Raw genomic sequence first — 144179 nt, 5'->3', positions numbered from 1 at the left:
AAAGCTCTAGCACATGTTAATCCCTGCTTCCCTCTGCGAAGGGTCAATCTTTTACTTTTATGTTGTGTCTCCATTCTTTCTTTGAGCACTATCTTGAGAGCACAACTGTCATTCTTAGTATAATATGCTTGTCTCAAAATATGATTGATTGTGGTATAACTTTGATGCTTTTATCTTTGACAATCACTACTTCTAGTCTTTCTATGAACTTCAGAGGTGCCTGAGCATTTATGTTTTGCTGATCAAATATGGGCAAGCGAGATACCACTCTATCATACTCTTTTATGAACATTGCAATCCTTCTTATAGACATGATTCATGATGCTTATTATTAATTGTTGGTACCTCTCCATGATTGACATAGCTATTTGATGATCTTATTTGCATGCATCTCATTATGAACTGCCTAAGTGTTAGCCATATTATGAGAATATATACATCATATGAACAAATGTGTTCGTGAAAGTTCTTTTATCGCTCAGTTGTTAACTGAATTGCTTGAGGACAAGCAATAAGCTAAGCTTGGGGGGAGTTGATACGTCCAAAACGTATCTACTTTCCCGAACACTTTTGCTATTGTTTTGCCTCTAATTTGTGTATTTTGGATGCAACTAACACGGACTAACGCTGTTTTCAGCAGAACTGCTCTGGTGTCTCGTTTTTGTGCAGAAATCCAACTTTCAGGAAAATCCTCGGAATTTATGCAGAAGGTCCTATTTTCCCAGAATATTGGCGGAGCCAGAAGGACAAGCCAGGTGGGGGCCCGAGGGCCCCACACACTAGGCCGGCGCGGCCCAGGAGGGGCCCACGCGGCCCTAGTGTGTGGCGGCCTCGGTCAGCCCCCGACGCCCTCCTTCGGACTACTTATTGCCTTCGACCTAAAAACGCACACCAGGAAGTCGAAGTCGCCAGAAACCCTCCAGAACGCCGCCACATCGCGAAACTCCGTCTCGGGAGCCAGAAGTCTCCGTTCTGGCACTCCGCCGGGACGGGGAATTGGAGGAGATCATCGCCATCATCACCACCGACGCCTCTTCATCAACCAGCCATGTTTCCCCCATCCATGTGTGAGTAATTCCCCCGCTATAGGCCGAAGGGGATGGTAGGGATTGGATGAGATTGGTCATGTAATAGCATAAGATTGTTAGGGCATAGTGCCTAGTATCCGTAATTGGTACTTTGATGATATTGTTGCAACTTGTTATGCTTAATGCTTGTCACTAGGGCCCGAGTGCCATGATCTCAGATCTGAACATGTTATTGTTTCATCATGATATTCATTGTTTTATGATCTTACCTGCAAGTTGTATACACATGTCGCTGTCCGGAACCAATGGCCCCGAAGTGACAGAAATCGGGACAACCGGAGGGGATGGTAGTGATGTGAGGATCACATGTGTTCACGGAGTGTTAATGCTTTGCTCCGGTACTCTATTAAAAGGAGTACCTTAATATCCAGTAGATTCCCTTGAGGCCCGGCTGCCATCGGTTGGTAGGACAAAAGATGTTGTGCAAGTTTCTCATTGCGAGCACGTACGACTATAATTGGAACACATGCCTATTGATTGCTTTGTACTTGGACACCGTTTTATTATTATCTGCAAATGCCCTGCTATGATTGTTACATGAGTTTCTCTCATCCATGCAACGCCCGTTATCCGTTCCCGTGCCTACAGTATTTTAATCCTGCTGTTTACTATAATTACTACTGCTGTCCGTGTTACTCTGCTGCTGTTATTTCACTACTGCTACTGCTATAAAACTGTTACTACTGATAAACTCTTGCGAGCAAGTCTGTTTCCAGGTGCAGCTGAATTGACAACTCCGCTGTTAAGGCTTTCAAGTATTCTTTGTCTCCCCTTGTGTCGAATCAATAAATTGGGATTTACTTCCCGCGAAGACTGCTGCGATCCCCTATACTTGTGGGTTATCAGTGCCCTACAAATTTGGCGATCGCGAGCTCCACTAAATTGCAAGGTGTTCCTTTGGCTTGTAGCAAAAAAACAGATGTTGGCTAACCGACGGATTGAGTCGGCGTGGACTACTGATACGTCCAATTTGCATCACTATTTTATATCATAATTTGCTGTTATTCATTGATATATTTCATATTGGGACACAAAACTTATGTTATTTCATCTATTTTGCATGTTTCATCATTATTGGAGGATCGAACACCGGAGCCAGGATTCTGCTGGAAAAAGCACCGTCAGAACGCAATATTTCGGAAGATCAACTCTGGAAGGAAATTATACCAAAAATCCTATTTTTCAAGATGACGAAGGAAGCCAGAAGGGGGAGCCAGGAGCAGCCAGGGTGGGCCCACACCCTAGGGCGGCGCGGCCCAAGCCCTGGCCGCGCCGGCCTGTGGTCTGGGGGGCCCACGACCCTTTTCGCCTCCTTTTCTTCGCCAAACCCTTCGTCCCGAAGACCGAAGCCACAGAGGGTACCTCGCGAAGAGTTACAGCCGCCTCTGCGGGGCGGAGAACACCGGAGAGAAAAGAGCTCTCCGGCGGGCAGGAATCCGCTGGGGAAATTCCCTCCGGGAGGGGGAAATCGACGCCATCGTCACCGTCATCGAGCTGGACATCATCGCCATCACCATCATCATCATCTCCACCATCATCACCGCCGTCATCACCGCTGGACACCGTCACCGCCGTAGCAATTTGGGTTTGATCTTGATTGTTTGATAGGGGAAACTCTCCCGGTATCGATTCCTACTTGTTGTTGATGCTATTGAGTGAAACCATTGAACCAAGTTTATGTTCAGATTGTTATTCATCATCATATCACCTCTGATCATGTTCCATATGATGTCTCGTGAGTAGTTCGTTTAGTTCTTGAGGACATGGGTGAAGTCTAAATGTTAGTAGTGAACTATGGTTGAGTAATATTCAATGGTGTGATATTTAAGTTGTGGTGTTATTCTTCTAGTGGTGTCATGTGAACGTCGACTACATGACACTTCACCATTTATGGGCCTAGGGGAATGCATCTTGTATTCGTTTGCTAATTGCGGGGTTGCCGGAGTGACAGAAACCTAAACCCCCGTTGGTATATCGATGCAGGAGGGATCGCAGGATCTCAGAGTTTAAGGCTGTGGTTAGATTTATTCTTAATTACTTTCTTGTAGTTGCGGATGCTTGCAAGGGGTATAATCACAAGTATGTATTAGTCCTAGGAAGGGCGGTACATTAGCATAGGTTCACCCACACAACACTTATCACAACAATGAAGATTATTTAGCCGTATGTAGCGAAAGCACTAGACTAAAATCCCGTGTGTCCTCGAGAACGCTTGGTCATTATAAGTAAACAAACCGGCTTGTCCTTTGTGCTAAAAAGGATTGGGCCACTCGCTGCAATTATTACTCTCGCACTTTACATACTCGTACTTTATTCAACTGTTACATCAAAACCCCCTGAATACTTGTCTCTGTGAGCATTTACGGTGAATCCTTCATCGAAACTGCTTGTCAACACCTTCTCGCTCCTCGTTGGGATCGACATTCTTACTTATCGAAGATACTACGATACACCCCCTATACTTGTGGGTCATCAAGACTATTTTCTGGCGCCGTTGCCGGGGAGTGAAGCGCTATTGGTAAGTGGAATTGGTAAGGAAAACCTTTACTGTTGTGCTGATTTTATTTCTGCCTGCTGCTATAAGTCATTATGGAGAGATCTTCTCTTCATTTTCTATTTGGGAAATCTACTACTACTGCAACGGTAGTGGATGAAGCGCCAGGTGAGGAAGTGATACCATATAAAATACCTATGAAAATTGTTGAACGTGTTATGGATAACCGCTATGAAGGGGATGGAACTGTCCATCCTGGTGATCATTTACTGTTTTTGCATGAATTATGCGGGTTATTCAAATGTGCAGGTATTGCTATGGATGAAGTGAGGAAGAAACTATTCTCTTTATCGCTGTCCGGTAAGGCGGCGCATTGTTATAAATTACTGGATAATGGGGATTCTCTTGAATGGAATGATATTGTGCCCCGGTTTTATTCTAAGTTCTATCCTCCAAGTGAAATTCATAAGGATCGGAATCGCATATATAATTTTTGGCCTCATGATGGAGAGAGTATTGCCCAAGCTTGGGGGAGATTGAAGTCTTTAATGCTCAAATGCCCCATTCATGAGCTTCCTGGTAATGTTATTATTGATAATTTCTACGCAAGACTTTCTTTTCAAGACAAGACCTTGCTGGATACTTCTTGTTTTGGATCATTTACACGCAACAAGGAAGAGTTTAAAAGGGACCTTCTTGATCGAATCCAAGAAAATACTGAAGGTTGGGAGAACGACAAGGATAGAGAATCAGGTATAATTTATGATTATAAATGCATTGAAGCTTTTATGGATACTGATAAATTTCGTAATATGAGTGCTACATATGGTCTTGATTCTCAAGTTGCTGTAAATCTTTATAAAGCTTTTGCCTCTCATTATGAATTGCCAAAGAAGAATTTTGATAAGTATCATGAACCGTATAAAGATAAAATTGATTCATCTATTAATAAATGTGTAGTGGTTGAAACTGCTGATAATGTTATTCCTGAAGCTTATATTGCAAAAACTCCTTTCCCTGCTAAAATGAAAGAGTATTCTGTTATAAATAGTGCGGTTCATAAAAGTGAAAAGAAACCTGTAGAACCTGAAGAACAAATAAAAATTGAACCTGTTTGTTGCAATAGTTAAAGATCTTGTGACCGAAAATGTGGAGGATGGTCATATTATTTTCTGTGAAGATGCTTCTAATATTGTTTCACATCCTAATAAACCCAAACAAGCTAGTGTTCCTATGATGTCTGTTAGAATTGGTGATCATTGCTATTATGGATTATGTGATATTGGTGCAAGTGTTAGTGCTATTCCGTATGAGCTTTACACGGAGATTATGCACGAAATTGATTCTTGTGAACTTGAAGATATTGATGTGGTTATTCAGCTGGCTAATAGAGAAACTATTTCTCCAATTGGTATTGTTCGAGATGTGGAAGTTTTATGCGGTAAGATTAAATATCCTGCTGACTTTTTGGTACTTGGTTCTGCTGCTAGTGATTATTGTCCTATTATTTTTGGTAGACCTTTTCTAAATACTTGTGGAGCTATTATAGATTGCAAGAAAGAGAAAATTTTGACTAAATTTGCTGGTGAATCTTATGAGTTTAACTTCTCTAAATTTACTAAAACTCCTTATAAAGCTGATTTGCCTAGTAATGATATTAAAATGGAGCAATGTGCATCTATTGTTCTTGTTCCTAATAATCCTTTGCAGCAACATTTAGAGGATAGCGAGAGCGAAATTTTTAGGAAAGAAAGAGATGAGCTTGAGGAAATTTTTCTTCGCCAACCTATTCTCAAGCATGATTTACCGGTGGAAGATTTGGGTACAACACCGCCACCAAAGGAAGATCCCGTTTTTGATTTAAAGCCTTTACCTGATAATCTTAAATATGCTCATATTGATGATAAGAAAATATATCCTGTTATTATTAGTTCTAAGCTTTCAGAGATTGAGGAAGAAAGGTTATTGGAAATATTGAAGAAGCATCGAGGCGCTATTGGTTACACTCTTGATGATTTGAAGGGGATTTCTCCTTCTATTTGCCAACATGCTATTAATATGGAAGATGATGCAAAGCCTGTTGTTGAACCTCAGCGTCGTCTAATTCCAAAGATGAAGGAAGTGGTAAGGAATGAGGTATTACGGCTCCTTGAAGCTGGTATTATATATCCTATTGCTGATAGTAGATGGGTTAGTCCCGTGCATGCGTTCCCAAGAAAGGAGGTATGACTGTTGTGCCTAATGATAATGATGAGCTCATTCCTCAAAGAGTAGTTGTAGGGTATAGAATGTGCATTGATTTTCGAAAAGTTAATAAGGTTACTAAGAAAGATCATTACCCTTTACCATTTATTGATCAAATGCTAGAAAGATTGTCTAAAAATACTCATTTTTGCTTTCTTGATGGTTATTCTGGGTTTTCACAAATTGCTGTTAAAGCTAAAGATCAAGAGAAAACCACCTTTACTTGTCCTTATGGAACTTATGCTTATAGACGCATGCCTTTTGGTTTATGTAATGCTCCTGCTACTTTTCAAAGATGCATGTCTGCTATTTTTCATGGTTTTTGTGAAAGTATTGTAGAGGTATTCATGGATGATTTTTCCGTCTATGGAAATTCTTTTGATAGCTGCTTGCGAAATCTTGATAAAGTTTTGCAGAGATGTGAAGAAACTAACCTTGTTCTTAATTGGGAGAAATGCCACTTTATGGTTAATGAAGGAATTGTATTGGGACATAAAATTTCTGAGAGAGGTATTGAAGTTGATAGAGCTAAAGTTGAAGCAATTGAGAAGATGCCCTATCCGAGGGACGTTAAAGGTATTCGTAGTGTTCTTGGTCATCTTGGGTTTTATAGGAGATTTATTAAAGATTTCTCCAAGATTTCAAAACCTCTTACTAATCTTCTTCAAAAAGATGTACCATTTGTTTTTGATGATGATTGTAAGGAAGCTTTTGAAACTCTTAAGAAAGCCTTAACAACTGCTCCTATAGTTGAACCTCCTGATTGGAACTTACCCTTTGAAATTATGTGTGATGCTAGTGATTTTGCTGTAGGCGCTGTTCTTGGACAGCGGGTAGATAAAAAACTGAATGTTATTCATTATGCTAGTAAAACTCTTGATGCTGCTCAAAGAAATTATGCTACAACTGAAAAAGAATTATTAGCTGTAGTCTTTGCTTGTGATAAATTTAGATCTTATATTGTTGATTCAAAAGTTACTATTCATACTGATCATGCTGCAATTAGATACCTAATGACGAAGAAAGATGCTAAGCCTAGGCTTATTAGATGGGTGCTTCTTTTGCAAGAATTTGATCTACATATTGTAGACAGGGAAAGGTGCTGATAATCCCGTTGTCGATAATTTGTCTAGATTGGAAAATATTGCTTATGATCCTGTTCCTCGTTAATGATAGTTTTCCAAATGAACAATTGGCTGTAATAAAGGTGAGCTCGCGAGACAGTCCTTGGTATGCTGATTATGCTAACTTTATTGTTTCCAAGTACTTGCCTCCAACCTTTTCAGCTCAAAGAAAGGAGGAAATTCTTTTATGATTTGAGGCATTATTTCTGGGATGACCCACACTTATATAAAGAAGGAGTGGATGGTATTATGCGAAGATGTGTTCCCGAATATGAACAACAGGAGATATTGAGTAAATGTCATGGTAGTGCTTATGGAGGACATCACGCCGGAGAAAGAACCGCGCAAAAGGTTCTACAATCAGGTTTTTATTGGCCAACTCTCTTCAAGGATGCGAGAAAGTTTATTTTATCTTGTGATGAATGCCAAAGGGTTGGTAATATCTCCAGACGCAATGAAATGCCTATGAATTATACTCTTGTTATTGAACCGTTTGATTGTTGGGGATTTGACTTCATGGGACCTTTTCCGTCTTCGAAGGTAACACTCATATACTCGTTGTCGTTGATTATGTTACTAAATGGGTGGAAGCTATACCTACAAAAAGTGCTGATGGTGAGACCTCTTTAAGAATGCTCTTAGAAATTATTTTTCCTAGATTTGGAGTACCTAGATATATTATGACCGATGGAGGTTCTCACTTTATTCATGGAGGTTTTAGAAAAACTCTTGCTAGGTATGGTATTAATCATAGAATTGCTTCTGCTTATCATCCTCAAACTAGTGGTCAAGTAGAATTATCAAATAGAGAGATTAAATCTATCTTGCAAAAGACCGTTAATAAAACCAGAAAGAATTGGGCTAGTAAATTGAAGGATGCACTTTGGGCTTATAGAACTGCTTATAAAAATCCCATGGGAATGTCACCTTATAAAATGGTTTATGGGAAAGCTTGTCATTTACCTTTAGAACTAGAGCACAAAGCTTATTGGGCTGTTAGAGAATTAAATAAAGATCCTAAACTTGCCGGTGATAAGAGATTGTTGCAATTGAGTTCTCTAGATGAATGGAGAAGTGAAGCTTATGAAAATGCTAAACTCTTTAAAGAGAAAGTTAAAAAATGGCATGATAGGAGGATTATCAAAAGAGAATTTAATATTGGGGATAAAGTCCTATTGTATCGGTCTCGTCTCGCATTCTTTGCGAAATTACTCTCGAAATGGGAAGGACCATATGTTGTCGAGGAGGTGTATCGTTCAGGAGCAATCAAAATTAGCTCTCTCCAAGGCAATGCTACGCAAGTGGTGAATGGACAAAGACTCAAGCATTATATCTCGGGTGATTCTTATAATGTTGATGTTGATATTATTCAAGTGGAAACACCGGAGGATTTCATCAAAGGGCAAATTGACAATCCGCGTAACTCGACTTTGAATAGGTAACAAGATCGGTAATGAAAAGTACGCAATTTACTTTCCGAACTATAGTTTTGCTGTTTTTGGAAAATATGAGAAATTACGAGTTCGAAACGGAGTGGAAAGGACGCACGAGGGCGCGGCACCATAGGCCGGCGCGGCCAAGCCTGGGCCCGCGCCGCCCTATGGTTTGGCCGCCCCGTCGCCTCTTTCCGACTCTGGTTCGATCTAGTACTTTCCTTATGTCGTGAAATTTTTTGCTATATAATCCCCCGACCCTGGAGGTCCGTATATCGTGTTTTCGACGTGTTTTGTTTCGAGCTGTTTCTGCCAGGATTTGCTTCGGATCTAGAGCCATCATGTCTTCATCGGAAACTCCGAAGGACAGCTCCAGCAAGGATGTTGGCAACTTGTACATGGAGGAGCTGAGGATGCACCCCAAGGAGTTGCCGCTCGTTGAAGGAGAACTGCAGGTCAAGGATGTTCAAGGTCCTAAAGGAGAAGGAAGCCTGGAAGACAGGATGGAGAAGCTAGAACAAGAGGTTTTCAAGTACAAGAAGATGGCTGAGCGTGAGGTGGATATCTTCCACGAGGATTGTGTCTCGAACTCATTGCTGAACACGAGAAGGAAAGCGCAAAGCTTTGGAGCGACATCCTCTCACTTCACGACACCACCAACAAGCTCCAAGCACAACTCTATGATTTTCGTAATCAGAATCGTGAGTATGAAAACAGGTTTAAATACATAAGTCGTGCCGCTAGTTTCAGGATCCCCGAGACCAAGATGTCGTTTCTTGATGGAGAGCCTCTTCCTTGGAAGTTTGATGACGGGAATTCATCACCACCATCTCCGCAGAGTAATTCATCATCGGTATTGGCATCCCCTTGGTTTGTTCCAAGCTTGGGGAGTGCCGCGGTATCACATTATCACTACCTTTTACTTTTATTGTCAAGTAGTGTCATATCATGAGTAGGGAAGTTATCGTATAAGATGGGTTGCGGTTGGAAGTGTCTCTCCTTTAGTTGGTTATCTATGTATCCCTTGGTGTGAGTTATCGTTATGAAATATTAATGAGAAGTCCTATCATTTACATATTGCACATCTTATTTTAGTTTGCAATCTCTATGATTCATCTTGTTGTTAGTATTGGTATCACTTTGGGAGCATTGAATAAATCTATTTGGTTTTGGCAAACTTAGCATTGGTCAATAGCAACAACACTTTGAGGTTTAAATAGAAAAGAGAAATACGTGTAGATGTTTCATTGTCTTTCTTGTTAGCTCATAGCTCATTATTCTGAAGTTAAAATTGTTTGTGCTTATAAGGAAGATGCATGATTGTTTCTACCATATGTATATTTGTTTGTTTCCCTCGGCTCTTATGCTTGCTAATTAACCTTGCTAGCCAAAGACCTGTACTGAGAGGGAATACTTCTCGTGCATCCAAACCTTAACCCAAACCTATGCCATTTGTGTCCACCATACCTACCTACTACATGGTATTTTCTGCCATTCCAAGTAAATACTTCATGTGCTACCTTTAAACAATTCAAAACTTAGTATCTCTTATTTGTGTTAATGTTTCATAGCTCATGAGGAAGTATGTGGTGTTTTATCTTTCAATCTTGTTGGGCAACTTCCACCAATGGACTAGTGGCCTCATCCGCTTATCCAATAATTTTGCAAAAAGAGCCGGCAATGGGATTCCCAGTCCCAAATTAATCAAACTAAATAGACACTCCTCCATGGTATGTGATTGATGGACGGCACCCGAAGGATTCGGTTAGCCATGGCTTGTGTAAGCAAAGGTTGGGGGGAGTGTCATCATCATAATAAAACAAAGTAAAAAGGCACTCCTTCATGGTATGAGATTGTTGGCAGGCACCCGAGGATTCGGTTAGCCATGGTTTGTGAAAGAAAGGTTGGAAGGAGTGCCACACAAAATGAAAATAATATGGGAGCCGCTCTTAGGAGGTTGTCCGGCAAGGGGTTAGAGTACCCGCTACCGATCGTTGACAACGACAAACACCTCTCAAAATGTTACTTTTATTATCTCTATATGATTTCAAAACTGAAAAAGCTCTAGCACATGATTTAATCCCTGCTTCCCTCTGCGAAGGGCCTGTCTTTTACTTTATGTTGAGTCAAGAAACCTATTTCTCTCCATCTCAAGCAAGCATTTGAGTAGTTGTGATCAAAACATTATATTGTGATTTGCTACATCATGTCTTTTATTCTTCCTTGTTTAGTACGAGTTTTATCTGAATGAATATAGCTTTGCAAGTTATCAATGATCATGAGAAGACCATTATGATTGAGTATGCAAGTTGTGCCTTATAAACTTTAACATGAGAGCGCTGCTCAATGAGATAAATATAATCATTAATTGTTCTCTGACCAAGAACGAAGATTGCCATCACTAATCATGATTTCTCATGCACCTTTACTTGTGATTACCTTATACTTGTTTCAATATGAGTTATAAGAGGTTGTCTACTATAATGTCCTGTGTGAATGAATATGATGCTTCTTGTCCGTATTTTATTTATCGACTCTTCACTCCATAAACATGTGGTCATGTCTATCGAGCTCGGTTTCGCTTGGGGACAAGCGAAGTCTAAGCTTGGGGGAGTTGATACGTCCAATTTGCATCACTATTTTATATCATAATTTGCTGTTATTCATTGATATATTTCATATTGGGACACAAAACTTATGTTATTTCATCTATTTTGCATGTTTCATCATTATTGGAGGATCGAACACCGGAGCCGAGGATTCCTGCTGGAAAAAGCACCGTCGAACGCAATATTTCGGAAGATCAACTCTGAAGGAAATTATACCAAAAATCCTATTTTTCAAGATGACGAAGGAAGCCGAAGGGGGAGCCAGAGCAGCCAGGGTGGGCCCACACCCTAGGCGGCGCGGCCCAAGCCCCGGCCGCGCCGGCCCGTGGTCCTGGGGGCCCACGACCCTTTTCGCCTCCTTTTCTTCGCCAAACCCTTCGTCCCGAAGACCGAAGCCACGCAGGGTACCTCGCGAAGAGTTACAGCCGCCTCTGCGGGGCGGAGAACACCGAGAGAAAAGAGCTCTCCGGCGGGCAGGAATCCGATGGGGAAATTCCCTCCGGGAGGGGGAAATCGACGCCATCGTCACCGTCATCGAGCTGGACATCATCGCCATCACCATCATCATCATCTCCACCATCATCACCGCCGTCATCACCGCTGGACACCGTCACCGCCGTAGCAATTTGGGTTTGATCTTGATTGTTTGATAGGGAAACTCTCCCGTATCGATTCCTACTTGTTGTTGATGCTATTGAGTGAAACCATTGAACCAAGTTTATGTTCAGATTGTTATTCATCATCATATCACCTCTGATCATGTTCCATATGATGTCTCGTGAGTAGTTCGTTTAGTTCTTGAGGACATGGGTGAAGTCTAAATGTTAGTAGTGAACTATGGTTGAGTAATATTCAATGGTGTGATATTTAAGTTGTGGTGTTATTCTTCTAGTGGTGTCATGTGAACGTCGACTACATGACACTTCACCATTTATGGGCCTAGGGGAATGCATCTTGTATTCGTTTGCTAATTGCGGGGTTGCCGGAGTGACAGAAACCTAAACCCCCGTTGGTATATCGATGCAGGAGGGATCGCAGGATCTCAGAGTTTAAGGCTGTGGTTAGATTTATTCTTAATTACTTTCTTGTAGTTGCGGATGCTTGCAAGGGGTATAATCACAAGTATGTATTAGTCCTAGGAAGGGCGGTACATTAGCATAGGTTCACCCACACAACACTTATCACAACAATGAAGATTATTTAGCCGTATGTAGCGAAAGCACTAGACTAAAATCCCGTGTGTCCTCGAGAACGCTTGGTCATTATAAGTAAACAAACCGGCTTGTCCTTTGTGCTAAAAAGGATTGGGCCACTCGCTGCAATTATTACTCTCGCACTTTACATACTCGTACTTTATTCAACTGTTACATCAAAACCCCCTGAATACTTGTCTGTGAGCATTTACAGTGAATCCTTCATCGAAACTGCTTGTCAACACCTTCTGCTCCTCGTTGGGATCGACATTCTTACTTATCGAAGATACTACGATACACCCCCTATACTTGTGGGTCATCAACTACCACACCCGACGTCTTGCCCTTTCCGTGACCAAGTGGACGAGACCTTAGATCACCTTATGATGGGTTACATACTAGCACTCGAAGTATGGGAAATCATGCGCTGGTGGGGCAAGCTACACTAGATGTCGTAGACAAACACCAGTCTTGTCAGTTGGTTCCAAGAGAGGGGGGGAGCGGACTGCGACTTGTGGACATGAGTGGCGCTCATTTGTTGGTGTGTATGGCATCATCAGAATGATGTGGTTTTCGAAGGTGCAATTCCCTCCAAATTTGTGGTGGTTACGAACAATCCCGACGATGTTGAACTTTGGCGAGCTGCTGGGTTGCTCAGAGGCATTCTCCCGCCGGTGGATGAGTGGAGGTGTCGCGAGTAGTCAGGTAGTATGTGTGTGCTGCCTTTTTCTCATGGTAGCGTGGAGCTGTGTTTCTCTAACGCCTGTGCCATAAGCGCATTGCAATCTTTTAACCTATTGGCCTCTTCTTATATAAAACCGACGCGTCTATGCAAGACGTATCCTTGAAAAGACAACCTTGCATCTGAGTTGGTATTACAGTTTTTGTGAGGATAATGGGATAATCCCCACCCAAATTTAAATCCCAACTCATTTCTAAAACGAGTTTGGTACTACACTTTTTCAAATTACAGTGTATTTTCCTCAATCCCCAATACTCTACCCCTACCTAGTGGATTGGGGATGGGGTTTTGTGGGGATTGGATGATGGTAACGGTTCACCCAATACTCTAGAGTAATTATCCCTACTAGTCCCCACAAAAATTCTAGTACCAAACAAGGCCTTCATGGGCCCCATCTTCTCCGGGTATAATCCGCTCCCTTCATTTTTTTCCGAAAGTTCATCAATCTATCAATAAACATCAACAGTACTGTCATGGGTATACCCTTTCGGGTAACCATTATTGCTATACCCGGTGCGGTTAATTATGGATGTGGAGCATCACAAGGATTTAACAAGCTGAACCCGCATGTAATATCGACTTGGACTACAAGAAAGAGGATTCCAATTCGTAGTCGACTAAAACTCTTGTAAACCCTAGCTTTGTTGCATATATAAAACCAGGCATGGCACCCCTTGGGGATATGTAAGATGAGATAGACGCAATACTAGACTAGACACAACTCCGCCTACGGCGGCACCCTATACGCAATTATGATTATACTGAATTGCTAGTAGGATATAGCGATCCTCCACCGTGGGGACGTGAAACTGGATACGTCGTGTGCCATCTCGCTCCCGGAGTCTTCAGGTGTTGATAAGGAGGATCCCACGTGATCCTCTCGGGTGTTGCCCGATCTTTCACTATGAGAACCCGGGTAGATAGATACTCCCAATAACGCGATGAACGCCACCTGGAGAAGAGGGACAAATCCGGCAAGCAACAGATCAATTAATGATACGCCTCAAACCTGAACTAGACAATCCTTGATGAACACAAGAACCTTCGCAGCGGATCTTTATTATGAACTAGATAAACGGCATCGCCGTACCCCAGAGGGATACAACACGTGAACACACACAATAGTTTTAACCCAAACTTGTCTGCCTCTAACTATAGCCGCACCAGCCCTTATATGAGGGGGTGGTGGCCGGCCAGCCCTTGTGGGCCTCCCTAATTTGGTTTGGACATGCCCAAACCAAAACTGACTCAACTTAATAAAATCCCTAATTGGCCCACATATGACCATAGATATAAAATACATTAAATAAGATAACTAGCTAGGTGGTGTCCTGAAATTGGGATTCACCTCGGCCTTCATGCCCGTATCAGGTGTCACCTTTCCCCAAAACACAAGTCCATAACCTTGGACATTGCCAGGGTTCAACCTCGTCAAGTAAAAAGAGTTCAAAAAGTAATGAAAATTACAAATAGATTTTTGAAACACCTAGCGAAGACTACAATCACTAGAGAGAGCCGAAGGCACGCCGCCGTCCTCGCCCCTCCCTCACCAAAGACGAATAAAGATTGTCGTAGTAAAGCTTGTTGTAGCAAAACATACAAGGAATCGTCCTGTTAAGGCTCCAAAGGTAGACCAGGAACCATAGATCGAAATGGCCAGATTTGCAACCACACCAACGAGCACGAATACCAGCTAGATCCCAGGAGATCCGATGGGAAGACAACACCACACGCCCTCCGAGGCAAGGATGACCTTATTCTAACTTCGGGATACAACTGTCATCTCACCATCTCAAAAAAGGCTCCGCAAATACTTACAAAAGAACAGAAACCTCGCACTGACAAGAGGTCGTGGTCCATCACATCTCCAAGGTCCCAAGGTTGCCGAAGGTGGGGACCTACGGTGTCACCAACGGGAGAGACGAAACCCTAGATTTGTTTTTCATTGAGGCGCCTCCTCTCTCTTCCCGTGTTAGTCCCTCCACCCTCATTGATCCCTGCAAGAATAGCATAGCACAGATTAACACGAGTAATAGAACTAATCCGGCGCCATGTAATATCTATGAATGATATGTACCTTCGGGAGGGCCTTTCCCACATAATTAGCCCCAAGCAAGAATTTTTTTCTACATAATTAATCATGTTATTTATTAGTTAATTTTATGTTTTGGTATCTGAAATGGAAAAGGAGATAATGGACTTGTATACAAGAATAGAGGGAGTAGCATTGGTATATTGCGCTGCTTCTTTGAGCTTTAGAGCATCTTCAATAACGATTTTGTCGTCTATCTAGTACGACAAGTTCTACAATGACCAGGGGCGAGGATGGCGGCATGCTTTTGGCTCCCTCGAGTGTTTATAGTCATCGCTAGGTGATTCAATGATCTATTCATAATTATTATAACTTTTTATTAATAGTACTAAAATTGTGAACTTTTTAAAGAAAAAAAAAACTATTCTCTGAGGGAAGGCACTCCCATGACAACATGGCCTCACCTGCACAAGTACCCCTTTCTCCTCTACTCCTACCGGCATCAGCTGCTCCCCCTGTTGACCTGTTATCCAGTGTCCACGTTCAACCGCCGTCAGCTCCTCTTCCTTTCCTTGGCCACCAAAACTTACCTTCTCATAGTGTCAAAAAAAAAAAAAACTTACCTTCTCATAATGCCCACTGACATGTGGGTCCAACATTTCCCTGACTAGTCGCCGAGAATACTTCTTCATTATCTGGACCCCACTTCCAGCCACTCAACGCCAGCTCCCTCGACCGCCTCCCTGTTTCTTCTCTAGCATAGCATCCCAGCATTCATTTTTTTTCCATTTCTTCCCCAACTCGGCAACTGCTCTCTCCCCCCAACTCCACCCTCCTCCAGATCTCGATGCGCCGCAAGCTCCCCGGCGACGCCGACGGCGGCTCTGTCCCGTCCGAAGCAGACCTAACTCAGCTCTCCACCGCCATCTCCGCGGGGGAGGACCTGGGCCCCTTCGTGCGCCGCGCCTTCGCCTGCGGTCGCCCGGAGCCGCTGCTGTCCTCTCTCCGCGCCGTCGCGCGGGACCGCGAGTCCGAGATCGAGGAGCTCTGCCGCGCGCACTTCCACGACTTCATCCGCGCCGTCGACGACCTCCGCTCCCTCCTCGCCGACGCCGACGTCCTCAAGGGCTCCCTCTCCACCTCCCACTCCGCTCTCCTCTCCTCCGCCGCGCCGCTGCTAGCCTCGCTCGAGTCCTTCCTCGCCGCGCGCGCGCTAGCCGGGAACCTCTCCTCCGCTCTCGCATCCTCCCGCCGCTGCGTCCGCCTGCTCGCGCTCGCCGCTCGGGCGAACGACCACCTCCAGGCAGGCAACCACAGCCTCTACCTCGCCCTCTGCGCCGTCGATGCCATCGACCTCGACCTTGCCTCTGGCCCCGAGCCGCTGCCTCTTCCCGCCCTCCGCCGAATGCTGCTCAGCCTCGTTCCCGCGGTGCGCGTCCACGCTGAGCGTGAGATCTCCAGGGAGTTCGCCGACTGGATGGTCAGCATCAGGGCTGCTTCGCGCCACCTTGGACAGGTGGCCATCAGCCGCTCAGCTGCCACCCGGCAGCGCCAGGAGGAGCTCCGCTCCAAGCACCGCCCGCTGGAGGAGTCAATCACCCTGGACGACGACGGGGCTGGTGATCTCGACGACTTCGCTGCAGCCACGGCCATGTCGGATGTGGCGGATGGTGCCGCCGCGGCCTCCTTCGACCTCACACAGCTATACCGAGCCATGCACATACACCAGACGCTGGCGCTTGGGGAGCGCTTCAAGAAGTACTACCTGGAGAACAGGAAGCTGCAGCTAACATCTGACTTTGATGTCATTGCAGCAACGCCATTCCTCGAGTCCCACCAGGTCTTCTTCGCTCAGATCGCTGGGTTTTTCATCGTCGAGGACCGTGTGTTTAGGACTGGGGGTGGCCTCACGTCCCGGGCGGATGTAGATGCACTCTGGGAGGCTGCAGTGGGGAAGATGGTCTCTGTGTTGCAAGATAACTTCTCTCGGATGCAGACAGCAAACCACTTGCTTCTCATAACTGATTATGCCGCCTTGCTTGCCGCCACTATGAGGCGATACAGCTATCCAGTAGGGATGCTACTAGATGTGCTGGCTAAGCACCGAGACAAGTACCATGACTTGCTGCTTGCTGATTGCCGTAGACAGGTAGCAGAGGCGCTGGCTGCAGACAAGTTTGATCAGATGCTCATGAGGAAGGAGTACGAGTATTCGATGAACGTGCTTGCTTTCGGGATTCAGAGCTCTGATATCACCCCGGCGTTCCCATACGTCGCACCCTTTTCATGCACTGTGCCCGACATTTGCCGTATCGTGCGCTCATTCATTGAGGACTCTGTGAGCTTCATGGCACATGGGGGTGGTGGTGACACATATGCAGCGGTCAAGAAGTACCTTGGTCGGATTCTCTCAGAGGTGGTGGATGCTTCCATACAAAAGCTTGTGGATTCAGGTGGCGGTCTAAGCGTCTCCCAGGCCATGCAAGTTGCTGCCAACATGTCTGTCATGGAGCGTGCATGCGAGTTCTTTACACGCCATGCTGCCCAATTGTGTGGCGTGCCGCTACGTGCAGTGGAGCGTGGGCGCCGTGACTTCCCACTTCGCAAGTCTAGAGATGCCGCCGAGGCGCTTCTGCTGCGGCTATTGTGTTCCAAGGTCGATGAGTTCATGCAGCTATCTGATGGTGTCAACTGGATCGCTGATGACCCACCTGCTGGGGGCAATGAGTATGCCAATGAGGTCACTATCTATCTTGAGACGCTCACTTCAACTGCGCAGCAGATCCTTCCTCTTCCTGTGCTCCGCCGTGTTCTTGTTGCAGTGCTTGTGCATATCTCCGACAGTATTATTGCTCTCTTTTTGAGTGACTCAGTCAAGCGGTTCAGTGCTAACGCAGTTGTCGGTATAGATACTGATCTCAAAATGTTCGAGACATTTGTAGAGAGCATGTCCAGCCTGTTTCTGGACTCTGATCAGGATTCCGCAGCAAGTGAAATGAAGGCTGCATTGGTGGAAGCGAGGCAGCTGGTGAATCTTCTTATGAGCAACAGCCCAGAGAACTTCCTTAACCCAGTGATTCGTGAGAAGAGCTACAATAAGCTTGATTACAAGAAGGTGGCAGCCATCTCAGAGAAGTTTAGAGATGCCTCAGAGAGCTATTTCTCGCAATTTGGAACTAGGGGTAATAGGCAGAATCCAAAGAAGAAATCTCTGGATACCCTGATCAAGAGGCTTAGAGAAGCCAGCTAGTGCTAGTCTCTACCTTGCAGTAAGATAATGCATGCAACCTACTCATGTTTTGTATGCAATTTTAGTCTGTATGTGGTGTGCATTATGTGTGTTACAATCATTATTCTTCTATATACTATTTTTTTTAAAGATATAGAGCTTGTTCCATATGTGTGGATATCTTAATGTTGATTCTTTTCTTCCAGTCACCAATTGTATGTATGATCGAGAATTCAAGATATAGTACATCATTCATTCCCTTCCATTATTCACGGTAACCATTTTGCACCAGCTGATTAAAGTTCTTGATATGCAGTATGCATAATATAGTTCCTTGTCACTTAGGATTGTAGGACTGCATTTCTTTGCTCCCCTCAAATCCCTTAGTTGTGTTAATATTGCCTGTGCTTGGATCTTATGTTAGCTTATGTAAACTGCAGTTATAACTGGATGGACTAACCGTTCGATGTTTAAGAAATGACGTTCACCCGTAGCATTAAATTTCTGTTTCTTGTGTTTCTAAGTGTCCGAAAATGATAACTCTCATAGCGTGTTTGTAACTGCAATCTGTCCATACTGGGTGATGTGCCTTATAAAGGTAATCCAGACAATTAGTTACAAACAAACTGGAAGGATTCATGAAGAAACATACTGTACGATCTGTTGGCTCGATGATTACTATTGGATACAACATATCTCCATCTTTCCTTTTGTTCCTTAGTTCACAGTTGAGAAACTACATAAGTTGAACTGTGGTACAAAGTTCTTTATGTAGCCTTCCTTCTTTAGTCTAGGGGCTTCTGTACTGATCATTGAAGCCTCATAGTCAAGGTAGCTGTAGAAGTTCTGAACTTGGTATCAGGATTCAGATGCGGAGTCATGCGTTATTATTGGAAAGATGTTTGCCAGTGTGATGGTTTAAAAAGAGAGGTACACATGTAACAGACTAAAAGTCCATAGGAGCTCTTTGAATCTGACCAGCATAGTTTGTACCCCCTCTGATCCATAATAAGCGTTGGGGTTTTAGTTCATTTTTAGTTCAAATTTGAAATAAAACTCTGACACTTATTTATTATAGATCGGATGGAGTACTTGTTTTTTACTTTTTAGAGTAATAGTTTCCGACTGATGGTAAGTAAATCTTCGTTGTTTGCGCCATGAAATTGGCAACTGGCGGGCTGCAGAGTTAAGGTCATTTATGTAAAGCCAATCCATAACAATTTAAACTCATAATTTTGCTAAGGCTTAGTATAATGGGTGAATTGGTTCTATGTCACTCGTCACAAGTTGTGTTTATGCTATTACAAAAACTGAAGGTGTGTTTATGCCACTCTCAATTCTCAATACCCTTCTATGTCATTTTCAGCAATAGAACATGAAAACAGTTCAGTAAATAGTTGTATTTCAGCTTATACCTTCGTATTGACCAAAATAACCCTGTGTTCAGATTTCGGTCGCCGTTTTGGGTGTTTCGGCCCCCAAAAAATCCAGTTTTTTTTTCAAATTTTGGCAAAAATTTGAAATTCTCAGAAAAATCTGAAAACATTACAGAAAATTAAAAACACTAAAGCGAGTATATTGTTCTAATTTGAGCTATTTATGTGTAGATTTATATAAAAAAACTGACATTTTCAGTCCAGAAATTGGTTAAATTTTGGCCGAAAATTCAAACTTAGAAAAATCCGAAAATTTTACAGAATGTCAAGAACACTAATATGAGTCTACTGTTCTAATATGAGCAATTTCTGGACACATATGGTCCATTAAACAGAGGTGCAAAGTATGGTCCAGATTATTGAACACCACGTGCATAAAAAAATCAGCAGCATTTTCTCACAATTTGGCACATATTTCCAATCAGAATTTGAACATTTTCATAGATAGTATAACAAGCACAATTTAAGAAGCTCACAAACATAATATTTCTTGGAAGTAATACCAAAAGCATCAAGATAACATTAGAATTTGAACAGTAACAAGCACTTGAATGAGCCGCCGAGCCAATAGAGAGCTTCTTTTCGCACCAGTTGCAGGCTGCACATTTGGAGGTGAAGGTGGCGGAGGTATAACAGGAGTATTCTTCTTGGCCCTCTCATGTGTCTTTTTCTTGGCCTTCATATGAGTCTTTTCCTTGTCCTTCTCTTGTGTTGCAGCGCTGGTTTTTTTTGGAGTTGTTCTAGCTTTTTTCGGGCATCAACAACATATGGTTTAGATTGAGTACTAACAGAGAATTGCAACAATTTACCTTATGAGGTTGATAAGGATTTCATCATCTGATGCATCACCACCATCTGATGTAGCAGGCAGCTGCTTCATCATCTTTCTTCCTACAGTACAAAACGGTGATACTCTTATCCGTGCTAACGATCAACTCTAAACTTAACCCATCCATGAGCACATCCATTGTGAAATCATTACAGTTCACATTCCAACTATTTTTTTTACCCTTCACATATGATTTCCTACCACTGGATTCCTTAAGCACAAATCCTTAAACAACAATGTCTAAACTAAATGTATTTGTCAATCCGAGCCTACAAATCATGGGAAAAGGAATAAAACAATAAGTGAAATTAAAATTCGAGCCAAAACAGTGTACTTCCAAGAACAAAGAAATTGGACAGAGAATTTGGGCCATTTGGGCCTCACTCGGCCGTGCCTTCCATGCTGCTCGTCGGGTTGGAGAGCGGATCGATGGCGAGGCGGCGCCCATCACGGTATTGCTACTTCTCAGCTAACTGAGAATTAACTTAGGGCTCAAACAGGTCTTCCATCGTTGGATCGGTGCGTTGCAAATCATTTGAGTTGGGCCCCACCTTATACAAGCGCTCTTCCCCTAATTTATTTGCTAGATCTAGGAAATCGACAGTGGGAGAGGGAGAGAGAGAGGAGGTAGAGGAGACAACCGTTCATCGAGCCGGAATCGGTGATGCATCGGAGATGATGACGGAGATCCGTGATGTTGCCGGAAGCGGCACTCGACTCACAAGCGGCGACAGAGGGAGAGGAAGGAACCGAAGCTTGGGGAAGGGAGAGGTAGCAAGATGGTGCGGTAGCGATGCCGGCTGCAGGTGATTAGGGTCAGCGGGTTGACTACCGCTGGCGGTGAAGAATTAATATGGAGGTGGTGGCGGTGACTCACCTCTTCATTCTCTACTCTTCAGTAGCGGTTCTACTCTTCGGCAGCGGTGACGTTAGTCTAATGTGCGCTTGTGCGGCACACAGATCCTATAAATAATTATGCACAGTTAAAATTCTTGGTTGACTGTGATTAGATGAACCCTATAAATCATCATGCTTGAACTGAACATTGCTTGAAGATAAATCTAGTACTCTTCGGCCGCTTCATCACTGCTGACCTTGTACTACTCCGTTCTTAAATACATGGTCACTTTATTTTTAAGGTAAACTTTGATTAAATGTTGGATGGACCAAATATGAGTTGCATGCCTTTTAAAACTATATCATTGGATGCACATTTCAATGAATTTTTCAGTGGTGCATTTTTTAATGACATATAATTAATATTTAATCAGCTAAATCATTAGTCAAAGTTTGACACGATGTGGTCATGTATTCACGAATGAAGGGAGTGTATAGTTAAAAGTAGAATACTTGGCTGGTCTTTTTTTTTTCGAATTACTTGGCTGGTCAATATGCTACTCGAAAATATTTACACTTGTATTTGAGTAATTTGATTGATGTTTTGTGCATTTTTTTAAAGAAAAACATCATTTCAGGAGAGAAGACAAATTGCAGTACGTAGAAACGTATACCTGCACCCGGCACGCGGCAAGACCCGATCAGACGGGCCGCTTTCCTTGAACACACGAACTTTCCTGTCCAAAGTGGCACATGGAGCGGCACGCCCCAGGCGTCCACCCAGGATCCAACGGCCGGTCCTGCTTCACGCGCTTTCGATCACACACAACCATAATAACCAGGGCCGCCATAATCGCCTCGCCTCGCCGTTATCCAATCCCCACCACCTTCGCCTCCTCCTCCTCCATTTCTATTCCTCCTTCCCTCGTCGTCGTCGTCCCAGGATCGTCCAGCCGGTGGCGGCGGCGAGATGATGATGACGCGGGCCTCGATCGGGGCGATGGATGGGGCCGCGTTGGACGAGGTGGTGCGGCGCCTCGTCGAAGGAGGCCGCGGCGGCCGCCAGGTGCAGCTGTCGGAGGCGGAGATCCGCCAGCTCTGCGTCGAGGCCAAGAGGGTCTTCCTCTCGCAGCCAAACCTCATGCGCATCCACGCCCCCGCCAAGATCTGCGGTGAGCACCGGCCTCAAGGCCCTACCCTGCCCCCCTCATTTCGGCACGTCATTGCCTTCCATACTCTTCGTGCCGCGTTCACGCATTTCTGGCGTACATGCCCCAAGATTGAATTCGATTTGGCTCTTTGGTGTCTGTGCCGCGTAAGGGTGATTCGATTCGTCGGGGCATAATATTGAATTATTATTGAGAACCCGCCCGGTAAAATTTCTTTCAACAACATGGAGCCAGCCAATTGTCTCATATTCAACAAGTTGAAATGTCCAATCTATGAATCTTTCTTGGTACCGTGGTCAATGCCCGAGTGTTCTCTTTCTGTACATTATTTTCTGGAGGATTCAGAGCACTTTTATGGCTAGGTGCTCCATACAATTCTGGATGTTGATTAACGCAAGATATGGAACTGTAACATCACCATGTCTGTAGTTTTGGCCTTTCGGGGGAAGTGCAGTGTACGTTGACGTGGTGCTTTCTTTGTTCGTACTTGAAGCTAGTATTCCTGTTATTCTTTGCGGCCTAAACGAAAACACAATACCATGTTGTTTTCTTTGAGTGCAAATTAAGTATGTCTGCATTGTGTGAATGATGATCTGCAAGGTTGATTAGGACAAATCTGCAAAGCCTGTTGCTGTATCCTGTGATTTTTGTTAATGATGCCTCGCTCAAGTGGTTATTTGGTATCAAAATGGTTTATGCTTACCTACTAGCGACATTACTACTAAAATAGTAAGGTGTTCATATCACAAGCAAATGCTATATTTTCTTCTTTTCATTTTGAAAAGGCAGTTTGCCCCAACAGGACACATTTATGAAAAATCAGGTGCATTCTCAGAATAAGGGCTCTCCCTTAAAGGTGAAAAAAAAAATGCGAAGGAGTCTTCGGTGTAGTGCATACTGGAGACATTGTTTATCATTGCCAGTGAGCAGAGTGATGGTGTGCTTGTAGGGCTTCCCTTGCACTTTGCTTGGGATGGAGGTTTAGGTGCAGAGTCGATGCAGCCATCACTCACCATTATGATGCTCCTGTTTTGTGTCCATGATGAAAAAAGAAGTCACATTGTAAGAAATGGTTTATGCCTCTTAAACAACCACTAGCATCTGTGTGAACCACATTGTTGCACAGAGCCCGTTTCCCCTCATTAGTAAGTAGAGTGAATGTCCTGAGATGTTTAGTTCTGAATTTTCAGATACATTCAGCAGCACCTGTTCTGAAATCTATTTGAACAAGATTATATCGGCGTGGTGATCAGGGATTCTACATGCACATATATGGTTGAATTCGTCCTTGAATTTTTTGTTGCCCATGGCCATCTCTGATTTTTTTTTTTTTTTTGAGGTTTACATCTCTGATTATTTGAACCTACACATGGGATCATATTCATCCTTTTGTTATGTTTCAGAAACTGTTCTTATAGAGATTTTTTTATTCCTATCTGCCATGTGGACATTATGTCTTCCTATCTGCGCTTATAGACATTTTTCTTCCTATCTGCCATGTAGGTGATATCCATGGTCAGTTTGTTGATCTTCTAAGACTATTCGAATTGGGTGGCTATCCTCCAACTTCGACTTATCTTTTCCTTGGAGACTACGTGGACAGAGGCAAACAAAGCTTGGAAACTATATGTCTGCTTCTGGCGTATAAAGTGAAGTACCCTGATAAGGTTTTCCTGTTAAGGGGAAACCACGAAGATGCAAAAATAAACAGAGTTTATGGTTTCTATGATGAATGCAAGAGGAGATTCAATGTCCGGCTGTGGAAGATATTCTGTGATTGCTTCAACTGCTTGCCTATGGCAGCGCTTATTGATGACAAGATATTCTGCATGCATGGTGGCCTCTCACCGGAATTGAATAGCTTGGACCAAATAAATGATATCGAGAGGCCTATGGAAATTCCTGACTACGGTCTTCTGTGTGATTTGCTCTGGTCCGATCCTAGTTCGGACATACCAGGATGGGGGGAGAGTGATAGAGGTGTTTCTTGTACTTTCGGTGCAGATAAGGTTGTAGAGTTTTTGGAGAAGAATGATCTTGACCTGATTTGTCGGGCTCATCAGGTAGGTGGAAATCGCTCTACCTTTATTTATCTTACTTCTCATGACATCTATCTAGCAACTGAAACATGAATGTCCTCAGGTGGTGGAGGATGGCTATGAGTTCTTTGCAGAAAGGAGATTAGTCACGATCTTTTCAGCTCCAAACTACTGCGGGGAGTTTGATAACGCAGGTGCTCTGTTGAGCATAGATGAAAGCTTAATGTGTTCTTTCCAGATCCTGAAGCCAAAAGAAACAGGTGCACCACATTCAAGAAAACCAATTGCAAAGGTAAATTGTGAAGCTTCAGTGGATTTTATCTCTCTTTCATTACCAAACATATTGGGCAAGTGAAAAATAGATCATCAGTGAGTTATTATTTTTTAACTACAATTCAAGAAAATACATTTAACTAATCTAAAGATCTTGAAAATCAGTCTCCATTGGGACAAAGTCTGTATATGCTTGCCAGTCCAGCAGGAAAATATTTGGAAACCTGGGAGTGGCTTATCCTATGGTCTCCATAGATACTCGACCTAAGAGATTTGAAATTATTCAGTACTTGTTCGCATGCAGTTGTGTCTGCTGTATTTAGATGACTTGAAATTGATGGTGCATATATCAATTATGGCAACAATTGTGGAGAGGTTGTGTTGTGTCCTAATGCTCTCACCATCAACTATTTTCTGATTCTGATTGAAATATTAAATCTATACATGAACAAAATGCCTACTAAAGGTTTATTAAGGTGAAATCATAATCCAATAATTCTTCTGCTTGGTGCGTTTCACCAGTGCACAATGCCGCGGCTGCCCTACTTAAAATTGCATAGTAGCAGTACTAATTTATTTAAAAATATCATGCTTGTTTTTCTGTGTGCACTTCAAACCTAATTGTGTCCCTTTGCATGCTCTCATGTTATCCTGAAAGCTAAAATATGACGATGTTTACTAGTTCTTACGCCAGTTTCCCTTTTTCAATAGGCACCGAGAGCGGAGGATTCTTAACTCGTATCCAGCCATATAGTCATAATTGTTGTCAGCTCGAAGGGGGTGATCGCCTTATATCTCAGATCCACCAGGGCATGGCATTAGAAGCATTCTGCAGCCCAGTTCTCTTACACTTTCCGCTACTTGCTGACGGTACTGCGTTCTTATGTACAGCATTGGTCTGACTTGTGGATGCAGCAGTTCTTCTTTTGTTAGTTTTGTAGAGTTGTTTCTTTATCTGATTGCTGTGAGCTGTGTTTGCCTATGTATATGCGTCTGATGATGTATGTTTGGTGGAATTGTGCGCAGCTGAGCATACAGTTATTCTGTGTTTTCTATGCGTCGCATGTAAATTTACGATGAGAAATTGAGGTTCATAAGCACATGTTATCGCTTCAGGTAGGTCCATTCGTTTATCTATTTATTTTTGTAGCAGCTTACCACGTATGCTGCTCCTAAACTGCACCCTCTGGTTTGATTTGAAGGAGATTCGGAGGATTCTGTTCAAAAATGTTCACTGTAGAATTTGTTTGGTTTGTGCGCATGGAAAACCATAGAATTTTCCATGCAAATCCAACCAAAAATATAAAATAAATTTGACATCACATAAGTTTCCATTATTTTAGGGGGGCGACTATTTCTCTGTGAGTTAAGTTATGTGATGTCATCAAATGTTGTTGCGACTAACATGAATCTCAGAGCTGTCCAACGATTTGGGGTATCTTTTTTCAGTTGAAACTAATGACTAGCATGAGTAACAAAGCATCTTTTTTGTTAGCTGCAATCCAATGTGTAACTCAAAAATTCTAATTGCAACACATAGCTAATGTAAATCATGACGGAGTTTAATGTAAGAGCATCTCCAGTCGCGTGCCTCAAAGCTCTTTTCGGTCCGGTGCGACCCAATAGCGACCCAATATGTTGTCTGGCGTTCCGAGGCCATCCCGCCACACAGACGCAACTAAAAGCGATGCAGAGAATCCTCTACACACGGTTGTCGCGCACCCATCGCCTAGCCAAGAAAAATAAATTTCCGGCGCCCCGAGGCCATCACTGCCACACAGACGCAACTAAAAGCGACGCGGAGAATGGTGGGCCTGCTGTGTCCTCTACACACGGTTGTCGCGCACCCATCGCCTCTAGCCAAGAAAAATAAATTTCCGTGCAGCGACGTTACAGTTTCCTCAAACGTGCATGGAGATGTCTCGCCGCGTCTTCCCTGCGTGCTGGCGTTAATGTGCGCGGCCGCCTCTCGCCTGCCTCCGACGTATAAAATGGGGTGCTCGGTCATCGCCCTTCACACACAACCCTAGCACCGCCCCTCGCCTGCTTTCGACGTATAAAATGGGGTGCTCTTTCATCGCCCTTCACACTAGCACCGCCACGGCGCCACCCAACTTTCTCCAGGCGTGCTTCATGGCAGGTTCAATTGGTCGCGGACGCGGCAACCGCGGCCGTGGCAGGACAGGGGTGGTCATGCTACATGTTCGTCGTCGCATGCACGGTCGCCGTTGCACGAGTAAGAGGAGATGGAGTGCCTCAGTGACAAGTACTTCGAGTTCGTCTTCCTCATCAACGACGACCCTTTGGGCAAGAAGAAGCTTCCGGACAAGTTCGCGGAATTTCTCGCCGTCCGGGAGCTGGCTGGGGTAAACCTGCGGGAAGCAAGCTCTGACTTTTGCTGGTAGCCCGGAGGTCTTGTTCGACGGGCAAGGGAAGATGTACCTCCATACCAGCTGGGAGAAGTTCGCCCGCGCCCACAACATGGAGGTTTGTTGTTCGGTAAACTTCCTCCACAAAGGCGATGGTGAGATGAGTGTCAAGGTGTTCGACGACGAGTCTTGCCATATGCACTAGTCTAGGTTTCTATGCCCTCCCTTGGTGTTTTCCAAGGTTTCTGGATGTTGTTCATCAACCGTTTAAATGGTGTTTCCATGTAAAAGCAACGAAACATCTCCAAAATCATGAAATAAGTATTTATTTTAAATAAAACAAAGTTTGGGTATCGCGTTTGGAGGACGCAGCTGGGAAGGGACACCCTCTAAATGCGGCACCATGGTATGGCGTCCCCCAGATGACCGATCCAACGCTTTTGCTGGACACAATTTGAATTGAAATGGTCTAACAAGCCAACCCAACTCCTAGGTAGCGCGAGTGGTGAGAAACGGTGCGGTGGCATCGCCGAACGAGAGTAGGTTCTCTTACCACCAATGGTTGGTACACACCCCTATTCACACCGGAACTTCACTTTTTTGTTTCTTCTAGACATAAGAAAATACAAACTTGGAACTTTGCAGGTCAACCATATATTTAGATAACAATGTTTGAAAAATAAGTTCAGACTTTTAAAAATAAAATTTTAAATAATTAAATTTATCCACAATTAAATCCTTATTTTAGATATTTACGGTGCAGGAAAAGATCTGAAGCTATTTTCATCCATTATATTTTCAATATATTGTTGATCGCCAAAGGTTCAAGTTTGTAATTTCATTTGCTGAGAAAAACAAAAAGAAAAATTTTGTGCACAGATCTTAACAAAAAATGGAGGGTGTGGTACATATCATGATGATCAATCACAACTTTCCAAGTACAGAACCGTGTTTTTTTTCCTGTATCAATGGGAGTATTACAACCAGAGAAGTAATATAGTAGCTGATATGCTAGCCATAATTAAACGCGCAAAAGCTGATGCGAAAATTAAAGAGGGTAATTCCTCACATTGTGGATGGTGTACTATCTATTATTCAATAGGAAGTGATCTTGAGAAAGCAAGACATTTGAAATTAAATTTAAAGATTTTGAGCAATTATGAAATCTTAAAATTAATTTTCATAAAAGTGAGGTGTTTTTGCTTCGGCGAAGCTCAAGACGAGGCTGACCTCTATACCGAGCTTTTTAGCTACAGGTTGGGTCAGTTCTCAATAAGGTATTTGGACATTCAGATCCATTATAGGAGGCTCACAAATGCTGAATAGGAGCATGTCGAGGAAGTGCGGAAAAAGCATCTCAGTAGCTTGGAAAGGAAAGTTCTATCTCTGAACGGAAAATTGGTTCTCAGTAATTCAGTACTAATAACATGGTATTGTATATGATTTCCTTATTTAAGTTACCTGAAGGAGTCTTGCAACTAAATGTTGTTCGCATCTGAAAGATCAAGGATGGCTTAGGATTCATGACCCTTATTTCAGAACTGAGCTCTTTTAGCAAAATGGTTGTTCAAGTTAGTTACTGAAGATGGGCATGGAAAACTATTCAACGAAAAAAAAAAATATGTTGGCTCAAGCGTGTTGTCTCTGGTTTATTGCAAACTTAGGATTCACACTCCTGGGCTAGCCTTATAACGATGAAGAAGCACTTCTTTCCATATGATACTTTCTCGATTAAGGATAGCTCTAAGATAAGGTTCTCGAGTTCATAAGTGGTTATATAATACCACTCCCCAGAAATAATATCTATATATGCGTCATAAAAACGATATATTAGCTAAGATGCTGGAATTTCCCCCACCAAATGTGACGTTCAGGTACCATAAAACACTTATGCTTCTAGTGTAAGTTTGCTGGATTAACATGGTCAATTACTAAATAGGTTTTTTTGCTAGATTTATATGGTCAATTACTAAATAGGTTTTACCTTGTACTCGCCACGTAGCATTGCTAATGATTTTTACAATTGGCTAAATGAGTTAGATCATAGGTTTAAAGTATTTATTAGGGTGGGAGCCCTTGACGTTATTTGGTCGCTTCGGCGATGTAGTAATGATAAAAAAAATAATGATTTTTTTCTTTTATGTAGGTTATCTATCGGGGCACTGCTTTGCTCCATTCATGATCGTTTCTATAACATGTGGAAAACCACGATCTATTTACAGAGGTGTCTACTTAATTGGAAAACACGGGGAAGAATATTACTACCCAAAATGGATAGTAGGGTAATCTCAGGAATGGGCCTCAATCCCCTTAGGTACGTGTTTCTACAGTTTTCCACTTTTCCAGATGATTATTTGTATTGAGCTTTTCATCTTCTGGTTGTACATTGAATTTTAAGTAAAGAATGTCTTTTAATGAAAAAAGAAGTGTATGTTTGCAATAGAAAGATAACGGGTGCCACATACATTGGAGGCATCGATGGTTCGTTCGATTGCACACGATGGAAACCTTATTCTATTGCTCTAGCGGTTGATGGTCTAATTATTATTAGTATCAGATTAATATCAACTGATTTCACTAGTACTGCGTGATGCAATAGATATAGTACTCCATCCATTTCATTAAATAATGCATTTTTTAAATCAAGCCAAGCAAACTTTGATCAAACATTAAGGCTGCTCATAGTGGGGAGTAACTTAGAGTAGTAACATATGCCATGTTACTAGTCTAGATTACTATCTTCATAGTGGGTAGTAATTTATATGTGGTGTCATGCATTGTGTCATTTATTATGTTGTAGACTCATTTTGCCTTGGGGTGTGTGATGTTATGGTAACATAGCTAGTTACCACCACACTTTCTTTCTTCATTTATTCGCATACCATGTCACCAAAATGCCTTGAGATGTGTGATGTTACTAGCTATGTTACTCCCACTATGAGCAGTCTAAGAAACAATTATCAGCAAATATAATATTCTATAGACATCATATGAAAACATATTTTATGATGTAGTATCAAATAATTTTGATTTTATATTTTACGTGCTGACAATTGTTTTGTAAAACTTGATTAAACATTGCATGGTTTGACTTTTTTTTAAAGAATACTCCTCCGTTCCAAAATATAAGGTGCCTAAAATTAGTCAAGAGTCAAACCTACCAACTTTGATAAAGAAAATTAGGAAAAAACATCCATGTCTACAATATAGAACGGATATTTTAAGAAAATATACTTTATATCTGTTGATATTTAGTATTGTAGACGTTTATATTTTTTGTATAAACATAATCAAAGTTAAAAGACCGTTCGTAACTAATCTTAGTTACCTTATATTTTGGAAGGAGAGAGTATAAATCTTATTCATTAGAACAGATGTACTATTAATTATGGGCTTCTTTAATCAGGGTTACACACTTACACTACACATATTTATTATGAAGTTTAACAATCAGATCGGGCTCACTAGTACAAAAAGAGGCTTCCGTCTAGGCCTTTAGTACCGGTTTTCTTACAAACCGGTACTAAAGGGTGCATTAGTACCGGTTGCACTGCTCAGATCTTTAGTACCGGTTCGTAAGGACTTTTAGTACCGGTTCGTGACGAGTACCGGTTCGTGACACGAACCGGTACTAAAGGTTTTTCTGCTCCCCACGCCTTTTTTTGCTTTGTAATATACAAATGAAAATGAAAGAAAATTCAAAAAATAAAATGTTTTCAGATTCTTGTATGTTATGTAACCTACTATTCGGTGAAATCAAGAAATTCGAATTTTGATTTTTTTGCAAAAAAAGTTTGAAAAATGGTAAAATCGCATTAACTTTTGCATACGACGTCGGAAAAATGCGTAAAATATATCAAAATCATCGTGAGAAAAAGTTACATCCGAATTCACCCGGGTTTACCCGGTTAGCCAATTTTTAGATTCTCAAAATTCCAAATTAAAATATGAAAGCAGGAAGATTTAAGTTTTTTTCCAGAAATTTAGAAATTTATATATTTTTTATTTTTTAAAATTAAAATTAATAATTATAAGATTTTTTGAGTCCTAAAATATTACTATTACTTTTAGCAAATTATAAGATTTTCAAATTTTCAGGTTTTAGGTTTGGCAAAAAATATTAAATTTTTAAAAAATATTTAAAAATAATACAAATTATAAAGTTTAATTTAATTTATTTATTTAACATTATTATTACATCATTACTTTTGTTTATTAAAAGAATTATTTGGATTTAAAACAATAAATAAGTGTGACATCGACCAACATGTTAATAGCATTGATATGATAGTACTATCACATACATGCGCGCGAAGCACTTGGAAGTGGAATGGGATGGAACTCGGAAGTTAAACGTGCTAGTGCGGGAGTAGTGTGAGGATGGGTGACCGACCGGGAAGTTTGACCACAGATAAGTAATTTGACTAGAGATAAAGTGTAGTTAGAGACTAACGAAAATACTAGAAATTCTGAAAAAATAAAAAAAAAAGGAGTGAAAAAAATAAAATAAAAGAGGGAGTGAAAAATAATTAGAAAAAATAGATAAAAAAGATTAAACGAAATAGCCTTTAGTACCGGTTCGTGTTACAAACCGGTACCAAAGGTCTCTAGCCCCGCGGGCTCCTCAGTGCCCACGTGGAGGCACCTTTAGTACCGGTTCGTAAGAAATCGGTACTAAAGGTGGGAGGCCTTTAGTACCGAATGTTTGGTACCGGTTCCAAAAACGGTACTAAAGGCCCTTTGGAACCGGTACTAAAGGGGGGTTTCTCTACTAGTGGCTATATACCATAGACCCTCCTATACGTACGACGATTCGTACAAGGTCGGCCGATAAACAAGCGTCAGACATACAGTAGTTCATCGTATGTGTAGGGTTTCATGTCAGAATTGCTCTGCGTCTGATGGATTGCACCATCATACGAAAGCCGAGTGTAAACTGTAAGCAGCAGATCAATTCCAATAGGCTAGTTTTTTTTAAAAAAAGGAGCACATATTAATATCCCGGAGATATCAAATACACCTAACCTCTGCAACAAGCACTGTCCAAACAGCATTACGGATGCACACAACAACTAAAAAGAACTACAAAAAAAGTCCTGCTACAATGATCTAATCCTTTAAACAACAGTACTAATACCACCAAGATAACACTAGAATTTCAAAATTTTCAAAAGCGACATCTCCAAGAAGGTAACAGTGCAAGTGTTGTCGTTACCCGATCATAGATCTTAGGTTATCACCCTGAAGAAAGTCCGCACTCTCAAAACAATACCTTCAAACCTTCAACAAGGACATCGCCATGGATAAACAATTAAGTCCAGACCTTGGATTTTCACCCTTCAACATAAGACTTTGAACTTCTTCTGTGCAGCCGCCCCCACTCGCTTGTTGTTGCTCCAAGTCACTGATCACCAAGCCAATATTCCTCACCACAAGACCTCATATCTCGGCTTCCATGTCATTCTTCGCCAGTACCACGGAACGAGAACATGCTTCATGATATTAACCGCCATCAGAGCTTCGAAGCTCTCCCTCTGGAACCAAACGGCCAAAGGAAAACAAGGGTGCTGATGATGTTGGGACTCCAAGTGCAGAGAGTATTTTCCCCACAAGGGTGACTCATGATTTATGTCGAACTCTCACGAAGTGGAGCAAAGAGTTGTCTCCCTCTATCTTCTTCTAGCAATCCTGCAAAATAAAATAAAGCCATGTGTCTCCAGCTCCACCGTGTGGTTGTCAGACACAAGGTTTCATGTAAGTAAAAGTAAATAAAGTAGTAACTAAAGTAAACTAAACTAAACAACTGAAATAAACTAAATAAAAAAGGTAAAAGTTGTTTGTATTGGGGTTTTGAGTGTAAATAAGAAAGAAAATTATTTTGTATTTTCAGATAAAAATAGTGTTGCACATAAAAAGTAAGATAAAAACGATGGAAAGGTGTTTCTTATGATTAAAATTGGACCAGGATTCACGGGTTCATTTGACTATTCTCTCTTTTAAGGTTAGTGAACAATAACAATTCATCAATGAGATATAAAGAAAATAACTTCAACATGTATAAGATAAGCATCCATATGGGCATCACATCCTAACATAGAGATGATGCAACACATCTCTCTTATACTCCACAAGAGAGGAATAACGTCAAGCAATCTCGTATTAAGATTTAACAGAGTATAGCTATAAGTACTTTGACATGATGTTTGAATATCAAATATTCTACCTTGAACAAACAAGATCATTACTTTTATCATGTAATGAACATAGCACATGCATTCACTTTATTCCTAGTGAGATAGCAAAAGAAAAAGGCAAAGCCATAAAGATCATGAATTTATTGTCACTATTCAATCACTAAAACCATGCTATTCCATCTAACACACACACACATCACCCCACACACGTTCTTGCATACAAGTTGGATCAAAACCGATACTTAAGAATGGGGTATATAATATGCATTTATCAATACATCTTACACAAAGTACATCAAAATCTCATAGTATCATATCATAGAATAAAGATCCACCATATAGGTATTACAAATATGACCATAATCATGTTTGAGCAGCTCATATGGTACTAAGAACTATGAAGAATATGAGATAAATAGATCAAGCTACTGACACAAACCCATACCCAGAGGTTGACTACTCCACCTTGATCATGGTGATGACGAGGAAGACGTTGGAGAAGGTGGAGATCCCTCCGGCGGAGGTTCCCCCTCCAATCTTCTCTGTTCCAGCCTCTGTTTTCGTGTTTCCGTGTTTCTGCGGCGCTCTCCTCCCGAGAACACTTGGGGGTCATATATACATAGTGGTTTTTAGGTCAAAATACGTCGGTGGGCGAAAGAATCAAGCGATTTTCACGATCGACAGCCAAAAGAGCCTGGGTGGCACGACCTACTTGTCTGGGTGCGCCACCTAACCTCTTTTGGGCCTCAGGCTCTCCAGGTGTGCTTCCAGGGCCTAGCTTGCTTCTCTCGATGGAAAAATGATGCTCCAGAAATCCTAGCTCAATTTGACTCCGTATAGGTCTTTGAGAGTGAAAATACACAAAACATGAAATTCATGTTCTGCAGAGTTATAAACCAAATAAAGTGGATCATTGGTAAATCCCCATAAATCAATGTAAAACATGATATTATCATCATATATGTTGCAAATATGTGGGAATTCATTGTTTCAGAGACACCTAAGATTCATGTGTTTGACCTCTTATAAGCAAGTACCGCCTCATGCCCCAGCACTTAGACCACACCTCGTATTACTCAGCTTTAGATTATCACAAACCACATATTTGTCTTAACCAAGAATAACACAAAGTGGTACCTCCATGCAGCCTGTACAAAAGGGAAAATCAACTAGAAAAGTATTATTTTGAGCCATCCATACGGGGACAACAAGGACAACAGTCTTGTGAGCATCCTCTCTAACTTTTTCTCCACGGATATATCTTTTCTTTTACTTCTTTTTTAAAATGTAAAATATTCTTTTTTCATTTCTTCCTATTTTGAGGATGCTCATGCTGAAACTTTCACCATGTAAGCATGGCTTCTAGTTAGTACCCCAATGCATTTCTCTAACAAATATGCATACTATAGTCGTTATTATGATAATACACCTTTATTTCATCCGAGATAGCCACCAGTAACTTAGTACATGATGATCAACTTAAATGTAAGTGCAATGTTGAAATGTGTTTCCCACGCATGCCAACACGGTTCCAACCTAGCTCATTACTCATAATCAATCAAACCCATGACATGCATAGTGTTCTTTTTCCCTTCCACACCTTACTTTCCTATGAGCTTTAAAATTATACAAAAAGGAATATTTTGAAATGGTTGGAGGCATGATACGTCCAAAACGTATCTACTTTCCCGAACACTTTTGCTATTGTTTTGCCTCTAATTTGTGTATTTTGGATACAACTAACACGGACTAACGCTGTTTTCAGCAGAATTGCTCTGGTGTCCTATTTTTGTGCAGAAACTCAACTTTTAGGAAATTCCCCGGGAATAATTGCAATGGGTCTATTTTCATAGAAGATTGACGGAGCCAGAAGATGAGACGGAGGGGGGACACGAGGCTCCCCCACCACAAGGCGGCGCGGTGGGCCCCTGGGCCATGCCGGCCTATGGTGGCGGCGCCTCGGCCACCCCCCGACGCTCCCCTTTCGAATACTTAAGCCCTCTGACCTAAAAACGCGAGGGGGTTCGACGAAATTGCGAGAAGACATCCATAACTCAGCCGCCATCGCGAAACTCCGTCTCGGGACCAGAAACTCCGTTCTGGCACTCCGCCGGGACGGGGAATTGGAGGAGATCATCGCCATCATCACCACCGACGCCTCTCCATCAACCAGCCATGCTTCCCCCAACCATGTGTGAGTAATTCCCCCGCTGTAGGCTAAAGGGGATGATAGGGATTGGATGAGATTGGTCATGTAATAGCATAAGATTGTTAGGGCATAGTGCCTAGTATCCGTAGTTGGTACTTTTATGATATTGTTGCAACTTGTTATGCTTAATGCTTGTCTCTAGGGCCCGAGTGCCATGATCTCAGATCTGAACATGTTATCAATTCATGATGATATTCGTTGCTTTATGATCTTACATGCAAGTTGTATACACATATTGCTGTCCGGAACCTGAGGCCCCAAAGTGACAGAAATTGGGACAACCGGAGGGGAAGGCTGTGATATGAGAATCACATGTGTTCACGGAGTGTTAATGCTTTGCTCCGGTGCTCTATTAAAAGGAGTACCTTAATTACCAGTAGATTCCCTAGAGGCCCGGCTGCCACCGGCTGGTAGGACAAAAGATGTTGTGCAAGTTTCTCATTGCGAGCACGTACGACAATATACGGAACACATGCCTATGGTTGTTTAATACTTGGATTCTATTTTATTACTATCTGCAAATGCCCTACCTTGATTGTTACATGAGTTCTCTCATCCATGCAGCGCCCGTTCATCCATCCCTGTGCCTACAGTATTTTAATCCTGTTGTTTACTATAATCACTACTGCTGTCTTTATTCCACTGCTGCTTATACTTCACTACTGCCACTGCTATAAAACTGTTGCTACTGATAAACTCTTGCGAGCAAGTCTGTTTCCAGGTGCAGCTGAATTGACAACTCCGCTGTTAAGGCTTACAAATATTCTTTGGCTCCCCTTGTGTCGAATCAATAAATTGGGTTTTACTTCCCTCGAAGACTGTTGCGATCCCCTATACTTGTGGGTCATCAAGACTATTTTCTGGCACCGTTGCCGGGGAGCAAGTTCACCTGGATTGATATTGTTCTTTGCAAATCCTCCATCATGGGTAAACCTCGCGATACTAAAGTCGCCATATTACCATCCACTACAAGAAAAGGTACAACTCTGAGTACCTCTGCTGCTCTTGATTCACCATCTGTGATAAGTCAACTTGTTTCACCACCACAAGCTTCACATGCTGGTATTTCTGTTGAATCTAAAAATTCCTATTATAATTTTAATGATGCTTCTACTGTGCTTGATGATGATGGTTCGTTAGGTCCTTTTCTAGATGCTACAATTGCTAGGTCTAGACAAATTGAAAATACCGAAAATCCTAATGAAAATACTGTTACACCTGTTAATTCACCTGAGTTTGTTGAATACTCTAGTGATGATCTTGATGAAGATTATGTGGAACTTGATGATGATTTTATTTATAAATGTAATGCTACTACTGGTACAAGTAATATTAAAAAGCTTCTTGCACAACATACTGTTAGATATAAACTGTCTCCTGATCCTAAATGTGCCACATCTCCTATAAACATTAAGGATAAGGATTATGATTTCTCTCTTGATTTATCTCACATATCTATTGTTGAGAAAACACCTTTTTGTGGTACTGAAAAAGAAAGTGTTGTAGAACACATGAATGAGCTTTCTACTTTGACTAGCTTGTTTTCTGATGATATCAAGAAGCGTACTTATTTTGTTGCTAAATTTTTCCTTTCTCATTAAAGGATGATGCTAAAACTTGGTATAATAGTTTGCCTCCTGATTCTATTGATATTCCAAGTGGTTTGCTTGATGTTTTCTTTCGAAAATACATTCCTGCTAGTGCTCAACATATTGCTTTGCAGAGAATTTATAGTTTTGACTAGGAAGATGGAGAGAAATTGTCTGAAGCTTGGGCAAGGTTTTGCTCTCTTATCAGAGCTCGGCCTGGACATGATTTGGAAAAGCATGACTTACTTGATATATTTTATAGTGGACTAATCATTGAGTCTAGGGCATACCTGGATAGTTGTGCTGGTTGTGTTTTCAGGAAAAGAACTCCAGATGAAGCTGAAGAATTATTGGCTAGAATAGGCCGAAATCATGATGATTGGACTACACCTGAACCGACCCCAACGCCAATATTGAAGAAGAGGGGTATGATTAAATTAAATGATGAAGATATGAGGGAAGCCAAGAAATCTCTTAAGGAGGAAGGTATTAAATCTGAAGATGTGAAGAATTTACCTCCCATAGAAGATTTATGTAAGATAACTCCCCCTTCATCCATGATTGAGGTACATTCTCTTCAACGCTTTAGTAAGGAAGATATTCCCTACTCAAAACCTCCTGATCAATGTTTAGATGAGTTTGATAATTATATTGTTAAGCAAGATAATTTTAATATGAGAGTAGAGAGTCATTTAATGGAAAATTCTCACGCTATTAGTAAATTGCATGATATTGTAGAGAGAACCTCCAATGATATTAAGATGCTTGTTAAACATTTTCATATGGTTCAAACTCAAATTGATCAACTCACTAAAGTGCAAAATGACTTATTAAAAAATAGTTCCAAAGAAAAACATGCTTATGAAGTAACAACTAGAGGCGGTGTTTCTACTCAGGATCCTCTATATCCTGTGGGGCATCCCAAAAGAGTTGAACAAGATTCTCAACAAACTAAAGAAACTAGTGCTCCTTCTAAGAAAAAGAAGAAGAAACATAAAACTGTTGTAGAATCCTCTGAGCCTGTTAATGATCCTAATAGTATTTCTATTTCTGATGTTGAAACTAAAAGTGGTAATGAACATGATAAAGATAATGATAAGAATGATGCTTCTGATAAAGAAGAGGTTGAAGATGAACCTGAAAAGCATGCTAAAAATAAAAAATACACTAAAGAAGATTTTATTGCTAAGAAACATGGTAATGAAAGGGAACCTTGGGTTCAAAAGCAAATGCCTTTTCCTGCTAAGAAACGAAAATCAAAGGAAGAAGAACACTATAATAAATTTTGTGATTGGATGAAACCTTTGTTCCTGCAAATCCCTTTGACTGATCCTATTAAATTGCCTCCTTATTCAAAGTATATGAAAGATATTGTCTCTAACAATGGGAAAATTCCTAATGAGGAGATTTCCACTATGCTTGGTAATTACTCTTTCAATGGCAAAGTTCCAAAGAAGCTGGGAGACCCAGGTATACCGACTATCCCTTGTTCCATCAAGAATAATTATGTTAGAACTGCTCTATGTGATTTGGGAGCAGGAGTTAGTGTTATGCCCTTTTCTCTTTACAAGAGACTTTATTTAGATAAGTTGATACCAACTGATATATCTTTGCAAATGGCTGATAAATCTACTACTCCTTCTGTTTCATTCTATAGTGCCTATAGTTTCTTGGCACGGAAATTAGCGCAAGTGTATTTTGTACACAAGACCCCTAGCCGAACGATTTGAGATCAACATAAAATTTGGGAAATCCATATCTTACGAACTTACCATAACAAACTTGGGACCTGAACGATTTGGGAGCTGAACGGGGAGGGGGTAATTAAAAAAAAGCTAAGCTACAACCTTATATTCTGAAACAAATGACAAAAATCTATAGGCACTATAGAAAGGAACGGAGGGAGTACTATTGATGTTGGTATATGTGAGGATGTTCCTGTTCAAGTTACTAATAATTGCTTAATATTAACTGATTTTGTTGTGTTGGAAATGCTTGAAGATGATAATATGTCTATTATTCTTGGAAGACCTTTTCTTAACACTGCAGGGGCTGTTATTGATTGCAATAAAGGAAAAGTTACTTTCAATGTTGATGACAAGGAGCATACTGTTTATTTTCCCAAGAGGATTGATAAAGTATGTGGAGTTAATAAAATTTCTAATGTGAGAACTATCAAAGTGGGAGTTATTGATTGTCCTATATATGAGCCTAAAGAAGGATATCAAAATATTATGATTGGATCCATATCAATACAATATAAGGTAACATGATTGATTTGAGGTTTATTTCTTCTTATGTCATGTAAAATTTATTTGGTGGCAAGACTTGATCAACCTTGTTAACAAGTACATTTTATATGCATGGAAGAGCTAAACAGCATTTCTTTTTTCCTCCACTTGCTTTACTTGCTATAGTACCACTTGTTTTGCCAGATGCTTTAGTTGTTTAGAGGTTTGAAAATCTTTTTCTGCCCTGCAATAATAATTTTAACACCCAGAAATGTGCATTTTTAAAAGTTTTCAGAAATTTACAAAAATTATACCGTTGGTCTTATTTTTCGAAAATCAACCTGGGAGTGCCTGGGGCTGCCCCCCATGTGCCGGCGCGGCCAAGGAGGGGGGCGCGCCACCCTGTGGTGTGGGCCCCTCCTTGCCCCACTTAGTCATTCCTTCCTCCCATTCTACTCTCTCTCCCGAAAAAACTCGTACCAACTTTCTCTCACTCGCGTTTTTGCTCAAGAGCTCAGGATTTTTGATCTCTTTGCTCAGCCCAGATTTCTGTCTCAAATTTGGCACATTTGCTCTCCGGTATGTGACTCCTCCGATTATCCAAATAGAATTTTGTTTGGTTGAGTATATCTTGAGTATTTTGCTGCTGTAGGTAACATGTTAAGTGGGCTTGCATGCTTGTTCTAAGTTGTAAAAATTAGTTTTGATGCATGTTTAGTACTCTATCAAGTTCCTATAGTAGTTTCCCTCATTTATATGTCTCAAAATCAACTTTTATAATGTTTGTTGAAAAATTTCAGAAAAGGAAGATGCATAACCGCACCTTTGGAGAAGTGTTTGAGAGGGATACGACAAGCATGGGGAGGACCTCAAGGGCAGCCACTCGAGTTAGGTGATCCTATGATGAGGACGTCATCGCACAGAGCTTCGAAGTTGAAGAGGATAATGGAGTTCCTAATGCTTCATCCTTTCCATGCTATGACCTTTTGCGTAATGCAGGGCTACTTGATGACTTCTTGTTCCTCATCAATAATGTGGGCTTATCTACCTATATGGAAGATGAGAGGAGTCAATACTACATGCTAACTAAAATCTTTGTTGAAAGCTTTAAATTCAACAACGCGCAGTTCTCACCATCAATTAAATTTAGGATTTATGATAGGCCTGTTACTATGAAGTTGAAGGATTTCTGTGCTGCATTGGATATTACTCATGTAGGTACAGCGAAGAAGATCGAGAACAGTCCCAAAGCTTTGACGGAGCTCTATCGAGAAGTTACCAATGATGATAGCCGCACCATTCAGCGCGGCAAGATAAGGAACATTCAACTCCCCGCCATTAGATATTTCACTTACTATCTTGCTACTAGCATTCTTGGTAGGGAGAACACTAGCAACATTTTTAGTTATCATCTTGCTTTTCTAGTTGCTGCACTTACTGGAAGTACACCTTATCATCTTGGTGCTCTCATTGCTCGTCGTTTATCCAATAAGGGGCCTATTTTTGGAGGAATTGTTGCCTCGCGTATTATTGCATATCTAGGTCTTCCTCTTGATTCTAGTGATGAGAAACTAACTCCTACTAGACTTGATATTGCTGCTATGAAGAGTCACCAATTTGTCACAACTGACTCTAGTTTAGAAAATATTGTGTATAAAATGTTGTTTATTGACGGGGATGAGAGGGAAATCCCTATGCCGCATGCCGATTTGTTCAGTGTTCGCAGGAGACCGTGGTCGCGCTCCAAGGAGGAGGTGGATGAGCAGCTGAGGATATGTGGTTTCCACCAGAAGCATGACTCCGAGGACGCCGAGCCCTCCGACAGGTACACTGTCACGTATCCTGGTGCATCTTCCAGCACATACCAAGAACATGATCCTTCTTTGTCATACTACGGAGGTGCCACCTCATGGGCACCATGGGATTGATCTCCACTTAGGCCAAAAGCCTAAGCTTGGGGGGAGATATGCCGGCATCACTCATTCATTGCATATTACAATTGCCGGATACTTGTACATACTTGTTTCGCTTCTTAAGGTGGCCTCTAATAAGAGGGAGATGATATTTGGGGAAGTGCTGTCTAAAAACAGATTCTGGACTGACACTAAAAGAATTCCTAAAAATAGCCAGAACGTTATTTTGCGAAGCCAATTTTTTTGCATGTTCCCCAGGTTGTTATCTAACTTTCATTAGTTGAGCACTTTTCGAGTTGAGCAGCGTAAGATTTTCGTAAAAATTTGTTACTGTACTGCTGTCAAGTTTGACGGATTTCTGCTACTTTGTGTTTATGTGACTCTTTTAGTTTTCATTTTCTTGTTTTTGCTTTGTTTCTTTCCTAAAACACAAAAAGACCAAAAATATTTCTGTTGTTTCTCTTTACCATTTGTATATTTTGGTTTCTTGCTCCTATTTTGCTTTATTTACTATCGTTGGCTTGCTATGAGAAAATCCAAAAAGATTTTGCTTTGTTTGCCTGTTTCCTTTTGTTCTTGTTTCCAATTCGAAAACACCAAAAATATTTGTTATTCTTCTTTAGTTTTGTAAAGTTTATTGTAGAGTTCAGCGGCCTTCGGTGGTTGGAGCTTGGTTTTCATTTCATATTATTCAAGCTACACAAGTGAAAGGCAATAATGACGATCTACGACAACTTGACTGTGGTGAGAGGCTGGTATGAACCCTATTTGTTTTCATTTTTGTACATATACTCATCCATGTGAGCATGCTTAGTTGGTTCATGTGAGGTATATGTCATTTAATGAAAGTCTATTAGTTCATGATCTCTCATGTTTAGCTCCAATTTATTAATATGAGTAGCATGTCATAAATATTTGCTTGCATTGTTTTATTCATAGATAGGTATGACATTGTGATATCCTCCTCTGAATAATCATTTGAATCGACTTGGCACATGCTCACGCATGCATATGACTGAACAAAAGTCAATTAAGCCTTGATGATTTACTTTGCCTCAGAGTCCTTGTATCACTTTTATGCCTCCGTTAATTTATTTTGTCGCAAGCATGATTATGACAGTTACTGCTCTCTTGATTGTCGCTTCCCAGTCTATTGCTAGCCTTCACTTGTACTGAACGGGAATGCTGCTCGTGCCTCCAAACCCCTGAAAACCAAGTTATTCCAAAGTGTCCACCATAAATACCTATGCATGGCATTTCAAACCATTCCAAGTAAATTTTCATGTGCTACCTTTAAAACCTTCAAAATACTTCTCAATTTGTGTCGATGTTTTATAGCTCATGAGGAAGTATGTGGTGTTTTATCTTTCAACCTTGTCATTTACTCCTGACAGACTTTCACCAATGGACTAGTGGCACATCCGCTTATCCAATAATTTTGCAAAAAAGAGCTGGCAACGGGATGCCCAGCACCAATTAATTAACTTTCATTAATAATTCCCTTCACATGTTTTGCCCTGATTTATCAGTAAGCAACTTAATTTGCAAATAGACACTCCTCCATGGTATGTGAATGTTGGAAGGCACCCGAGGATTCGGTTAGCCATGACTTGTGAAAGCAAAGGTTGGGGGGAGTGTCATCCATAATGAAACTAAAATACATGTGTAAACAAAAGAGAAGAGGGATGATCTACCTTGCTGGTAGAGACAACTTCCTTCATGGGAGCCGCTCTTGAAAGTCTGGTTGACAAGGTAGTTAGAGTGCCCACTACCATTCGTTGACAACAACAAACACCTCTCAAAATAATTTTACTTCTGTTTTAAAAATGAAAATCTCTAGCGCATGTTAATCCCTGCTTCCCTCCGCGAAGGGCCAATCTTTTACTTTTACATTGAGTCACCATCCTTTCTTTGAGCACCTTCTTGAGAGCACAACTGTCATTCTTAGTATAATATGCTTGTCCCAAAGTGTGATTAACTGTGATATAACTTTGATGCTTTTATCTTTGATAATCTCTACTTCCAGTCTTTCCATGAACTTCAAAGGTGCCCGGGCATTTATGTTTTGTTGTACAAATACGGGCAAGCGAGATACCACTTTATCATATCCTTTTATGAACATTGCAATCCTGCTGATAGACATGATCCATGATGCTTATTATTAGTTTGTTGGTACCTTTTTCATGATTGACATAACAATTAGATGACTTTATTTGCATGTATCTTATTATGAATTGCCTAAGTACTTGTCCATATCATGAGAATATTTACATCATATGAACAAATGTGTTCGTGAAAGTTCTTTTATCGCACTCAGTTGTTAACTGAATTGCTTGAGGACAAGCAATAAGCTAAGCTTGGGGGCAGTTGATACGTCCAAAACGTATCTACTTTCCCGAACACTTTTGCTATTATTTTGCCTCTAATTTGTGTATTTTGGATACAACTAACACGGACTAACGCTGTTTTCAGCAAAATTGCTCTGGTGTCCTATTTTTGTGCAGAAACTCAACTTTCAGGAAATTCCCCGGGAATAATTGCAATGGGCCTATTTTCGTAGAAGATTGACGGAGCCAGAAGATGAGACGGAGGGGGGGGCACGAGGCTCCCCCACCACAAGGCGGCGCGGTGGGCCCCTGGGCCGCGCCGGCCTATGGTGGCGGCGCCTCGGCCACCCCCCGACGCTCCCCTTTCGACTACTTAAGCCCTCTGACCTAAAAACGCGAGGGGGTTCGACGAAATTGCGAGAAGACATCCAGAACTCCACCGCCATTGCGAAACTCCGTCTCGGGACCAGAAACTCCATTCTGGCACTCCGCTGGGACGGGGAATTGGAGGAGATCATTGCCATCATCACCACCGACGCCTCTCCATCAACCAGCCATGCTTCCCCCAACCATGTGTGAGAAATTCCCCCGCTGTAGGCTGAAGGGGATGGTAGGGATTGGATGAGATTGGTCATGTAATAGCATAAGATTGTTAGGGCATAGTGCCTAGTATCCGTAGTTGGTACTTTTATGATATTGTTGCAACTTGTTATGCTTAATGCTTGTCACTAGGGCCCGAGTGCCATGATCTCAGATCTGAACATGTTATCAATTCATGATGATATTCATTGCTTTATGATCTTACCTGCAAGTTGTATACACATATGGCTGTCCGGAACCCTGATACGTCTCCAACGTATCGATAATTTCTTATGTTCCATGCCACTTTATTGATGATATCTACATGTTTTATGCATACTTTATGTCATATTTATGCATTTTCCGGCACTAACCTATTAACAAGATGCTGAAGAGCCAATTGCTGTTTTCTGCTGTTTTTGGTTTCAGAAATCCTAGTAAGGAAATATTCTCGGAATTGGACGAAATCAACGCCCAGGATCTTATTTTTCCACGAAGCTTCCAGAACACCGGGGGAGAAACGAAGTGGGGCGACGAGGCGGCCAGACGCTAGGGCGGCGCGGCCCAGGCCCTGGCAGCGCCGGCCTAGTGTGTGGGCCCCTCGCGTCGCCCCTAAACCTACCTCTCCGACTATAAGAAGCCTTCGTCGATAATAGTTCTAGTACGGAGAGCCACGATACGGAAAACCTTCCAGAGACGCCGCCGCCGCCAATCCCATCTCGGGGGATTCAGGAGATCGCCTCCGGCACCCTGCCGGAGAGGAGAATCATCTCTCGGAGGACTCTACACCGCCATGGTCGCCTCCGGAGTGATGTGTGAGTAGTTCACCCCTGGACTATGGGTCCATAGCAGTAGCTAGATGGTCGTCTTCTCCTAATTGTGCTTCATTATTGGATCTTGTGAGCTGCCTAACATGATCAAGATCATCTATCTGTAATACTACATGTTGTGTTTGTTGGGATCCGATGGATAGAGAATAGTATGCTATGTTGATTATCAATCTATTATCTATGTGTTGTTTATGATCTTGCATGCTCTCCGTTACTAGTAGAGGCTCTGGCCAAGTTTTTGCTTGTAACTCCAAGAGGGAGTATTTATGCTCGATAGTGGGTTCATGTCACCATTAAATCTGGGGGAGTGACAGAAACCTCTAAGGTTGTGGATGTGCTGTTGCCACTAGGGATAAAACATCGATGCTATGTCTAAAGGATGTAGTTGTTGATTACATTATGCACCATACTTAATGCAATTGTCTGTTGTTTGCAATTTAATACTGGAGGGGGTTCGGATGATAACCTGAAGGTGGACTTTTTAGGCATAGATGCATGCTGGATAGCGGTCTATGTACTTTGTCGTAATGCCCAATTAAATCTCACAATACTCATCATAACATGTATGTGCATGGTCATGCTCTCTTTATTTCTCAATTGCCCAACTGTAATTTGTTCACCCAACATGCTATTTATCTTATGGGAGAGACACCTCTAGTGAACTGTGGACCCCGGTCCATTCTTTTAATCGAATACAATCAACTGCAATACGTGTTCTACTGTTTTCTGCAAACAATCATCATCCACACTATACATCTAATCCTTTGTTACAGCAAGCCGGTGAGATTGACAACCTCACTGTCACGTTGGGGCAAAGTAATTTGGTTGTGTTGTGCAGGTTCCACGTTGGCGCTGGAATCCCTGGTGTTGCGCCGCACTACACTCCGCCACCATCAACCTTCAACATGCTTCTTGGCTCCTACTGGTTCGATAAACCTTGGTTTCTTACTGAGGGAAAACTTGCCGCTGTATGCATCACACCTTCCTCTTGGGGTTCCCAACGGACGCGTGCTGTACGCGTATCAAGCTCTTTTTCTGGCGTCGTTGCCGGGGAGATCAAGACACGCTGCAAGGGGAGTCTCCACTTCCAATCTCTTTACTTTGTTTTTGTCTTGCTTTACTTTATTTACTACTTTGTTTGCTGCATTATATCAAAACACAAAAAAATTAGTTGCTAGTTTTACTTTATTTACTATCTTGTTCTCCATATTAAAAACAGAAAAAAAATTAGTTACTTGCATTTACTTTATCTAGTTTGCTTTATTTACTATTGCTAAAATGGGTACTCCTGAAAATACTAAGTTGTGTGACTTCACAACCACAAATAATAATGATTTCTTATGCACACCTATTGCTCCACCTGCTACTACAGCAGAATTCTTTGAAATTAAACCTGCTTTACTAAATCTTGTTATGAGAGAGCAATTTTCTGGTGTTAGTTCTGATGATGCTGCTGCCTATCTTAATAATTTTGTTGAACTATGTGAAATGCAAAAGTATAAGGATGTAGATGGTGACATTATAAAATTAAAATTGTTTCCTTTCTCATTAAGAGGAAGAGCTAAAGATTGGTTGCTATCTCTGCCGAAGAATAGTATTGATTCATGGACTAAATGCAAGGATGATTTTATTGGTAGATATTATCCCCCTGCTAAAATTATATCTTTGAGAAGTAGCATAATGAATTTTAAATAATTAGATAATGAGCATGTTGCACAAGCATGGGAAAGAATGAAATCTTTGGCTAAAAATTTCCCAACCGATGGACTGACTACTTGGATGATCATTCAAACCTTTTATGCATGACTGAATTTTTCTTCGCGGAACCTATTGGATTCAGCTGCTGGAGGTACCTTTATGTCCATCACTCTAGGTGACGCAACAAAGCTTCTTGATAATATGATGATTAATTACTCTGAATGGCACACGGAAAGAGCTCCACAAGGTAAGAAGGTAAATTCTGTCGAAGAAACCTCCTCCTTGAGTGATAAGATTGATGCTATTATGTCTATGCATGTGAATGGTAGGACTAATGTTGATCCTAATAATGTTCCGTTAGCTTCATTGGTTGCTCAAGAAGAACATGTTGATGTAAACTTCATTAAAAATAATAATTTCAACAACGATGCTTACCGGAACAATTCTAGTAACAACTATAGGCCATATCCTTATAATAATGGCAACGACTATGTTAATTCTTATGGGAATTCTTACAACAATAATAGGAATACACTCCCTGGACTTGAAGCCATGCTTAAAGAATTGATTAGTACACAAACTGCTTTTAACAAATATGTTGAAGAAAAGCTTGGGAAAATTGATATACTTGCTTCTAAAGTCGATAGTCTTGCTGGTGATGTTGATCTTTTGAAATCGAAAGTTATGCCTAATGAAAATAATAATAATAAAATTGTTACTACATCAAATGCCATCCAAGTTAGAATTAATGAGAATATAAGATTGATGGCCGAATTGCGTGCTAGGTGGGAAAAGGAAGAAAATGCTAAAGAAGATAATATAGCTAAAGTTTGGACTATTACCACCACTAGTAATGCTAATGCTCCACATGTTGCTGCACCTCCTACTATTAATGGTAGAATAATTGGTGTTGGCAATGTTTCCACTTCTAATGCAAAGCGTGAAAAACTGCCTGAAACTGCTAAAACTGCTGAAACTGCTTGTGATAAAACTGCTGAAATTTTTTCCAACATTGGGAACAATGATCCCATTGCTTTAGATTATAATGGTTTGGATTTTGATGATTGTCACATCTCTGAAGTTATAAAGTTCTTACAAAAACTTGCTAAGAGTCCTAATGCTAGTGCTATAAATTTGGCTTTCACAAAACATATTACAAATGCTCTCATAAAAGCTAGAGAAGAGAAATTAAATCGCGAAACTTCTATTCCTAGGAAGTTAGAGGATGGTTGGGATCCCATCATTAAGATGAAGGTCAATGACTTTGATTGTAATGCTTTATGTGATCTTGGTGCAAGTATTTCCGTTATGCCTAGAAAGATCTATAATATGCTTGACTTGCCACCATTGCAAAATTGTTATTTGGATGTTAATCTTGCTGATAATTCTACAAAGAAACCTTTGGGGAGAGTTGATAATGTTCGCATTACCGTTAACAATAACCTTGTCCCCATTGATTTTGTTGTCTTGGATATTGAATGCAATGCATCTTGTCCCAATATATTGGGAAGACCTTTTCTTCGAACTGTTGGTGCTATCATTGATATGAAGGAAGGTAATATTAAATATCAATTTCCACTCAAGAAAGGTATGGAACACTTCCCTAAAAAGAGAATGAAGTTACCTTTTGATTCTATCATTAGAACAAATTATGATGTTGATGCTTCATCTCTTGATAATACTTGATACACACTTTCTGCGCCTAGCTGAAAGGCGTTAAAGAAAAGCGCTTATGGGAGACAACCCATGATTTTACTACTGCACTTTTGTTTTATATTTGAGTCTTGGAAGTTGTTACTACTGTAGAAACCTCTCCTTATCTTAGTTTTGTTGCATTGTTGTGCCAAGTAAAGTCTTTGATAGTAAGGTTCATACTAGATTTGGATTACTGCACGGAAACAGATTTCTTGCTGTCACGAATCTGGGCCTAATTCTCTGTAGGTAACTCAGAAAATTATGCCAATTTACGTGAGTGATCCTCAGATATATACGCAACTTTCATTCAATTTGATCATTTTCATTTGAGCAAGTCTGGTGCCTCAATAAAATTCGTCTTTACGGACTGTTCTGTTTTGACAGATTCTGCCTTTTATTTCGCATTGCCTGTTTTGCTATGCTTGATGGATTTTTCGATTCCATTAACTTTAAGTAGCTTTGTGCAATTTCCAGAAGTGTTAAGAATGATTATGTCACCTCTGAACATGTAAATTTTGATTGTGCACTAACCCTCTAATGAGTTGTTTTGAGTTTGGTGTGGAGGAAGTTTTCAAGGATCAAGAGAGGGAGATGATACAATATGATCAAGGAGAGTGAAAGCTCTAAGCTTGGGGATGCCCCGGTGGTTCACCCCTGCATATTTCAAGAAGACTCAAGTGTCTAAGCTTGGGGATGCCCAAGGCATCCCCTTCTTCATCGACAACATTATCAGGTTCCTCTAGTGAAACTATATTTTTATTCCATCACATCTTATGTACTTTGCTTGGAGCGTCCGTTTGTTTTTGTTTTTGTTTTGAATAAAATGGATCCTAGCATTCATTGTGTGGGAGAGAGACACGCTCCGCTATTGCATATGGACAAATATTTCCTTAGGATTTACTCATAATGTTCATGGCGAAGGTTGAATCTTCTTCGTTAAATTGTTATATGGTTGGAAACGGGAAATGCTATATGTAGTAATTGGTAGAATGTCTTGAATAATTTGATACTTGGCAATTGTTGTGCTCATGTTTAAGCTCTTGCATCATATACTTTGCACCTATTAATGAAGAAATACATAGAGCTTGCTAAAATTTGGTTTGCATAATTGGTCTCTCTAAGGTCTAGATAATTTCTAGTAAGGGTCGAACAACAAGGAAGACGGTATAGAGTCTTATAATGCTTAAAATATGTTTTTTATGTGAGTTTTGTTGTACCGCTTCATACTTGTGTTTGTTTCAAATAGCCTTGCTAGCCTAAACCTTGTATTGAGAGGGAATACTTCTCATGCATCCAAAATCCTTGAGCCAACCACTATGCCATTTGTGTCCACCATACCTACCTACTACATGGTATTTCTCCGCCATTCCAAAGTAAATTGCTTGAGTGCTACCTTTAAACAATTCAAAATTTATTACCTCTGATTTGTGTCAATGTTTTATAGCTCATGAGGAAGTATGTGGTGTTTATCTTTCAATCTTGTTGGGCAACTTTCACCAATGGACTAGTGGCTTCATCCGCTTATCCAATAATTTTGCAAAAAGAGCTGGCAATGGGATTCCCAGTCCCAAGTTAATTAACCATCATAATGTTACAAAAATAGACACTCCTCCATGGTATGTGATTGTTGGACGGCACCCGAAGGATTCGGTTAGCCATGGCTTGAGAAATCAAAGGTGGGGAGGAGTGTCATCATAATAAAACTAAAATAAAAAGGCACTCTTTCATGGTATGAGATTGTTGGCAGGCACCCGAGGATTCGGTTAGCCATGGTTTGTGAAAGCAAGGTTGGAAGGAGTGCCACCCAAAAAAAAATGGGAGCCGCTCTTTGAAGGTTTGTCTGGCAAGGGGGTTAGAGTGCCCACTACCATTCGTTGACAACAACAAACACCTCTCAAAATTTTACTTTTATGCTCTCTATATGTTTTCAAAATCAAAGCTCTAGCACAAATATAGCGATCGATGCTTCCCTCTGAGAAGGGCCTTTCTTCTACTTTTATGTTGAGTCAGTTCACCTATTTCTCTCCATCTCAAGAAGCAAACACTTGTGTGAACTGTGCATTGATTCCTACATACTTGCATATTGCACTTATTATATTACTTTATGTTGACAATATCCATGAGATATACATGTTACAAGTTGAAAGCAACCGCTGAAACTTAATCTTCCTTTGTGTTGCTTCAATGCCTTTACTTTGAAATTATTGCTTTATGAGTTAACTCTTATGCAAGACTTATTGATGCTTGTCTTGAAAGTACTATTCATGAAAAGTCTTTGCTATATGATTCATTTGTTTACTCATGTCATTTACATTGCTTGGATCGCTGCATTCATTACATGTGCTTACAATAGTATAATTAAGATTATGATGGCATGTCACTCCAGAAATTATCTTTGTTATCGTTTACCTACTCGGGACGAGCAGGAACTAAGCTTGGGGATGCTGATACGTCTCCAACATATCGATAATTTCTTATGTTCCATGCCACTTTATTGATGATATCTACATGTTTTATGCATACTTTATGTTATATTTATGCATTTTCCGGCACTAACCTATTAACAAGATGCCGAAGAGCCAGTTGCTATTTTCTGCTGTTTTTGGTTTCAGATATCCTAGTAAGGAAATATTCTCAGAATTGGACGAAATCAACGCCCAGGATCTTATTTTTCCACGAAGCTTCTAGAACACCGGGGGAGAAACGAAGTGGGGCGACGAGGCGGCCAGACGCTAGGGCGGCGCGGCCCAGGCCCTGGCCGCGCCGGCCTAGTTTGTGGGCCCCTCGCGTCGCCCCTAAACCTACCTCTCCGACTATAAGAAGCCTTCGTCGATAATAGTTCCAGTACGGAGAGCCACAATACGGAAAACCTTCCAGAGACGCCACCGCCGCCAATCCCATCTCGGGGGATTCAGGAGATCGCCTCCGGCACCCTGCCGGAGAGGGGAATCATCTCCCGAAGGACTCTACACCGCCATGGTCGCCTCCGGAGTGATGTGTGAGTAGTTCACCCCTGGACTATGGGTCCATAGCAGTAGCTAGATGGTCGTCTTCTCCTAATTGTGCTTCATTGTTGGATCTTGTGAGCTGCCTAACATGGTCAAGATCATCTATCTGTAATACTACATGTTGTGTTTGTTGGGATCCGATGGATAGAGAATACTATGCTATGTTGATTATCAATCTATTATCTATGTGTTGTTTATGATCTTGCATGCTCTCCGTTACTAGTAGAGGCTCTGGCCAAGTTTTTTACTTGTAACTCCAAGAGGGAGTATTTATGCTCGATAGTGGGTTCATGTCTCCATTAAATCTGGGAGAGTGACAAAAACCTCTAAGGTTGTGGATGTGCTGTTGCCACTAGGGATAAAACATCGATACTACGTCTAAGGATGTAGTTGTTGATTACATTACGCACCATACTTAATGCAATTGTCTGTTGTTTGCAACTTGATACTGGAGGGGGTTCGGATGATAACCTGAAGGTGGAACTTTTAGGCATAGATGCATGCTGGATAGCGGTCTATGTACTTTGTCGTAATGCCCAATTAAATCTCACAATACTCACCATAACATGTATGTGCTTGGTCATGCCCTCTTTATTTGTCAATTGCCCAACTGTAATTTGTTCACCCAACATGCTATTTATCTTATGGGAGAGACACCTCTAGTGAACTGTGGACCCCGGTCCATTCTTTTAATCGAATACAATCAACTGCAATACTTGTTCTACTGTTTTCTGCAAACAATCATCATCCACACTATACATCTAATCCTTTGTTACAGCAAGCCGGTGAGATTGACAACCTCACTGTCACGTTGGGTCAAAGTAATTTGGTTGTGTTGTGCAGGTTCCACGTTGGCGCCGGAATCCCTGGTATTGCGCTGCACTACACTCCGCCGCCATCAACCTTCAACGTGCTTCTTGGCTCCTACTGGTTCGATAAACCTTGGTTTCTTACTGAGGGAAAACTTGCCGCTGTACGCATCACACCTTCCTCTTGGGGTTCCCAACGGACGCGTGCTGTACGCGTATCAAACCCGAGGCCCCAAAGTGAAAAAAATTGGGACAACCGGAGGGGAAGGCTGTGATATGAGGATCACATGTGTTCACGGAGTGTTAATGCTTTGCTCCGGTGCTCTATTAAAAGGAGTGCCTTAATTACCAGTAGATTTCCTAGAGGCCCGGCTGCCACCGGCTGGTAGGACAAAAGATGTTGTGCAAGTTTCTCATTGCGAGCACGTACGACTATATACGGAACACATGCCTATGGTTGTTTAGTACTTGGATACTGTTTTATTACTATCTGCAAATGCCGTACCTTGATTGTTACATGAGTTCTCTCATCCATGCAGCGCCCGTTCATCCATCCCTGTGCCTACGGTATTTTAATCCTGCTGTTTACTATAATCACTACTGCTGTCTTTATTCCACTGATGCTTATACTTTACTACTGCTACTGCTATAAAACTGTTGCTACTGATAAACTCTTGCGAGCAAGTCTGTTTTCAGGTGCAGCTGAATTGACAACTCCGCTGTTAAGGCTTACAAATATTCTTTGGCTCCCCTTGTGTCTAATCAATAAATTGGGTTTTACTTCCCTCGAAGACTGTTGCGATCCCCTATACTTGTGGGTCATCAAGGCATAACACACATACTTACTTGGAATAGCAAGTGTATATAGGTAGATATGATAGACTTTTGGGTTTGAGTGGAATTGGAAACAAGTCTATACTTGTGTGAGAATTCATTTCTTTTGGCTAGCAAGAGATCTAGAAGTATGCAATAGTATCCATGGAGCTATTCATTCATCATTAAACAATGATACTTAAAATTAAACATCTATGCATACTAGTGAGAAGTAGCACTGAATAAGGCACATATCACATCATCACTGAATAAAGCATTTGAAACTAGCAATACTACACACAATATAAATTTCAGCTTTGAATTTTGTATCCCTCTTCAAATTTTAATAGTATATATGCGAGTCCGTACGTCATCAAAAATGTTTGATGTCAAAGATTGGAGACATCTGAGCTGTCCGATCAAAGATCTACGGTCAAAATATTCTCCGTCCGATGGGCATGAGTTAAGGAAAATATAGTATATATACCAACAATTGAGGGATTGTCACAATCATGGGAGTTTAAGAAAATGGCACATATAAGGAAAGTATAATATATACCAACAATTAAGGGATTGGCACAATCATATGGGAGTTTCCTTTGCAAAATGGATAGCACGTAATCGTGCGGAAATAATCCTATGAGACCTGGTCTATTTTTCCTCTCGAAATAGACCCACCTCGGGATAAGGCACGTGGTAATACAGATCACAACGCTTCCCTCATTCCTTCCCTAATTTTATGGAGTATGGAGTCGCGGTGGCCCTCACAGAACAACGGCTGGTTGGCGGCGCAACGCCTGTGGGAAAGTTCTGATGCATCTCCAACCCCGAGAAATCCATCTCGCGGCGGCTGATACGTCTCCGACGTATCGATAATTTCTTATGTTCCATGCCACATTATTGATGTTATCTACATGTTTTATGCACACTTTATGTCATATTCGTGCATTTTCTGGAACTAACCTATTAACAAGATGCCGAAGTGCCGATTCTTTGTTTCTGCTGTTTTTGGTTTCAGAAATCCTAGTAAGGAAATATTCTCGGAATTGGACGAAATCAAAGCCCAGGGGCCTATTTTCTCACGAAGCTTCCAGAAGTCCGAAGGAGAGAAGAAGAGGGGCCACGGAGGGGCCACACTATAGGGCGGCGCGGCCCCCCCCCCTTGGCCGCGCGGCCCTGTGGTGTGGGGCCCCCGTGCCGCCTCTTGACCTGCCCTTCCGCCTATAAAAAGTCTCCGTGACGAAACCCCCAGTACCGAGAGCCACGATACGGAAAACCTTCCAGAGACGCCGCCACCGCCGATCCCATCTCGGGATCCAGAGATCGCCTCCGGCACCCTGCCGGAGGGGAATCATCTCCGGAGGACTCTACGCCGCCATGGTCGCCTCCGGAGTGATGTGTGAGTAGTCTACCCCTGGACTATGGGTCCATAGCAGTAGCTAGATGGTTGTCTTCTCCCCATTGTGCTTCATTGTCGGATCTTGTGAGCTGCCTAACATGATCAAGATCATCTATCTGTAATTCTATATGTTGCGTTTGTTGGGATCCGATGAATAGAGAATACTTGTTATGTTGATTATCAAAGTTATGCTATGTGTTGTTTATGATCTTGCATGCTCTCCGTTACTAGTGGATGCTCTGGCCAAGTAGATGCTTGTAACTCCAAGAGGGAGTACTTATGCTCGATAGTGGGTTCATGCCTGCATTGACACCTGGGACAGTGACAGAAAGTTCTAAGGTTGTGTTGTCTTTGTTGCCACTAGGGATAAAACATTGATGCTATGTCTAAGGATGTAGTTGTTGATTACATTACGCACCATACTTAATGCAATTGTCTGTTGCTTTGCAACTTAATACTGGAGGGGGTTCGGATGATAACCTGAAGGTGGACTTTTTAGGCATAGATGCAGTTGGATGACGGTCTATGTACTTTGTCGTAATGCCCAATTAAATCTCACTATACTCATCATGATATGTATGTGCATGGTCATGCCCTCTTTATTTGTCAATTGCCCAACTGTAATTTGTTCACCCAACATGCTGTTCGTCTTATGGGAGAGACACCTCTAGTGAACTGTGGACCCCGGTCCAATTCTCTTTCTTGAAATACAATCTCTTGCCAATCTTTGTTCTACTGTTTTCTGCAAACAATCATCTTCCACACAATACGGTTAATCCTTTGTTACAGCAAGCCGGTGAGATTGACAACCTCACTGTTTCGTTGGGGCAAAGTACTTTGGTTGTGTTGTGCAGGTTCCACGTTGGCGCCGGAATCCCTGGTGTTGCGCCGCACTACATCCCGCCGCCATCAACCTTCAACGTGCTTCTTGGCTCCTCCTGGTTCGATAAACCTTGGTTTCTTTCTGAGGGAAAACTTGCTGCTGTGCGCATCATACCTTCCTCTTGGGGTTGCCCGACGAACGTGTGAAATACACGCCATCAAGCACATTTTCTGGCGCCGTTGCCGGGGAGATCAAGACACGCTGCAAGGGGAGTCTCCACTTCTCAATCTCTTTACTTTGTTTTTGTCTTGCTTAGTTTTATTTACTACTTTGTTTGCTGCACTAAATCAAAATACAAAAAAATTAGTTGCTAGTTTTACTTTATTTGCTATCTTGTTTGCTATATCAAAAACACAAAAAAAATTAGTTACTTGTTTTACTTTACTTAATATCTTGCATGTTTTTATTTCACTAGTTAAGCATAATGGAAAACAACAAAAATATGAGAGATCTTTATGAACTTTATCTTGAATTAGGACATGATGTGTTTGAAGAGAGAATTAAAAAACCCATGGAACTTTATAAGCATGCTAATGGGAATGTTATTACTATGGATGCTTTGAACACCATTGTTGCTAATGCTATGGAAAATTCTAAGCTTGGGGAAGCTGGCTCTGATGAGCATGATCTTTTTAGTCCCCCAAGCATTGAGGAGAAAATTTTCTTTTATGATTACAATATGCCTCTCTATATGCTAAAATTTTTGAAACTACACTTGTTTTATCTTCCTATGCTTGTTACTTTGCTTTTCTTGAACTTGTTTATTTACAAGATTCCTTTTCATAGGAAGCATGTTAGACTTAAATTTGTTTTGAATTTGCCTCTTGATGCTCTCTTTTGCTTCAAATACTATTTCTTGCGAGTGCATCATTAAAATTGCTGAGCCCATCTTAATGGCTATAAAGAAAGAACTTCTTGGGAGATAACCCATGTGTTATTTTACCTACAGTACTTTGTTTTTATTTTGTGTCTTGGAAGTTGTTTACTACTGTAGCAACCTCTCCTTATCTTAGTTTTGAGTTTTGTTGTGCCAAGTTAAGCCGTTGATAGAAAAGTAAGTACTAGATTTGGATTACTGCACAGTTCCAGATTTCTTTGCTGTCACGAATCTGGGTCCACCTCCCTGTAGGTAGCTCAGAAAATTATGCCAATTTACGTGAGCAATCCTCAGATATGTACACAAATTTCATTCAATTTGAGCATTTTCATTTGAGCAAGTCTGGTGCCATTTTAAAATTCGTCAATACGAACTGTTCTGTTTTGACAGATTCTGCCTTTTATTTCGCATTGCCTCTTTCGCTATGTTGGATGAATTTCTTTGATCCACTAATATCCAGTAGCATTATGCAATGTCCAGAAGTGTTAAGAATGATTGTGTCACCTCTGAATATGTCAATTTATATTGTGCACTAACCCTCTAATGAGTTGTTTCGAGTTTGGTGTGGAGGAAGTTTTCAAGGGTCAAGAGAGGAGTATGATGCAACATGATCAAGGAGAGTGAAAGCTCTAAGCTTGGGGATGCACCCGGTGGTTCACCCCTGCATATATCAAGAAGACTCAAGCGTCTAAGCTTGGGGATGCCCAAGGCATCCCCTTCTTCATCGACAACATTATCAGGTTCCTCCCCTGAAACTATATTTTTATTCCATCACATCTTATGTGCTTTTTCTTGGAGCGTCGGTTTGTTTTTGTTTTTGTTTTGTTTGAATAAAATGGATCCTAGCATTCACTTTATGGGAGGGAGACACGCTCCGCTGTAGCATATGGACAAGTATGTCCTTGGTTTCTACTCATAGTATTCATGGCGAAGTTTCTCCTTCGTTAAATTGTTATATGGTTGGAATTGGAAAATGATACATGTAGTAATTGCTATAAATGTTTTGGATAATGTGATACTTGGCAATTGTTGTGCTCATGTTTAAGCTCTTGCATCATATGCTTTGCACCCATTAATGAAGAAATACATAGAGCATGCTAAAATTTGGTTTGCATATTTGGTTTCTCTAAGGTCTAGATAATTTCTAGTATTGAGTTTGAACAACAAGGAAGACGGTGTAGAGTCTTATAAAGTTTTCAATATGTCTTTTATGTGAGTTTTGCTGCACCGGTTCATCCTTGTGTTTGTTTCAAATAAGCCTTGCTAGCCTAAACCTTGTATCGAGAGGGAATACTTCTCATGCATCCAAAATACTTGAGCCAACCACTATGCCATTTGTGTCCACCATACCTACCTATACTACATGGTATTTTCCGCCATTCCAAAGTAAATTGCTTGAGTGCTACCTTTAAAATTCCATCATTCACCTTTGCAATATATAGCTCATGGGACAAATAGCTTAAAAACTATTGTGGTATTGAATATGTAATTATGCACTTTATCTCTTATTAAGTTGCTTGTTGTGCGATAACCATGTTCACTGGGGACGCCATCAACTTTTCATTGTTGAATTTCATGTGAGTTGCTATGCATGTTCGTCTTGTCTGAAGCAAGAGAGATCTACCACCATATGGTTAAGCATGCATATGTTAGAGAAGAACATTGGGCCGCTAACTAAAGCCATGTTCCATGGTGGAAGTTTCAGTTTTGGACAACAATCCTCAAATCTCAAATGAGAAAATTATTAATTGTTGTTATATGCTTATGCATAAAAGAGGAGTCCATTATCTGTTGTCTATGTTGTCCCGGTATGGATGTCTAAGTTGAAGAATAATCAATAGCGAGAAATCCAATGCGAGCTTTCTCCTTAGACCTTTGTACAGGCGGCATAGAGGTACCCCTTTGTGACACTTGGTAAAAACAATGCATTGTGATGATCCGGTAGTCCAAGCTAATTAGGACAAGGTGCGGGCACTATTAGTACACTATGCATGAGGCTTGCAACTTATAAGATATAATTTACATGATGCATATGCTTTATTACTACCGTTGACAAAATTGTTTCATGTTTTCAAAATCAAAGCTCTAGCACAAATATAGCAATCGATGCTTTTCCTCTATGGAGGACCATTCTTTTACTTTCAATGTTGAGTCAGTTCACCTATTTCTCTCCACCTCAAGAAGCAAACACTTGTGTGAACTGTGCATTGATTCCTACATACTTGCTTATTGCACTTATTATATTACTCTATGTTGACAATATCCATGAGATATACATGTTACAAGTTGAAAGCAACCGCTGAAACTTAATCTTCTTTTGTGTTGCTTCAATGCCTTTACTTTGAATTATTGCTTTATGAGTTAACTCTTATGCAAGACTTATTGATGCTTGTCTTGAAGTGCTATTCATGAAAAGTCTTTGCTTTATGATACACTTGTTTACTCATGTCATATACATTGTTTTGATCGCTGCATTCACTACATATGCTTTACAAATAGTATGATCAAGGTTATGATGGCATGTCACTCCAGAAATTATCTTTGTTATCGTTTTACCTGCTCGGGACGAGCAGAACTAAGCTTGGGGATGCTGATACGTCTCAGACGTATCGATAATTTCTTATGTTCCATGCCACATTATTGATGTTATCTACATGTTTTATGCACACTTTATGTCATATTCGTGCATTTTCTGGAACTAACCTATTAACAAGATGCCGAAGTGCCGATTCTTTGTTTTTCTGCTGTTTTTGGTTTCAGAAATCCTAGTAAGGAAATATTCTCGGAATTGGACGAAATCAAAGCCCAGGGGCCTATTTTCTCACGAAGCTTCCGTGAAGTCCGAAGGAGAGAAGAAGAGGGGCCACGGAGGGGCCACACTATAGGCGGCGCGGCCCCCCTTGGCCGCGCGGCCCGTGGTGTGGGGCCCCGTGCCGCCTCTTGACCTGCCCTTCCGCCTATAAAAAGTCTCCGTGACGAAACCCCCAGCATCGAGAGCCACGATACGGAAAACCTTCCGCAGACGCCGCCGCCGCCGATCCCATCTCGGGGGATCCAGAGATCGCCTCCGGCACACTGCCGGAGAGGGGAATCATCTCCCGGAGGACTCTACGCCGCCATGGTCGCCTCCGGAGTGATGTGTGAGTAGTCTACCCCTGGACTATGGGTCCATAGCAGTAGCTAGATGGTTGTCTTCTCCCCATTGTGCTTCATTGTCGGATCTTGTGAGCTGCCTAACATGATCAAGATCATCTATCTGTAATTCTATATGTTGCGTTTGTTGGGATCCGATGAATAGAGAATACTTGTTATGTTGATTATCAAAGTTATGCTATGTGTTGTTTATGATCTTGCATGCTCTCCGTTACTAGTGGATGCTCTGGCCAAGTAGATGCTTGTAACTCCAAGAGGGAGTACTTATGCTCGATAGTGGGTTCATGCTCGCATTGACACCAGGACAGTGAGAAAGTTCTAAGGTTGTGTTGTCTTTGTTGCCACTAGGGATAAAACATTGATGCTATGTCTAAGGATGTAGTTGTTGATTACATTACGCACCATACTTAATGCAATTGTCTGTTGCTTTGCAACTTAATCGGAGGGGTTCGGATGATAACCTGAAGGTGGACTTTTTAGGCATAGATGCAGTTGGATGACGGTCTATGTACTTTGTCGTAATGCCCAATTAAATCTCACTATACTCATCATGATATGTATGTGCATGGTCATGCCCTCTTTATTTGTCAATTGCCCAACTGTAATTTGTTCACCCAACATGCTGTTCGTCTTATGGGAGAGACACCTCTAGTGAACTGTGGACCCCGGTCCAATTCTCTTTACTGAAATACAATCTCTTGCCAATCTTTGTTCTCTTGTTTTACGCAAACAATCATCTTCCACACAATACGGTTAATCCTTTGTTACAGCAAGCCGGTGAGATTGACAACCTCACTGTTTCGTTGGGGCAAAGTACTTTGGTTGTGTTGTGCAGGTTCCACGTTGGCGCCGGAATCCCTGGTGTTGCGCCGCACTACATCCCGCCGTCATCAACCTTCAACGTGCTTCTTGGCTCCTCCTGGTTCGATAAACCTTGGTTTCTTTCTGAGGGAAAACTTGCTGCTGTGCGCATCATACCTTCCTCTTGGGGTTGCCCAACGAACATGTGAAATACACGCCATCAGCGGCCCTCACAACTACAACGTCTGGCGCTGCGACAAAAAGCAGTCCATCTCATCGCCCTGTCCACAACGATGCTCGAGAGGTGATTTACACAAAATAATTCTTTTCGGTAAGAATTGCACAAAATGATCCTTCAGCCAAACTATTTCACGTTTCTAACCCTTTTGTGTGGCTCCCTTCGCAAGGGCGTCACACACACACCACACATTCTATCATACGTGGCGGCTTGAGCTTGCCTACCGATAATGTGTGGCGCCGCTCCCATGGGCGCCGCATAGACAGGTGTGGCATCTGTTGCAAGGACGTCACACAAAAGGGTTAGAGACGTGAAATAATTTGGTTGAAGGGTCATTTTGTGCATTTTTCCCATAAAAGGTAATTTTTGTGTAATTTTTGTGCTCGCGACTGCAATATGTTGGAGGCGTCGGTGATACCACATGTCCACACCCGCCGCTCCGTGCGCCACGAACTGGAAGCCTGCACCTCCTCGGCTCCCCCGTTGTTTCATGTGCGGCAACAGGGAAAAATCTGGCATGGCTGATTGACTGGAACGGGCTACATGCAAATTGTGATTGGACATGCACATGCGGCTATTAGCATAGATCGAAGTGTTTCCTCTTCTTTGCAGATTCACGACACAAAGGAAGCCTGCTAAATTCGAAGTTTTGTTTGCGTTAATCTTGGATTGTCTGCCAGCGCTTTGTTTTACCAATCTGGAAATTAGTGTGACTGCTTTGAGATTTGTATTTCCACGTGGCTTGTTCCAAGATGGGTCTATTTGGAGGGAGAAATAGAACTGGTCTCATAGGATTATTTTCCCGTAACATCCCTTATCATTGTTTTTTTCCCAATCACCATGCCTGCTTACGCCACCGTGCCTACGCGAGGACGCTGCAACCCTGGTTCCTCGCGCGAGCTGGCCCGCTACGTCCTCACCCTGCACCTCGCCGCGCTAGACGTGAGGGAGCCGCCTCTCACCATCCCGACGGAGTCCTGCCACATCACAAAGGACTGCGAGGACCTCCACAAGGCCCTTTAAAGGTCTAGTTTTAATAGTATGCAACTTATTTTAAGTGAAGAATTCATGTAAAGAGAGTTGGGTCCAGTAGATCATTCACATGCATGAAAAAGTATTAATATGATGGTCTTATTAAACAAAAACAAAACTAGACATAAAACAAAACAAAACAAAACAAAGACGTTCCAAGTTTTAGCAAGAATTCTGTGTTGCTAAAAAAACTTTAGAAGTGTGCACACTGATAGATTTAATATGGGTCCAGTGGAGTGCCCTGGACATCTCCAAGCTTATGGTCTTTACCATTCTTGGATTGCTCTTGCTGTGGTGTTCTTCTATTCCCTGTGAAAAAACTTCAACACAAAACTTTCTTCCCATTCTTTTCTACGGGGTGACATTAGTGGTACAAAGATATCATGCTTGTTGATATTTTGGTCATAAATAAAATTAAATCTTCATGAACCAGAGAGAACATAATTTTCTACTCATTCTGTTAATCAAATTTTCAAAAAAAAAACAGTTTGATACTCAAAAGAACGGATCTAACATTAAGAAACAGAATCGGTCCAGAATTTTTTCTGCAGCAAAACTGAATTGTGTCGACAACTTAGACATGTTAGAAATTTTAGCCAATTTTTTTTGAATATATAGGATGAAGAGCTACAGCTACTGTGAATTTATGAAGATTTTAAGAGTTACCAAAAGAATCATAAAATCGTGCACTAAAAAGTGCATTTAGGAATCAGCAACTCCATATTTTGTTGGGATTTGTATTTTCGTGCCCTCGGTTCCTTAGTTGTGCTCAGTTTTCCCCAGTTCCTTAGTTTTTCCTCAGTTTTCCCCAAAACCTTGTCTGAAACCATCACAGATGCTGTAACGGCTGGTTGCCCGACGGTTGACCGTTATCTTCTGACTAGTGGGGCCACGTAGAGCCTGCAAAGACACGTCAGACCATCCATCTTTGTTTGACCGTAAGCATCGATGTATCCCTGACCAAAACACGCACGAGTGGGGCTTCGGTATATCGAATGACAAGTGGGCCATGGCGCTGATACAAGGGGCAATACACGGGTAGGAATAGATTTTTAAACGGAGCTCTACAGCGATGGCACGGAGGAGGTGGTCTGTGGGGTGCCGAGATGAGATCGACGTCCACAAAGAACTGCATGAGGCGAGACCAGACGCATTAGATAGATATGAACTATACGTGTTTAACCATGCAAAGAAGAGAAGAAATGGTCGACAACATCGACGACTACCTCAAAACTTTGACTGACCGTGTCCGACACGAACGCGAGCAATGTAGAGAAAACTAGTGTCTCTCCTTTCTGGCGTGTATAGATGGGTGCTAGAAGAGTGTGGTGGCGAAGGGAAAGACCTCGCGGTGGTCTGTGGCGTCCAGCATAGCGGGGCGGTGTGGCCGTGCCCACATCGGCGCCGTGGATGCATGTTCGGCATTGGCATCAGCATGTACGTTCGGCATTGGCATTGGCGGTATCTCTGGTGTGTCAGTGATCGAATGAGGGGACGGGATTGAGGGTGCATCCCGACGGTGACCTAGCAGTGGCGTCGAGCATAGCCGTTCTGACCATGCCGATATCGGCATCGGCAAAGTTTGGAGGCTGTGGTGCTCGAATCAAGGAGGGATTTGTTTCTTGTACGCCAAAAGTGATTTGAAACAAGTTTCGTGTTGAAGGTTAGGTAACGAAAGTTTGTAACTAAGCCCAAAATTATACTAGTGCCATGGTGAGGTTCTTTTTGATAGAGCTATACGGTTGGGCAAAATTTTTTGACACATTTTAGATAGGGTTCCTTGTTGTTACGCGTATGGTATCATGTATGGCAAATTTGGGATCATTTGGAGATGTTCGAAAAAATCACTTTGCTTAAACGCATGCCGTTTCGTCTCACTGAAACCAGCTTTTCTAACAAGGTGATTTATTCTACCTTCTCTAAATGACCTCAAATTTCATACAGCTGATCTTCTATACATAGATAGATAGATTGTTTCGTTTTTATATTTTTCAAACTTTTTATTTCCCTTTATAATATCCAATTGATTTTCAGGTCAAAACCTCGAAAAACAGCATCATGTATGGCATCATTTTCGCCATAAATTTCAAATTTTGTGAAACTTTCCCTTTTAGATATTCCTTGTTGTTATAGATATGGCATAATGTATGCCAAATTTGGTTAGGTCTCACTGAAACCAGCTTTTGTAACAAGTTAGGTTTTTTCGACCTTCTCAAAAGGGATTTTTTTCTACCTTTTCTAAATGACCTCAAAAATCATACAGACGATCTTCTATACAAAGATAGGTAGATTGTTTCGTTTTTACATTTTTTGAACTTTTATTTCCCTTTATAATACCCATTTGTTTTCAGGTCAAAACCTCGAAAGTTAACATAACTAGATGGTGAACCCTTCCAAACTTCAAATACAAAGATAGATAGATTGGTTCGTTTATCATTTTTACGTGAATAGTAATGGCTACAAGAAATCGGTGATGGTTTATCATTTTTTGCGTGAAAAGTAATGGATACAACAAATCGGTGATGGTTTATCATTTTTTGCGTGAAAATTAATGGCTACAACAAATCAGTGATGGTTTATCATTTGGGATTTTCGTGAAAATTAATGGCTACAACAAATCGGTGACGGTTTATCATTTTTTGCGTGAAAATTTATGGCTACAACAAATCGGTGATGGTTTATCATTTATTGCGTGAAAAGTAATGCCTAAAAGAGTTTATAATTTTTAGCGCGTGAAAATAAATACAGAAAACCGCCCTTTAGCATACTTAGAGAGTGGAAGGTAACCGCCGACAGAGAGAGAGAGAGGGGTTATCCTGCCCGTTAGATCATACGATCAACGGTCGGCGGGCACGATCCGCGTGACATGGGCTAGACCAATCAGGGCAATGTTGCACGTGTGAGAGAATTTGTGGAGGGAGAGGGCAAAACTGAGTAGTATCAAGAAACCAAGGGCACCTATGTAATAAACAGACTAAGGGATTCAAATATGAGATTTAAAAAATGGAAAATGCGTGTTTTGTACAATAAAACCTATCTTGGCCTATCTCAAACTATTTGCAATACAAATATACATGAGTGTGAGAATTGTGGCCTCATTTAGACAAAGTATGTTTTGGGGAAAGCTGTTTTGGGAAGGGCTTATTGTGGAAAACCATGCACCTTCATAGCTACTAGGTGATTTGAGAAGGCCTTTGAGAAGTGGCAATTTGTGGTAAAACTTGATTTATCTATGACTTATCTATGTTTTGAGAACTGGCAATTTGTGGTAAAGACTCCATGAGTATGTGCCACTATTTTTCAGAATTTTTTGCACATTAAATGACTCATTTAACTAGTTAATCCCATTTGTTGACTGTCTGTTGACCAGCTACTTGAGGGTAATACTGAGCATATTGCACTAGCCAGTATTAGCACTCAAGGGGAAAACTGAGCACACAAAAAATACTAGTATAATACTCGAGGTTATACCTGAGTATATCTAAATTTCCAGGGTTAGACTCAAGGACGCGTGTTGCGGTGCAGAAATGAAAGACGTGCAATTGTTGACGCGTAGACGCCGGTCGCGGTGCAGAAGTCGAAGACATGCAATCGTGGACGCATGGCGCATTGCAGAAGTCCAAGACGTGCAGACGTGCAGCGGTGGACGCGTAGGACGCGGGTCACATTAACCACCCCTTGCCTTTATAGACGCCTCCTCCCACTATCTCTGTCACTCTCACTCGCCTATGCAACGCCGCCTCTCTCACGTCCCATCAACTTCTCCAAAGCAAAAAACCCTCTCCCTCTCCCTCTCCTCTGCCGGCGAGATGGACAAGGAGAATGCCAATCCCATCGTCCACGGCGCCGTCGGCTCCAAGCGCGACGCCTCCCTCTTCGACGCCGTCCCCTCAACGGACGTCGCCGCCGTCCCCTCAACGGACGTCGCCGCCGCCTCCGCCGGTGCATCGGAGGCTGCTGCCGCCGGTCGCGGTCAGATCCCGCCGGGATATGACCCCTACGAGCCGGTGCCGTACGTCCCGCCCCCGAACCCCTACGACACCTGAAGGAGATATGCCCTAGAGGCAATAATAAAGTGGTTATTATATATCTTTATGTTTATGATAAATGTTTATATACCATGCTATAATTGTATTAACCGAAACATTGATACATGTGTGATATGTAAACAACAAAGAGTCCCTAGTATGCCTCTTAACTAGCTTGTTGATTAATGGATGATTAGTTTCATAATCATGAACATTGGATGTTATTAATAACAAGGTTATATGATTGTATGAATGATGTAATGGACAGACCCAATTAAGCGTAGCATAAGATCACGTCATTAAGTTATTTGCTATAAGCTTTCAATACATAGTTACCTAGTCCTTATGACCATGAGATCATGTAAATCACTTATACCGGAAAGGTACTTTGATTACATCAAACGCCACTGCGTAAATGGGTGGTTATAAAGGTGGGATTAAGTATCCGGAAAGTATGAGTTGAGGCATATGGATCAACAGTGGGATTTGTCCATCCCGATGACGGATAGATATACTCTGGGCCCTCTCGGTGGAATGTCGTCTAATGTCTTGCAAGCATATGAATAAGTTCATAAGAGACCACATACCATGGTACGAGTAAAGAGTACTTGTCAGGATACGAGGTTGAACAAGGTATAGAGTGATACCGATGATCAAACCTCAGACAAGTAAAATATCGCGTGACAAAGGGAATTGGTATCGTATGTGAATGGTTCATTCGATCACTAAAGTCATCGTTGAATATGTGGGAGCCATTATGGATCTCCAGATCCCGCTATTGGTTATTGGTCGGAGAGTGTACTCAACCATGTCCGCATAGTTCACGAACCGTAGGGTGACACACTTAAGGTTTGATGTTGAAATGGTAGAACTTGAAATATGGAATGGAGTTCGAATATTTGTTCGAAGTCCCGGATGAGATCCTGGACATCACGAGGAGTTCCGGAATGGTCCGGAGAATAAGATTCATATATAGGAAGTCATTTTATAAGATTTAAAATGATCCGGAAAGTTCTACGGAAGGTTCTAGAAGGTTCTAGAAAAGTCCGGAAGAAACCACTTTGGAAGGCGGAGTCCCAAAGGGACTCCACCACCATGGCCGGCCAACCCTAAGGGGAAGGAGTCCCAAGTGGACTCCCCTAAGGGGGCCGGCCACCCCCTCCCAAGGAAGGGTGGGAATCCCACCTCTAGTGGGAGTCCTAGCTTGGGTAGGTTTCATGTGATATGGAAGGTTTTGGTTTGGGGTCTTATTCGAAGACTTGTAGACCAACTCTTGGGTGTTCCACCTATATAATGAGGGCCAAGGGGAGGGGGCCGGCCACCCCAAGACCACAAGGTGGCCGCACCCCCTAGTGGTCGGCGCCCCCCTCTCCCAAACCCTAGCGGCCCTCTCTCCTCCACCACTTCCCGCACGCTTAGCGAAGCTCCACCGGGTTTTCTCCACCGCCACCGACACCATGCCGTCGTGCTGTCGGATTCAAGAGGAGCTACTACTTCCGCTGCCCGCTGGAATGGGGAGGTGGACGTCGTCTTCATCAACAACCGAACGTGTGACCGAGTACGGAGGTGCTGCCCGTTCGTGGCGCCGTGATCAAGATCTTCTACGCGCTTTTGCAAGCGGCAAGTGAACGTCTACCGCAGCAACAAGAGCCTCATCTTGTAGGCTTTGGAATCTCTTCAAGGGTGAGTCTCGATCATCCCCTCGTTGCTACCGTCTTCTAGATTGCATCTTGGCTTGGATTGCGTGTTCGCGGTAGGAAATTTTTTGTTTTCTATGCAACGAATCCCTACAGTGGTATCAGAGCCGTGTCTATGCATAGATGGTTGCACGAGTAGAACACAATGGTTTTGTGGGCGTTGATGCTCTTGTTGTCTTTAGTTTGAGTACTTTGCATCTTTGTGGCATAGTGGGATGAAGCGGCTCGGACTAACTTTACATGACCGCGTTCATGAGACTTGTTCCTCATTCGACATGCAACTTGTATTGCATAAGAGGCTTTGCGGGTGTCTGTCTCTCCTACTATAGTGAAGATTCAATTTACTCTTCTGTTGATAACATTAGTATCACCGTTGTGGTTCATGTTCGTAGGTAGATTAGATCTCTCCCGAAAACCCTAAACCACGTAAAATATGCAAACCAAATTAGAGACGTCTAACTTGTTTTTGCAGGGTTTGGTGATGTGATATGGCCACAATGTGATGATGAATATGTATGAGATGATCATTATTGTATTGTGGCAACCGGCAAGAGCCTTATGGTTGTCTTTAAATTTCATGTTGAGTAGTATTTCAAAGTAGTTGTAATAGTTGCTACATGACGTGAACAACCTTGAAGACGGCGCAATGAACCTTGACGCTACGGCGACGATGATGGAGATCATGCCCATTGATGATGGAGATCATGTCCATGCTTTGGAGATGAAGATCGAAGGCGCAAAGACAAAAGGGCCATATCATATCACATATGAATTGCATGTGATGTTAATCCTTTATGCATCTTATTTTGCTTAGAACGCGGATGTAGCATTATAAGATGATCCCTCACATTAATATCAAGATAATAAAGTGTTCTCCCCTCGTATGCACTGTTGCCAAAGTTCGTCGTTTCAAAGCATCTCGTGATGATCGGATGTGATAGATTCGACGTTCATATACAACGGGTGTAAGCCATGTTGCACACGCGGAATACTTGGGTTTGCTTGACGAGCCTAGCATGTACAGACATGGCCTCGGGACAACGGAAACCGAAAGGTTGAACACGAGTCATATGGATGATATGATCAACATGTTGATTTTCACCATTGAAGCTACATCATCTCACGTGATGATCGGTTTTGGTGTAGTGGATTTGGATCGTGTACCACTTAACAACTATGAGGGATGTTGTATTAAGTGGGAGTTCATTAGTAATTAGATTAAAACATGAACTAATTATCATAAACATAGTCTGAGTAGTATTTTGAATTAATTTTGTAGTATTGGCATCCGTTTTTCTACCATGCGCTAGTCTTGTTATTGAGATAGAAATACTGTTAAAATCTGACAAGAAACTTTACAGAATGGTACCGTATTGTTAAAGAATCAAGAATTGATTAAGTCCTATTGCAAACTTTATTAAACCTCACATTGTTGATTCAAAAAGCTATGTTTTCAATTAGTACCTAAAGTTATCTTGTCTCCGTTCAAAATTGTTTTGAAAGGTAAGGAGCTAAAAAATTAGTTTTCAGAAATATTCAAGGTATGAGATATATGTGATATCTAAGACCTTATTACAAGATGATAGAATATAATTTGGTGAGACTACATAAACTCATAAGTTTTATGGGAATGTACGAAGGTTGAAGACGCAAGGCGTCCCAATCCTCCAACTATTGGGGCACTAACAATATTCGCATATCCATGAAGTTATCATCCTTAGTATGCACCGTTGCTAAGACTCGTCGTATCGAAGCATCACGTGATGATCGGGTGTTATAGATTCTACGTGTGCATACAACGGGTACAAGCCAGATTTGCACATGTGAATACCAAGGTTAAAACTTTATGAGCCTAGCATGTACAGACATGGTCTCAGAAAGTCATCATGATACAATGGATAAAATTATGAGTGAAATTGTTCATCATATTACAAGGTTACTAATAGTGAAATCCGGAACACTTGTCATATGATGATCAACTTCAAAGAAAGAACCTCAAGGTTATTGGTATTTGACCAACAAACCGAGAAGTTATTGAAGTTGATGTTTTTTTCTGAATAATGAGGAAAGCTAAAAGAGAAACTACAAAAGATTATTGGCAGAAAGAAAGAAAAGACTAGAATGTCTAGCTCAGGTGTATATAAATGTTATGGTTGTATTCCTAGTTAAGTCACACTATGAAATTCTTGGGTATTAGTACTATATTGGTTGGTATGAAGTGTCATACAAAACAACGCAATACAAGAATACAATGGCCTAAGTGACTGGCAAGGAATACGATAGGAATACACGTCTGGAACAAAATAAAGTGTTATTATGTTCGTCATTGGCATTCTATCTAGCCCTTAGAATTTATAATAAAGAACTTAATAATTGTTATTTTGCTCTGGTCAAATGAAAACAATGAGTTGTTCAAATTATGACATTACTCCATGTATGATGGATAAGTTATTATAAATCTTAATGGTGAAACACACATACATAACACTGACGCTAAAATGCCATAAGGCAAATGATTTGAATTCCACTTATTTGTGGAACCGCCATTTAGGTCATGTTAGAAAGGAACGCATGAAGGAACTCCATGCAAATGGATTTTTGGAGTCATTTGATTTTTGAAGCGTTTGGCGCTTGCAAATTTTTTGTAAAGAGATTGACTAAAATACCGTTCATAGGCCAAGAGTTGAATGGGCAACTAACTTAGTGAAAACATACATAATGATGTATGTGGCTCACTGGGCATAGTTGTATGCGGGAGATTCTTCTACTTCATGAAAACTTCCAACAATGAATTGAGTATATATATGTGGATATATTCGATAAGGAAGAAGTTTGAAACATTTGAATAGATTCAAATAAATTTCAGCATGAAATGGAAATCATCGTAATAGAAAAGTCAAATATCTATGATTGGATCATGGTGGAAATATTTGAATTACGAGTTTTAGCGAACATCTAAGAGAGTCATGAAATTGTTCTACAACTCACTTTTCTTGGAGTATCATAATGATGATATAGTATCCGAGAGATGTATCCAAACCTTGTTGGATTAATGATGAGATAAAATATTATGACGCCATTATATTTTTGTGGATTATGCTTTAGTGACTACCGCTTTTACACTGAATAGAGCATCATCATGATCCGTTGAAATGACACCATACGAGTTATGGCATGGGTATGAACCCTGATAATCTTTTCTTAAATTTTGGTATGCATAGCATAAGTAAATAAGTTTACAACCAAAATCGGATAAATGTCTTTGTTGGTTATCCCAGAAATTTGATTGGGAATTCTTCCCACGAGACAAAGACAAAAGTGTTTGTCAATGTTTCTTATTTCCAAGAAATTGTTTTCTAGCGAAGTATTTGAGTGGGAGGACAATAGAACTTGATAAGGTTTATGAACCTGAGCATAATGATCAGAGTAGAGCAGCATCGGAATTGGTTCCGGAAGCGGCCACGACGATCATGGCTCCCATGACTACAAAGTGTTTTAGCCATGGAGATCGAAGTATTTATTGAACCTTGTAGGTATGGTTTACTTTGTGATCAAATAAATGATTTGTGGACAAAGGATTGATTTTGAACAATGATAAACCAACTACAAACAAAGAAGTTATGATGGGCCCTGACTCCATTAAAATGGCAGTATGCCATGAAATCCAAGATAGATGAATACTTTCTTGAAAGTAAATGGATCTATGGAATTGGATGAAATATCCTTGAAGAAGCTCAACTTGTCGAAAAGTTGTTTACGACAAAATTCAAAGAGTTGACTACGATAAGATTAGATCTTCCGTAGCAATGCTTATAGTCTATGTGGATTATTCTAGTAATCACTATATATTTCTTTTATGAAATATGCTAGTAGGATGGCAAAAATACACTACTTAACAGAAGTGTGTATTAAAGGTGTATACAAGATATAACAAATTGTTTTGCTAGTCCGTGGAATACTAGATAGGTATACGAACTTCAATTGGATGAAGTGAGTATTACGGAGTTGGAATCTTCACCGGATGAAATAGTCAAAGAGTTTTTGATTTCATTAGAGACGATGAAGAGGCTTGCATTTGCAAGAAATTAAGTGGGAGCGCTGAGACATATTTATAATACTTATGTAGATGACATATAGTTGGTTATAAATGATGTAATTATATACTTGATTAAAATGTTTCATTGAAAATTAACTTCAATGAAAGGATATGGACTGAAACATATTTAGTGTCAAGATCTATGAAGATAGATTGAAACACATAATAAGTTTAAGTCAAAGTACATAGAATGGATATTGAAGTAGTTCAATATAGAAATATTAAGAAAATGTTCTTGTCATGTGAAGGTTTAACAAGACTTGAGTGTATCTGACACTCGATGAGTAAAAACACATGAGTGATTTTAGATCATGAATAATATGTACAAAATCAGATATCTTGTGCTCTTAAAAATGTTATGAGCATGTACCAGAATGATTCATGTGATGATCATTGAAAAACAGTAAGAATATTCTTGAGTACTTAAGAAGAACCAAGGATATATATATAGTTTTGTATGGAGAAATGACAAACAAATCGCTGTAAAGTGTTGCACCGATATTTGTTTTGTCACATATGAAAATAAAATTTCAATCTCAAATTAGACTAAGTGTTGTTTAAAAGGTAGCACAATGAGCTAGAAGTTGTCTATGCTAGATTTAGAAGATTTCTAAATATTGTGACGGATTCTGCAAAATAAGGTAGAGTATGTCATTGTTTTGACAATGACAAAGGATGTTAAAGTCAAGAGGTTCTTTGAGAACTTGGTGTAGTTCCGACAGAGTCAGAACTTTGAAGCTATATTGTGTGTGACAATATTAGTGACATATTTCGGACCGCAGAATTAAGGTTCCACCAAAAGACCAAACATATTTAATGCCGACTCATTTGGAAATGAGTGATGCATTGAGACACAAATGAATTACAAAATACATACATTTCTGAGCGTGTCAGATCCGTTGACTAAAACCTCTCCCGTGAGCAATACATGATAAAGCACCGGAAGGCCAAGGTGTTATATCTTTACAACTGTAAACTAGATTATTGACTCTAGTGCAAGTGGGAGACTGAAGGAGATATGCCCTAGAGGCAATAATAAAGTGGTTATTATATATCTTTATGTTTATGATAAATGTTTATATACCATGCTATAATTGTATTAACCGAAACATTGATACATGTGTGATATGTAAACAACAAAGAGTCCCTAGTATGCCTCTTAACTAGCTTGTTGATTAATGGATGATTAGTTTCATAATCATGAACATTGGATGTTATTAATAACAAGGTTATATCATTGTATGAATGATGTAATGGACACACCCAATTAAGCGTAGCATAAGATCACGTCATTAAGTTATTTGCCATAAGCTTTCAATACATAGTTACCTAGTCCTTATGACCATGAGATCATGTAAATCACTTATACCGGAAAGGTACTTTGATTACATCAAACGCCACTGCGTAAATGGGTGGTTATAAAGGTGGGATTAAGTATCCGGAAAGTATGAGTTGAGGCATATGGATCAACAGTGGGATTTGTCCATCCCGATGACGGATAGATATACTTGTAGGGATTCGTTGCATAGAAAACAAAAAATTTCCTACCGCGAGAACGCAATCCAAGCCAAGATGCAATCTAGAAGATGGGAGCAACGAGGGGATGAACGAGACTAACCCTTGAAGATTTCCAAAGCCTATAAGAGTAGGCTCTTATTGCTGCGGTAGACGATCACTTGCCGCTTGCAAAAGCGCGTAGAAGATCTTGATCACGGTGCCACAATCGGGCAGCACCTCCGTACTCGGTCACACGTTCGGTGTTGATGAAGACGACGTCCTTCTCCCCGTTCCAGCGGGCAGCGGAAGTAGTAGCTCCTACTTGAATCCGGCAGCACGACGGCGTGGTGGCGGTGGCGGTGGAGATCTCCGGTGGAGCTTCGCTAAGCATGCGGGAGAAGAGGAGGAGAGAGGGGGCAGCTAGGGTTTGGGAGAGGGGGTGGCCGGCCTCAAGGGGTGCGGCCAAGCTATGGCTCTGTGGTGGCCGGCCCCCTCCCCTATGCCCCTCATTATATAGGTGGAAGCCCCAAGAGTTGTAGTCCAAGTCTTCGAATAAGACCCCAACACCAAAACTTCCCAAAGGTGGGAAACCTACTCAAGGGGGGAGTCCTACCCAAGGTGGGACTCCCACCTTTTCCTTAGGTGGGGTGGCCGGCCACCATGGGTGGAATCCACCTGGGATTCCTTCCCCTTAGGGCTGGCCGGCCATGCTAGTGGAGTCCCTCCGGGACTCCACCTTCCATAGTGCCATTCTTCCGGATTTTTCTAGAACCTTCTAGAACCTGCCATAAATGCACCGGATCATTTCCAAACTTGGAATATGACTTCCTATATATGAATCTTATTCTCCGGACCATTCCGGAACTCCTCGTGATGTCTGGGATCCCATCCGGGACTTCGAACAAAACTTCGAACTCCATTCCATATTCAAGTTCTACCATTTCAACATCAAACCTTAAGTGTGTCACCCTACGTTTCGCGAACTATGTGGACATGGTTGAGTACTCTGTCCACCCAATAACCAATAGCGGGATCTAGAGATCCATAATGGCTCCCACATATTCAACGATGACTTCAGTGATCGAATGAACCATTCACATATGATACCAATTCCCTTTGTCACGCGATATTTTACTTGTCCGAGGTTTGATCATCGGTATCACTCTATACCTTGTTCAACCTCGTCTCCTGACAAGTACTCTTTACTCGTACCGTGGTATGTGGTCTCTTATGAACCATTCATATGCTTGCAAGCTATTAGACGACATTCCACCGAGAGGGCCCAGAGTATATCTATCCGTCATCGGGATGGACAAATCCCACTGTTGATCCATATGCCTCAACTCATACTTTCCGGATACTTAATCCCACCTTTATAACCACCCATTTACGCAGTGGCGTTTGATGTAATCAAAGTACCTTTCCGATATAAGTGATTTACATGATCTCATGGTCATAAGGACTAGGTAACTATGTATCGAAAGCTTATAGCAAATAACTTGATGACGTGATCTTATGCTACGCTTAATTGGGTGTGTCCATTACATCATTCATATAATGACATAACCTTGTTATTAATAACATCCAATGTTCATGATCATGAAACGATGATCATCTATTAGTCAACAAGCTAGTTATACAAGAGGCTTACTAGGGACTCCTTGTTGTTCACATAACACACATGTATCAATGTTTCGGTTAATACAATTATAGCATGGTATGTAAACATTATCATAAACTCAAAGATATTATAATAACCATTTTATTATTGCCTCTTGGGCATATCTCCAATAGTCTCCCACTTGCACTAGAGTCAATAATCTAGTTTACATTTGTAAAGATATAACACCTTGGTCTTCTGGTGCTTTATCATGTTTGCTCACGGGAGAGGTTTTAGTCAACGGATCTGACACGCTCAGAAACGTATGTATTTTGCAATTCATTTGCATCTCAACGCATCACTCATTTCCAAATGAGTCGGCATTAAATATGTTTTAGTCTTCTGGTGGAACCTTAATTCCGCAGTCTGAAATATGTCACTAATATTGTCACACACAATATAGCTTCAAAGTTCTGACACTATCGGAACTACACCAAGTTCTCAAAGAACTTCTTGACTTAACATCCTCAGTCATTGTCAAAACAATGACATACTCTGCCTTCTTTTGAAGAATCCGTTACAATATTTAGAACTCTTCTAAATCTAGCATAGACAACTTCTAGCTCATTGTGCTACCTTTTAAACAATACTTAGTCTAATTTGAGATTGAAATTTTATTTTCATATGTGACAAAACAAATATCGGTGCAACACCTTACAGCGATTTGTTTGTCATTTCTCCATACAAAACTATATATATATATATCCTTGGTTCTTCTTAAGTACTCAAGAATATTCTTACTATTTTTCAATGATCATCACATGAATCATTCTGGTACATGCTCATAACACTTTTAAGAGCATAGGACATCTGATTGTGTACATATTATTCGTGATCTATAATCACTCATGTGTTTTTACTCATTGAGTGTCAGATACACTCAAGTCTTGTTAAAACTTCACATGACAAGAACATTTTCTTAATATTTCTATATTGAACTATTTCAATATCAATTCTATGTACTTTGACTTAAACTTATTTTGTGTTTTAATCTATCTTCATAGATCTTGACACTAGATATGTTTCAGTCCATATCCTTTCATTGAAATTAATTTCTCAATGAAACCTTTTAATCAAGTATATAATTACATCATTTATAACCAACTATATGTCACCTACATAAAGTATTATAAATATGTCTTAGCGCTCCCACTTAATTTCTTGCAAATGCAAGCCTCTTCATCGTTTCTGATAAAATCAAAAACTCTTTGACTATTTCATCTGGTGAAGATTCCAACTCCGTGATACTCACTTTATCCAGTTGAAGTTCGTATACCTATCTAGTATTCTACGGACTAGAAAAACAATTGGTTGTATCTTGTATACACCTTTAATACACACTTCTGTTAAGTAGTGTATTTTGCCATCCTACTAGCATATCTCATAAAAGAAATATGTAGTGATTACTAGAATAATCCACATAGACTATAAGCATTGCTACGGAAGATCTAATCTTATCGTAGTCAACTCTTTGAACTTTGTCGTAAACATTTTTGACAAGTCGAGCTTCTTCAAGGATATTTCATCCAAGTCCATCAATTTTATAGATCTATTTACTTTCAAAAAGTATTTATCTATCTTGGATTTCATGGCATATAGCCATTTTAACGGAGTCAGGGCCCATCATAACTTCTTTGTTTGTAGTTGGTTTATCATTATTCAAAAACAATCCTTTGTCCACAAATCATTTATTTGATCACAAAGTAAACCATACATACAAGGTTCAATATGTACTTCGATCTCCATGGCTAAAACACTTTGTAGTCATGGGAGTCATGATCGTTGTGGCCGCTTCCGGAACCAATTCCAATGCTACGCTACTCTGATCATTATGCTCAAGTTCATAAATCTTATCAAGTTCTATTGTCCTCCCACTCAAATACTTCGCTAGAAACAATTTCTTGGAAATAAGAAACATTGACAAACACTTTTGTCTTTGTCTCCATAGTGGGAAGAATTCCCAATTTCTCTGGGATAACCAACAAAGACATTCATCCGATTTTGGTTGTAAACTTATTTACTTATGCTATGCATACCAAAATTTAAGAAAAAACTATTAGGATTCCTACCCATGCCATAACTCGTATGGTGTCATTTCAACGGATCATGATGATGCTCTATTAAGTGTAAAAGCGGTAGTCACTAAAGCATAATCCACAAAAAAAAATATAATGGCATCAATATTTTATCTCATCATTGATCCAACAAGTTTTGGATACATCTCTCGGATACTATATCATCATTATGATATTCCAAGAAATGTGAGTTGTAGAACAATTTCATGACTCTCTTAGATGTTCGCTAAAACTCGGAATTCAAATATTTTCCCAATGATCCAATCATAGATATTTGATTTTTCTATTACGATGATTTCCACTTCATGCTGAAATTTATTTGAATCCATTCAAATGTTTCAAACTTCTTCCTTATTGAATATATCCACATATATATACTCAATTCATTGTTGAAAGTTTTCATGAAGTAGAAGAATCTCCCGCACACAACTATGCCCAGTGAACCATATACATCATCATGTATGTTTCCACTAAGTTAGTTGCCCGTTCAAAACTTGGCCTATGAATGGTATTTTAGTCATTCCTTTTAGAAGAGATTTGCAAGCGCCAAATGATTCATAAATCAAATGACTCCAATAATCAGTTTTCATGGATTTTCTTCATGCGTTCCTTTCCAACATGACCTAAATGGCGGTTCCACAAATAAGTGGAATTCAAATCATTTGCCTTACGGCATTTTAGCGTCAGTGTTATGTATGTGTGTTTCACCATTAAAATTTATAATAACTTATCCATCGTACATGGAGTAATGTCATAATTTGAACAACTCATTGTTTTCATTTGACCAGAGCAAAATAACAATTATTAAGTTCTTTATTATAAATCCTAAGGGCTAGATAGAATGCCAACGACGAACATAATAACACTTTATTTGGTTCCAGACGTGTATTCCTATCATATTCCTTGTCAGTCACTTAGGCCATTGTATTCTTGTATTGCGTTGTTTTGTATGACACTTCATACCAACCAATATGGTACAAATACCCAAGAATTTCATTGTGTGACTTAACTAGGAATATAACCATAACATGTATATCATTTATATACACCTGAGCTAGACATTCTAGTCTTTTCTTTCTTTCTGCCAATAATCTTTTGTAGTTTCTCTTTTAGCTTTCCTCATTATTCAGAAAAACACATCAACTTCAATAACTTCTCGGTTTGTTGGTCAAATACCAATAACCTTGAGGTTCTTACTTTGAAGTTGATCATCATATGACAAGTGTTCCGGATTTCACTATTAGTAACCTTGTAATATGATGAACAATTTCACTCATAATTTTATCCATTGTATCATGATGACTTTCTGAGACCATGTCTGTACATGCTAGGCTCATAAAGTTTTAACCTTGGTATTCGCATGTGCAAATCTGGCTTGCACCCGTTGTATGCACACGTAGAATCTATAACACCCGATCATCACGTGATGCTTCGATACGACGAGTCTTAGCAACGGTGCATACTAAGGATGATAACTTCATGGATATGCGAATATTGTTACTGCCCCAATAGTTGGAGGATTGGGACGCCTTGCATCTTCAACCTTCGTACATTCCCATAAAACTTATGAGTTTATGTAGTCTCACCAAATTATATTCTATCATCTTGCAATAAGGTCTTAGATATCACATATATCTCATACCTTGATTATTTATGAAAACTAAATTTTCAGCTCCTTACTTTTCAAACAGATTTGAACTTTGAGTTTCACGGAGACAAGATAACTTTATGTACTAATTGAAACCATAGCTCTTTGAATCAACAATGTGAGGTTTACTAAAAGTTTGCTATAGGACTTAATCACTTCTTGTTTTTTTTAACAATACGGTACCAGTCCGTAAAGTTTCTTGTCAGATTTTAACATTATTTCTATCTCAATAACAAGACTAGCGCATGGTAGAAAAACGGATGCCAATACTACAAAATTAATTCAAAATACTACTCAGACTATGTTTATGATAATTAGTTCATGTTTTAATCTAATTACTAGTAAACTCCCACTTAATACAACATCCCTCATAGTTGTTAAGTGGTACACGATCCAAATCCACTACACCAAAACCGATCATCACGTGAGATGATGTAGCTTCAATGGTGAACATCAACATGTTGATCATATCATCCATATGACTCGTGTTCAACCTTTCAGTTTCTATTGTCCCGAGGCCATGTCTGTACATGCTAGGCTCGTCAAGCAAACCCAAGTATTCCGCGTGTGCAACATGGCTTACACCCGTTGTATATGAACGTTGAATCTATCACATCCGATCATCACGAGATGCTTTGAAACGATGAACTTTGGCAATGGTGCATACGAGGGGAGAACACTTTATTATCTTGATATTAATGTGAGGGATCATATTATAATGCTACCGTCGCGTTCTAAGCAAAATAAGATGCATAAAGGATTAACATCACATGCAATTCATATGTGATATGATATGGCCCTTTTGTCTTTGCGCCTTTGATCTTCATCTCCAAAGCACGGACATGATCTCCATCATCAACGGGCATGATCTCCATCATCGTCAGCGTAGCGTCAAGGTCCATGGCGCCGTCTTCATGGTTGTTCACCTCATGTAGCAACTATTACAACTACTTTGAAATACTACTCAACATGAAAATGAAAGACAACCATAAGGCTCCTGCCGGTTGCCACAATACAATAATGATCATCTCATACATATTCATCATCACATTATGGCCATATCACATCACCAAACCCTGCAAAAACAAGTTAGATGTCTCTAATTTGGTTTGCATATTTTACGTGGTTTAGGGTTTTCGAGAAAGATCTAATCTACCTACGAATATGAACCACAACGGTGATACTAGTGTTGTCAATAGAAGAGTAAATTGAATCTTCACTATAGTAGGAAAGACAGACACCCGCAAAGCCTCTTATGCAATACAAGTTGCATGTCGAATGAGGAACAAGTCTCATGAACGCGGTCATGTAAAGTTAGTCCGAGCCGCTTCATCCCACTATGCCACAAAGATGCAAAGTACTCAAACTAAAGACAACAAGAGCATCAACGCCCACAAAACTATTGTGTTCTACTCGTGCAACCATCTATTCATAGACACGGCTCTGATACCACTGTAGGGATTCGTTGCATAGAAAACAAAAAATTTCCTACCGCGAGAACGCAATCCAAGCCAAGATGCAATCTAGAAGATGGGAGCAACGAGGGGATGAATGAGACTAACCCTTGAAGATTTCCAAAGCCTATAAGAGTAGGCTCTTATTGCTGCGGTAGACGATCACTTGCCGCTTGCAAAAGCGCGTAGAAGATCTTGATCACGGTGCCACAATCGGGCAGCACCTCCGTACTCGGTCACACGTTCGGTGTTGATGAAGACGACGTCCTTCTCCCCGTTCCAGCGGGCAGCAGAAGTAGTAGCTCCTACTTGAATCCGGCAGCACGACGGCGTGGTGGCGGTGGCGGTGGAGATCTCCGGCGGAGCTTCGCTAAGCGTGCGGGAGAAGAGGAGAGAGGGGGCAGCTAGGGTTTGGGAGAGGGGGTGGCCGGCCTCAAGGGGTGCGGCCAAGCTATGGCTCTGTGGTGGCCGCCCCCCTCCCCTATGCCCCTCAATATATAGGTGGAAGCCCCAAGAGTTGTAGTCCAAGTCTTCGAATAAGACCCCAACACCAAAACTTCCCAAAGGTGGGAAACCTACTCAAGGGGGGAGTCCTACCCAAGGTGGGACTCCCACCTTTTCCTTAGGTGGGGTGGCCGGCCACCATGGGTGGAATCCACCTGGGATTCCTTCCGCTTAGGGCTGGCCGGCCATGCTAGTGGAGTCCCCATTCTTCCGGATTTTTCTAGAACCTTCTAGAACCTGCCATAAATGCACTGGATCATTTCCAAACTTGGAATATGACTTCCTATATATGAATCTTATTCTCCGGACCATTCCGGAACTCCTCGTGATGTCCGGGATCCCATCCGGGACTTCGAACAAAACTTCGAACTCCATTCCATATTCAAGTTCTACCATTTCAACATCAAACCTTAAGTGTGTCACCCTACGGTTCGCGAACTATGTGGACATGGTTGAGTACTCTCTCCACCCAATAACCAATAGCGGGATCTGGAGATCCATAATGGCTCCGACATATTCAATGATGACTTCAGTGATCGAATGAACCATTCACATATGATACCAATTCCCTTTGTCACGCGATATTTTACTTGTCCGAGGTTTGATCATCGGTATCACTCTATACCTTGTTCAACCTCGTCTCCTGACAAGTACTCTTTACTCGTACCGTGGTATGTGGTCTCTTATGAACCATTCATATGCTTGCAAGCTATTAGACGACATTCCACCGAGAGGGCCCAGAGTATATCTATCCGTCATCGGGATGGACAAATCCCACTGTTGATCCATATGCCTCAACTCATACTTTCCGGATACTTAATCCCACCTTTATAACCACCCATTTACGCACTGGTGTTTGATGTAATCAAAGTACCTTTCCGATAAAAGTGATTTACATGATCTCATGGTCATAAGGACTAGGTAACTATGTATCGAAAGCTTATAGCAAATAACTTAATGACGTGATCTTATGCTACGCTTAATTGGGTGTGTCCATTACATCATTCATATAATGACATAACCTTGTTATTAATAACATCCAATGTTCATGATCATGAAACGATGATCATCTATTAATCAACAAGCTAGTTATACAAGAGGCTTACTAGGGACTCCTTGTTGTTCACATAACACACATGTATCAATATTTCGGTTAATACAATTATAGCATGGTATGTAAACATTATCATAAACTCAAAGATATTATAATAACCATTTTATTATTGCCTCTTGGGCATATCTCCAACAATACTCTGGGCCCTCTCGGTGGAATGTCATCTAATGTCTTGCAAGCATATGAATAAGTTCATAAGAGACCACATACCACGATACGAGTAAAGAGTACTTGTCAGGAGACGGGGTTGAACAAGGTATAGAGTGATACCGATGATCAAACCTCGGACAAGTAAAATATCGTGTGACAAAGGGAATTGGTATCGTATGTGAATGGTTCATTCGATCACTAAAGTCATCGTTGAATATGTGGGAGCCATTATGGATCTCCAGATCCCGCTATTGGTTATTGGTCGGAGAGTGTACTCAACCATGTCCGCATAGTTCACGAACCGTAGGGTGACACACTTAAGGTTTGATGTTGAAATGGTAGAACTTGAAATATGGAATGGAGTTCGAATATTTGTTCGAAGTCCCAGATGAGATCCCGGACATCACGAGGAGTTCCGGAATGGTCCGGAGAATAAGATTCATATATAGGAAGTCATTTTATAAGATTTAAAATGATCCGGAAAGTTCTACGAAAGGTTCTAGAAGGTTCTAGAAAAGTCCGGAAGAAACCACTTTGGAAGGCGGAGTCCCAAAGGGACTCCACCACCATGGCCGGCCAACCCTAAGGGGAAGGAGTCCCAAGTGGACTCCCCTAAGGGGGCCGGCCACCCCCTCCCAAGGAAGGGTGGGAATCCCACCTCTAGTGGGAGTCCTAGCTTGGGTAGGTTTCATGTGATATGGAAGGTTTTGGTTTGGGGTCTTATTCGAAGACTTGTAGACCAACTCTTGGGTGTTCCACCTATATAATGAGGGACAAGGGGAGGGGGCCGGCCACCCCAAGACCACAAGGTGGCCGCACCCCCTAGTGGCCGGCGCCCCCCTCTCCCAAACCCTAGCGGCCCTCTCTCCTCCACCACTTCCCGCACGCTTAGCGAAGCTCCGCCGGGTTTTCTCCACCACCACCGACACCACGCCGTCGTGCTGCCGGATTCAAGAGGAGCTACTACTTCCGCTGCCCGCTGGAATGGGGAGGTGGACGTCGTCTTCATCAACAACCGAACGTGTGACCGAGTACGGAGGTGCTGCCCGTTCGTGGCGCCGTGATCAAGATCTTCTACGCGCTTTTGCAAGCGGCAAGTGAACGTCTACCGCAGCAACAAGAGCCTCATCTTGTAGGCTTTGGAATCTCTTCAAGGGTGAGTCTCGATCATCCCCTCGTTGCTACCGTCTTCTAGATTGTATCTTGGCTTGGATTGCGTGTTCGCGGTAGGAAATTTTTTGTTTTCTATGCAACGAATCCCTACAACACCTCCATGGAGGACCCATGGAACGAGGTAACTACGGTTTGCTTCCTTTTTGAACCCTATTGTGTTGGTGTAGATGGATCTGTGGATGGATGAGTATTGGGCTAATATTTGCGCCGATTTTATTCCATTTTGCTTTGATCCCTCCTTGATTTCGTTTAAGATTTGGGGTTCGGCCGTTCGGTTAATTTATGCAAGTAATAATGGGATCTCAATCAGTTAATTTATGCAAGTAATCATAGGATCTCAATTAGTTATTTTAATGCACGAATCAAAAGATATCAACCGTTTAATTTTGCAAATAATCTGGAATGTGTTCAAGTTCAGATCTGGAATCTGTATCTTTGCCTATGATGAATCGGTGGGCACAGATTTTTACACGGAGGGTTCAGCGAACCATTTCTGTGTACAAATCTGTTGTGCATGAGCTTTGGTTCGCTTACACCGTCCCTGTAGACATATAATCGTGTCCACTCTAACTGAGGCTGCCTCTGTTTTTCCTAACTTTGTTATCATCCACGTTAGTCATCGTTGCAACTCATTCACTAATAAATTCCCGTTTGATATGGATCAGCTGTCTGGCAGCGACGTCGGCAGCGACGACGAGCACCATGACGTCAAGACTCGCCAGGTGCTGCGGAGGCTGCAGGTCGGCCAGTACGTCTCCTACCTCGCCATCGCCAAGGGTGTCTACAGGTGCCCCTTCCGCACTAGGAGGCTCGGCGGCACTGACTTCAACTGCCTCCTCACGCATGCCGAGAACATCGGCCACACCAACCCCAAGGTCGGCGCGTCGGTGAACCCCAACTCCTTCCGCGCCAAGCACTTGGCGCTCGGCATGCACTTCCGCAGCATCCAGCGGGTGGAGATCTCCGGCGGGCGCATGCCTCCGCTCAAGCCCAAGGCTCCCAAGGGGAGCAACAAGTGGAGGCAGAGGCAGATGGGGCAGGCGGAGTCCTGGACGTGTGCTGTTGTTGCCTCCTCCATTTTGTTGTTGGGATCCCTTTGTTGTTAGCTAGGGATCCCTCGTTGTTATGTTGTTAGTATGATGGTGCTGTACTGCTGTGAAGAACCTCGAACCCTACTATGTTTGGCTGCTGAATGCAGCTTATTATCTATATTATCTATCCCTATTCTACTATATGACCTTGTGAATTTATCGTACATTCCCTGTAGATTTGCTTCTAGATTTAACTACATACATATGGACCAGATGGAGTACTAGATTGGGCTCCCTACTAGATTTGCTGCCATATTGGGAAAACAACGAGGGCCAAAAGGCACAAATAATAATTGAAGAAAGACAGAAACACAAGCTTCTCTAGATTTAATACTAATTAGGTGAAAAAAGGCAGAGAGAAGGAGGCAAAAAAGGTACTCTTAAAAGGGAAATGCCAATGGCCGAGAGAGACAAAACCCAGCTCCTGCTCACGTGCAACCAAACGCTATCTCGTCATGTCCCACGCGGTCCCTTTCTACCAGCCCCACGCGACGTGGGCCCACACGACGCGGCCTCACACGTCAGCACGGAGCGGTCAACTTAACGGGAATCCTGCCGTCTGAGCTGCTTCTGCGGGTTTCAAACAAGCACTTGGGGAAAACAGAGGAAAAACTAAGGAGCTGGGGAAAACTGAGCACAACTAAGGAACTGAGGGCACGAAAATAGAAATCCCTATTTTGTTTGCAACTTTTATCACCCAAATAGGTAAAAACTTGGTACTTTATTTAGAAACTAGAGATTAAACTAAAATAAAACTAGCATGCTACAACAATAACTCAAAATAAAACCCAAATATAAAAACATCTTGGGTTGGCTCCCGTAAAGCGTTTCCTTTATAGCCATATAGCTAGGATTACTTACTTATTTTAACAGGAACAATTATGTTGCAGGAGTGATGTTTCTTGATAATCTCCTTCTCATCATTAGAAATAATATATGACACCAATATGCCAGGGTCCCATGGTGTGATAATACCAATAAATATTTTTAACACTTTAAATCACATTAGCACACAACATGAAATATGCAACAGGTAGTAACAAAGTCTTACTTTTTTCCCTATGCATTGGGATTTTATATATGAATGAATCATATCCAATAGGAGTATACCAAAGCATATCTATGGTAGATAAATTCAACTTATAATTATCATTAGCATAGAGAGGGTGCTTATATCCCCCTCTTTCATAATAATTGCAATTACTAGAAGAAAAGTTAATAGTGTGACTATTTGAATCATGCATCTTAGAGAATTGTGGCATATAAAGAGGATAATTAAAATTATTAAGATATTAATAATCATGCTTTACTCTTTCAAAATAATTATTAGTGCAACTTTTAATCATGAGATCATTGCTGCAAGAATATTTTCCATAGGCATAAGATAGCCTCAAACGATACTAGTATTTCTCAACATAAGCATATTTCTCCTCTATTGTGTGAATATGAGATTTTAATAATAGCATGGGATTCTCATGGATGAGAACATTATCACAAACAACAAGTTTATCATTTTCATCTTCACATAACATAGTATTTTCTAAGAATGGAGGATTCTCAAGCATAAATAGGCCATCATCTAGAGCATAATCAGTTTTAGAGTTATCATCACATGTTGGTGGTGAAGAAGGTGAAAGATCCCACTCTTCCCCAAGCTTAGATGGAACTATCACTTCATCATTTTCTTCTTTATGTAATAGGCCAGTGTTTTCTTGAGTTGCACGGTATCTCTCATTACAGTCAAGAACATAGATATTATCAGAAAAGTCGCCTATGCAATGATTTAAGATAATAGAGACCTCAAAATCACAATCATGAGTCACACCACTAATTTCATAGACCTCATTAAGGAAAGTTTTAAATTCAAAGGCTGTCATAAAGCTCACAAATTGTTCTACTTCTTCCATCCTATGAACATAACTGTAAGTATGATAGGTGGCAATTGTATGTTATTCATGGGATCTACATTGAAAATCAAAGTGTTCACCACAACAGTACAAAAGCTACAAGACCTTTCATAATGTGCAAGCAACTCAGTAGCAGCTTTATTTAGATGCCTTAAGAAACTTTTAAATCGTTTTCCTTCACATGATTCTCTACATTTCATAAATATCATAGCATTTTTATATTTCTCTTTCAATGTGACACTTTCTTGACTAGTAGCCATACCACGAGTATTTTTTATATTTTCCATTTCCATTTTTATGGGTTTTTGTGTTTTAAGGAAAGAACAAGAAAGTAAAGACTAAAAACAAGACAAATAAAGTACTTTGCAAAATCTAAAAGAGATAAGAGAGCTCACAGTGGTGCAACCTCCCCAAGCTTAGGTATTTGCACTAAGTTGAAGATGAAGGCAAAGGTGCTAGAAAATGTCTAGTAATTGCTGTGGGAATTGCTTCTCACGCAACAACCACTGTGATGTAACTCTTTCCACTCCCCGGCAATGGCGCCAGAAAATATCTTGATGGCGTTGGGACTCCAAGTGCAGAGTGTTGTGTTAGTAGAGTATTTTCCTCAGAAGGGTGACTCGAGAGTTTATATCGCACTCTCGGAGAATGGAAAAAAGAGTTGTCTCCCCCTCTCTTCTTCTAGCAATCCTGCAAAATAGAATAAAGCCTTGTGTCCCCAACTTCACCGTGTGTTTGTCAAGCACAAGGTTTCGTGTAAGTAAAAGTAAATGTAGTAACTGAAGTAAAGTAAACTAAACAACTGAAATAAACTAAATAAAAGCGGTAAAGGTTTGTTTATTTTGGGGTTTTGAGTGCAAAGAAAGAAAATTATTTTTGTATTTTTGGATAAAATAGTGATGGAAATAAAAAAAAGTAAGACAAAAGTGATGGAAAGGTGTTTCTTATGATTAAAATTAGACCGAGGTTCACGGGTTCACTTGACTATTAATTCTTTTAAGTTGTAGTGAACAGTAACAATTCATCAATGAGATATAAAGAAAATAACTTCAACATGTATAACATAAGCATCCATATGGGCATCACATCCTAACATAGAGATGATGCAACACATCTCTCTTATACTCCACAAGATAGGAATAACTTCATTAAGCAATCTTGTATTAAGAACTAACAGAGTATAGCCATAAGTACTTTGACATGATGTTTGAATATCAAATATGCTACCTTGAACAAACAAGATCATTACTTTTGCCACGTAATGAACATAGCACATGCATTCACTTTATCCCTAGTGAGATAGCAAAAGAAAAAAAGGCAAAGTCATAATAGATCATGAATTTGTTGTCACTATTCAATCACCAAAACCATGTTATTCCATCTAACACACACACATCACCCCACACACATTCTTGCATACAAGTTGGATCAGAACCAATACTTAAGAACCGGGTACATAATATGCATCTAATAATACATCTTACATAAAGTATAGCAAAATCTCATGGTATCATATCATAGAATAAAGATCGACCACATAGGTATTGCAAATATGACCATAATCATGTTGGGCGGCTCATATGGTACTAAGAACTATGAAAAACATGAGAGAAATAGATCACGCTACTACCACGAACACGTAGTCCAGAGGTGGAATACTTCCTCTTGATCATGGTGATGATGAGGAAGATGTTGGAGAAGGTGGAGATCCCTCTGACGGCGGCTCCGACGGAGTTTCCCCCTCCAGTATTCACTGCTGCAACCTCTATTTTTCTGTTTCTGTGTTTCTGCGTCGCTCTCCTCCCGAGAACCCTTGGGGGCCATATATACAGCGGTTTTTAGATTAAAATACGTCGGTGGGCGAAAGAATCAAGCGATTTGGACGATCGACGACCAAAAGAGCCTAGGTGACGCGCCCTACTTGTCCGGGCGCGCCACCTACATCTTTTGGACCTCATGACTCTCTAGGTGTGCTTCCAGTGCCCAGGTTGCTTCTCCCGATAAAAAATTAACCCTCCAAAAATTCTAGCTCAATTTGACTCCGCATAGGTCTTCTGAAAGTGAAAAATATACAAAAGAGGGAATTCCTGTTCTGTAGAGTTATAAACCAAATAAAGAGGATCACTGGTAAATCCCCATAAATCAATGTAAAATATGGTATTATCATCATATATGTTGCAAATATGTGGGAATTCATTCTAATAAAGGACAAAGTTCATGTATGCATTTTACATGCATCAGGTGCGCAAGACCGAATTCCACCCGATCAGCAATCTCCAGGTTTGATTCACCCAATGAGCATCGGCGGAGCCTTCCGGAACACGACTCATCCGCCAGATCGATGAGGACAAGCACCGGGAGATCTACATCTTGACGTGAGAAGAAATCTTAGGACCGCCGCCATTGTTCGCAAGACTAGCAGGTCCCCACACCGTTGGTCGTCTCCAATGCAGAATAGGGAGAAGAGGAAAAAAGGGGATCTAGTGTAGGGCATTGACCTAACCCCATTGATCTCCAGATTGGGCCGCAACCCTCCACCAGATTACGTGGGACAGGGCGGCGCCACGACGGCGACTCACCCCTCCTCCTTGACACCTCCCGTCAAAGTGCCTCGGGCGCTGGCCGGGATGTCCCAAGTACAAATACTTCATCCGTTCTAAAAAGGATATCCTAACTTTGCATGTATCTACATGCTAAAATATGATGTGGGCTCTATCGTAAACCTGGTGTAATGTAACCGCTCCATCACATGTGTGATTCGTCGTGTACGTCGTATTGGAGGACGTCTCAGAATCGATACATGCGGATTTTAGCGGAATCAGTGGAACCCTCATGGTACCTGTTTTGTGGCATCACAAGTTGGTGCGGATTTTAGCGGAATCACTGGAACCCTCATGGTACCTGTTTTGTGGCATCACAAGTTGGTATTAGATACATAGGAATCTAGATAAGCCATCCTTTTTCGGAAGAGGGGAGTATTATATTTATAGCATGTTGTATAAATCTTATTTTACTTGCTCTAAGAAGCCCAAAACCAGTATGGAGGGAGTAGTTGGAGAGGGAACTAGAAATATCTATTAAATGTCAAAATGGTAAATACTAGAATGTCAAGTACAATTAAAATATAGGAGAGAGAATATTTTGAGCCTTCATATAGACGAGAAATTATGACAATACAAATCCAAATCAGCAACATAGGTTCATCAAGTGGTACTAATTCAAATAACATAGAGTGATGCCAATACAAATTCAAATGACATAGTGATGACAGTACAAATTCAAATGACATGACAGGACAAATTTAAAGGACATTAGGACAATACATATACAGATCAGTAATATAACACTCGGCCTTGTTCTTCTCCTCTTTCCAATCAAGCCTAACACTAGGCTCCACCTCCTCTTCTAGACAAGTGAATACATAAGGCATCAGGGTACTCATTTACATTGCCTCTTATGCTGTGATACAGATAAAGTATTATGCTGTGATACAGATAAAGTATTATGTCGTGCTACAGATACAAGCTGCATAGCACATCTGCCACTTATGTTGTGATACAGATAAGTAGCCTCTTATGTTGTGAATTTTGTGATACAGACAACTTTTATTTTAGAGCAGAGCCTCACAAAAATCATAGATCAGCAGAATCTATTTTATTCACATGGAAGGAAACCCTAGAGAAACTGACCTAATCTTTTGGGCTTCAGCTGTTTGGGACGTATAAGCTGGGATAGAAGCCCAAAAGAAGTCACCCTAAGATTGCCATGGACTAGGGTTGGGGGAATCTTTTTAGACAAAGAGCACAAGCTGCTACAGATGATCTAAGATTGCCACTCTGCCTTGAACAAGAGGACTGATTAAGTGGTTCTACTGACTTATGTACAAAGATAATGCTCTGAGATAAACAATACACAAAGTATCCACCAAAACAACTAGCAGAGCAACATTAAAGGACGTAAATACATGTTAGCAGATCTAGACATTTTTACCAGTCAATCTCATAAAGGTTGAAATGTTAGAAACATAGGAAACAATTGATTCCAGTGCATTCAATGGAATGTGCACAGAACATTTGCCCAACAAAGGTTTAGAGCTACATATTACTCAACATTTAACTCTAAATAGTTCTGTTCGATACCCAAAACACTTATCCACCAAAAAATCTGAAACTGCAGCACACTGACTTAAAAAAACAAGACTTAGATGATGCCAATTTTGTTGGCCACATCAAGAGCATCGTAGTCTGGCGTGAGCTTCACATAGGCCTTCTTCTTCCCGTCAGGCCTACAAGACCACAATATTCGTTCAGCTCACCAAACAAGATGCAGCTAACACGAATGGATAACAAAAGAGAATAGACAAAGGTAATGACCTGATCAGAGTATTGACTTTCTTAGCTTGGATGTCGTACATCTTCTTGACAGCTGCCTTGATCATCTTCTTGTCAGACTTGAGGTCAACGATAAAGACAAGGGTGTTGTTGTCTTCGATCTTCTTCATCGCAGATTCAGTAGTGAGGGGGTACTTGAGGATCTGGTACTGGTCAAGCTTATTTCTGCCAGGCGCACTCTTTCTTGGGTATTTGGGGTCTCTAGGCTTCTTGAGTGTCCGCGGTCGGTGGAACGTCACAGACGTGCGGATCTTCTTTGACTTGCTCTTTAAACTTCCGGCCTTGACTGCCTTGGCGACCTTCAAGGCTTGTGCCTTTCCATCGGACTTCTTAGCAGGGACCTAACCAAATCAAGATACAGAATACAAGATGTGAGGCTATTTCAGATCAAAGCACAAGCATCTGGATGTTCTACTTACAGTATACAAACTCATGCTACACCACAAATTGAATGAATGAATAAAAGAGCAACGATTTTGGCGGTGCATTCTGGGATCAGAAATGGTTAGTTTCATTCGTCACGTAATGATCAGAAACACGGACCAATAGTTCTTCATCATGTCCCGAAAAGCTAAATTCGTCGGCTGACAAGCTAGTAGCTAATACACTATGATAGTATCAAAATTGCAGCACATGAATAAACGATGTGACAAGCGTATCACTACTGTCAGAAAAATTATAATGTGACCGAAAAGAAATAAATAGCAGTGAATATGGCATTCAGAATGAGTAGGAGGATTTGATCATCAAATGTCAGAAATCATAGGTTTTCCTCATCATGCCAACACCGCCAACACCATTATCATAACACAAAAAGAAGAAATCATCAGCAAATAAAACTATTCAGCGTTCTCTCAGACAAATGCCTCGTTTGTCCCCATGGTTTAAAGAATGGATTATATCGGACTCGTCATCTGTGTTTGTTCATCACAGAGAACCACATGATGCAAAAACAAACGGCATACAAATCAATAGCACAAGCAAATCTACTTATCCTACCGAATCAAAAGAAGCACCACTGCCTCCAAATAATACGAGCACGATGAGATGTTGATGGGATCATAAAGCAGAGGTGAGAACCGTGAACAAACCTTGGCCTTCATCACAGCAGTGGCGGCGGAGCACGTCTGCTTGGGCGGCGGCGGAGATGGTGATTTGGTTGGACCGGTGGCGGCGGCTGGTACTTATAGGTCTTTGCGGTAAAGGAAAACCCTAAGCGGGCTGGACTGGTCACAAGTGGACGGTTCAGATTTGACCGATGCGCCCATTGGGGCTCTGTTCGGTGGGCCTAGTGGTAGGCATTCGTTAATCTTGTGTGAGGAGACTTTGGCCCATAACTTGGCCCCTCCACCAACCATAGCTAGTTTTTTTTTTTTCTTCTTTGGATCAGAAACATAGCTAGCTAACCTGGCCCTGTCTCCGTTCTTTTTATTTGGAAAAACTATATAAAGAAGACTTCCATTTGGTGCTAAAATATATGGAATTTTATTTATAAATCAAGTTTAACAGTACTAGTACATATCAGTAATATATATTGTCTTTATGGGTGCAAGTAGCTCCTTTGGATAAAGGTTTTTTTATTAAACTAAAATGTTCACACCAATGTGATATAAGAAAATAGAGTTCACACAGTGGCGGAGGAGCCATTGTGGGCTTGTGGCGAGCTATGGCTTCTGCCATACCTTAATCTAGCTCAATTCTAAATGCTCATTAGTGAATACCCTAATCTAGCTCAATTCTAAATGCTCATTAGTGAAAAACGGGACTGTACTCTTGTACTATTTTCCAGAGAAGAATGGCATGTTCATGGTCAGGAGTACTTACCGTCTGGCGCTACACAAACAGATGATGAACCAGGACCGAGGTGCGACCAGCTCTCGGCCAGATGGTGCAAGCCATAGCTGGAAACTAATATGGCAATGCCCAGTACCGCCTAAGATCAAGGTTCTGGCATGGAGGGTCTGTCGGAATGCTGTAGCTACACAGCTAAATATGAAGAAACGTGGTATGGCAATATCGGCCTTATGCCAATTATGTGGAACAGAGGATGAAGATACTTATCACACTTTTATTCGCTGCCCTCATGCTCGCGCTCTATGGTGTGCCATGACTGAAGTCTGGGAGCTACCGGAGGATAGATTGGCTGATACACCTGCTTCATGCCATCCCAGAAAATCAGCGAGCAAGGACACTCATGGTCATATGGAGAATCTGGCATGCACACAATGAAATGACTCATAACAAGCCGTGTCCTCCAATTGAAAGCTCCCGAAGGTTTTTGGTAAGTTATTCAGATTCTCTTATGCTAATAAAGCAATTCCCTGATGCAGATATCTCAAAAGGAAAAATGGTAGTGGACCACCACCGGGGCTTTAAGAAGAACAACAAGCCAGTCGAGGATACGACGAAGGTGAAGATGAAGTGGATCCCACCAGGGGATAATGAGGTTAAGCTCAACGTGGATGGCGCTTTCTCGAGGGAGGACCGGGCAGGCATTGGCATCTTGCGTGACCAACAAGGGGCGGTCATCTTCACGGCTTGTCGTCAACTGCAGAAGTGTCGCGATGCTACGGAAGCAGAGATCATGGCGATTGAGGAGGGGGTGACCCTTGCCCTGCAATGGACTGACCTGAGGCTCATAGTGGAATCTGATTGCTCGACGGTCGTCGAGCTGATCACTGGAACCAAACCAAACAGATCCGCCTATACTTTCAGGATAAATGTAATACGAGAGTTGTTAAGGGAAAGAGGAAGTAGATTAGCAAAAATAAGTAGAGATGCAAATATGGTTAGCCATGGTCTAGCCCAGCTAGGTAAGGTTCATGGACGAACTCAGGTGTGGCTTCATGAATCTCCATCGGAGGTTACTGAAGCGATCACCAGTGATTGTAATCTCAATTCTAGTTAATAAATTTCTCTTTTCCCCGCAAAAAAAAAGAAACCCACGAAGAATTTGCTTTTCATGTATGTGTAAATTTTATCAGAACTTGGGGTACCAATTGGACCATGGTCAACCTTCTTGCAGGGCATTCCATGCCGCAATATGGTGGGAACGCCCTAGCAACTGGGGCAGTAGTATCACTTTCGTGGGGAGCAATTTGATAAAAAAAAATGTTAAAAAATGTTCTCTAAGGGTGCCATTTTCTAACCACTATCCTTCCATGCCATCAGACCTGCCCAAAATGAATCTACTACTACCTCAGGACTGATTTAATCGACGCACTCTCACGCCTAGCTCCCGCGTCGTACGTACTAGCTCCCGCGTCGATTAAATCGGTCCGGAGGGAGTAGTTTCCAATAAAGTTGGGAGATAGCAGCCGAGGCTAACATTTTTTCTTCTTGTCCAATCAATAAACCAAAACTGTGGATGAGGTGTGGAAGGGTAATTGACTTCAATGTTTTTTTTTACTACTGCTACGATGACACTGTGGTAGAAAATTATAGAAATATCTAGTTCTTTGGTTTTTAATTAGTGATATTTACTCATCTAAATCCATGTGCACTCTGCCACCCTGGTAAATTTTATAGGGGTGTAACCAACTTTTCTTGCAGCACTTCGAGGCTTGAAAGTACCACTAGAATCTGAGGAAAAGGGGAATGCGCAAACCTCTAGAACGTGAGCCTTGCAAAGATATAGAATATGTGAATCATCTATTTTTTTGAATGTGTAGTTGCTAGATTGCTTTGGGAGGAAGTTTTTCATGTTCTACCATATTATCATCATGAAACTGGTTGGCAAAGCAATAGACGAACCGATATGTGAGTCTAGAGACAGAGGTGATGAGGAGGCGGCCAAAGTAAATCCATCTAGGTTATCGTCTCCTCCCCGACGATGTTGGCGGTCTACTCCGCTTCCCGTGTCTTTGGGGCCTTTGAGGTATGGCAGACCACGATCCCTCACCGACCGGAGGATTCTTTTAGTGTCTTTCTCGGGATAGTGATACGATAACTACATCCTAAAGTTAGAATAAGGTCCTCCCTGTGCTATCCTCACTCCGGTTGGTATGTGAAGTTCGTGTGCCTTGTCATCTCCTGGGATCCGGTCGGTTTTCGTATTCATTGGTGTGCTTTCAGTTCAGTCTCTTACGATCTTCGGTTGCTCTAGTGCACTGGTTTTTTGGGGCCTCAGCACGAGTGCACGACAACTTACCGTCTATCTACTAAAACAACTCTACTACGACAAGCTTTGCAGGGCTTGGATGATGGGGGTTGGCGAAGATGGTGCCGTGCATTCGGCTCGCGCTAGTGTCTGTAGGTGTTCCAAAGACTTATTTGTAATTTTATAACTTTTGAGGCTGTTTGTACTGCTATTGATGATTATTAATTGATCGATGTTGTTGATGATTATTAATTGATCAACATAATTTTCGCAAAAAATATATGAAATATGTATGAACCGGAAATCTCCTCAAGGAGGAGGAGGGGGAATGGGAACTTAATAAATTCTTCGACATGGTGATGATCAGGCTCAAGATCCCTCGAATGTTTTTCTTTCGAACAAACGATCCCTCGAATGTTGTTGGCGGGCTAAAATGCAACTACTTCGGATATGGAAGACATCTCTTCAAAAGGAGCAACTCAGGTTGACCGAATCTTTGTGGCGTACCTCACTTATCAACTCTGTGGTCACGGGACGCCGGAGCGGCGGCTCGGGGCTGGTGGTCGTAGCCTGGTTGCTCCGACCGTGCGGGTGGTGGGGCAACATGATGTGTGGATGGCGCCAGATCGAGGCTTCTCGGCCAAGATCTGTCTATTGTGGTGGCGGATCTTCTTGATCTGTCCAGTGGAGCTAGTGGCGGTAGCCTGGATCTGCGCCATCTAGGTCATCGGTGGTGGATGAGGTGGGATGGTGGTCAATACCCTCCTGTTCGCCGATGACGAGGTATGGCTGGCCTCTCGGTGTGGTAGGTGTTGCTCTCTTCGATGGACCTTGGGGCTGGCATTTGGGCCGGGGTGAAAGATCCGCTATTTTGCTAACGACGGTGCCACCTAATGGCGCTGTTTTCTCCTTGGGGGCGTCATCATGGCCGCAATCGCGCTGCCCGCCATGAGGGTCGGCAAAAACTTTAGATCCAGTGTTCCGAATCAAGCGATGTCAACACCATGTTGTCGCATGGAGTCCCACAGGGCAGTTACTGGTGGCTACTGCTTGGAGCATGAGTCTCAAGGGCGCAATGTACTCCTTGCCGGAGTTTCCTAGACGACGCCTTCTTTAAGTTGGTCGGATTTTGCCGGTCACTAACCGACTTCTTCTTGGGACTATGAGCATCTTGGTTTAGGATCATGGTAGCGAGGCTGCCGGTTTTAGTGGTGACGCAGCTTTGTTACTCTATGTTGGGCAAGGCAGGCTCTTGTCGTGTGGTTGTTTGAATGTGTGTTGCAAGTCATTGGGCATATAGTGTGTGCTTGAAGGGACGTCTGTGGAGTGGTCGATACATGCAGCTTGCATGTTCTTAAAAAAAAAAACTCGTAGAAATTGTTCGATCCATTTGGTGATTTGAGCTGTTATGTCCAACAAACAGCCTACAAATAAGTGAAAAGCTAGAGTTCCAGTGATAATGATCCCGTTTCAAAAAGAAGAGTGGTAAATATGTCTTGAGAGTTGCGACCAGCCAATAAGCCCTAGCATATATATTTTTTAAATCAAGCTAAGTAAACTTTGATTTTTTTTAGAAAAAGCTATGAACAACTTCTATGTTATAACGATATTGATTTTATATTGTACATATTAATAATTTGTTTTAAAAACTTAATCAAACTTTACATAGTTTGACTTTTCAGAATAAATATAAGTATGATTCGTCGGAACTGAGTTAGTAACATGTAACCGTATGTAAAGTCAACTAGACATTTAGATGACTCCCTTTTACTAATTATTAGTTTTTGATTTGATAAACATACCTATCCCCATTTTATTAAATGAGGAGAAAGATTTTTTTTCTCCCTGGCTGCGGCAGCTGTTTGTCGTTGCTCCAAAACTTCTATAGTTTCCGCTATTCTGAAATTAATTTTAGCTTTACTTTCATGTAATGAACTATGGTTTCAGTTTTTGAAATGGGACCAGGGAGAAAATCCCTAATAATCTACAAATATTTACACCGTTTTGTCTATTTTTCTTGTTGCAGTTTTCAGGTACCATATACTCTTCTTCACCGGTGCCAAAAAAAAAAAAAACTTCCTCACATTGTTACAATGGAACACTGAATTTGTACCATTTCTTCTGAACTTCGGGAATTATTGTACAGATAATATAAAAACTTCTCCAAGGGTCCATGTCGTGATTACGATTTCATGTGCAGATAGTACAGCTCGTGTGTTATTATTCAGCTTTACTAAACACCGCCTTCGATTGAGCATTATTACTCCGGTAACATAATTCCTTTAGTGACAGAAATATCAGGTGTACCATTTATAGCCGAGCCTTGACTTGATTTGATGGTGCACTCTGCAAATAGAAATTTAGCACCGGTTAGATACTAGATGGGTAATTGTACTAATATTACACGGTATCAGAATAAGAATCAGTTATCTAAAATCAGTCTAGTGTTTGCGTTCTGGCTAAAATAAATAGAAACTAGTACTTTCAAAACATATACTATAAAAGAAGAAGCGGGCAATAATGTTTCAACGAAACAAAATTGGCATCCTCACCAGCGGAATCCCCTTTGCCGCTCTTTCGGCAAGGTAGGAGCAAGGCTCGAAGGAGCTGCCGTACCGCTTCGCCCACTCCTGTAACTTGTCATGGATGTACTTTGCACCGATAGAATCGCCCCACAACATGACACCTCCCCTGGTTGGTTGCACCAATCGACAGACAACTAGTTGTTAGTAAATCTCCTAAAACAGACCTGTACAATGAGACGCAAATTCAACCAAGTATCTTAAAACGGACCTGTAAGGTGGGAATCCCATGCCGAAGATTGAGGCAATGTCAAGGTCAGAAGCCTTGACTGCAATGCCCTCATCAAGGACACGGCAGGCTTCGTTTATGACTGGGAAGAACACCATCTCAACTATGTCCTTGTCAGTTAGCTTCATCAGCTGACATATTTGTACAAAAGGTTTTAGCACTAGAGGCCAACTTATTTATTTTGCAAGAAATATAACATTAACCACTACAAGGATCTTGTCAATTTTGTCTGGATATTTTTACCGCTATAACCATCTATGCAATGTACAACAGAACTACTATGAGTTCATCTAGTCCTGGAGATACTACAAATTCATTTCGAACTTTTCTTTTGCTTCCATAATTGGCACCCATGGTTCAAACATAAACATCAACATAGTTATAAAAATGTAAAAGTAGTACTTTGAGATTTCTAGTATACCCTTCTCAACTGCTAGAATCACAAGAGCAGACTAGAAAAACAAATGTACCAAGCATGAACCGCTACAGTCATTGTATTAATGCACATGCTTTCATGGAAAAGCTGCAGAATTTTCCAGGAAAACAGAACAGAGATTATCCAAAAATAAAAGGAAGAACCAAACCTCGGGGTCTGGTGTGACTCCTGCCATGCTCCTAGATTTCTGAATATATGTCATAATTTCAGGATCAGGAGTTGCCTTCCTCTTATCCTCGTACTTGTAAAACCCCTTCCGAGTGGCTTCACCTGTATGGATGATGATTGAATGTGTGGTAACACATTTCGGAAATCAGTACAAGCATTAACCACAAAAGAACAAATAGGCATGATATACTAGTGCAGTTTGGTTAATTTTACCTGCCCTTTTGTCCTCCATCATAAGAGGAATTAGCATCGACTTGTATACTCTCTCTGGGAAATTTTCAAGGTACTGCATACCAGTCGCCACGGCAACACCAAAACCAACAAGATCTGCAAGTCTGCATAAACATACAATAATTGGCAGCTAGAGTGAGTCCACCTGACATAACTCAAAGACCATCATATGAAATGTTGAGAATGATGTAGGAGCATATATATTCTCAGAAAAACAAAACATAATTATATATCTGACTTCTGACCTGAATGGACCCATGGGCATTCCAAATTTGGTACACGCACGGTCGATCTTGTAAACATCCATACCATAATCGACAAACAGGAGTGCTGATTGGGTATAAGGAAAGAACATCCTGTTGACGGCGAAACCAGTACAATTTCCAACCACTATTGGCGTCTTCTTGATTCTCTTCCCGACATCCAGCAAGTCAACAACAACCTGTGCTGAGGTGTGCTGGGTACGGACTATTTCCAGAAGTGGCATTACATGCGCAGGGCTGCATAGTGCAATCAGTTAATGGGTGTACATCCAGAGTTGTTGCGTATCAAAATACACTGTTACCTAAAGAAGTGTGCACCAACTATACGGTCTTGGGACTTTGTTTTCTCTCCAATTAGATTAAGATCAATGGTAGATGTGTTGGTAGCAAGGACGCAATGGGAAGGACAGTACTTCTCCAAGTCGGCAAATATTTGCTGCTTCAATTTCACATTCTCAATAACAGCCTGAAAATTGTGAGAAATGACTGAATTAAGCATAAATGAGCTGACAATTTTTTTTGTAATTCTGGTGCATTAGAAAGAGTTATGGCTTGCCTCGATAACTAAATCCACTTCTTTGAACTTTTCATAACCAAGGGTACCAGTGACAAGAGATAGAGCCTTCTCATATCTCTCCTCTGTCATTTTTCCTTTCCTCACTCGACTCTGCAAATTGGCTGGTGAATCGAACTAGTGAGATCACTTTCTATTTTACTGCACAGATGCAGTGTAAGAGATTCACATGAAAGTCAAGGTTATGACAAGGCTAAATCTTGTTTCTACCTTTAATCCTGTCAATTCCAGCATTCAGAAATTTCTCGTTTACTTCTTTGAGTAGCACAGGATAGTTACTTAGTATCATCGCAGTAGCAATTCCAGAACCCATAAGTCCACCACCTAGAATGGCAACTTTCGTTATTTTCCTAGGCATCAACCCCAAGTCTGTAGCACCAGGAACCTGTCGCATATTTTTAGAGGATTAAGACATGGCGTGATTCCATAGTACTCCCTCCATCCTAGAATACAAGGCCACTTTCTTTTTTGAGGTGAGCTTTGACTAATAATTGCGTGAACCAAATATTTCAATGAACTATATCATCAGATGCACATTTCAATGAACTTTCCAATGTTATATTTTTGGGTGACATATAACTTATATTTGATTGACTAAATCATTGGTCAAAGTTTGACACGAAAAACAGTGTGGCCTTGTATTCATGGGCGGAGGGAGTAACAATTAAGAAAGATGTCTCACATACCTTTGATGTTGCACGCTGAGAGAAGAATACATGAAGTAAGCTTTTACATGTATCTGAGAAAAGAAGGGACTGGAATGCATTTGCTTCCTGCATTTACGTTAAGGAAGTGAATCCAAAATTCTGTAAATCTGATTAAGACAGGAAAGCGAGTAAAAGTAGAAGTAAGAACATAAGTAGCATCAAGTACCTTCCAGAGCCCAGCTCGAGGTCCTGAAACTATACCTTCTTCAATGACATCAATACAAACAAGTGGGTGCTCAAGGTTTGCAGCCTGCTTTCGAGCTTGAGCCCTTGCAAAGTTGAGAATCTCCCTAGCCTCACCAAGGGGTTCTAGTTTGTCAGTCTTGTAAAGGCTTTTGATCCATGGCCTTTTCAGTTCACAGATATCCAAAGCCCAACGACGAGCAGCATTCACCAAATCATTAGGAGAAACTAAGGAATCAACAAGACCCAGTTGGTGTGCCTCTTCACCCTTAATCGGCTTGGAAAGCTGATGCAAATGGGTTATTTTATTAACTGAAGTAGTTGAACGAAACCAGGAAAGTCACAGATAGAAAACAATAGGCTCCAGCGCAGTACTTACCAACATCATCTCAAGTGACTTTGTCAGTCCAACAAGACGTGGGAGTCGCTGTGTTCCTAGAAATTATGCATAAGGATCAATCACATGGAATATACAAACACCAACTTCATATTGAACATAAAGCATATGACAGAAGAGTAGAAAACAATAGTAGAGTATATATCCTTCTAAAATCAACAGTGATAAAAACAAAACATTCATGATGCGGATGCGGTGCTCAGTACCCGTCTTCCATTTTATGGAAGACAATTTGCGACTTCGTATTATGAGAAGTTTGATTGTTTTACTGTGTGTAGCACCTAGAAGCTAGTTTTTTTACACAACAATATGTCAAGTGATGACCTCATGATCCTGGACAGAAACAGTGGGCGCTTTGATCAACTGTGGAAACTGGAAAGTCTCCTGTACTCGGGCGCACACTCTGCTCAGCTTCGGAGCTTCCAGGGGAGATTTTTAAAAAATTCTGGTCCGGGTTGATTCCTCAATTTACTGATGCATGAAAACACATGTACTGGCTGTAAAGTTACCATTCATTTTTCTGGGGAGCTCGGCAACTTATGACGTAATTTTTGGTAATGGGAAGGCTTCGATTGCAGCATTGGTCCTTTTCTCTTGCGAGCTATGTTCCTTTCTTCAGTTTGTCAAGGCATGACAGCTATTCTACTGCCGCCAAATGAAAGGCTCCATGTTTGCTATACCCGTGGGGAGGGGATCACTAATCATAAAGCTTTGGGACCATTGGCCAAGGAGATGGCATCCACGCCATTGGGCCGGGCAAGGTAAATGTTGATACATGATTTGACACGTCACTGAATTCTCCAATGTGCTGGCATTTTGTTCGCGACACAAGTAGCAAAGTGTTCATGCCAGCCTGGGAGTTTATGACGGCATGCTTGGGTGTGTTGGTAGTTGATCCCATGCCTGTTGGAAGGGTCTTCGGTTGGCACTTGATTTGCGCCTTCTGATAATCCTAGAAACTGATTGCCTCTACATGCATCATCTCGCTGTTCCAACAATGGATAGGCCACCTTTCTCTAATTTAAAGGAGGCTCTTGGACTTATGTGATTTCTTCAAATTGTAAACTTGGTGAAATTTAAGCGGGATGTGTCAGGGTTTTGATTCTGGCAATAATTTGTAGGTAGGTACGAGGCCAAGATCCGATGGGTTAGCTCACAATGCAAGGAGGTGAGCAGGTTCGAGCCCCGGATTATCGCCAGTAACAACCCTGCTCATGTGGTATGTTTGATTTGCGTAAGGTATGCTCAAGAGCAAGAAAGAACTCAGTCGGAGCTCTCCAGCTTGCCCTGTTTAAGGTGGACTGGAATGAGAATGTCTTACCCTCTCAGAGTAGGGAGGGCTTGTCTATATGGGAGGCTCTCCGCCGGCCTCATAGTCGTCATGGCACAACAGAGCTGCAGTTTCCAGTACTATAAGGTGTCCAGAAGTAGCAGGGTGACACTTTTGCGAGTGTCATGATGGAGCATCTTGGCACTCGTGGAGGCGTCATCATGGCGCGGAGGCGTGCGGGTCGTCGCTCCTGCCGCGTGTGCGGGACAAGGCCCGTGCCGTACTGGGCTTGAGGGCAGCGCGCTCTTACCGGCCGTGGCCAAGCCCAAGCCTTGTTAGCCTGTCCTGGCCACCTACCCAGGCGTGGGCAAGCCAAGGCAGGGAAGGTTGACTTGACTTTGGCAACCTGCCCATGTCCTGGGATGACGCCTGCCTTGGAGTTCCTCAGTAGCAGCCCCTTCTTAGACACGTGGCCCGGTACGGAGCTGCCCGCACCTGTGTGGCGGCTCGACTGGCCGTGGGGCTACCCAACCAACTGACTCGGTTTAGGCTACCCGACTAGTATTGGGTATTCCATATTCCCGTCAAGATGCTAAATTGCTAATGGGGGTGCTCACACCATTGCTAAATTTTGTAAAAGGAAGGGTCTTGAGGTGTGTTGCATGACGCAGTTCGTTCCTGTGTGTCAGGACTAACCGTGAACAATTGCACAAATGTTGGTTAACATATAATATATTTCTGGTTGTTAAAAAACACACACACAAACATGGCATTAAGTAGTTTCAGTGCTACAAGACTAACATGAAAGTGCATGGTTTAAGGGCCACTTCACTCGGCGGGAACAATTTTACCCACGGGTACCGTACCCGTATGGGCAGGGTATGGGTACACTTTTATGACCATGGGTAGTACCCATACGGCCATACCCTACCCATTAAATCATGGGTAGGGCACGGGTATAGCCTAGTACCAGCGGGTATACCCATACCCTGCTCATTTATTGTCAATTTCTTACGTGACATGTCTACTTTTGTTGACTTATGAGTTAGAATATGAGAATGTGATTTTTATACTTTGTTAATAGTTATGTACTCAACTACCTGTTATTGAATTGAGATAATTCATTTTTAATAATAAAAAATTATCAATAAATGTAAAATTGTGAGTGACTTGTGTACAATTTGATCTACCCACTGGGTACCCAATAGGTACGGGTACCCGCCGGGTATGGGTATGGGTAAAGTTTTATACCCATGGGTAGGTTATGGGTAAAAGTTTGTACCCATTGACTATATGGGTATGGGTAAGGTATTGCTCTGCCCTGCCCATTGCCATCCTTAACTTCACTTTATATATAAAAGGATCACAACAATGAATTATCTCTAGTACCACATAAGTGGTAGATGGAACATAAAAAACTTTACCTCCAAATCCTGGAATTATTCCAAGTTGAAGTTCTGGAAGACCTAATTGAGCAGTGGGAGTCGAAATACGTGCATGGCATGCCTAATACAACATTCAACAATTTTCATATATAAGCTAACACCTCTTAATTGAAATGATTTGGGCGAGGTTAAGAAGAAAACTACCATGGCAACTTCCAATCCTCCACCAAGAGCAAGACCATCAATTGCAGCCACCGATGGCTTTGTTGCTCCTGTTTAACACGATAAGTAATTAAATACTCAACAACAATTATTTAGCAGAATAGCATTAATGAATCAAGAGAGAAGGTGGATAAATCATATATACCTTCCAGAGTTTCAGTAATAATATCTATTGATATGTAGCCAACCTTTGGCTGCTCAACTGTTAGAAACATATAAATAATGATGAGATTTGTAGAATAGATAAAACAGTCATCAAACAACATAGCACGATAGATCAGCATAACATACTTTGTCCACTGTGAAGATTACCAAAGGAACTAATATCAAATCCTCCAGAAAATTTTCCTCCTTTCCCTGTCAAAAGGCTTGAGATAAGAAACATTTTTCTCACTGGAACAAATAGTAGTTTTCTCTTCAAATGCATAAGATTGGAACAGCTTGTCCAGACAGAGAGAAGGTGGGTAGGGCCAGTTGCCTCCAACGGTGTCATGTATATTGCCTATAAAATGCACTGACAAGTACCTGTAACAACAATAGCTTTGACATCCTTCCTCTGAAGAGCTTCTTCATAGCTTTCCTTTAAGCTTACCAGTACTGAAAAAAAAGCCATGGTGAAAACAACTACGGGCGAAAGATTTGTCAATAACATCATCTTTAGAAGCATATTGTTAATAGTTTCGAGTTATGTTTCATCTAATTATTTTGTGCATGCTTACTTTAGGAGGACAACAACTTCGTTAATGTTGGCCAACTGTTTGGGTGCATAAACATGTGGCCAGTGCAGATTCAGATGGACTACTTACAATTTGTAGAATGTCAAATAATTTTGCTACAACTGTATGTTTTATATTGATCTCCTGTTATTTCAGAATAGTTGGCATCCAGCCCACTTCAAGAAAAAATCACCGGTACCTCCACCAAGCAACAATTCTTCATCAGGAACTATATATATCTAGTGATATTGCTTCAGACTAGCCTTCAAGTTTAATTGCTACAATATAAACCAAGCGCCATATTATTCATGCTGTCACCGTGCTACAGAAACTGCTTCACGCTTCTCTTAGTTCATCCTTTCCTCAAATCAAAATTGGCATTGAATGCAGGCGCTAGGGAAAAGGGGAGGCAATACTTCTATGTCCCAGCAAACGCTCAAAACAGTTGAGTTGATCAATGTAGCAATCTGGAGTGGTTACCTTACTTTATGGTAGATCAAACTCTTTCTTAGGTAGTTAAAATAACTGAAAGTTTGGCAAAATAATTGAGTTTCAATGCTGTACTGTACTCCTTGAGTCGTTCCTGTAACAGGTGGCAACAACCGTTTTCGCTATGCAGTTAGATCACGCCAACGGCAACGCACACGCAAAGGACAGATCATTCTGATTTCTAAGGAAGATATTTTGCAGCGTCAAAATCTACCGCACAAACCCCATATTGTTGCAACGATGGACCAAAATCGTACTACAAACAAAGTGTTAAAATCGAGAGTAATTCTAATGTTACCATCCCGGCCAAAATTCTACGAAGAAGCAGTTAAACCGGGAATGATTGCACAGCTCCGCACCAGTCGGTGCCTCCAGAGACCCCCAATCTTTAATCAGAACCTCACGGAAGCAAAATTAAGCCTATCTTAGCAGCAATCGCAGGAAGAACACTCGAGCACAACTCTCCTCGTCTCAAACCCCGCAGTTGCATCGAACTCCCCACGAAAATTCAACACAAATAGAAGCAAAACAAATTGGGATCAAAGGCGGGGATGCTGGTACCATCGATAGAGAGGGAGTTGACGGGCGGGTTGCAGATGGTGATGACGGCGACTCCGTCGGCGCCCACCTCCATCTCAGTTCTCCCCTTCGCCGCCATCGCTCCGCTGGTTGCCGAGATCTCGCCCCGCCTGCCTAATGTTGATAGAGCTTCCTTGCAGGTCTCTCTCAGGTTGCTTGGAGTTGGGAGGTTGCAAGATCTCTCTATCTACTACCCTCCGGAATTTATAGCTAGTACTGTATAGGTTGTTGTGCTGACGCCATCGACCTGCCGGTTTGCGGCTCTGTTGTGAGTTTTGACGGGTAACCGTGGGTGCTGACTCCATGCTCTCAGGCTGCGGTGAATTATAATTTTTTAATGGACAGTGCTTCCCAGCTCCGGGTCTCCCCGTTGACACTTTTTTTTTTTGCTCCGTAGTAAAAAAACATTCTCGCTTTTATTTTGATGTAGCAAAAAAAAGTTCGTCAACCAAAAGAAAGAAAAAGACTAAGCTCGTCGGAGACCTCACCGGGACTTCGCCAGAACCTCCGCCGGAACCTCGTCGGAGACCTCGGAGCAAAAGAATTACGCTATTGTAGCAAAACATCGACAACAGCCTCGCCGAAGACCCGTAGCAAACATATTGTGCAATGGTAACAAAATCGTAGAAAAGTTGTAGCAAAAAAGGTATTCCTATGTTGCAAATCCACTTAAGAAGACCTTTTTTAGAACACCGCGGTAGCACCGCCGTCCGCTCCTTGCATCACATATGTCCACCTACGACAGCATAGCCACTCATCGATAGTAGCACCAATGTGCACCCATGGCAGCAAGTCCAGGCACCAACAGCCGCCACCAAGCGACGGGTAGCATCGCTGACCACCTATGGAAGCATCCTTGTCCATCGAAGGTAGCACTACCGCCCTTCGTTGGCAGCATAAATCGGTGCCACGAGAGTTAGGTTTCGGGCCTCCGCCACTACCCCCAGAGACGGCGGACGCTGGGGAGCTAGGACTTCGATCCACCGCTGCAGCCCCCATCTCCGGCGCTGGCTGACCGCGCTCATGTGCATGTTCGCCAAGACAATGGCTCCGTCCGCGGGAAATGGCGGAGGAAGGTGTGGCAATAGCAGCTCTAACCACGGCGAGGACAGAAGAAGGCGTCAGCGCAACCCTTTTCGGGGGAGGCGGCAGACGATGACCATGTACAACAACGTTCGGCGGTCGTGGCTCCATCATGCGGCGCCAATAGGCAGTGCGACGGCATGGACGGAACAACGACCCAACAGAGGCGTGGGCAAAACTTCTAGATGAGAAGAGCTCGGTGGTGTGGTGATCTCCTCTGATACTAAGCGTGCGTGCATGAAAACGGAAGTAACAGAGAAGATTAGAGGAAGATATAGGGATAATGTGAACGTGGTGGGTCCATGTTGGAGATAGTGCCCTAGAGGAAAATAATAAAGGGTATTTATTATTATATCTCAATTAGTTTATAATATGTTTTGTGTCATTGCTGTAACTGTATTAATCAGAAACATTGATACATGTGTGGTATGTAAACAAACCATAGTCCTTTATGCAAACTAGCTCATTGGTCATCCGATGATTCGAGGTTTCCCGATCATGGACATTTATGTCAATTGACAATGAGATCATATCATGATGGACATGCCCAATATAAGTATTGAAACACGCCATATCACAGAGGCCGTCGTTGCGATATATATGAATACATAGTAATCTAATCCTTAGATCGTGAGATCATATTTAATCGCTATCATCGGAGGATGTTTTAATTGCATAAATTGTCATACCGTAACAGGGTGATCATAAAGGTGTTCTCGGGTATTTCGAAGGGGTAGGCTGAGGCGTATGTATTGAGATTAGGATTTGTTCATCCGTCTGTTATAAAGATACACTAGATCCACTCAGTGAGATTGCATCCATAAAGTTGCGTAGCGTATGACTAGGTCATAAGAATGGAATATCACGGGAATGAGTTGAATAGCCTAGTGGGTGATTGAACTAGGTATGATGATACCGACAATCAGATCTCGGACAAGTGCCAGTATCGAAGTAACAAAGGGAATAGGACTCAATGTTTATGGTTCAACGACTTATGTATATTCGTGAATGCATAGGGGTCATTATGGGCATCCCGGTCCCGATGATGATCATTGATCGGAGAGGCGTCTCGATCACGTATGTAGTATTCCCTACACATGGGCCTTCCTTGGGTCGGGCTGGGCTTCGCGCCGGGTCTAAAAGCTCGACCTTAAATTCCTAGGCCCGAGCCCGGCCTAACCTTCGGGCTTACAAATCCGACCCGAACATACGAAAGCACGGCCCATCCTGACAAGCCCAGTCTGAACTAAGATTACATCATGTTTCCTTGAGGCCCAAGCCTGGCCTGAACTAAGCTTACACTAGTAGGGAAAAGGCTATAGGGCTCGACTAATGGCAGCGCGCACCTGCCAGTGCACGCGGCTGTTCATTGTAGAAGCATGAGGAAAATGGACACGCGACTAGTAGCACATTATTGGCAGCGGGCGGCAACCGGCAAGTCACAACACACGACTAGTAAGCGGCCCCACCTGCGACTTCGTATGGAACTTATCCGCAACGTGCAACACTGTCGACACGCGACTGGTATGAACTCATCGGCCGCGTGCATGTTTTGGCGCGCGCTACCACTAGTTCACGACTGAGTAGACCAACAAATAGTGGCAGCGCACCCCTTTAAGCCCGCTACTGTTATATTGACATAAACCTAAATTTCCAGATGCACATTTCAGTTTCCCCCCTCAGCCAGCGGTTCACAAATCTGCCACGCCCCGCCAATCTCTCTGGACGACCGCGTGCGCCGCTGACAAGGGATTAACTTATCAATGCCTACAGATTATAGACTAGGGTTTTAGTCGGAAGTAGAGGGCAAGTAGATCTCGAAGGTTTCAGCCGAAAAGTACTCGACGATGTAAAAACTAGGGTTGCGTGAGACAATGAATCGATGCTATCTTTGTCCCTCGACTCCCCCTTATATAGGAGGTGGAGTCGAGGGATTCATAATACACAAGTTACAGAGTCCGGGAGGGTTTCCAACCCATCCCGCAAGATTACAAGTATGTATTTCCTAATACAAGTCTAGCTTTCCTTAATACTAGTTTAGGCTTCCGAATCTTCATATTCATCGAGTCGTGGGCCTTCAATAAACCCCGGGTACCATCTTCGGCAGGCCCATTGGGGATACCTATGTCAGTAGCCCCCGAGATTTTGCTTGAATCGAAGAATCAGGGTAAATCTCCAACTTTATAGTCATTCAATAACTCTGTCGAATTTATCACATATCTTTGGATATGCAATTATATATTGTACAGGGATAATGGTAGTTGGGGCTAGTTCATCTGACGGATCAGGTACTAGCTAACTGCTCTAGTGGCAATCTGCAAAAACCTACTTCAAGATCACGTCCCTGGACATGATCTCGGGATACTGGTGCTAACTTCGACAGGTGCCGCTTAAGGTCTTACCATCTGTCGAGTCCCAGTCATATTTTATTGGGTACCTAACGCGTCCGTTAGGATTTTTCTTCGTATCTGTTGATACGGAAAAAAGTAGCAAACCGACGTCAGAGACGGCGCCACGCCGCTCAGAACGGATCTGGGGTCTTAACTTCGCAAAATTTTGCGGCATTCAGAGTTTATTCGCAACTTTGGCGCTCTGAGAATATATTGTCGAGTGCTTTTTCGGCTGCAGGAATAGCACATTTTATTGAGTCAACGGATGACTTATCTTGCCTTCCCGATGGGAGTATATGCAGAGTTATTTGTATAACTCGAAATATGCTCACTTTTTCTTCTTCTCTCTTTTTTTTTATAATTTCATCGGCCACGCGAACAGCGTTCCCGATGGGAGTAGCCCCCAAGGCTACAGCCAAGGACTAGTGCTTGGTTGTAGGCTCAACACTTTAACGCCTTATGTCACTATATTGTCATTCTTTCTCGAACTTTTCATATCTATCGGGTGCGCAACCAGCGCTCCCGATGGGAGTAGCCCCCGAGGCTATGAACAAATGCTTGTATTTGGTCATAGGCTCTCGCCATTTCTATTTTGTCATACTCGAATTTTTCTTTTTTCCAAAGTAGCCCCCGAGCGTTTGAGCAAAAACTTGTATTTGATCAAAGGCTTCTCAAAATAATCAATAATCTTTGTCTGCCGCCAATTTCAGTAATCTTCATAGCCGAGATTTTTCTTTAAAAAGGTGACATCACTACTGACGATAGCCACGATCCTTGTATTGGGAAGACGCGAGAGCTGTCCGTTCACTGACCTGCGGGCCCAAAACCTGCGTCCTGTTGACACGTTATGCAAGTGGGGGACACACGTCCTCCGCTTTTTCTGCTCCACGCGCTGTAGCGCCTGTCCAGTTCCATCATGGTAAAAGTACCATTATACCCTTTGATCCATGTGTAAAGCATCAAGTCTATTTGGAGAACATCCAACGGTGCGGCGTTCCAACTAAGCTAGCTATAAATACTCTCCTTCTTCCTCGCGTATTCCCCTTCGCCGCACCTGTGCTCATACCTCCTCTGCTCCAATCTCCATTGCAAATAGCCAAGTTCTAGCGCACGCTCACTGCTCCACTTTCTCCACATCATTGTTGATGCCGCCGCGGCCAAGACTTTCAAGGCACACCACCCCCGAAGCAAAGATGGCGACAGCGGATCTGGGGAGCACTGAGTGGGAGAGATCCAAGATCTCCGCCCAAGATATCAACTTGCTGAAGAAGCTTGGGATCAGCAAGAAGAAAGATTCACTGCGCTTCCCCAGTGAGGAGAGCTATCCATCTCCTCCGATCGAGTACCGGGTCAATTTCGTTGACCACCTCATCCGCGGTCTTTCTTCCCCCATTCACGATTTTCTGCGTGGGTTGCTTTTTGTTTACGGATTGCACCTTCACCATCTTACTCCCAACTCCATCATCCACATCTCGATCTTTATCACTCTTTGCGAATCTTTCCTTGGAGTCCAGCCTAACTGGGCTCTATGGAAGTGCATTTTCCTCCTTCGCCGTAATGGCTCTCCCAGCGTTGCCTATAACATAGGCAGCGTTGTTATCTGCGTCCGCCCTGATGTCGAGTACTTCGATGTCAAATTCCCTGACTCAGTTCAAGGGTGGTGCAAAAAATGGTTTTATATCCATGAGGAAAGTCATGACTCGGCGGAACACAACATTCCCCGTTTCGATGGCAACGAAAAAATCTGTCGCCGCCGGTCCTGGGATGCAGAGGCTAGCATTGAAGAAAAAACGGCGACAGAGGCGCTGATGACACGCATCCACGAGCTTCAAAATACCCACGGACAAGAATTGTCGGGTATCCAAATCACGGCATATTTCCTTAGAATTAGGGTGCAGCCTTTGCAAGCTCGCAAAAACCCCCTTTGGATGTATGCTGGCGACAAGGATGTGGATCGCCTATCGATAGATTTACCGGTCAAGGACTTAGAAAAACTTGTCCGAAAAATTTCGTCGCTTAGCAAGAAAGACACCATCCCGTCATCTTGCCGTGTGACACCATATAGCGCCACCAACGCGCTCCCGCAGGTAATATATTTGTATCGTCTGCTTGTTCGTTCACTTTCTTCTTCTCCTTTTTTTACTGCTATTTCTTCGACTGTTGTTATTGATACAAATTCCTGTCGATATTTTTTCTATCTTGTCCAAAACCACAAAACTGCGTCGCCTCTTCCTCCCCTTCCCGAAGGTGGAGAGGTCGAAGATCGCGCCATCATTACTGAAGACACCCAGGTTCCTCCTCATCCTGAGAGCGAAGTCGCGGTTTCTCACAAACCCGCAGCTTCCTCTGAAAAGGAATATGAATCCGAGGCTACCGCATCGACACACTCCCTCCCCTCCGCTGTTTCTCCAAGGAACAAGAGAAAAAGGGACGAAGTTGCCGATTCTGGCACCTCCAAAGCCGGCGCATTTCCTGCCGAAGAAGTTGTTCCCACTGAGGAAAGGACAACTTTCAACCCTTACGAAGATGCCCTTGTCAGCTCGTAAGTTCTCGCTGCTCTTTGTTGTTTGTTCTCGATATTTTATCTAGGTTGTTTCCTATATTGTCGCCTTTTTATTGTAGTGGTGACGAGGATGAAGATCCACCCATTGACGCAACTGCTCGAACGAGTACGTCGCGTACTTTAGTTGTCTCTGAAGCTCAACCTGATGGAGATGAAACTTTGCCTCCTCAGCAAGACATCGAGCATCCAACTCCAATTGCAAGCCCCCGTGCCCCTTCACCAAAGAGGGCTAGGGTTGAACCGGCCAAGGAGCCTACCTTGCTAATTGGTAGTTCCACGACTCCTTCAATGGAGGATGTAAGTTGTTCACTTCTTTTTTTATGTTCCGAATTTTTTTAATGCTTTTCGACTCCCCTTTGCTTGTTGCTGTCGAACTTTTCGCTTCCTATATTGATTTTTTGATCTCTATTTTTCTTTGCAGCCTTTGATGAAGGAGTTTATCCGTCTCGGTACCCAATTCGTCGGGTACCGTGACCATGCGAAAAAGCTTGAAGGTACTATTTTTGTTGCTTCTTCTGGCAAATGACCTCCCCATGATTCTTTTGTCATGACATTTATTACTGTTAATTGTTTTACCAGCCAATCTTGCGGAAGCCAATAAACGTGCTGATGCCCTTGCTCCTAAATTGGAGCAAAGCGAAAAAGCTCGCAAGAAAGCTAAAGCAGATGCTGCCGCTGTCGAAGATCTTTGAAAAAGACTTCAAGACGCGGAAACTTCTTTAAATGAAAACATTGCTCAGCAGACTGCTCGTGAAGATGAAATCCTTGCTCGTTTCGAGTCGCAGAGCCGACGATTTGTCAGTGGGTACTTCAAACCATTATTATTTCTGCGGGTGATCATATTTTTCCTGGCGCACTTTTTGACGAGCTTCCCTTTGCTTGTTTTTAGGGAAAATGCATCAGGATTTTGACTTAGAAAGTCCTGAAGGCGATCGCCTTCTTGACGCGCTCTCCCTCCTTGAGATTCATGGAGATGAGGCACGCGAAGGCCTTGCTGATGCTAAAGCAGGTCTATTAAATTTGTTCCCCTACTTCTTCGCGAAGAAAAAAGAGCCCGAGATTTTTACTTCTCTCGCCAAGTGCTTCAATTCTAAGGAAGATCTTGGGCTCAATCTGTGACAAGAAGGCCTGAAGATTGGTGTCGAAGGCACCATTGCTTTGGTTGCTGACAGCCAACAAGATGTCGACTGGGCTAAAGTTGGCGATATAAAGGATATGGAGACGAAGAAATGTCAGTCTTTGATTAAGGCTGCTAAGACAAACTCAAAGCCAATCCTCGCCTTACTTGGATGCAAGCCAACTCCCGCTCCTAGTTCGTCAAAGCCGGAGGTCAAGTAGACCACCTTGTCTCTCTTTTGTTTTTCTTCTCTTTTGATGTTGTCGCCAAAGTAGTTTTGGCGACAACTATCCCACTAGTTCAGTAGGAACCCTCCTTTGTAATAGCCATGTAACTATCTGACCTTATTAATGAAAAGCTATGTTGCCGAGATATTGATGTCGAAGTATTTCTTTCCAGTTAATTTTTGACAACTACACCGTGGTGCCTCCCTCTGCTGCTTTGCCTGCTACATCTTACTCGAAAAGGTCCTCCGCTGACGAGTTTATTGGAGGTTCGTCGAGTGCTGCACAGAATGAAGATTTGGACGAGCTTCGTCAACAACTGCAGTTGATGAAAAAACAATCTCTCGTGATAATGGAACAATCTCGGAGATCTTCTGAAAATGAAAAACTGGCTGTTCAGCAAGCTCGGGAAGCCATAGCGTTGAAGGAAACTGCGGTTGCTGAGGCTGCTGAGGCTACTTCCCGAGAAAATTTTATGCTTCAACTGATGAACGATGCTAGCTTGGATATGACGGGTATGCTCCACAAACGTAGTCATGCTATCTTTTGTTCCTACTGTCTTGATTTCTTAGTGATGCTCTCGCTGAAATAGGTTCTTTTTTGGTTACTGCTGCCGAAGATCAACGCGTGGAAGCCCGAACCAATGTGCTTCTCAGGCTTGCTCGTCAACATGGTTCCAATTTCTGGGTTACTCCTGAGCATACTCACCAAATAATCAGATTTCAAGATCGCGTGAGTCAGGTCCGCGATTTTCTCGACTTCTGCACACGAACCTTGTCTCTTGTTTATAGTACCATGTTTCCTCGTAAGAAATTACCGGATACTCTCCCTGCTCTGATGGAGAAGTTCCGAGATGCCCCTCGTATCCATAATTTTGTACGGGCTCAGCTATCTGCTGGGGCAAGATTCGCCATGATTATGATACAGATCTGCTACCCAAAATTAGATCTGACAAAAATTGTCACCAAGTGTCTGGCCAAGCAAACGAAGCGGAAGAGGAACATCGACAAAATCAACGACACTGTAACCCCTGTAGCCAAAGAAATGATGGATGAACTTCTTCGGATGGACTCAGAATTCTTTGTAAAAGGTAGCTATGCTGATCATAAGACTGGTGCTGCAAACAATGAAGGTGTAAACATAGATGATATACTAGGTAGCAACTGAGTTGTACTATATTGCGGGAGTTCATATATATTTTTTCTTGTCGATTTTTTCTTGATGATGAAGTTGTCTATATTGTAAGATATAATCTATATTGTAAAGCCCCCGAGCCTTTGGCTGGAGCTTGAGCTATGTTTTTACGCCACGATGAATTTATATATTTTGTTGCCACGGGTAATGAGCCCCCGAGCCTGTCGATGAAAAAAGATGTATATCACCAATATCTTTTACTATATTGCAGCACCGCGAGCCCGCCTCATTAAAAACCTTTCAGCCCCACTCGGTGCTGATACGCGTACAGCACGCGTCCGTTGGGAACCTCAAGAGGAAGGTGTGATGCGTACAGCGGCAAGTTTTCCCTCAGTATGAAACCAAGGTTTAATCGAACCAGTAGGAGCCAAGAAGCACGTTGAAGGTTGATGGCGGCGAGATGTAGTGCGGTGCAACACCAGGGATTCCGGCGCCAACGTGGAACCTGCACAACATAACCAAAGTACTTTGCCCCAACGAAACAGTGAGGTTGTCAATCTCACCGGCTTGCTGTAACAAAGGATTAGATGTATAGTGTGGATGATGATTGTTTGCAGAGAACAGTAGAACAATTGCAGTAGATTGTATTTTAGATGTAAAGAATTGGACCGGGGTCCACAGTTCACTAGAGGTGTCTCTCCCATAAGATAAACAGCATGTTGGGTGAATAAATTACAGTTGGGCAATTGACAAATAGAGAGGGCATGACCATGCACATACATATTATGATGAGTATTGTGAGATTTAATTGGGCATTACGACAAAGTACATAGACCGCTATCCAGCATGCATCTATGCCTAAAAAGTCCACCTTTAGGTTATCATCCGAACCCCCTCCAGTATTAAGTTGCTAACAACAGACAATTGCATTAAGTATTGCGCGTAATGTAATCAATAACTACATCCTCGAACATAGCATCAATGTTTTATCCCTAGTGGCAACAGCACATCCATAACCTTAGAGGTTTCTCTCACTCCCCCAGATTCACGGAGACATGAACCCACTATCGAGCATAAATACTCCCTCTTGGAGTTACAAGCATCAACTTGGCCAGAGCATCTACTAGTAACGGAGAGCATGCAAGATCATAAACAACACATAGATATAAATTGATAATCAACATAACATGGTATTCTCTATTCATCGGATCCCAACAAACACAACATATAGAATTACAGATAGATGATCTTGATCATGTTCGGCAGCTCACAAGACCCGAAAAATTAAGCACAATGAGGAGAAGACAACCATCTAGCTACTGCTATGGACCCATAGTCCAGGGGTAGACTACTCACACATCACTCCGGAGGCGACCATGGCGGTGTAGAGTCCTCCGGGAGATGATTCCCCTCTCCGGCAGGGTGCCGGAGGCGATCTCCTGAATCCCCCGAGATGGGATTGGCGGCGGCGACGTCTCTGGAAGGTTTTCCGTATCGTGACTCTCGGTACTGGGGGTTTCGCGACGAAGGCTATTTGTAGGCGGAAGGGTAGGTCAGGGGGCGTTGCGAGGGGCCCAGGAGACAGGTCGGCGCGGCCAAGGGTGGGGCCGCGCCGCCCTACCCCCTGGCCACCTCGTGGCCCCACTTCGTTGACTCTCCGGTCTTCTGGAAGCTTCATGGCAAAATAGGCCCCTGGGCGTTGATTTCGTCCAATTCCGAGAATATTTCCTTACTAGGATTTCTGAAACCAAAAACAGCAGAAAACAGCAACTGGCTCTTCGGCATCTTGTTAATAGGTTAGTTCCAGAAAATGCATAAATATGACATAAAGTGTGCATAAAACATGTAGATATCATCAATAATGTGGCATGGAACATAAGAAATTATCGATTCGTCGGAGACGTATCAGCATCCCCAAGCTTAGTTCCTGCTCATCCCGAGCAGGTAAACGATAAACAAAGATAATTTCTGGAGTGACATGCCATCATAACCTTGATCATACTATTGTAAGCATATGTAATGAATGCAACGATCAAAACAATGTATATGACATGAGTAAACAACTGAATCATATAGCAAAGACTTTTCATGAATAGTACTTCAAGACAAGCATCAATAAGTCTTGCATAAGAGTTAACTCATAAAGCAATAATTCAAAGTAGAGGTATTGAAGCAACACAAAGGAAGATGAAGTTTCAGCGGTTGCTTTCAACTTATAACATGTATATCTCATGGATATTGTCAATGTAAAGTAATATAACAAGTGCAATATGCAAGTATGTAGGAATCAATGCACAGTTCACACAAGTGTTTACTTCTTGAGGTGGAGAGAGATAGGTGAACTGACTCAACAATAAAAGTAAAAGAATAGTCCTTCAAAGAGGAAAGCATCGATTGCTATATTTGTGCTAGAGCTTTGATTTTGAAAACATATAGAGAGCAATAAAAGTAAAATTTTGAGAGGTGTTTGTTGTTGTCAACGAATGGTAGTGGGCACTCTAACCCCCTTGCCAGACAAACCTTCAAAGCGCGGCTCCCATTTTATTTTATTTTTGTGTGGCACTCCTTCCAACCTTTCTTTCACAAACCATGGCTAACCGAATCCTTCGGGTGCCTGCCAACAATCTCATACCATGAAGGAGTGCCTTTTTATTTTAGTTTTATTATGATGACACTCCTCCCCACCTTTGCTTTCTCAAGCCATGGCTAACCGAATCCTTCGGGTGCCGTCCAACAATCACATACCATGGAGGAGTGTCTATTTTTATTAATTAATTTGGGACTGGGAATCCCATTGCCAGCTCTTTTTGCAAAATTATTGGATAAGCGGATGAAGCCACTAGTCCATTGGTGAAAGTTGCCCAACAAGATTGAAAGATAAACACCACATACTTCCTCATGAGCTATAAAACATTGACACAAATCAGAGGTGATAAATTTTGAATTGTTTAAAGGTAGCACTCAAGCAATTTACTTTGGAATGGCGGAGAAATACCATGTAGTAGGTAGGTATGGTGGACACAAATGGCATAGTGGTTGGCTCAAGTATTTTGGATGCATGAGAAGTATTCCCTCTCGATACAAGGTTTAGGCTAGCAAGGCTATTTGAAACAAACACAAGGATGAAACGGTGCAGCAAAACTCACATAAAAGACATATTGTAAACATTATAAGACTCTACACCGTCTTCCTTGTTGTTCAAACTCAATACTAGAAATTATCTAGACCTTAGAGAGACCAATTATGCAAACCAAATTTTAGCATGCTCTATGTATTTCTTCATTAATGGGTGCAAAGTATATGATGCAAGAGCTTAAACATGAGCACAACAATTGCCAAGTATCACATTATCCAAGACATTTTAGCAATTACTACATGTATTATTTTCCGATTCCAACCATATAACAATTTAACGAAGAAGATTCAACCTTCGCCATGAATACTATGAGTAAAGCCTAAGGACATACTTGTCCATATGCAACAGCAGAGCGTGTCTCTCTCCCACACAAAGAATGCTAGGATCCAACTTTATTCAAACAAAAACAAAAACAAAAACGACGCTCCAAGCAAAGCACATAAGATGTGACGGAATAAAAATATAGTTTCAGGGGAGGAACCTGATAATGTTGTCGATGAAGAAGGGGATGCCTTGGGCATCCCCAAGCTTAGACGCTTGAGCCTTCTTGATATATGCAGGGGTGAACCACCGGGGCATCCCCAAGCTTAGAGCTTTCACTCTCCTTGATCATGTTGTATCATCTCCCTCTCTTGATCCTTGAAAACTTCCTCCACACCAAACTCAAAACAACTCATTAGAGGGTTAGTGCACAATCAAAATATACATGTTCAGAGGTGACATAATCATTATTAACACTTCTGGACATTGCACAAAGCTACTGAAAGTCAATGGAATCGAAAAATCCATCGAGCATATCAAAACAGGCAATGCGAAATAAAAGGCAGAATCTGTCAAAACAGAACAGTTCGTAATGACGAATTTTATTGAGGCACCAGACTTGCTCAAATGAAAATGCTCAAATTGAATGAAAGTTGCGTACATATCTGAGGATCACTCACGTAAATTGGCATAAGTTTCTGAGTTATCTACAGATAATTTTGCCCAGATTCGTGACAGCAAAGAAATCTGTTTCTGCGCAGTAATCCAAATCTAGTATGAACCTTACTATCAACGACTTTACTTGGCACAACAAAACACTAAACTAAGATAAGGAGAGGTTGCTACAGTAGTAAACAACTTCCAATACTCAAAATAAAAACAAAGTACTGTAGTAAAAACATGGGTTGTCTCCCATAAGCGCTTTTCTTTAACGCCTTTCAGCTAGGCGCAGAAAGTGTGTATCAAGTATTATCAAAAGATGGTGCATCTACAGTGGGGTGTGGGGTTTTCTCAATCATGCATAGTATGTTAGATACATAAGTTTTAGCGGCTCCCTTTTCATTAGTCTTGGGCTTGCTACTTGATACGTCTCCGACGTATCGATAATTTCTTATGTTCCATGCCACATTATTGATGTTATCTACATGTTTTATGCACACTATATGTCATATTCGTGCATTTTCTGGAACTAACCTATTAACAAGATGCCGAAGTGTCAGTTCCTGTTTTCTGCTGTTTTTGGTTTCAGAAATCCTAGTAACGAAATATTCTCGGAATCGGACGAAATCAACGCCCAGATTCTTATTTTCACCAGAAGCATCCAGAACACCCGGGAAGGACCAGAGGGGGGGCACTGGGCCCCCAGACCATAGGCCGGCGCGGCCCAGGCCCTGGCCGCGCCGCCCTATGGTGTCGTCGCCCCTTCGACCCTCCTGCGCCGCCTCTTCGCCTATATAAAGCCCCTGGATCGAAAACCCTGATACGTTCGACGAAACCCACAGAAACCTTCCAGAGCCGCCGCCATCGCGACGCCAAGATCTGGGGGACAGGAGTCTCTGTTCCGGCACGCTACCGGAGCGGGGAAGTGCCCCCGGAAGGCTTCTCCATCGACACCACCGCCATCTCCATCAACGCTGCAGTCTCCCATGAGGAGGGAGTAGTTCTCCATCGAGGCTCGGGGCTGTACCGGTAGCTATGTGGTTCATCTCTCTCCCATGTACCTCAATACAATAATCTCATGAGCTGCTTTACATGATTGAGATTCATATGAGTTTTGTATCACTACTATCTATGTGCTACTCTAGCAAAGTTATTAAAGTAGTTCTATTCCTCCTGCACGTGTGTAAAGGTGACAGTGTGTGCACCGTGTTAGTACTTGGTTTATGCTATGATCATGATCTCTTGTAGATTGCGAAGTTAACTATTGCTATGATAATATTGATGTGATCTATTCCTCCTACATATGCATGAAGGTGACAGTGTGCATGCTATGTTAGTACTTGGTTTAGTCTGTTGATCTATCTTACACTATAAGGTTACTTAAACATGAGCATTATTGTGGAGCTTGTTAACTCCGGCATTGAGGGTTCGTGTAATCCTACGCAATGTGTTCATCATCCAACAAAAGTGTAGAGTATGCATTTATCTATTCTGTTATGTGATCAATGTTGAGAGTGTCCACTAGTGAAAGTCTAATCCCTAGGCCTTGTTCCTAAATACTGCTATCGCTGCTTGTTTACTGCGTTACTACTGCTGCAATACTACCACCATCAACTACACGCCAGCAAGCTATTTTCTGGCACCGTTGCTACTGCTCATATATATTCATACCACCTGTATTTCACTATCTCTTCGCCGAACTAGTGCACCTATTAGGTGTGTTGGGGACACAAGAGACTTCTTGCTTTGTGGTTGCAGGGTTGCATGAGAGGGATATCTTTGACCTCTTCCTCCCTGAGTTCGATAAACCTTGGGTGATCCACTTAAGGGAAAACTTGCTGCTGTTCTACAAACCTCTGCTCTTGGAGGCCCAACACTGTCTACAGGAAAGGAGGGGGAACGTAGACATCAAGCTATTTTTCTGGCGCCGTTGCCGGGGAGGAAAGGTAAAAGGTACTCACACTCCGGACCTCGGCTACTAAGCTATTTTCCGGCGCATTGTAAGTACTCGAAGCTATTTCCTTTAGATCCTGCAATTGCATCTTTTTGTTTCTTGTTTACACTAGTTTGGCATAATGGACAAAAATGAGCTTCTATTTCTATTTCCTGATTTAAAACATGGATTGTTTGATGCGAAAATTAAAAAACCTATGGAATCTTATTTGCATGCTGGTAGTAATATTAGTATGAACGCTTTGAACACCATTGTTGATAATAATATAGAAAGTTCTAAGCTTGGGGAAGCTGGTTTTCATGATCTTTTTAGTCCCCCAAGCATTGAGGAGAAAATTTTCTTTGATGATACTTTGCCTCCTATTTATGATGATTATAATGATAGTGGTCTTTTGGTGCCACCTACTATGGAGAGTAAATTTTGTTGTGATTATACTATGCCTCCTACACTTGATGAGAATAATAATGATAGCTACTTTGTTGAATTTGCTCCCACTATTACTAATAAAATTGATTATGCCTATGTGGAGAGTAATAATTTTATGCATGAGACTCATGATAAGAATGCTTTATGTGATAGTTATATTGTTGAGTTTGCTCATGATGCTACTGAAAGTTATTATGAGAGAGGAAAATATGGTTGTAGAAATTTTCATGTTACTAAAATACCTCTCTATGTGCTGAAATTTTTGAAGCTATGCTTGTTTTATCTTTCTATGCTTGTTGCATTATGCTTCTTGAACTTGTTTATTTACAAGATTCCTATGCATAGGAAGCATGTTAGGCTTAAATTTGTTTCATACTTGCCTCTTGATGCTCTCTTTTGCCTCAAATACTATTTCTTGCGAGTGCATCATTAAAACTGCTGAGCCCATCTTAATGGCTATAAAGAAAGAACTTCTTGGGAGATAACCCATGTGTTATTTTGCTACAGTACTTTGTTTTATATTTGTGTCTTGGAAGTTATTTACTACTGTAGCAACCTCTCCTTATCTTAGTTTTGTGTTTTGTTGTGCCAAGTGAAGCCTCTAATCGAAGGTTGATACTAGATTTGGATTTCTGCGCAGAAACAGATTTCTATCTGTCACGAATCTGGGATTTTCTCTCTGTAGAAAAATCAAAAAAATATGCCAATTTACGTGCGTGTTCCTCAGATATGTACGCAACTTTCATTAGTTTTGAGTTTTCTGATTTGAGCAACGGAAGTATTTATTAGAAATTCGTCTTTACGGACTGTTCTGTTTTGACAGATTCTGCCTTTTATTTCGCATTGCCTCTTTTGCTATGTTGGATGAATTTCTTTGATCCATGAATGTCCAGTAGCTTTATGCAATGTCCAGAAGTGTTAAGAATGATTGTGTCACCTCTGAACATGTGAGTTTTTGATTATGTACTAACCCCTCTAATGAAGTTTATGAGAAGTTTGGTGTGAAGGAAGTTTTCAAGGGTCAAGAGAGGAGGATGATATACTATGATCAAGAAGAGTGAAAGCTCTAAGCTTGGGGATGCCCCGGTGGTTCATCCCTGCATATTTCAAGAAGACTCAAGCGTCTAAGCTTGGGGATGCCCAAGGCATCCCCTTCTTCATCGACAAATTATCAGGTTCCTTCTCTTGAAACTATATTTTTATTCGGTCACATCTTATGTGCTTTACTTGGAGCGTCTGTATGCTTTTATTTTTGTTTGTGTTTGAATAAATTGGATTACATCATGCTTGTGTGGGAGAGAGACACGCTCCGCTGGTTCGTATGAACACATGTGTTCTTAGCTCATAATATTCATGGCGAAGTTTCTTCTTCGTTAAATTGTTATATGGTTGGAATTGGAAAATAATACATGTAGTAATTGCTATAATGTCTTGGGTAATGTGATACTTGGCAATTGTTTTGCTCATGTTTAAGCTCTTGCATCATATACTTTGCACCCATTAATGAAGAAATACATAGATCATGCTAAAATTTGGTTTGCATATTTGGTTTCTCTAAGGTCTAGATAATTTCTAGTATTGAGTTTGAACAACAAGGAAGACGGTGTAGAGTCTTATAATGTTTTCAATATGTCTTTATGTGAGTTTTGCTGCACCGGTTCATCCTTGTGTTTGTTTCAAATAGCCTTGCTAGCCTAAACCTTGTATCGAGAGGGAATACTTCTCATGCATCCAAATCCTGAGCCAAACAACACTATGCCATTTGTGTCCACCATATCTACCTACTACATGGTATTTTCCGCCATTCCAAAGTAAATTGCTTGAGTGCTACCTTTAAAATTCCATCATTCACCTTACAATATATAGCTCATGGGACAAATAGCTTAAAAACTATTGTGGTATTGAATATGTACTTATGCACTTTATCTCTTATTAAGTTGCTTGTTGTGCGATAACCATGTTTCTGGGGACGCCATCAACTACTCTTTGTTGAATTTCATGTAAGTTGCTATGCATGTTCGTCTTGTCTGAAGTAAGAGCGATCTACCACCTTATGGTTAAGCATGCATATTGTTAGAGAAGAACATTGGGCCGCTAACTAAAGCCATGATCCATGGTGGAAGTTTCAGTTTTGGACATATATCCTCAATCTCAAATGAGAAAATTATTAATTGTTGTTACATGCTTATGCATAAAAGAGGAGTCCATTATCTGTTGTCTATGTTGTCCCGGTATGGATGTCTAAGTTGAGAATAATCAATAGCGAGAAATCCAATGCGAGCTTTCTCCTTAGACCTTTGTACAGGCGGCATAGAGGTACCCCTTTGTGACACTTGGTTAAAACATGTGCATTGTGATGATCCGGTAGTCCAAGCTAATTAGGACAAGGTGCGGGCACTATTAGTATACTATGCATGAGGCTTGCAACTTGTAAGATATAATTTACATGATACATATGCTTTATTACTACCGTTGACAAAATTGTTTCATGTTTTCAAAATAAAAGCTCTAGCACAAATATAGCAATCGATGCTTTCCTCTTTGAAGGACCATTCTTTTACTTTTATTGTTGAGTCAGTTCACCTATTTCTCTCCACCTCAAGAAGCAAACACTTGTGTGAACTTTGCATTGATTCTTACATATTTGCATATTGCATTTGTTATATTGCTTTGCATTGACAATTATCCATGAGATGTACATGTTATAAGTTGAAAGCAACCGCTGAAACTTAATCTTCCTTTGTGTTGCTTCAATGCCTTTACTTTGAATTATTGCTTTATGAGTTAACTCTTATGCAAGACTTAATTGATGCTTGTCTTGAAGTGCTATTCATGAAAAGTCTTTGCTTTATGATTCACTTGTTTACTCATGTCATATACATTGTTTTGATCGCTGCATTCACTACATATGCTTTACAAATAGTATGATCAAGGTTATGATGGCATGTCACTCCAGAAATTATCTGTGTTATCGTTTTACCTGCTCGGGACGAGCAGAACTAAGCTTGGGGATGCTGATACGTCTCCGACGTATTGATAATTTCTTATGTTCCATGCCACATTATTGATGTTATCTACATGTTTTATGCACACTATATGTCATATTCGTGCATTTTCTGGAACTATCCTATTAACAAGATGCCGAAGTGCCAGTTCCTGTTTTCTGCTGTTTTTGGTTTCAGAAATCCTAGTAACAAAATATTCTCGGAATCGGACGAAATCAACGCCCAGATTCTTATTTTCACCAGAAGCATCCAGAACACCCGGGAAGGACCAGAGGGGGGGCACTGGGCCCCCAGACCATAGGCCGGCGCGGCCCAGGCCCTGGCCGCGCCGCCCTATGGTGTCGTCGCCCCTTCGACCCTCCTGCGCCGCCTCTTCGCCTATATAAAGCCCCTGGATCGAAAACCCTGATACGTTCGACGAAACCCACAGAAACCTTCCAGAGCCGCCGCCATCGCGACGCCAAGATCTGGGGGACAGGAGTCTCTGTTCCGGCACGCTACCGGAGCGGGGAAGTGCCCCCGGAAGGCTTCTCCATCGACACCACCGCCATCTCCATCAACGCTGCAGTCTCCCATGAGGAGGGAGTAGTTCTCCATCGAGGCTCGGGGCTGTACCGGTAGCTATGTGGTTCATCTCTCTCCCATGTACCTCAATACAATAATCTCATGAGCTGCTTTACATGATTGAGATTCATATGAGTTTTGTATCACTACTATCTATGTGCTACTCTAGCAAAGTTATTAAAGTAGTTCTATTCCTCATGCACGTGTGTAAAGGTGACAGTGTGTGCACCGTGTTAGTACTTGGTTTATGCTATGATCATGATCTCTTGTAGATTGCGAAGTTAACTATTGCTATGATAATATTGATGTGATCTATTCCTCCTACATATGCATGAAGGTGACAGTGTGCATGCTATGTTAGTACTTGGTTTAGTCTGTTGATCTATCTTACACTATAAGGTTACTTAAACATGAGCATTATTGTGGAGCTTGTTAACTCCGGCATTGAGGGTTCGTGTAATCCTACGCAATGTGTTCATCATCCAACAAAAGTGTAGAGTATGCATTTATCTATTCTGTTATGTGATCAATGTTGAGAGTGTCCACTAGTGAAAGTCTAATCCCTAGGCCTTGTTCCTAAATACTGCTATCGCTGCTTGTTTACTGTTTTACTGCGTTACTACTGCTGCAATACTACCACCATCAACTACACGCCAGCAAGCTATTTTCTGGCACCGTTGCTACTGCTCATATATATTCATACCACCTGTATTTCACTATCTCTTCGCCGAACTAGTGCACCTATTAGGTGTGTTGGGGACACAAGAGACTTCTTGCTTTGTGGTTGCAGGGTTGCATGAGAGGGATATCTTTGACCTCTTCCTCCCTGAGTTCGATAAACCTTGGGTGATCCACTTAAGGGAAAACTTGCTGCTGTTCTACAAACCTCTGCTCTTGGAGGCCCAACACTGTCTACAGGAAAGGAGGGGGAACGTAGACATCACTACTCTCATCAAACAAATTTTCAGGAACAAGCCAAGCATAGTTATTTTCTAGTGCGTCATTCATCGCTAGGAGCTTACATGGTATTGGTGCTTTGATCTCCCCACCATCATTAATATTATTAGTGTACCTTATTCTCTCCATATCCATCTTTTCAAGGAGACTAACAAAATTGGTATAAGAACCAAGCATCTTATATTTAATAAAGACCTTTCTAGCCTCTCTTGCTATACCACCAAATTCTCTAAGAAGGGTTTCTAAAACAAAATCTTTCTTTTCCCCTTCTTCCATATCACCGAGTGTAAGAAACATGTGTTGGATTATAGGATTTAGATTAACAAATTTAGTTTCCAACATGCAAACTAAAGCAGCAGCAGCAATTTCATAAGTAGGAGCAAGGTCTACCAAGTGTCTATCTTCAAAATCTTCAACGGTACTAACATGATTGAAAAATTCTTCTATATTATTTCTCCCAATTATAGACCCACGTCCTACCGGCATGTCTTTTACGGTAAAATTAAAAGGAAACATGTTGAAATAAGTAAAGCAAATATAAGTAACTAATTTTTTTGTGTTTTTGATATAGAGTGCAAGACAGTAAATAAAGTAAAACTAGCAACTAATTTTTTTGTATTTTGATATAATGCAGCAAACAAATAAAATAAAGCAAGACAAAAACAAAGTAAAGAGATTGCGATGTGGAGACTCCCCTTGCAGCGTGTCTTGATCTCCCCGGCATCGGCGCCAGAAAAAGAGCTTGACATGCGTACAGCACGCGTCCGTTGGGAACCCCAAGAGGAAGGTGTGATGCGTACAGCGGCAAGTTTTCCCTCAGTATGAAACCAAGGTTTAATCGAACCAGTAGGAGCCAAGAAGCACGTTGAAGGTTGATGGCGGCGAGATGTAGTGCGGTGCAACACCAGGGATTCCGGCGCCAACGTGGAACCTGCACAACATAACCAAAGTACTTTGCCCCAACGAAACAGTGAGGTTGTCAATCTCACCGGCTTGCTGTAACAAAGGATTAGATGTATAGTGTGGATGATGATTGTTTGCAGAGAACAGTAGAACAATTGCAGTAGATTGTATTTTAGATGTAAAGAATTGGACCGGGGTCCACAGTTCACTAGAGGTGTCTCTCCCATAAGATAAACAGCATGTTGGGTGAACAAATTACAGTTGGGCAATTGACAAATAGAGAGGGCATGACCATGCACATACATATTATGATGAGTATTGTGAGATTTAATTGGGCATTACGACAAAGTACATAGACCGCTATCCAGCATGCATCTATGCCTAAAAAGTCCACCTTCAGGTTATCATCCGAACCCCCTCCAGTATTAAGTTGCTAACAACAGAAAATTGCATTAAGTATTGCGCGTAATGTAATCAATAACTACATCCTCGGACATAGCATCAATGTTTTATCCCTAGTGGCAATAGCACATCCATAACCTTAGAGGTTTCTCTCACTCCCCCAGATTCACGGAGACATGAACCCACTATCGAGCATAAATACTCCCTCTTGGAGTTACAAGCATCAACTTGGCCAGAGCATCTACTAGTAACGGAGAGCATGCAAGATCATAAACAACACATAGATATAAATTGATAATCAACATAACATGGTATTCTCTATTCATCGGATCCCAACAAACACAACATATAGAATTACAGATAGATGATCTTGATCATGTTCGGCAGCTCACAAGACCCGACAATTAAGCACAATGAGGAGAAGACAACCATCTAGCTACTGCTATGGACCCATAGTCCAGGGGTAGACTACTCACACATCACTCCGGAGGCGACCATGGCGGTGTAGAGTCCTCCGGGAGATGATTCCCCTCTCCGGCAAGGTGCCGGAGGCGATCTCCTGAATCCCCCGAGATGGGATTGGCGGTGGCGGCATCTCTGGAAGGTTTTCCGTATCGTGGCTCTCGGTACTGGGGGTTTCGCGACGAAGGCTATTTGTAGGCGGAAGGGTAGGTCAGGGGGCGTCGCGAGGGGCCCAGGAGACAGGTCGGCGCGGCCAAGGGTGGGGCCGCGCCGCCCTACCCCCTGGCCACCTCGTGGCCCCACTTCGTTGACTCTCCGGTCTTCTGGAAGCTTCGTGGAAAAATAGGCCCCTGGGCGTTGATTTCGTCCAATTCCGAGAATATTTCCTTACTAGGATTTCTGAAACCAAAAACAATGAAAACAAAGAATCGGCTCTTCGGCATCTTGTTAATAGGTTAATTCCAGAAAATGCATAAATATGACATAAAGTGTGCATAAAACATGTAGATATCATCAATAATGTGGCATGGAACATAAGAAATTATCGATACGTCAGAGACGTATCAGGTGCCCTGAAAGGAAAAGAGTGCGTCTGAAAACTCGCGGGCGTTTTAATACATTGTATGTTTACAAGGAGGACTATATTTCGACTTCAAGCGTAAAAACGCCTTAGCTGCGCCACGTTCCAGGGATTTTGCTCGGGAACCCCTGTCTTCTTGTCCTTTATCATGTACGCTCCTCCTTCGATTACTTCTGTGACGATGTAAGGGCCAAGCCACGGCGACTCGATTTTTTCACGGCCTTGAATTCCTTGGATGTGAAATTACTACAATTGTCTATGACGATGCTATGAGGTACTCCAAACCGGAAGACGATGTTTTTCACGAACTTGATTGCCGACGCTCCGTCTGGTGAATTTATCGGCTTTTCTTCTATCCACTTGGTAAATTTGTCGACAGCGACGAGCATATACTCGTATCCTCCTGGCGAGGTCTTGTGTAACTTTCCCACCATATCGAGACCCCATTGAGCAAAGGGCCAAGATAGTGGTATTGGCATGAACTCCGCTGCCGGAGAATGAGGTTTTGCGGCAAATCTCTGGCACGCGTCGCAGGTTCGAACTATCTCCTTCGCATCTTCGATTGCTGTCAACCAATAAAATCCTGCTCTGAAAACCTTGGCTGCTATAGCTCGGCTGCTCTCGTGATGACCACATATTCCTTCATGTACATCCTTCAGAATTAGCCTTCCTTCTTCGGGTGTGATAGACCTTTGTAACACTCCCAAAATACTTCGCTTGTACAACTCTCCTTTGACCACAGTAAAGGCTTTAGATCGTCTAATAACTCGCCTTGCTTCAACTGGATCGTCGGGTATTTCTTTCCTTAAGATGTATGATATGTACGCTTGCATCCATGGAATTTGCACCATCATTACTAGGTCCTGTTCTTCTTCTTCTTCTAGTGCTTCTTTTGTAGCCCCCGAGGGTTTCTCATCCTTCTGTTTCTTCTGTGCTTTCTTCGGCTTTGTAGATCTCTCGGCTATCTCTTCCCAGAACACGCCTAGTGGAATTGCGAGACATTGCGACCCAATGTTTGCAAGAACATCGGCTTCATCATTGCTCAGCCTGCTGATGTGATTTACTTCACATCCATCAAACAGCTTCTCTAGCTCGTTGTACACTTCTTTGTATGCTATCATACTATCATTGACTGCATCACATTGGTTCATGACTTGCTGAGCCATCAATTGTGAGTCGCCAAATATTTTTAGTCGAGTTGCACCACAAGTCTTCGCCATCTTCATCCCGTGTATAAGAGCTTCGTATTCTGCCTCATTGTTAGACGTGTTTGGAAACATCATCCGTAAGACATACTTTAATTTCTCGCCTTCAGGTGGTATTAGTATCACGCCTGCTCCAGCTCCCTCTAATCTCTTGGACCCGTCAAAGTTCATAGTCCAGGTTCTCGATAAATCCGAGGGTCCTGTATTTTGTAGCTTCATCCACTGTGCGATGAAATCTGGTAGAATTTGCGACTTTATTGTTTTTCTTTTTTCATACGTGATGTCCCGAGGAGAAAGCTCTATTCCCCAAAGGGAGACACGACCCGTAGCCTCTGGATTGTTTAGTATATTGGATAAAGGCACCTCGTTGACCACTATTATCGGATGCGCCAAAAAATAGTGCTGCAATGTTCTTGCGGTCGTAAACACTCCATATGCTAGCTTCTGGTACTGCGGATATCGCTGTTTTGAAGGCGATAAAACTTCACTGATGAAATATACCGGCCTCTGTACTCCATGGAGTTTTCCTTCTTCCTCTCTTTCGACTACAAGCGCTGTGCTGACCACCTGAGGTGCGGCTGCAATGTATAACAAGAGGGGTTCCTTCTCCTTAGGCGCCACCAAGATTGGCGGTGTCAAAATTGTGCGCTTGAGGTCCTCGAAAGCTCTATCTGCCTCTTCGTTCCATTGAAACTTCTCTCCTTGTTTGATCAGGGCATAGAATGGCAGCGCCTTTTCTTCCAGTCTGGCGACGAATCTGCTTAAAGCTGCGACTCGCCCAGTTAGCTGTTGTATTTCATTCAACTTTGTTGGCTATCTCATTGTTACGATAGCTTGAATTTTTTTCTGGATTAGCCTCGATCCCTCTTGCTGAGACTAGGAACCCGAGAAGTTCTCCCGCAGGAACGCCGAAAGAGCATTTCGTCGGGTTCAGCTTGAGGAAGAACTTGTCAAGATTGTCGAAGGTTTCTTTTAAATCCTCGATCAATGGTGTCCCCTTTTTTGATGTTATGACAACATCGTCAATGTACACTTGTACATTTTTTCCAATCTGTGTTGCTAAGCACTTCTGCATCATCCGCTGATACGTTGCTCCCGCGTTTTTCAGACCAAAAGGCATTGTTTTGTAGCAAAACACGCCATAAGGTGTAATGAACGTTGTCTTGACCTCATCCTCTTCTTTTAATCTGATCTGGTTATAACCAGAATATGCGTCCAGGAAGGAAAGACGTTCACATCCTGCCGTGGAGTCGATGATTTGGTCGATCCTTGGGAGGGGAAAGTGATCCTTTGGACAATGTTTGTTGAGACACGTAAAGTCGACACACATGCGAAGGACTTTCGTGTTTTTCTTCGGGACCAGCACTGGGTTAGCTACCCACGTGGCCTCTGTATGCAGCTCTTTGATAAAACCAGCTTCTCTGAGTCGATCAATTTCTGACAGCATAGCTTTGCGGTTTGGTTCCGAGAAACGCCGCAAAGGTTGTTTAATTGGTCTCGCTATTGGATCCAAGTTTTGGTGGTGCTCGGCAAATTCCCTGGGTACTCCTGGCATGTCGGCTGGGCACCATGCGAAGATTTTCCAGTGCTCATGGAGGAACTCGCCGAGCGCGCTTTCCTATGCGAGGTCCATGTCTGTTGCAATGGATGTCGTTTTCTCTGGATCTGTAGGGTGAAATTGCACCTCCTTGGAATCTTTGGTAGTGTTAAAGGTTGGCTCCCTAAGAGGCCTCCCTACATCTGGCAACACATCATAATTAGTCGTGAGCCTTGACGCCATGTATTCTGCTTGCATCCCGAAAGTTTCTGACAGTCGATGAAAATCTTTGTCGCATTTATCGGCTAACGCAAAGCTTCCTTTGACTGTAATTGGTCCTTTAGGTCCAGGTAACCTCCACAACAGGTACGTGTAGTGTGGTACCGCCATAAACCTGGCATACGCTGGTCGTCCCAATAAGGCGTGATATTGCGACGGGAAATCCACGACTTCAAACTCCAGCCTTTCTATTCTGTAATTTTCTCGGGTCCCAAACTGAACATCGAGATTGATCTTCCCCAACGGGTAAATTGGCTTCTCTGGCGTGATAGCATGGAAACGTGTGTCAGTTGGTTTCAGATTTGCTAGGGATATGTTCATCTTCCTTAGTGTATCTGCGTACATAAGGTTTAGACTGCTGCCGCCATCTATGAAAACTCGAGATACATCGAACCCTGCAATCACTGCTGGTAAGATAAGTGCTGACTGCCCTGATTGAGGAACTTGCTGCGGATGATCCGCTATTGTGAAGCCAATGTCCTATCCCGACCAATTTAGGTACTCAATCGTTGGTGGAGGCATCTTTTCTGCCATGAACACTTGTCGCGAGATTACTTTCTGAGCTCTATTGGACGGCCTAGCCTTCTGAATCATCTAGACCGCACCGTTGGAATTGGGATCGACATATGGAGGTGGGTGTGGTGCTGCTGCTATTCTGAGCTGGTGCCGATTTTCGTCCATAATTGCGGGAGGAGGTGGCAAGTGGATCTCACTCCTGGGCCCTTGGGGATTTCTATTTGTTGCTTGAGCATTGGCTTGCACCGCAAACCTCAACATTGCTTGAAAATTTCGACAGTCCTTCTGCAGATGTCCTGACTGTCTCTTCCCATTATTGTCGAGATAAAAATGCATCTGACACGGCCCGTTCATCATATCCTCGGGAGACACGAAAGTCTCTGGAACCTTTGTCCACTATTTTGCCTGTTATTTTGGGAGTCATCTCTATTGTCGCCTCGCTGCTCGCTACTCCTTTGATATTCATCTCTATTGCTTCCTCCAGTATTTCCTCGGAAACCAGCCGATATTTGGCCAGGAGCATCATAACTCGAGAACTGCCGAGGAAATCGTCGTCTATTTTGGAAATTTCGACTGCGGTCCTCTTCAGGCGACCTATGATGTTTATTGTGAAAAGCATCCTCTCCATTTGCCCACCTGTTTGCTATCTCCATCAATGCTGATACTGTCCTTGGGTTGGTTCTCCCCAAGTCTTCGACAAAGTCTCCTCGTCGAATTCCTGCTACGAACGCATCTATCGCTCTCTCATCAGATATGTTCTCTGCCGAGTTTTTAATGTGTTCCACCTTTGGATGTACTTTCTCATTGATTCATCATGCTTTTGTCGACACGATCTCAACTCTTCTAGTGATGCGGGTTTTTTGCAGGTGGATCGGAAATTCTTGATGAACACGTCCTCAAAATTGTCCCAGCTGTCGATGGAACCTGGCGAAAGCTTATTTATCCAAGATCGCGCGGCTCCGCTCAGATGTACTTGAATGCTCTGCATGGCTGTTGCTCTGGTTCCTCCTATCAGCTTCACCGTCTCGAGATAATCAACTAGCCAATCCTCGGGATCTTGCAGGCCGTCGAATTTTTTGAAATTATCGGGTAATTTAAACCCTGAAGGAACTCGAGTTTTCCGGACCCTCCTTGTAAAGCACGGCAGCCCACACATATCCTCATCATCTATCTCTGGGGAATGCCGATGTTCCCTTCTATTTTGTCGTGCTCTGTCCACCCGTGCTTGTGTTGCTGTGTCTCTTGCTCCACTTGTTCTCTCGGGACCTGGTGCTGCTGCAGTAGGTCGTGGACTATTTTGCCTTGTTGCTTCTTCGGGAGGTGAATTTACGAACGCCGTTCCCATGGCTCCGACTCCTGCCATGGCCATATTGTACAATTCTTCTCTTGGATCTCCGGGAGGTGGCTTGGATGCGAGGATGAAGGCTTGTGTCACCATATAACCAGCTTCCGGTGTCTTAGGGATAATATTCCCCCTCGTGTCTATCGACATAAAGGACATGTCGAGGTTTTGAACCAGATTTTCTCTGTCAGCCTCAGGTATGTTTTGCAGCCGAGATCTTGCTCTATTTCGAGCTTCTCTGTGACTATCGCCCGAAGTTCCTGAATGTCGGCTTAACTCCGCCCTTCGCCTGCTTGACACGGAAGCTGCCTCCCTTCTTCTATTCAGAGCAGCTGTCTGTTTTTCCAATTCTCTTCCAACGCGGGCGAGTCTATATTGGTACGCTTGCAATTCTTCCGACGTAGCAGTTGTAGTCATTGGTTCTGTACCATCCATAGCTCTTGCGGCTCTATCCCACGCTTCTTGTGGAAGTTGAACCCTTAAACGCGGTGTAGGCCCGACATATTTAGTGCCTAAACCTCGCCTAAGGTCAGCGGGATCGACGTATGGATTTCCCACATCGTCGAAAGCCTCTGATGTTTCCTCCCGATCGCGACTTGGTTCTCCGATGGCATAAATCTAATGATATTTTGGATACTGAACCTTGTTGGGTTTGGTGACACCATCATAGAGATTGGTGAAGACCTCTCCAACAATAGTGGATCTGTCAATGAAGTTGAAGCTGTCGATGCTGCTCGAGTCATCGCTTATATCGGAGTCCGCAGATGACTCGAAAGACATGTCGCTGAAGATCTTGGCGAGTTTTTCACTTGCCATAGTGCTGATGAAGCGTGGCGATGAAATCTCCTCGCTTCGCCTGACTCGATTGACGATGTTGAACTCGAAAAATTGGGATCGACCGCTGATAATCCCGACGAGATCGGAACTTCGAGACGATACGCTCCTTCTTTCTCGACGCGGAAGTGGAACTTTCCGAACGTCATCTCCATGGGCTCCTCCAGATACGCATATGCATCCAAACGGGAGGGCGGGTGAGGAACAAAATCAACTAGACCAGTTGTTGACTGCCAAAACCCACCGGCGGGCAGCGGCCTGTCAACACTAGTAGAGCCGGGAAGAGCCTAGAGCTGCGGCTGGCTGAGACCCCTCCGAGCGACGGCCCGCAATGCTCTTCTGGTCACACGCGGCGATGCGAAGTGCAAGGGCGTGCCACCTGACCTATACCTGGTCAGGAAGGTGATGGGGATGCCTCGCTTAGTTCCTGCATGGCATACACGTAAACATTAAATACGAGCCTCGATCGGCTCTCAGGTTATCCTGTGAATCGGCTCAAAGAGCCGATCCACCCATGATTCGTACGGGGTGCACGAATACTTGGTGATCCTGCTTGATCAAGATATAGCTAATGAGATCTACGACGATTTAGGGTTTTCACCGCATAATCGGATCATCCTACTCCAGGTTGGGCCTCGCGGCCACGCACGGAGCTCATAAGCCGATCCTAAACAAGGCCTAAAAACCAACATGACGTTGATCCTCGGAACATCCTGTTTAGGACTTGCGAACGCCACCCTACGTGCCGCTGGATCCTCCCCCCCTTTGTAAGGCCTAACTATTGCAGATATTAAACTAATCCTTGCAGAACAAGGAGCAATCGTAACGGATCAGATCTACTAGATGATGAACAAGCAGGGTGCCGCCCCCACACCTGAGATAGGCGTGAGGGCGGCTAGACATGCAAGGGTTGCACTACGTAAGCATGTTATACGAAGAACTATGCTAACCCTAACACATCTATGATAACTACGTTGCTCGCCATCAAAGACGCTTCAGTACGAGCAACGCGTGAACAACGTGGAGCTTGTGCTGCCTAGATCGCAAGATGCGATCTAGGCAGCATGTCGCTTACCTGATTGAAACCCTCGAGATGAAGGAGTTGGCGATGCGCCGAGATTGGTTTGTTTTGGGTTGAACGTGAGTTGTTGTTTATTCCATAAACCCTAGATACATATTTATAGTCCAGGGGACTTTCTAACGTGGGAATATCCCACCGTGTGCGATACAAACTCTAAATCTTGATCTAAGATATAATCTACTATAATTAAAGATACACGGGCAAACTAGCCCAAATTCTCCGTGCAAGGCCGCTTCAGAGATCTTCCACGTGTAGTCTCCCAAGCCCATCTCTCTTACGGCCCGCCTATGGATTTGTCCAAAATCTGGTGATAACACATGCCCCCCTGGTTTTGGAAATGACATTTCCAAAATCATTACGCTTCTCTTTCGTCGGGTCATGTCGTGGCAGAGCAAAACCGTCGCAGCAGTTTTCATCATGACAATTTACCTTCCCAACTTCTCTGCACGATTTGACAGTTTTGGCACCACCTCCTCGAAAATCACCACAGCATTAAACTTCCCCGTCCCCTTTATTTTTAACCGCGTCGAGCGGTTTGCTTCTCCATCCTCCTGTTCCGCAGTAGCCTTCGGCAAACAAAAAACCCTTCTCGGCCCGCCATGGATTCCTCTTCCTCCTCCAGCCTGTCCTTCCAGTCCTCCTCCTCCAGCGAGCCCGAGCAGGAGGTCAATCTGATGGCCATCTACGAGGCCCGCGCCCCAGAGTATTGGGACGCGCGGGACTGGGACTTCTCCCTCGAATCGGAAGACGACGAACCCCTCACCGAAGGGGAGGAGGACCTCCAGTTCCTCGTCGACGGGGAGCTGGTACCGGCGGGCGACGACGACCTCTTCCCATGGGAGGCAGTCCTCTCCTCCGACGAGGAGGAAGAAGAGGCGGAGGAGTCGGAAGACGACTCCTCCTCCGCGGGATACCCGCCGGCCAAGCGCTTCCGTGGCTGGGCCTGGTAGGATGACGACGACGATGACGAGGAAGATGAAACCCCTACCGGCGGCTTCATCAGCAGCGACGAGGAGCCCACCGGCAGCAGCGCCGACGGCAGCCACGATGGCGACGACGAGGGCGGCGACGGCCCTTAGATCGGGGAGTAGCATAGGGCTAGTAGTAGTAGTGCATTAGGCATCGGATGATCTTTTGAGAGCCATCGGCTCTTCCTTGTAAAAATCCCTCTTCGAATCAATGAAAATTGTTCTTCCAATGTGATTCTCCATTTGTTCAATATCAAATCCTCCGACTGCCAAAACAGGTCAATGCACCAAGAACCGATAGCAACGTATCGGCTTTTCACCCTCACACGCCCATAAGGCCGAACTTAAATCCCAAATCGGACAGATATCCAAGCAAACACTCCTCGATTCAGACTGCAACTCGATATCTGACCACAACATTCGCAACTCTAAAGTCGATGTCTGTGCAGCGGCTGTTTCAAAAACTTTTTTACTGGCCGATTTCGTGTACCGGCCTCCACATTTTACTATCCATCGATTCTTCACTGATGATCTTGAGATCTGGTAGGCAAAATAGAGTCTTCCGGAACGCCTTTGAATTCTTCCCACCAGACCAACTATTCTTCCTTGAACGCTCATCATTTTGTGAAGAAGGTCGCCACGAAGGTCTAGCCGATGGTATCCCCATTAGCTCCTGAATAGAGCATCCACCAAGCCTGCTGCCCCCCGAGCCTCACCTCTTCTGACTTCGTCGGCTGTCAACTCAAACAAAGCTTAATGACTGTTGGCAACGCATTGGTCCCTGATAAGCTTCAAAAGGACCCTGGGACTGTCGCTGAATCAGCTTGGACGGTGAGACTGGCACTCCTATAACAAAAGCACCATTCTTCAGGGTAACTGTGATGTAGAACCAGCCGATCCCAACCAAATTGGGTCCCTAGGGCCAAGAACTTTCGGGGCGAGCTGCCACTGGCTTCTCAGTTAGAACACAGAATCAGCCGATTCTGACCAGATCGGCTTTTCAGGGCAAAGATCTTTCTAGGGTGAGCCGCCCCCAAGCCTTAATCAAGGCGAGAATACCAGCGAGGATGCACATGTCATTAATCAGCTCCCCTCCACTGAACGCCGATGTTGTAGATGAAACACCAAACTGAAAACCATCCTAGCGAAAACGTGAGCCTTGAGCACATCTTGCGATAGCCAGTAGGTCTTGGTCTTGGTCTTGGTCTGTACTAGAGTCGATGGCCGCGCCTCGGCTTTGTTAAGATTTTTTGTTATTGGCCGATTTTTTCCTATCGGCCCCCAGTATTTTTGTTAAGATTTTTTGTTATTGGCCGATTTTTTCCTATCGGCCCCCAGTATTTTACTGCACACATGTTTACTGCACATGTCCATCTGATTAGGTGCCCCCCGAGCCGAATCTGTCAGGGAACGGCAGATATCGGCTCTGCAACTTGTGCGTCGGCTCCTGATAGGACTAAGGACGAACACAAACAGAACATGTGGTGAGGATAATTTTGGCCGATTGCTGGAATCGGCCTCCATATCCGTTGAAGCGTTGACTGAAGGTTCTGCAATGTCCCTTCATAGATTTTTGGGGCCGATCCCAGGGATCAGCCTCTCCTTGTTTGCTCATTGGTTTAATCTTGCTACTCGGTTAGGCTGGATAAAACCCACCCAACCTCTGACTTGATGCGCCTGCTGTCATCCACCTTGAGTGCATCGTATAATCGTGGAGCACTAAACTCTGTCGGCAAGACGAGCACCATGTTTGTGCCAGCCGATGTTTCATCATCGGCTTTCTTTTGCTTGGGACGCCACTCCATTCTCCGTGGACGACCCTCTTCATCCAGGGCTCGCTGAACCTTTGCAGCCAGATCAGGTCGTGCCTTCCTTAGCGTGTGCAAGTATAACCTTTCGGCTTCCTCCAGGCCGCGCAACCGCTGAACCCTGCGTTTTTGTGAACGGCTGAGTCCGTCAGGGCACCACCTTGGACGGTGGTACCTGTCTTCTCCTTCTTCTAGTCCCTCGTCTTCGGAATCCTCAAGATCTGCCCAACGAGGTGACTCAGCACGTTTGCTCTGTGGCGGGAGAGGCCCTAAGCGCTTGAACACAGACACGTTGACTGCCTCCTTCTTCTTCTTGTTGCATTCTGGGCAATTGCCGATTGTGGGCAATCGGCTCATTCCTGAATCCCAGCAGTGCCTGAAGAAAGGGCAGTCCCAGTGTCTGGCGTTGTCATCCTGCTCCCTTGATGTGTCCGTGGCACGGCGCTCGTGCTCCTCCTCATCGCGATCCTGCCGACGATGTCTTCTGGCTTCTCTAGCCAGACGATCTCCTTCATCATCATAGTTGGACCGTCGGCGTTGGTCATACTGACTCACATATTTGTTGAGGAGGTGATCAGAGAGAGGTCGTTGATATCTTATGTTCTTCACTTCTCCTTCTGTGTCGTAGCGCTTGCCATCATGATGGAGCCGATCGCGTGGAGCGGCCTCCTCTGTGTCCTTGCTATGAGAGCAGCTGCCCTCATCTCCATCTTTGCCAGAGTGGTTCCCAGGTCCTACCATGTTGATGCTGAACGTGGGACCTGGCTGGCAACCCTCAGGGTAGGTGACTTCCACCATGTTAACGGCGGGGAAGGGTTGGGTGTCGACCTTCATGGCGTACTGGTTGAAAATTAGACGCCCCTTCTCTATCGCCGCTTGGATGTGCTGACGCCACACCCCGGTCGTTGGTGGCATGGGAGAGCGAGTTGTGGAATTTGCAGTATGGCTTTCCGTTCAGCTCTTGCGCCGTGGGGAACTTGAGACCTTCAGGAATCGTCAACTGTTTCTCCTTGAGCAGGAGGTCGAAGATTTGTTCAGTCTTGGTCACGTCAAAATCAAATCCCCTGGGCGGCCCTGGTGGCTTTACCCATTTGCAGGACACGGGGTTCCTCCCGAGTCCACTCAGCCACCGCTACTTCTTGGTCTCCCGCAGCACTTCACCTTCCTCTGTATCGACCATGACTATCGCACGCTTGAACTTGTCTTGGTACAGTCCGTGGCGCTGTTCATATGCCGATAGTTTCGAACCATGTGCGCCCGAGGGATAATCTGCTTGGGAGGCCATGTCCTTGAGCCGTGTTGCAAGGCCAGCTACTGCCAACTCGACTGCTTCCTTTTCAGTTATACGAACCGAATAACATCGGTTCCTAAGATTCCTGAAGCGCTGGATGTATTCTGTCACCGTTTCTCCGCGCTTCTGACGTAGTTGTGCTAGATCGGCAATACTAGACTCGGAAGCTCCTGAATGGTATTGCATATGGAACTGTTCTTCCAATTGCTTCCAAGACTGGATGGAGTTTGCTGGCAAAGAGGTGTACCATCCAAAAGCCGATCCCGTGAGGGACTGTGAAAAGAGCCTCACGCGTAGCTGATCCGACACTGAAGCCGGTCCTAGTTGCGCCAAATATCGGCCGACGTGCTCGATGGAGCTGGAGCCATCTGATCCACTGAATTTGGAGAAGTCAGGGAGCCGATATTTAGGTGGCAGCGGGATCATCTCGTACTCGTCGGGGTACGGCTTGGAATAGCCGATTGCCCTTCTTTTCGGCACCATGCCGAACTGGTCTCTCAGTATGGTACTGATCTGATCCGCTGTGCTGGCTGCAGAAGTTGCACTCTGAAGATTCACCGGGGTGGCATACTTAGCCAGCCATGTTTACTTTCCCAGCTCTGAGCCAACTGCAGGAGCTGGGCTCTGGAGTTTCGTCGGGGTGGCGTACTTAGTTAGCCACGTCTGCTTCTCAAGCTCTGTTGCTGACGTTCCTCCTGTTTGCGCCGGAGTCCCTGACGTTGTGGCCTGGTTTGAGAGTGGCCAGTTGCCACAATCTGGCACATACGTGCACGCGTATCCTTGAGGGATCTCCTTAGGCGCCTCAGTCAAGAACTGGTAGTCACTAGGGTCACCACCAATCTTGTAGACGACGAATGCCGGTGTAGCCGGCACTTCAGGTGGTGCTGCCAACGCATATGGCAGCGGTGGACGGGACTGGAGCGGCAACTCTCCTTGATGCATCCCGAGAGCTGGTCCTGACGGCGAGTACTGGTGGCTCATGATCTCCTGGATCACGCGCAGAGCGAGACGCTCCAACACGTTGACCAAGTTTTCAGAGTGGCGGTGTAGTGAGTGAGCCACCAAGTAGTTGATCTCCTGCCGTAGGCCCCTGGTGCGTTCCTCCGACGGGGCAGAGAGATCTATCCCATCGAGTGCACCTTGCGGTGAGAATCCCTTCCATCTGATGCCATGGGAACGGGTTCTCTGAAAAGAGCCGATGAGGTCGGCTTCGAGGGTGACCTTGATCTCGTCATATTTCTTCTTGAGCTCGGCAGGCAGCTCCTCGTAGGTGACTGGCGTGCCGTCCGCCGCCATCTCAGATGTAGATGGCGATGTGGTCGATGTAGACGATTGTCCCACCGGGCGTGCCAGAATGTGTTGACTGCCAAAACCCACCGGCGGGCAGCGGCCTGTCAACACTAGTAGAGCCGGGAAGAGCCTAGAGCTGCGGCTGGCTGAGACCCCTCCGAGCGACGGCCCGCAATGCTCTTACGGTCACACGCGGCGATGCGAAGTGCAGGGCGTGCCACCTGACCTATACCTGGTCAGGAAGGTGATGGGGATGCCTCGCTTAGTTCCTGCATGGCATACACGTAAACATTAAATACGAGCCTCGATCGGCTCTCAGGTTATCCTGTGAATCGGCTCAAAGAGCCGATCCACCCATGATTCGTACGGGGTGCACGAATACTTGGTGATCCTGCTTGATCAAGATATAGCTAATGAGATCTACGACGATTTAGGGTTTTCACCGCATAATCGGATCATCCTACTCCAGGTTGGGCCTCGCGGCCACGCACGGAGCTCATAAGCCGATCCTAAACAAGGCCTAAAAACCAACATGACGTTGATCCTCGGAACATCCTGTTTAGGACTTGCGAACGCCACCCTACGTGCCGCTGGATCCTCCCCCCCTTTGTAAGGCCTAACTATTGCAGATATTAAACTAATCCTTGCAGAACAAGGAGCAATCGTAACGGATCAGATCTACTAGATGATGAACAAGCAGGGTGCCGCCCCCACACCTGAGATAGGCGTGAGGGCGGCTAGACATGCAAGGGTTGCACTACGTAAGCATGTTATACGAAGAACTATGCTAACCCTAACACATCTATGATAACTACGTTGCTCGCCATCAAAGACGCTTCAGTACGAGCAACGCGTGAACAACGTGGAGCTTGTGCTGCCTAGATCGCAAGATGCGATCTAGGCAGCATGTCGCTTACCTGATTGAAACCCTCGAGATGAAGGAGTTGGCGATGCGCCGAGATTGGTTTGTTTTGGGTTGAACGTGAGTTGTTGTTTATTCCATAAACCCTAGATACATATTTATAGTCCAGGGGACTTTCTAACGTGGGAATATCCCACCGTGTGCGATACAAACTCTAAATCTTGATCTAAGATATAATCTACTATGATTAAAGATACACGGGCAAACTAGCCCAAATTCTCCATGCAAGGCCGCTTCAGAGATCTTCCACGTGTAGTCTCCCAAGCCCATCTCTCTTACGGCCCGCCTATGGATTTGTCCAAAATCTGGTGATAACACCAGTTTCGATCTGTTTACCTCTGTCCATCGCGTTTCTTGCAGTTGACGAAGTCGACGATCTTGAACGTGCCATCGAGATCAGATCCTTGACACCTCTATATCCCATAGACGGCGCCAATTAACAAGGGATTAACTTATCAATGCCTACAGATTGTAGAGTAGGGTTTTAGTCGGAAGTAGAGGGCAAGTAGATCTCGAAGGTTTCCGCCGAAAAGTACTCGACGATGTAAAAACTAGGGTTGCGTGAGACAATGAATCGATGCTATCTTTGTCCCTCGACTCCCTGATACGTCCAAAACGTATCTACTTTCCCGAACACTTTTGCTATTGTTTTGCCTCTAATTTGTGTATTTTGGATGCAACTAACACGGACTAACGCTGTTTTCAGCAGAACTGTTCTGGTGTCTCGTTTTTGTGCAGAAATCCAACTTTCAGGAAAATCCTCGGAATTTATGCGAAAGGTCCTATTTTTTCAGAAGACTCACGGAGCCAGAAGGGCAAGTCAGGTGGAGGCCCGAGGGCCCCACACCCTAGGGCGGCGCGACCCAGGAGGGGGGCGCGCGGCCCTAGCGTGTGGCCCCCTCAGCCGGCCTCCGATGCCCTCCTCTGGACTACTTAAAGGGTTCGATCTAAAAATCGCGACCAAGAAGTCGAAGTCGCCAGAAACCCTCCAGAACGCTGCCACATCGCGAAACTCCGTCTCGGGAGCCAGAAGTCTCCGTTCTGGCACTCCGCCGGGACGGGGAATTGGAGGAGATCATCGCCATCATCACCACCGACGCCTCTCCATCAACCAGCCATGTTTCCCCCATTCATGTGTGAGTAATTCCCCCGCTGTAGGCTGAAGGGGATGGTAGGGATTGGATGAGATTGGTCATGTAATAGCATAAGATTGTTAGGGCATAGTGCCTAGTGTCCGTAATTGGTACTTTGATGATATTGTTGCAACTTGTTATGCTTAATGCTTGTCACTAGGGTCCGAGTGCCATGATCTCAGATCTGAACATGTTATTGTTTCATCATGATATTCATTGTTTTATGATCTTACCTGCAAGTTGTATACACATGTCGCTGTCCGGAACCAATGGCCCCGAAGTGACAGAAATCGGGACAACCGGAGGGGATGGTAGTGATGTGAGGATCACATGTGTTCACCGTTCACGGAGTGTTAATGCTTTGCTCCGGTACTCTATTAAAAGGAGTACCTTAATATCCAGTAGATTCCCTTGAGGCCCGGCTGCCACCGGCTGGTAGGACAAAAGATGTTGTGCAAGTTTCTCATTGCGAGCACGTACGACTATATATGGAACACATGCCTATTGATTGCTTTGTACTTGGGCACCGTTTTATTATTATCTGCAAATGCACTGCTATGATTGTTACATGAGTTTCTCTCATCCATGCAACGCCCGTTATCTGTCCCCGTGCCTACAGTATTTTAATCCTGCTGTTTACTATGATCACTACTGCTGTCTCTGTTACTCTGCTGCTGTTATTTCACTACTGCTACTGCTATAAAACTGTTACTACTGATAAACTCTTGCGAGCAAGTCTGTTTCCAGGTGCAGCTGAATTGACAACTCCGCTGTTAAGGCTTTCAAGTATTCTTTGTCTCCCCTTGTGTCGAATCAATAAATTGGGATTTACTTCCCGCGAAGACTGCTGCGATCCCTTATACTTGTGGGTTATCAAGACTGTTTTCTGGCGCCGTTGCCGGGGACCATAGCTTTATTTGGAAGTTCACTTGGATTGATATTGTTCGCTGCAAATTCTCCATCATGGGTAAAACTCGCGATCCTAAAGTCGCCATATTACCATCCACTACAAGAAAAGGTACAACTCTGAGTACCTCTGCTACACTTGATTCACCATCTGTGATAAGTCAACTTGTTTCACCGCCGCAAGCTTCACTTGCTGGTACTTCTGCTGAATCTGAAAACTCTCATAATATTGATAATGTTTCTGCTGTGCTTGATGATAGTGGTTCATTGGGATCCTTTCTAGATGCTACAATTGCTAGGTCTAGACAAATTGAAAATGCTGAAACTCCTAATGAAAATGCTACTACACCTGTTAATTCACCCGAACTTGATTATTCTAGTGATGATCCTGATGAGGATTATGTGGAGCTTAATGATGATTTTATTAATAGATGCAATGCTACTGCTGATGCAAGAAAAATTAAAAAGTTTCTCACACAATATACTGTTAGACATAAGTTATCTCCTGATCCTAAATTTGCCACATCTCCTATATGCATTAAGGATAAATATTATGATTTTTCTCTTGATCTATCTCATATAGCTATTGTAGAGAAAGCACCCTTTTGTGGTACTGAAAAAGAAAGTGTTGTAGAACACCTGATTGAACTTTCTTCTATGAGTAGCTTGTTTTCTGATGATGTCAAGATGCGTACTTACTTTGTCGCTAAATTTTTTCCTTTCTCATTAAAGGATGATGCTAAAACTTGGTATAATAATTTGCCTCCTGGTTCTATTAAAAGTCCAACTGATTTGCGTGATGTTTTCTTTCGGAAATACTTACCTGCTAGTGCTCAACATGCTGCTTTACAGAAAATTTATAGCTTTGACCAGGAAGATGGAGAGAAATTGCCAGAAGCTTGGGCAAGATTTTGCTCACTTATCAGAGCTCGACCTGGACATGATTTGGAAAAGCATGATTTACTTGATATATTTTATAGTGGACTAACCGTTGAGTCTATAGCATATTTGGATAGTTGTGCTGGTTGTGTTTTCAGGAAAAGAACTCCAGACGAAACTGAAGAATTATTGGCTAAAATAGGTCGTAATCATGATGATTGGAATACACCTGAACCAACTCCAACGCCAATATTGAAGAAGAGGGGTTTAATTAAATTGAATGATGAAGATATGAGGGAAGCCAAGAAGTCTCTCAAGGAGAAAGGTATTAAATCCAAAGATGTGAAGAATCTACCTCCCATAGAAGATATATGTGAGATAATTCCCCCTTCATCCATGATTGAGGTAAACTCCCTTCAACGCTTTACTAGGGAAGATATTCCGTATTCAAAACCTCCTGCTCAATGCTTAGATGAGTTTGATAATTATATTGTTAAGCAAGAAAATTTTAATATGAGAGTAGAGAATCATCTAATGGAAAATTCTCAAGCTATTAGTAATTTGCATGATATTGTGGAGAGAACCTCCAATGATGTTAAGATGCTTGTTAAACATTTTCAAATGGTTCAAACTCAAATTGATCAACTCACTAAAGAGTAAAGTGACCTGTTAAAAAATAATTCTAAAGAGAAACATGCTTATGAAGTAACAACTAGAGGTGGTGTCTCTACCCAGGATCCTCTATATCCTGAAGGGCATCCCAAAAGAATTGAACAAGATTCTCAACGAATTGAACCTAGTGCTCCTTCTAAGAAAAAGAAGAAGAAACATAAAAAGGTTGTAGAATCCTCTGAACCTGTTAATGATCCTAATAGTATTTCTATTTCTGATGCTGAAACTGAAAGTGGTAATGAACATGATAATGGTAATGATAATGATAAGAATGATGCTTCTGATAAAGAAGAGGTTGAAGATGAACCTGACAAGCATGATAAAAATAAAAAGTATACTAAAGAAGATTTTATTGCTAAGAAACATGGTAATGAAAGGGAACCTCGGGTGCAAAAGCAAATGCCTTTTCCTGCTAAGAAACTAAAATCAAAGGAAGAAGAACACTATAATAAATTTTGTGATTGGATGAAACCTTTATTCTTGCAAACCCCTTTGACTGATGCTATTAAATTGCCTCCTTATTCAAAGTATATGAAAGATATTGTTACTAACAAAAGGAAAATCCCCAACGAGGAGATTTCCACTATGCTTGCTAATTACTCTTTCAATGGCAAAGTTCCAAAGAAGTTGGGCGACCCAGGTATACCTACTATTCCTTGTTCTATTAAGAATAATTATGTTAAAACTGCTCTATGTGACTTGGGAGCCGGTGTTAGTGTTATGCCTTTTTCTCTTTATAAGAGACTTTATTTAGATAAGTTGATACCTACTGATACATCTTTGCAAATGGCTGATAAATCTACTGCTATTCCTGTTGATATATGTGAGGATGTTCCGGTTCAAGTTACTAATAACTGCTTGATATTAACTGATTTTGTTGTGTTGGAAATGCGTGAAGATGATAATATGTCTATTATTCTTGGGAGACCTTTTCTTAACACCGCAGGGGCTGTTATTGATTGCAATAAAGGAAAGGTTACTTTCAATGTTGATGATAAGGAGCATACCGTCTATTTCCCCAAGAGGATTGATAAAGTATGTGGAGTTAATACTATTTCTAATGTGAGAACTATCAAAATTGGAACTGTTGATTGTCCTATATATGAGCCTAAAGAAGGATATCAAAGTCTTATGATTGGATCCATATCAATACAATTCAAGGTAACATGATTGATTTGAGGTTTATTTCTTGTTATGCCATGTAAAATTTATTTGGTGGCAAGACTTGATCAACCTTGTTAACAAATACCTTTTATATGCAT

General features: G+C 42.4%; 5 protein-coding genes and 3 non-coding genes across 8 annotated transcripts; 3 read left to right on the top strand and 5 right to left on the bottom strand.

Moving 5' to 3' along the window:
- The first annotated feature begins 15731 nt into the window (after positions 1-15731).
- Positions 15732-18338, top strand: LOC127327054 (exocyst complex component SEC15B). Its single transcript, XM_051353838.2, has one exon. The coding sequence runs from the start codon at positions 15807-15809 to the stop codon at positions 18207-18209; it is 2403 nt and encodes an 800-aa protein (XP_051209798.1). The 5' UTR covers positions 15732-15806; the 3' UTR covers positions 18210-18338.
- Positions 18339-22185: 3847 nt separating this feature from the next.
- LOC127327095 (serine/threonine-protein phosphatase PP1) lies at positions 22186-25886 on the top strand. Its single transcript, XM_051353876.2, has 4 exons — positions 22186-22462; positions 23963-24522; positions 24602-24790; positions 25483-25886. The coding sequence occupies exons 1-4, from the start codon at positions 22261-22263 to the stop codon at positions 25504-25506; spliced, it is 975 nt and encodes a 324-aa protein (XP_051209836.1). The 5' UTR covers positions 22186-22260; the 3' UTR covers positions 25507-25886.
- A 63640-nt stretch (positions 25887-89526) lies between these two features.
- Positions 89527-137778, bottom strand: LOC127327154 (large ribosomal subunit protein uL23). Its single transcript, XM_051353935.1, has 4 exons — positions 137774-137778; positions 90995-91050; positions 89886-90244; positions 89527-89797 (listed from the first exon to the last, which is right to left on the bottom strand). Exons 2-4 carry the CDS (start codon positions 91004-91006, stop codon positions 89713-89715), a joined length of 456 nt encoding a protein of 151 aa, XP_051209895.1. The 5' UTR covers positions 91007-91050; positions 137774-137778; the 3' UTR covers positions 89527-89712.
- Positions 90395-90468, bottom strand: LOC127327163 (small nucleolar RNA SNORD18). Its single transcript, XR_007868415.1, has one exon. It is a non-coding gene; the product is annotated as a small nucleolar RNA SNORD18 (small nucleolar RNA).
- Positions 90624-90688, bottom strand: LOC127327169 (small nucleolar RNA Z105). The gene has a single exon (XR_007868421.1). It is a non-coding gene; the product is annotated as a small nucleolar RNA Z105 (small nucleolar RNA).
- Positions 90753-90839, bottom strand: LOC127327168 (small nucleolar RNA SNOR75). Its single transcript, XR_007868420.1, has one exon. It is a non-coding gene; the product is annotated as a small nucleolar RNA SNOR75 (small nucleolar RNA).
- LOC139838018 (uncharacterized) lies at positions 92010-92811 on the top strand. The gene is made up of 2 exons (XM_071827369.1): positions 92010-92100; positions 92234-92811. The coding sequence occupies exons 1-2, from the start codon at positions 92010-92012 to the stop codon at positions 92809-92811; spliced, it is 669 nt and encodes a 222-aa protein (XP_071683470.1).
- LOC127327153 (glyoxysomal fatty acid beta-oxidation multifunctional protein MFP-a) lies at positions 96105-104692 on the bottom strand. Its single transcript, XM_051353934.2, has 18 exons — positions 104416-104692; positions 103175-103246; positions 102941-103006; positions 102795-102851; positions 102632-102699; positions 102467-102548; positions 99755-99810; positions 99359-99661; positions 99172-99258; positions 98696-98870; positions 98468-98589; positions 98214-98377; positions 97894-98148; positions 97631-97752; positions 97398-97519; positions 96796-96944; positions 96555-96693; positions 96105-96348 (listed from the first exon to the last, which is right to left on the bottom strand). Exons 1-18 carry the CDS (start codon positions 104510-104512, stop codon positions 96313-96315), a joined length of 2172 nt encoding a protein of 723 aa, XP_051209894.1. The 5' UTR covers positions 104513-104692; the 3' UTR covers positions 96105-96312.
- Positions 137779-144179: the final 6401 nt, after the last annotated feature.

Source organism: Lolium perenne, chromosome 3 (assembly GCF_019359855.2).
Source record: "Lolium perenne isolate Kyuss_39 chromosome 3, Kyuss_2.0, whole genome shotgun sequence".
NCBI lineage: Eukaryota > Viridiplantae > Streptophyta > Magnoliopsida > Poales > Poaceae > Lolium > Lolium perenne.
Note: the sequence above shows the minus strand (reverse complement) of the source record. Positions and strands in the feature narration are given on the sequence as shown.

What these genes read in the sequence shown, in the direction of transcription:
- LOC127327154 (XM_051353935.1), bottom strand. An exon ending in AAAGTCAATACTCTGATCAG is followed by an intron (nt 89,798 to 89,885) that starts GTCATTACCTTT and finishes GTGGTCTTGTAG; the next exon opens with GCCTGACGGGAAGAAGAAGG.
- LOC127327153 (XM_051353934.2), bottom strand. Translation starts at nt 104,512, where the DNA reads ATGGCGGCGAAGGGGAGAACTGAGATGGAGGTGGGCGCCGACGGAGTC. An exon ending in GAGGATTGGAAGTTGCCATG is followed by an intron (nt 102,549 to 102,631) that starts GTAGTTTTCTTC and finishes ATGTTGTATTAG; the next exon opens with GCATGCCATGCACGTATTTC. An exon ending in CTCAGCGTGCAACATCAAAG is followed by an intron (nt 98,871 to 99,171) that starts GTATGTGAGACA and finishes AATATGCGACAG; the next exon opens with GTTCCTGGTGCTACAGACTT.
- LOC127327095 (XM_051353876.2), top strand. Translation starts at nt 22,261, where the DNA reads ATGATGATGACGCGGGCCTCGATCGGGGCGATGGATGGGGCCGCGTTG. An exon ending in CGCCCCCGCCAAGATCTGCG is followed by an intron (nt 22,463 to 23,962) that starts GTGAGCACCGGC and finishes TCTGCCATGTAG; the next exon opens with GTGATATCCATGGTCAGTTT. An exon ending in TGATTTGTCGGGCTCATCAG is followed by an intron (nt 24,523 to 24,601) that starts GTAGGTGGAAAT and finishes GAATGTCCTCAG; the next exon opens with GTGGTGGAGGATGGCTATGA.
- LOC139838018 (XM_071827369.1), top strand. Translation starts at nt 92,010, where the DNA reads ATGACTGAAGTCTGGGAGCTACCGGAGGATAGATTGGCTGATACACCT. An exon ending in AGCGAGCAAGGACACTCATG is followed by an intron (nt 92,101 to 92,233) that starts GTCATATGGAGA and finishes TCCCTGATGCAG; the next exon opens with ATATCTCAAAAGGAAAAATG.
- LOC127327054 (XM_051353838.2), top strand. Translation starts at nt 15,807, where the DNA reads ATGCGCCGCAAGCTCCCCGGCGACGCCGACGGCGGCTCTGTCCCGTCC.